Below are 144,179 nucleotides of genomic sequence, written 5' to 3'. Positions count from 1 at the left end.
AGTATTGGAAGTCCTAGCCATGACAATCAAGAGAAGAAAAAGAAATAAAAGGAATACAAATTGGAAAAGAAAAAGTAAAACTGTCACTGTTTGCAGATGACATGATACTATACATAGAGAATCCTAAAGATGCCACCAGAAAACTACTAGTGCTAATCAATGAATGTGGTAAATTTGCAGGATACAAAATTAATGCACAGAAATCTCTTGCTTTCCTACACACTAATGATGAAAAATCTGAATGAGAAATTCAGGAAACACTCCCGTTTACCATTGCAACAAAAAGAATAAAATACCTTGGACTAAACCTACCTAAGGAGACAAAAGACCTGTATGCAGAAAACTATAAGACACTGATGAAAGAAATTAAATATGATATAAACAGATGGAGAGATATACCATGTTCTTGGGTTGGAAGAATCAATATTGTGAAAATGACTTTACTACCCAAAGCAATCTACAGAGTCAATGCAATCCCTATCAAATTACCAATGGCAATTTTTACAAAACTAGAACAAAAAAATCTTAAAATTTGTATGGAGACAAAAAGGACCCCAAATAGCCAAAGGAATCTTGAGGGAAAAAAATGGAGCTGAAGGAATCAGACTCCCTGACTTCAGACTATATTACAAAGCTACAGTAATCAAGATAATATGGTACTGGCACAAAAATAGAAATGTAGATCAATGGAACAGGATAGAAAGCCCAGAGATAAACCCATGTACCTATGGTCAACTAATCTATGACAAAGGAGGCAAGGCTATACAATGGAGAAAAGACAGTCTCTTCAATAAGTGGTGCTGGGAAAACTGGACAGCTACATATAAAAGAATGAAATTAGAACACTCCCTAACCCCCTTCACAAAAATAAACTCAAAATGGATTAGAGACCTAAATGTAAGACTGGACACTATCAAACTCTTAGAGGAAAACATAGGAAGAACACTCTTTGACATAAATCACAGCAATATCTTTTTCTGATCCACCTCCTAGAGTAATCAAAAGAAAAAGAAAAAGAAACAAATGGGTCCTAATGAAACTTAAAAGCTTTTGTACAGCAAAGGAAACTACAAACAAGACGAAAAGACAACCCTCAGAATGGGAGAAAATATTTGCAAACAAATCAATGGACAAAGGATTAATCTCCAAAATATATAAACAGCTCATGCAGCTCAATATTAAAAAAACAAACAACCCAATCAAAAAATGGGCGGAAGACCTACATAGACATTTCTCCAAAGAAGACATACAGATGGCCAAGAAGCACATGAAAAGCTGCTCAACATCACTAATTATTAGAGAAATGCAAATCAAAACCACAATGAAGTATCACCTCACACCAGTTAGAATGGGCATCATCAGAAAATCTACAAACAACAAATGCTGGAGAGGGTGTGGAGAAAATGGAACCCTCTTGCACAGTTGGTGGGAATGTAACTGATACAGCCACTGTGGAGAACAGTATGGAGGTTTCTTAAAAAACTAAAAATAGAATTTCCATATGACTCAGCAATCCCACTACTGGGCATATACCCAGAGAAAACCATAATTCAAAAAGACACATGCACCCCAATGTTCATTGAAGCACTATTTACAATAGCCAGGTCATGGAAGCAACCTAAATGCCCATCGACAGACAAATGGATAAAGGAGAAGTGATACATATATACAATGGAATATTACTCAGCCATAAAAAGGAACCAAACTGGGTCATTTGTAGAGACGTGGATGGATCTAGAGACTGTCATACAGAGTAAAGTAAGTCAGAAAGAGAAAAACAAATATCATATACTAATGCATATACGTGGAACCAGAAAAATGGTATAGATGAACCGGTTTGCAGGGCAGAAATAGAGACACAGATGTAGAGAAGAAACGTATGGACACCAAGGGGGGAACGTGGTGGGTGTGGGGGGTGGTGTGATGAATTGGGAGAATGGGATATGTATAAAATTGATAACTAATAAGAACTTGCTGTATAAAAAAAATAAATAAAATAAAATTCAAAAAAGAAAATTGGTAAGGGAGGCACCTGTGAAAAAGAACATACTCCTCTGGCCTCAAAGAGGGGGACCCAAAAAGTGTAACTGATCATTTTCAAATTATATAGGACTTAAGTTCTTGTATTGAGAGGACAAGTGGTGGTAAGATATGCAATATTGCTTGACTTTTTTTTCAGGCAGTCTGCTTTGGAAATAAATCTAAAGCTTGAGTAGTTTTCCTAGTCCAACTCCATCTGCCTCATAATTGTCAGTCCCTCTCAGATTCTGTCATTGGGTTGTCTAGTTTGGGGTGACAATATGAATGGTCATCTCGTGCCGGATCTTTGTGGATATTTTAGTAAGAAATAAACCAGAATTCTCTTTAACTATTCATACAGCTCGCCCCAACGTCTGTGCCTAAAAGGTTGTAGGGCTGTCTTCCTTTCAATATCAAGATCCAAGGCTTTTCACACACACACTCACACACGCATGCATATGCACACACACACATCATGGCTGCCAGGCTATTTAAGATTCCCTTCCATCTAATTTTGATGTCAATGATGCAAAAAATCTCTGGAAATCAATCAAAGAAACTCCTGCCAAAAAAAAAACACCAACTCTGGAAGTCACTCAAAGACGTATCTGTCATCCAGTGCTTAAATTTACTCCTATTTCACAGCCGTCATCCATATGTTGGGAAGTTCACAGGGTGATGCCTAACTTTTGAACTCAGTCTATAGGCCAAGGGAATAAAACTGCTGAGGCTTGTCTTCTATGTACCACTCTGCTCCTTCCCTCTGCACAGGAGATGGATGTTGGCAGATGTCTTTTCCACAGGTCAAGTCATGGTCTTGGTGTATTAAAAACTCATCCCCTCTCCCCCCTTGAGGATAGTAGGCTGCCATCAGATGCTGTGTGCTCCAGAACACGACACCATATGATTGCCACCATAGCCAGAGGCGGCTTAGTAAATGTTGCTAAAAGGCAGACAATTGAAAGAGATGCCTCTGCTTGCTGCTGAGGGCTTCGTCTTGCCAAAAATCACTACCTCCCCTGGGAAGCCCAGATAAAGATGGCAAATCCAGCGGGGGAGTACAGCATCTGCCCTATCGATAGCCGGATAGCCGAGGGAGAGGGTGATCTGATGAGCCATCAGAGTCAAACCCCACCTAAGCCATCGGCTGTAGAGATTCAAATTACCCTGAGGTCCACGAAGGCTCAGTGGGGGGAAGGGGAAAGCAACAGGAAAAATCCAGTTGAAAGTCCCAGAGCCAACCTAACCTCAGCATCCTCCCAGTAACTTACCTAAGGTCTCCTGAGCCCTTCACTCAGGGGTGTGTGGTCAGTGGCCCAGGCTCAGGGACAGCATTCCCTCTGCAGTTCTTCTCTGGGCCCACATTCCCCTGCCTTCCCCTCAAGCAGCAGGCAGCAACTCAGCCTGCCCCGGTGTTTCAGACAGCCTCTGTCACAGACTCGACTAATTTTGTCATCCTTTCTTCCCTCCTTCCTTCCACTCTCCCCTTCCTTCTTTTCCTTTATTTTATTTAATTTGGGGGTTGGGGAAGGGAAAGAGATGTCAAGCTGTTTGGCCAACTGAGCAATCTGTGTTGTGGCAGATTTTTAAATACCGCTAATAAAACAGAATCCAAAGAATTATAAGCCTCTGTTATGACAGGTATGATTAAACTGCCTGGGCATGATTCATCTCTATTATATTAGAGCATGAGAAAAAATATTAAACCATGATCTTTATCACCATTGGGGGGAAAAAAAGCCTTCCCTGCATACTGAAGAGTGCACCTCTGCTCAGAGAGAAATTTTTTTTTTAATTGGGTTATAGTTGCTTTACAATGTTGTGTTAGTTTCTGCTGTACGGCAAAAAGACGACCCTCAGATTGGGAGAAAATATTTGCAAATGAAGCAACTGACAAGGAATTAATCACCAAAATATACAAACAACACATGCAGCCCAATACGAAAAAAACAAACAATCCAAAAATGGGTGGAAGACCTAATTAGGCATTTCTCCAAAGACATACAGATGACCAAGAGGCATATGAAAAGATGCTTAACATCACTAATTATTAGAGAAATGCAAATCAAAACTACAATGAGGTATCACCTCACACCAGTCAAAATGGCCATCATCAAAAAATCTACAAACAATAAATACTGGAGAGGGTGTGGAGAAAAGGGAACCCTCTTGCACTGTTGGTGGGAATATAAATTGATACAGCCACTGTGGAGAACAGTATGGAGGGTTTTTCCTTAAAAAACTAGAGATAGAACTACTATATGATCCAGAAATCCCATTCCTGGGCATATAACTGGAGAAAACCATAATTCGAAAAGATACATGCACCCCAGTGTTCACTGCAACACTATTTACAATAGCCAGGATGTGGAAGCAACCTAAATGTTCATTGACAGATGAATGGATAAAGAAGATGTGGTACATATATACAATGGAATACTACTCAGCTATAAAAAGGAATGAAATTGGGTCATTTGTAGAGACATGGATGGACCTAGAGACTGTCATACAGAGTGAAGTAAGTCAGAAAGAGAAAAACAAATGTCGTATATTAATGCATATATGTGGAATCTTTAAAAATGGTACAAAATAAACCTATTTGCAGAGAGAAATTTAAAATCCATTCATGGTTATGAACAATCAATGAGCTGGCCATGTTCAGAGCATTTGGAAAGGAGTTGATATTTGTGTCTGAAAAGATGATCATTTACATTAATGTGGACAAGGAACTAGAAATCCCTACCACCTATCAAAACAGCTAAAATGAAACGTGGAGCCGGAACAAAAGATCCTTCTGAGGACAGGCAGCCCACAGCAGGGCTCATGGGTTTGGTGTCAGTGCTGAGTGTTGCAGGGGAGGGGATATGAGTAGTGCTGTGGAAACACTGTCTTCTTTCATCTTAGTTTACATAGGGCGTTAGTGTCTGCAGACTTTTTGAAAGAGTGCTCCAGGGCATGGTGGTTCTTGCAGTGAAGTCCAGCACCCTATGGCTTCATACTCAGTTCTTGGGGGTGTTGCAATTCTCCCTACCAATATGCTGTCTTGAATCAGGGAGAAGGCAGCAGCAGAGCTGATACTCCAGACGTTTTAAATATCCTGGGTTCTCCCAAGGGAGGATGCACCCATCATCCATTACAAGTTAGGAAGAAAACTGACTTGCTAATTTGGAAGTTCTCACTATTCTTTCTCTCCCTTCCCCCACCCCACTCCCCGGAGACACGTGACCTACCCTCCCACCACTTCCTCTCACTCTCTCTGCCTCTCTCCCTCTTTTACTTTGTCTTCAGGTATATATGATATCAAACATACTCAGAGTGTGTGACATTTTATATAAAAGGACTTAGAACACTTGGAATGTAGAGAGTATTTTGGTTTGGGTTGGCTGATAAGCTGTTTTAATCAATCTGATTTTATTAGTAATTTATTTCTAACTCCTTAGCCATCCATGGAATACAGCTTTAAGAAGACATAACAGCTGTACATCAACAACTCCATAAAAATTGAAACTAAGCCTTCTTTCTTAGTGTAGCAGAAAAAGCCTTGTACTAGAAGCCAGAGACCTAGTTTCTACTCCTGGTTCTGCCACTACATAGTTCCATGATCCTGGATGAATTATTTTGACATCTTGGCCATTGTTTTTCTTATCAGTGATACCTATTTAACCTTTGGGGTCATGGACTCCTCTGAGAATTTGATGAAGACATAGACCCTCTTCCCAAGGAAGTGCACATGAACACAGAGCTTTGCACAGAATTTCAAGGTTTTTGGGCTCTCCACAATAGCCCACCTAGGACTTCACCTGTGTAAGTGAACCCCAGGTCAGGAACTTGTGGATGGGAGAATCGCTACAACCTTATCCAGTTCTAATGGGCTCAACTTTGTGAATCTGAGAGCAGGAGACATTGCTCAGGAACTTATTTGAGAAAAAAAGAGGAAGAAGGAAGAAGAGGAGCAAAAGGGAAGGAAAATAGAAAAAGGAGGTAAAAGAGAAGTTCTATTTCTAGTAACTCAAAAAATATTTAAAAATCCAGTTCTTAGATGAACACTTACAAGAATTAAATGCAATATAATTAAATTTCATGTTATAAAGGAAAATGTAATGTAACATGTTAACTCATTTTAAAGTTATAACCTCTTGGGAACAATAAAATAACTCATAGTGAATAAAATAAAGAAAGGAAAATGGAAGCAAAAAGCATTTACAATAACTAATGATTATCTCAAAATGTGATTAAATAATTCAAATTCTATGATAACTGAAATAATCTTTACATTTTTGTGAACTATCTAGTTTCTGTGACTTGACTCTTAAGTCTTTTGGGAAAATAAACCTAAACTACAGGTTTTTAGTTCTATAAGAACACATCACTAACCCCATTTTTTAAAATGCAATTTTAGCAACTCAGCATAGGTATTCAATCTAAGAGATTTAATTAACTTTAGATGAATGTCTTGAGCCAATTCCCAAGCAGAATACAGTCTCTTACAAACATTACATCAACACTAAGTCAGAGAAGCCATGGGCTCAAGAGAGGAAGTGCTACACTCCAGTCCTGGAGATGGGGCTCTAGGCGAGTCCCTTGCTCTATCTGGTGCTCAGATGTTCCCTCTGCAAAGGGAACATGTTCCCTCTCCTGTGCTACTTTTACAACGAGTCTCTCTTCATCACAACCCCCAAGGCACTATTATAAATCAACCAAGGGACAAACCAGTTTCCTTCCAAATATAGGTAGTTGTACATTTGTGGCTATAAATACATAAAAGTCCAAACTGAGCAGGGAAAGTAAAGGTAAAGTATAATCTAACCTTATGACAATTCCCCAACATGCTTTCTAACTGCTATAGGTTTTCCCAGAAAGTAGAGAACCAAGGAGAGGGAAGAGGGTCTATGTTTATATACTTGAATATTATCAACTAGTAATTATTAATTACTAATTTGCCCTGAACATCCTGCTAGAAGGAAAAAGTTAATTTGTCTCCTAACGCTAAGAACTTGTAACCTAATGTGGCCAACAAACTAAGCAAACATGAATGTACTTATTTTACCAAGATTTATAGCAGAGATTGCACACCTGGAGGGGCCAGGCTGGTGAGGTAAAAGTGTGAAGCAAGTTGTTTCTGATGCAATAGGGAGCAGTGGGAACTGTGGAAAACTGAAATATTGTGTTAGCCAAAATCAATGTGTCTGCTGGTGAAACTGATGCACTGGTCAGATCTAGCTTGAAATTTGGACTTAAGGCTGAGAGAAGTGCCTTTTGAGGTCATCCAGCTAGTTAAAGGCAGAACAAGAATTCAAAATTAGGCCATTTAATTTTCAGACCGGTGTTTTCTCCACTTACACCAAAACTTCCTTTCATCAAAGGTCAGAGCAAATTCCCTTCATAATAGATGTTGGCATCATTCTCTTCCATCACTTCCACTGCTGTCCCTTGAACCATGCTCCACACTCACCATCATCAGACTCTTCCTCCAAAATACCACTTTTATAATGTCCCTTCTCTGTTCAAGAAGCAACCAGGCCCCACCTGTCTCTTTATGCCACCGAGGACCTCTCTAATCAGGCCCTGCTTAACCCAAATCAAGGTGATTTAGACCAGGGTAGATAGACTCTTGGTGCTTACTTAGCCTCATCATTCATACCTTGACCCTTTATTCACCACATTTCCCCCTTATGGAAAGTTCTCCTCACTCATTAACCAAATTCTTTGCAAACAAATAATGAATCAATAAGTCTCAGTTCTTCACTCTAAGATGATGGACACACAAAGGGGCTTCCTCAAATCCTTCCCACTTTCTCTTCTTGACCTGAGACGATGCTAACTTTGAGGAGACTCTTCGTTTCAGAAGCCAGTAGTTCTCTCATTTGCCTAAAGGGCTCAGTGACAGAATAACCAGGGAATCCACAAGAGGGGTAGGTGCTCAGCTGCACAGACACATTGTTCACAAACAGGGAGAGTTTGCCCCTATGGGGCATGAACCCATTTTTCTGACTCATATCAATGTTCTCTGGAGGATAGTGATATCAGCCACATATCATTTCCAGAGAAAGAAAAAGCAAGTAACTTGGCTGATGGATGGAGTACCCTCCCACCATCCAAATCTGGCAATTTTTTGTGTGTACAGAGAGAAGGGACTGGAAGAGAATCCAAGCATGTTGAAAGAGAAGTGGCATTTGGGGATCATTGTTTTCAAAACCACTGAAGCACACTGGACATCATGCTTCATGCTTTAACATCCAGAAGGTCACATAACTGTTAACTCTCAAGGTTTATTCTCCTTTTTACTACTTATGTTTTATGGTATTTCATTTCTCTAATTTTAAGGCTGACTCTGGTGTAATAATGAAATTCTAGGTCAGGGATAATTTTTACAGATGATTAACAAGCTAAAAGAACAGTGCCTTTCCAAAAAATGAATTGTTCACCTGAGGTAATTAGCCAGTGGTTCCTACTTTCTAAATATTCTCATTATAACCTCTTACTGCCAAAATAGGACTTGCTGTGGAATTTGGACCTTCACGCGGGCACCATTCCCATTTGTGGGTTTTGGAATGAGCAGAGGTGCTGACGCCTTTCATCTGCCATGAATGACACTCAGTCATCGGACTGAGGCTTTAATCAGCCAGCTCTGCTGGAAACCTTTCTGTGTGAGCAGCAGCCTGCCAGACATTCATATCAAAAATCCAGAGGCTTTATTTAACTCTCCCTGGAAGGAGGTATAAAGGTTACAAATAATGAGGAAGAGCTCTGTTGAGCAGGAACCCAAGAGTCACAACCTCTTTGTTAAAACTGACAAAAGAGGTGGGAGATAAACTCTATGAGGAACAGAACCTGGGCTATTTAACCCACTGTAGGGGAAGCTGGAAGGGAACAAAATCGCAGGATTCATACATATAAAGGGATATTATAATAGGGGATACTGAGCGCTGTTCCTGATTCCCCTGAGGACAGGTAAGAAATGGGCTTTAATAGCAGCAAAAGGCTTTGCAAGTATTTAAGCATATTAGAAAGAATATATATGAAGACAGAAAATCTGAGTTCTAAACCATTTCTCCCTTAGGCAGTTAACTAGCTTCAGTACCTCTGCTTTCTAGGAAATTAGAATGGGGTAGCCACCTCCCCACCTAGTGCTGGAGGATTATTGTGAGAATAAAAAGAAATGACGAGCATTTAAATGCACAAAATTGCACTTTAAAAGTGAAGAGTGTAAGCAAAAGCTAAGGAATTGTTATCTCAGCTTCAGCAAAAAATAGGTGAGGGGTTTGATGTTATTTTCACCAGTCCTGCACTCACTTACCTGGTAACCTTATCAGGTAGAATATAGTCAGCCCTGTACGTACCTTTATTTCTCAAGAGCAAAACGGATGGAGTATGTATGTATGTGACTGTGTACATATGTGTGTTTGTAGACACAAAGGGTCCTGATAATGTCACTTTTTAAATTCTCTTTTAGAGACTGATTTAGGCCTAAAATCAAAGTAACATCATAAGAAATACTGAGGTATATGAGAAAATAACTTGGTTTATGGGTCTTATTACTGAATACTGATGTCCAGGACTTTGTTATCATGTGACTCTTGCAGTTTTTGCTAAAACCACTAAAATACAATATCCCAGGAGCTGATATTATTTTATATCTAGAAAACCCACAAGAACCCAAGGAAAAACTACTACAGATAATAATAAAATAGCAGGTTATACAATTAATGTACAAAAATTAATAGGTTGTTATATGTAGAAACAAAAACCAGTTTGAATAGAAGAGAATGTCCCATTTGTGATATCAAAACATGAAATAGGGCTTCCCTGGTGGCGCAGTGGTTGAGAGTCTGCCTGCCAATGCAGGGGACACGGGTTCGTGCCCCAGTCTGGGAGGATCCCACATGCCGTGGAGCGGCTGGGCCCATAAGCCATGGCCGCTGAGCCTGCGTGTCAGGAGCCTGTGCTCCTCAACGGGAGAGGCCACAACAGTGAGAGGCTCGCGTACCACAAAAAAAATAATAAATAAATACAATAAAGTAAAACATGAAATAAAATTTCTAGGTGCAAACTTAATCAGATATGCCGAAAATCTATATGAGAAAAACTACAAAACACTTTTTTAAGTCCCAAAATTAGACTTGAAAGGAAAAAGAGATATACCATGTTTTGGCATATCAGTTATCATAAAGGTAATATACAAATATAATACAATCCCAATACAAAATTTCATCAGAATTTTTTTTCTGGCACAAAGCAAGTTTACTACAAAGTTCATCTGAAGAACAAATAAGCAATAATAACCAGGAAAAAAAATCTTAAAAAAAGAAAAACAATATGGGGAGTATAGGGAACAAGTTTATATAAAATAAAATCTCTACAATTAAAAACACTGTAGCATTGGCACATGACTAGAGAACCAATGAAACAGAATAGAAAATTCAGAAATAGACCCAATGGCACATGGAAATTTAGTATACAGTAAAGGAGGCTTCTCAAATTGGTAAGAAAAGATAATAAGTGCTGAGAGTATAATTGGCTAGTTATATGAAAAATAAAATTGGATCCATTTCTCACACTATACACTATATTAAAATCCAAATGGATTAGAGATTTAAGTGTAAAACATAAAGCTCTACTAATACCATATGAAAATATAGATAAATTGCTCTAGAATTAGAGAGAGGGAAAAATTTTGTCACTATGACCCCAAACCCAGAAGAAAGATAAAAGATTAATAAATTTGATAACAATCAAAAACATTTGAATAAGTCAAAGCACCATGAACAAAGCAAAATACCAAATGATGAACTAGGCAAAACTATTTGCAGCTAATCACAAAGTGTTAATATTACTGATATGTAAAGAACTTCTAAGAATGCAAGAGTAGGGACTTCCCTGCTGGCACAGTGGTTAAGAATCTGCATGCCAATGCAGGGGACACGGGTTCGAGCCCTGGTCCGGGAAGATCTCACATGCCGCGAAGCAACTAAGCCTGTGTGTCACAACTACTGAGCCTGAGCTCTAGAGCCCACAAGCCACAACTACTGAGCTCATGTGCCACAACTACTGAAGCCCACACACCTAGAGCCCATGCTCCATAACAAAGAGAAACCACCACAATGAGAAGCCCGTGTACTGCAATAAAAAGTAGCCCCCATTTGCCGCGACTAGAGAAAGCCCATGCACAGCAATGAAGACCCAACACAGCCAAAAATAAATAAATAAACAAATTTTTTTTTAAAGTATGCAAGAATAAAAGTCCAAGACCCCTGTAAGAAAAATAGGCAAGGTGATGTCAGTAAAAAGGTCGGAGTAAGAAACTGCAGAAGTCCACCCCTCCATAAAAGCAACTAAAACTCTGGCAAAAACTCAGAATCAAACTTTTTTAGAACACTGGAGACAAACCAAAAGCTTGTTGAAACTTGGGGAGCACTGAATCAGCAAAAAGGGCTGAATCTCAGTAAAAACAGTGAGCTTTGTGGCATTTTAGCCCCATCACCTGTTGCTCAGCTTAACAGTAGCTTTGAAAGAAACAGCCCACATTCCAAGTACTGGTACTGATACCAGAGGGAGCAGAACAGACCTCATCTGGAAAGTGTTGTCCTTAGTTGATCTGTCCAGTGACTCCATGGAAGACTAGCTCAAAAGGTATGTTTTATCTCACCTACCTGGAACTCAGCCAGCACTATGACCACTCCTCAGGGGCCATTTGTCAAAAATATTTACAGGCAAATGTTTTAATTGATGCTGTAGGCAGCAATGGGTAACAGTTGGAAAAAACAATAGATTAACTAAAAATCTTGGAGGAAAGGCTGGGAAATGATACACATTAGCAAATAAGGGCTTTGAAAGGCTCCAACATATTCCTGACAATCTAGAAGGCCTTACACATAAACAGAACTGTGCACATGTTCAGGAAATACCTTAGAAGGTCTTACCTTCTCAGTTCTGACTGATCTTGCCTCTCTGCACAAACAGGAAATGAAGGCTAGGGCAGAGTTGTAAACTGCCTGGCTTATTACTGAAAGTGTGCCCCAACATAAGAGAGACCATGTGCAAAAACAGGGAACAGAAACTTCAGTGGTCACAAATGACAAAAAGACACACTTTTTAAAACTGGTTCAGAAAAGTCACTAAAAAACCAACAACTAAAACAAGTAGAAACAACAAACCCTAAGGAAGATGGGGAATCTTATTTCTAGAGTCACCACATTATAATATTCAAAATGCTCAGTTTTCATTTAAAAATTATGGGCATGGAAAGAAACAATAAAATATGGTCCATACACAGGGGTAAAGAAACAATCAATAGAAACTGTCCCTGAGGTAACACAGACATTGGAGTTACTAGAAAAAGATTTTGAATCAGATATTTTTTTGCTGTACGCGGGCCTCTCACTGTTGTGGCCTCTCCCTTTGAGGAGCACAGGCTCCAGACGTGCAAGCTCAGCGGCCATGGCTCATGGGCCCAGCCGCTCCGTGGCATATGGGATCTTCCTGGACCAGGGCACGAACCCGTGTCCCCTGCATCGGCAGGCAGATTCTCAACCACTGCGCCACCAGGGAAGCCCGAATCAGCTATTTTAAATATGTTCAAAGATCTAAAGGAAATCATGCCTAAAGAACTAAAAGAAATCATGAGAATAATGTCCTACCAAACAGAGAATATCAATAAAGAGAGAAATTATTAAAAGGAACCAGATAGAAAATCTGGAGTTGAAAACTATAAGTGAAATTAAAATTTTACTACAGGAGCTCAACAGCAAATTATTGCATACAAAAGGAAGAATCAGCAACCCTAAAGATAGGTCAATTGAGATTATCCAATCAGAGAAACAGAAAGAAAAAGAAAAAATGAAGGAAAATGAAAGAATCTAAGAAACCTGTTGGACTCCAATCACACCAACATACACGTAATGGGAGTCTCAAAAGGAAGAAAGAAATGGAAAGGAAAAGAAAGACTATTTGAAGAAATAATGGCAAAAAATAATTGGCAAAGCCCTCTAAAATCTCTTAGTATCAAACGAAATATTTTCATTAAATGCCCTTTGTTACTTAAAAAGATTGACTAACTATTTCTTCACAATCAAGAAAGGTATGGTTAGGAAGAAGTCAACAAAGAATTATTACTTTGCAAAACCACATTGGAACCTGAACCTTTTCTTCTAGAGGTTAAGTATAGAATCACTGCCAATAGCTCATTAACCTGCTTCTTTTTGGAATCATCTTCTGTTCTTGCTGACAGAAAAACTCCTGTCATGCCCCAAACTGGTGTGGAAAAATATCACCAGGAGAATTCAGCTCTCAGAGTGAGTGGTCTTAGCTGATCACCAAAGCAGAATATCCACAGAAAGACAGAGACCAAACCATGGGCTGTTTCTACATGACAACAAAATGAATGGCTGAATACATCAGTCTAAGGACTTCTCTCAATCTCATGAAACCTAGGGGAATTTGCACTGTATTGATTTCTTTTTCTTCTCTGAACTGATAGAGCTGATGATGGATTTGGTATCATGTGGCTATGGCCAGAGTGTGCATTTATTAAACATCTCAAACAGTTAGTTGGTCATATAATTCAGGTTCAAATGTTTTCTTTCAGTTCTTAAAAATTCAGCTCAAGGAGACCTGGCATCGATTCACATTCAAAGAGCTGCCAGAGTTAGCACAATGGTGGAAGGTGAAATTCAGCAGATACCACAGTGTGAAGAACAGCTTTGCTGGTTCCAGTCTCTCCTTTCTGTGTCTGCAGAAGTCCTTCCAGATGTAAGGAAACTGGCTCCATATGTCTTGTCTTTTCTATTTTAAATAGGTTTCCTGGGAGTTCTTCTGCAATCACAAATCTTTAGGACCCTTTCTAATTCATCACTGTAGAGATCAGTTCTCCAAAAACAGGGTTGAGTTTTGCCAGAAACACTGAAGACATACATAAATTAAAAATCACGTTAACCCTAAAACTGAACTTTATTTCCATTTAGGATGAACACTTCTTTGTTTTATTGTTACTGTGTTCCTCTTAGTTTCTCTTAAAAACCATTTTTTAAATTTTATGATGCCTGGAAAATCCTAGAATTAGGTGGGTGTGCAAGTATGTAACCAGGTTAGGTTTCAATCACACCTGAGTCCTTAGTGTACTCCCTGCACATGGGGCTTCCCTGCATCACTGGGTTACTACATGAAATGCTAATTGTCTATTTACCTGTCTAGCTGTGTGAACATGAGCAACTAAACCTCTCCATGTCTTTATTTTCTCACCTGTAAAGTAGGAAGGAATAAAAATATTTACCTCATGATATTGAGGAATGGCACACACTAAGCATTCAGTAAGTATTTTCTGCTATTATTATTACTATTATTATTATCATTATTATTAGACTGTGAGCACCTTGAACAGGAGCATTTGGTCTAATTGTCCATGCCATGGTGCCTGGCACATACTAGGTGCTCAATAAGTATTGCGTGGGTGATTGAATGAATGAGTGAATGAATGGACAACTATTTAAAAGAGCAAGCAGGGCTTCCCTGGTGGCGCAGTGGTTGAGAGTCCGCCTGCCGATGCAGGGGACACGGGTTCGTGCCCCGGTCCGGGAAGATCCCACATGCCGCGGAGCAGCTGGGCCCGTGAGCCATGGCCGCTGAGCCTGCGCGTCCAGAGCCTGTGCTCCGCAACGGGAGAGGCCACAACAGTGAGAGGCCCGCGTACCGCAAAAAAATAAATAAATAAATAAAAATAAAAATAAAAAATAAAAGAGCAAGCAGCTGTGAGAACAAGAAGGCAATGCACAGTCCCACTGAATTTGGGTTTGGGACTTGCTAGGTCTTTCTGACAAGATATCCATTGGTGCTCCTATGTCCAATGGAAAAGGAGTGTGTGAATAAAACTGGGGGTGATGCTGGGACTCCATGCTTTATTTGTTGATGTAGTTATTAAAAGAATGTGCTCATTTGTAGATTTGATACTGAAAGAGTGATGATGGCTGCCCAGCCAGAGAGACCTAGCACCTGGGGACACAGGAGGTATCCCAAGAACCTGAAGAGGATTCTGGAAGCGATAGCTATTGAGAGCTGCTGGTTCTGTAACTGAAGCTACTACTGATCGTGTTGCCATGAGGGAGTTTCCTCAGAAAGATGTCGAAAACCAGTGGGGACCAGGGAAGAAACTGCTGGGACATGCTTTCATCGGGAGGGCCTTGCCAAGAGACACTGTGGGTTCCACATTGGGAACCATACAACCAGAGACAGGAGACCACTGTGCTTCCGTTTCCAGGCCTCTCTGCCTTGCAACCCTTGACTTTCTGGTAGTGGGTGAAGATTATGAGTGTTTCAGTGTCTTCCTCCTAGGAGAGAGAATGGTGTGGATCTGGGCCATCCTACTCACAGAGAGCTCAGATGCTTGGTGAAGGATATGGGTCCCTGCCCCCCTTTTGTACTCCATTGTAGGTGAGGGAAATTTCCTAATTACCAATCACTACTTAATCCCTCACTTGGTTGCTTTTTTTTTCTCCTTAGGGATTCGCATGATGGTAATACTTTAAAGAACAAATCATGAAAGTTCATCATAAGATATTTATTCATTTTTTGCTAGAAGCTTACTCCGTAAGCCTGGGCAAGTTATTGAACTTGGCCTTCTTCTAATGTGGTTTATCCATCTATGAACTCAGACTCCCTTTCCATTAAATATGGATAGTGTTAATCTCTACCTGCTGACTCTCCCCTTTGGGCTGGTGTTTTATATTCATGGAAGCTCAGCAAGGAACAAAATATAGAATTCAATGTAGAGCTTCTGTCCATTGGGTTTTCATTCAAAATTCAACAGGTAGACAGAACCCCCTGCATAAGAAAAGGATGAGGTGACTCGGGGAAGGCAAGTAATGATGCTTAAATGTGGGCTGCCAGAGCTCTGAGGGCTAAAGAATGATCTTTTCAAAGAAAGTGAGTCTGGAGATGTGAACAGTGTTTGTCAAGGTCACGCTGAGTGAGTTTTGCAACCCCCAAAGTCAGCAGAGTCTTAGCTATGCCAACACAGTAAACTCCCATTTGCCTGGAATCAGACTTGTATTTTTGTGCTCATTTTTATGAGATGGGGACAGATGGATATTATACAAACTGTATATGGGTAATTTATCCAAAAAACAACTAACCCAACAGTGTAATGTCTACTATCTTATGTGTGAAGATGATGGTAATAACGTCAGAAACTGCAAACAAAGGTTACTAAGCAAGCTCCCTGCCCTCACAGAAGTCACCATATTGTTGGCAAAACAGATCAGCTAAAAACAAAAGACAAAATTGAGCAGTAGTATAAGATAGATTTTTAAGGACTAGTCTCAACTAAAAAGATTGAAGGATTTAAGGAAAGGAAGATATGATCTGTACTTGGAAGGTTTTGTAGCAAGTTGGAATTTTGGCTGGACCTGGAAGATTGGGTTGGATTTGGGTCAGTGGGGAGGAAAAGGATAAGCAGTGGCCTTCCCTTTAGGGAAGTCCCTAAACTTTAAAATATATCATGTTGGTAGTTGTTATATCGTGAATGACACCATAAAAATTGAAGAAATCGGGGCTTCCCTGGTGGCACAGTGGTTAGGAATCTGCCTGCTAATGCAGGGGACACAGTGGTTCAAGCCCTGGTCCGGGAAGATCCCACATGCCGCAGAGCAACTAAGCCTGTGCGCCACAACTGCTGAGCCTGCGCTCTACAGCCCACAAGCCACAACTACTGAAGCCTGCGCACCTAGAGCCCGCGCTCCACAACAAGAGAAGCCACCACAACAAGAAGCCCGCGCACCGCAAGGAAGAGTAGCCCCTGTTCACCGCAACTAGAGAAAGCCCGCATGCAGCAACGAAGACCCAATGCAACCAAAAATAAATAAATTAAATAAATAAAAAAATTTTTTAAAAATTGAAGAAATCTTCCAGCACTGGAAAATTATCTGATTGAGAAAAGAAGTCCCTCACATCATTGATGAACAGTGAAGTTCCAACATGCTCATTCACGGAAATAAAAATATCACCCACCATTCATGAAAGAACTACAATGAGAAAGCTGGTTATTAAACATTTACCAGTGCACCACTGGAGGAAGACCACGTCATAAAGAAATAACAGCATGTGCAAAATGGCAGAAGCTGAAATGCTCATAGTGAAGGGGATAGTGTGGTGGGAATAATGTGGGCTGTAGACATGGGTTCAAACCCCAGTTCTGCTATTTACTAGCTGTGCAGACTTTAGAAAGGCACATAATGTTACTGACCCCAAGTTTCCTCATATGTAACATAGACAACAAAGTCAATCATACAGTGTTCTTAGAAGAACTAGAAAGAATATAGTGTTCAGTGCCTCAAACAGTGCCTGATGATATCACACACCCAATACTGATACTAATTATTATAGTCAAATATTCTAAAATCTATATAAAATTGTTTGAGCAGTGGGTTTATTTAAGGGGTGGGTGGAAGCACTGGGTTTTGAATTTCAGGTAAGAAGAAATGTGGAATTTATTATGTAAGAATTGGTGGGTCCCTAAGGGTTTCTGAACAGGACACTATGTGAATGAAATGTATCCTAGGGAGATGGTGACGGCATGATTCTGTGGTCCAACCCCTTCTTCTACATGTGGACATCTAGTATAGTGCTGAACAATAAACTTAATGTCCTAGAGACACTGGCAGATCCTTAATTGCCTTCCAAATGAAAGAAAGATTAAGTCATGTTTAATATAATTTTGGTATAAAGTATACCTCAGAACATTCTAAATCTTTAGAAATGTATAATATATCCCCAGTAGCTATAATAATGTGCAATTAAGCAAGAACTCCAGACTCATCCTCAATATTTTTCCTACCCATCACTCTCACTGAATTGATCACCAAGACCTGTGGTTCTACCTCCATAATATCTCTTGCCCTACCTGCCATTGACCATCCACAGTGCCTTGCCTTAGTTACTGGTTAACAACCTTGACTTCACATTGGAATCACTTGGTGATTTTAATAAAAATGTGCCAGTGTCTGTGTCTTACCTCCAGAGATTGTAGCTGAATTGGTCTGAGGTAGGGCTTGAGCACGGGTATTTTTCAAACTCTAGGATGTTCTACTATTCATCCAAGCCTTAGATCATACTCACATTTGCTGCGCACCTGAATCACTGCATGAGTCATCTGCCTGGGCCAGTTTTTTGGGGTTTTTTTGGTTTTGTTTTTGTTTTCAGTATGCGGGCCTCTCACTGCTGCGGCCTCTCCCACTGCAGAGCGCAGGCTCCGGACTTTGGGCCAGTTTTGATTTCTTCAAATCCCTTCTTTATCCTGCTTCCAGATCGATCTTTTAGAAACACTAATCTTACCACACCACTCTTGCCTTACAACTCTTCAGCACCTCCTCAGTACCCATCTAATAAAACCCAAGCTCACTGACACCAATCTTCTTTAACACACACGCACACACAACTCTAATAAAAGGGTTATAACAAATCCAAGAGATAAAAATTGAACCAAAGAGTGACCTAGCCTTGGAAAGATGCTGCAAATTCCGACGTTTAAAGACAGTGTTAATTCATCTGTCGATGGACACTGAGGTTGCTTCCATGCCCTGACTATTGTAAATAGTGCTGCAATGAACATTAGGATGCATGTGATTTTTGAATTATGGTTTTCTCAGGGTGTATGCCCAGTAGTGGGATTGCTGGGTCATACGGTAGTTCTATTTTTAGTTTTTTAAGGAACCTCCATACTGTTCTCCACAGTGGCTGTATCAACTTACACTCCCACCAACAGTGCAAGAGGGTTCCCTTTTCTCCAGCATTTATTGCTTGTAGACTTTTTTTGTGGTACATATATATAATGCAATATTACTCAGCCATAAAAAGAAATGAAATTGGGTCATTTGTAGAGATGTGGTTGGACCTAGAGTCTGTCATACAGAGTGAAGTAAGTCAGAAAGAGAAAAACAAATATTGTATATTAACACATATATGTGGAATCTAGAAAAATGGTACAGATGAACCTAGCTGAAGGGCAGGAATAGAAACGCAGACATAGAGAATGGACATGTGGACACAGAGGGGAAGGGGAGGGTGGAACGAATTGGGAGATTAGGATATATACACTATTGTGTAAAATAGACAGCTAGTGGGAACCTGCTGCATAGCACAGGGAGCTCAGCTCGGTGCTCTGTGATGACCTAGAGGGGTGGGATAGGGCAGGGAGGGAGGTCTAAGAGGAGGAGATATATGTATACATATAGCTGATTCATGTCATAGTACAGCAGAAACTAGCACAACATTGTAAAGCAATTATACTCCAATAAAAAAATAAAATAGGTAAACAAGGTCCTACTGCGTAGCACAGGGAACTATATTGAATATCCTGTAATAAACCACAATGGAAAAGAATATGAAAAAGAATATATATATGTATGTATAACTGAATCACTTTTTTGTATACCAGAAACTAACACAACTTTGTAAATCAACTATACTTCAATTTTAAAAAATTTTTAAGTAAAAAAAAAAAAAGACAGTGTTGAAATATACACCCCTAAGTAACTGCTGTGCAATGCAAAATGTGATTGAGAGCTTTGGGAGGGAAACAAGTCCAAGAGGAAGAAGCAGCTCTCAGCCCCTGTGGCCCAGTGCAAAGTGTGAGGAGATAGGGAGAAATGCTAGCCTAGCAGTATCCAGTAGAGACTACTCAGTTCAGCTTCCAACTCCCAACACATTCTCTGATTTCCCTCCTGGTATGGGTTGAATTGTGCCCCCTAAAATGTGTATGTTGAAGCCTTAACCCCTAGGACCTCAGAATATAACCTTATTTTTGAGATAGGGTCTTTACCTATGGAATCATCAGGTTAAAATAAGGTCATTACGTTGAGTACCAATCTAATATGACAACTGACTTTATGAAAAGGAGAAATTTGGAGATAGGCACACATACACAGGAGAATGCCATGTAAAAATGGAGACAGAGATTGGGGTGATGATTCTACAAGTCAAGGAATGCCAAGAGATTGTAGGCAACTACTCTGTACTAGGAAAGAGTCACGTATCAGATGTTTTCTCATCCCTTGGAAGGTACCAATCCTGCCCATAACTCGATCTTGGACTTCTAGCCTCCAGAGCTCTGAAACAATAAAATTCTGTTGTTCAAGCCACCCAGTTTGTGACTTTTATTGTGGCAGCCCTAGCAAACTAATACACCTCCCAGGTCAGCTTCTTGATCTGACCCCTTCCTACCTCTTTAGCCACATCCCTCCTCCCCCGCCCCAGGTTTTACAATCCAGCCATATCCATCTACTTCAAATTCCCCAAATGTGCTATGTTCCTTCATGCCTCTGGGCTTGCGCCCAGGCCGCTCTGTCTACCTGGAATACCTACTCCCCTGCCCACTTCCACCTGGAGGTACCAGTGAGCCTTAGAAGATTCAGCTCAACCCTCCCTTCTTCTGTTTCCCTACACCCTTCTCCCTCCCAACCAAACGTCCACAGAATCAACCATTTCTCCTTAGATATACCTCAACTGTTGTTTGTCTCAGTCCTGTCTCTTACTCAGCCACTGCCCCAGCAACTGGTCCCAGGCCCACTGCAACCAGCTTTGCACACGTGTGACAATGACAGCCCCTCTCCTCAGCCCACACTGCTTGCCTCTCACTTCCTGGCCCAAGCCTTCTCTGATGCCAAGATTGGAACATCCACAGAAACCCAATGACACACTCATGGGCCAAACCCAAAGACACGCAGGGAATGTAACCCCTCTGGGGCCACTCATGGGTAAAGTTTCCCCTTTTGTCCCCTGTGCAGACAGTTCTGACTCACATTTCCTAAAGCTCCTCAGCGGATTGACCACTGGCCGTTTGGGCAGTGGCCGACTCCAAAAGCATCCCATGTATTGTTCTTTCCTCCTTCCCTGTTTTACTCCCCTAGTCCCTCCCTGACTTCTGATCCCTGGAATCATTCCCAAATAAATACATGCATGTGTTTGTCTCAAGCTCCATTTTCAGGGAAAGTCAAGTAAGACACTGTGTTTATTTTGTATTGGATTGGATTAAACTATGTGAAATTGCCAACATTTGACCATTCTTGACCTACAAAAATGTCAATTTCATATGATCTGACTAATGATTATTTGTTTGCATTTAGCTCTTTCCAACAGAATGTAAGCTCCTTTATTTCTCCCTTTTATTTATTTATTTTTTAAATTGAAGTATAGTTGATAGACTGTAAGCTTCTTGAGGTCAGGAGCAGTATCATTCATTTCTCATCCCCGGCATCAACTACTAAGGCTGGTACTTAGCAGTCCCTCAATAAATGGTGAATGAGTATTGGGTGATCTTCTCAGGGTAGGTAAGGAGAAGGGTAAGGGAAGAATTCTTCTGTAAACATTAGGACAATAAACTGAGATCTCTACCTCACACTCTACACAAAAAAAGGTCAATATGAATTAAAGATTTAAATATAACAAAGAAATAATTTTTTTAAGTACTAAGAAAATAGTTTATAGCCTACTGTGGAGGGAGTTATATTAAACATATTTCCAATGAAGAGTGGAAAGGGCTCCACTAGCAGAAGTGTGGGCGTTAGAGAAGCATCCAAGGCAAGCCTGGGGGCTCCTGGGGACGTGACCTCTAAGCTAAGTTCTGAGAGACAAGTAGAAATTAGGCAGGAGAAGGGTTAGAGAGAGCGTGTTCTGGGCAGAGGGAAGAGCCTGTGCAAAGGCACAGAAGTGAGAGAGTTAACTGGAGGAAATGAAAGCAACTGTCTTGAAGCTCTCCATGTAGATACTAACTAATCCATGGGGATTAAAACACCCTGGCTTTGGGGAAGGCATGTCAAGTCTCACACAGACGGCGGCTGTGTTTCTTGGGGCAGGAGCTCAGAGTTAGATTTGGAGTCCATGCTGTCTTCTTGGGGGTGAACTGGGATCTCTGTGTAGGGCCAAATGGTTGCTGAATCCCTGGGGTAATTGCAGCTTTAGTCTGCACGCTGGCACCAGCCTTGACAAGTGTATATGAAAACCTACCTGGCCCACTTGTTCACATAAATGTATATTTGTTGGATCCTGCAATAAATATACATTTATAAACACTGTCCGTTCTCTTTTAAAGCTTGTGAGAAAGCTGCCTAGTAAGTCACCCCACTATGGCCCTGGAGCTGTTTGAATTGCCATCACCCAGCGTGGCTGAGAACCAGGATCCAACACAGGGCCAGAGAACAGGGCATAACGTAGGCTGGCTCTTTATTTTTCAGTCTAGACTTAATTGGAGACTATTGGTGCTACATTTCATGGTCTGTAACAATCAAAATCTTTTCCCCTACACAAAGCCCAATGCTTAGATCATGCTTCCCCTCGGGAATTGCTCTACATAATAAGAAGATGGTTCTTTGCAATTCAAATTGATAACTTATGATAACTTTTTAAATTGTCCTGTTCCAAGAATTGGGCAAATTGAACCAACATACTTCATTTTACAGTAACCATGCAATACTTCACAAAGTGTCATTAAAAGCCACTTAAAGTAGTAAAGTATGTGTTTTGCCGTGAAATCCTTTAAAACAAGAGAGTGAAGTAACAAAACACCATGATATTCCAGTATATTCCATGCCCCTTCAAGAGCAGTGTCCTAATAAGGAGGGGTCCTAATAAGAGCTTTTATGGTAGGCTCATCGTTTGTCATTTATAATAATGAAGAAAAGTCACGTGGCTTCAAAAACTTGGTCTGTCAGTAGAGGGTAGGAATAAAAAATTCCAATATTTTTTAAATCACCTATTTTAAAACACCTGTCTTCAGCCACTTATCTACTTTTTTCAGACATCTGATAGGATAAATTGGAAGAAACTGATCAAATAATATCATGGGTAACATACCCAAAGAATTTCTATAGTCATTTATTTCCCAAGTTACAACTGTGTGTTATTTATCACTCATGTCAAAAATGCCTTAGGGCTTCTGCTCCTCAACTCCATCACAGTTTATTTCACCAAAACTGTGCCCATGTTTTACAGCAAGGTCCACAGCAATAAAGCAAGAAAGCGGAAAAATCAGCATTTGATATCCACAGTTTAGCATTTTCTGCTACTTGGGATAATCCAGAGGAGATCACAGAATGGGTCTTGGTGACCTTGCAGCAGCTGCAAATCACTGTGATCTGAATTATAATAGGCTCCTCTTCAATAATACATTACAGACTCAGTATACTTAGGCATCCTCGGGATTTCTCAGTAGGAACCAAAATTATTACAGCACACACCACATTTTTCTTATCACACAGCTTCCATCAATATATTTATGATCTCTTTAAAGCACACAATAGAGGGCACACCTATGCATCGTGACTACGTTTATCCACAAGTGCTCAGATAGACACGTAAGTCAATAAATTCTAAATAAAAGAACTAACTAAAATTCTTATCCAAGGGGCGAAAGCATGGCTGCTCACATTCAAGATTTGTCCTAATAGAAACTGTGTTAGAAACCAGACAAAAGCAAGCCAGTGGAGGTCAGCTGGGAAGGTCAAGGAGATGAAGGGGCTGCCATACCAGGCGGCGTCAAAAGGAGACGGAGCAAGACCCTTGGCATTAGCTGAGAATGAGTCCCCAGGCTGTTGGGTGTCCCCATATTCAAGCAAGTCTGTATAGGATAGGATTCCACAATAAAAAGCAATAACATACAAATAGAAATGCAATGTCCCTTCAGACCTAAGAACCACAAAGCCACACTGAAATGTCAATGCTCATTGCTGGGAGTCCTGGTGGGGACCCAGCCAGACCCCAGTGCCCCCGTCCTACCCAGCAAACACATGCCTCCTCCTCAGCTTCCTCAAGAGCTGAGTGATTCACACACAACAGGAACAATTCAAGTTTGTCCCTCTGTATGATGACAAATTACTGGATGCCATGATTATAAAAATAGCTAAGATGTATGGAGAGCCAACTGGATAACAGACACTATGCTAAATGCTGTCTGTCTATGACCTCATTAAATATTCACCTCAACTGAATGAGGCAAATATTATTACGATCCCTCATTTAATACATGACAATCTTCAGTTTAGTGAATTAGACATCTCAGCAAGGGTCTGTCCAGTTCACAATCATTTTGCCCATCTCTTTGATCTCCCCCATCTTCATCCCACAATCCAGAGAGGTGGTTCCCCAGGATACATGTCTGTACCACCTGATTCTATAGGTTGAGCCATTCAAAATCCCAAATTTGAATGGAGAGCAAGAGAGACTAGAAGTTGGTTGATGAGTCTTAGCAGCAGAGACTGAAAAGAGGAGCCGTGAATTCAGGCTGCTGATGTCCAGGCAGCCTTTGGGACCCATGAGAGACCCTCCAGCAAGCGCCATTTTTCCTAAGCTAGATTGAGTTCTTTCTGTTCCTTGCTGTGGCTGCCATGCCTCTGATGGCAGGAGAAAAGAGGGACCACCCCCTGCCCCACTGGAGGAACTGAGAGGGGGCTCCACACCCCAGGAAGACCTTATTCTCTCCAGTCTTGGCACTTCCATTAGCAGGAGTCAAGAGGGAGCCCTAGAACTCTCATGGCCTGGTAAGACCCCCTGCCCACCCTCCCTCCACTACTCACATCTTGGTCACCAATGTCTGCCTTGTGGCCACCAGCCCTTTTATTCCTACTACATCAGCCACCGCAAGAAGCCCTGGGCTCCAAAGCATCTGGACATCTCCTTTTCTGAGCCTTGTCCTCTGCCATCATCCAACCCCAGCTCTGGAAACTGCAGGATCTACTGTACCTGCAGGATCACACAACCAATCCTCAGCAAAATCTCTGCTACCCTCAGCCTCCCCTGGGACCATGCCCTTCACCTCTTGCTGTAACTAAATCTGAGGATACTGCTTCTCCGGCAGCCCTTTCAAATGGTGGCCGTTTTCCCCTTAAACAACCGGACTGGAGATGGGATAACTGTCCTCTCCTCATCAGTGTCTTTTCTAGACCTTTCTTCTTCCCAAACCCCTACCCCGGAGCTCTGTATCTTATGTCATCATGCTGTCCCCCCACTACCCCTCCTCATCACAATCATCCCCACTGAGGCCCCAGCCCTAACATCACTACCTTCATTCCTCTAAGATTTTTGCTCTTGGCTCACTGCTACTCCCTCTAACAGTACCCTTATCAAAATTCTTGGAAAAAAATTTAATATCCACCTGGATGATCTTGCCAATATTCTGTTGTTTCAGGTCCTAAAGATCTTGCCTTCCACCCTACCTCAGCCACCCACTTCCAGGGTCACACCCTGGACTTTGTCATTTATCAATAATGGCCATTTCAAGGATTTCACTCCTATATCCAACTGCCTATTTAATATCTCCATTGTCTCGTGGCCATCTCAAACTTAGTACATCCAAAACCAAACTCCTGATCGTCCCCCTAAACCTGCTCCAACTGCTGTTTTCCCATCTCAATTAAGATCCTTAGCTAAGCCTCATCCTTCCAAGCCGGTGGACCAACAACTTCAATTTTTCTCACAGCCCATATCCAGTCTGTCAAGACCCCATTGAACCTACCTTCAAAATATTTCCAGGGCTTCCCTGGTGGCGCAGTGGTTGAGAGTCTGCCTGCCAGTGCAGGGGACACGGGTTCGTGCCCCGGTCCGGGAAGATCCCACGTGCCGCGGTGTGGCTGGGCCCCGTGAGCCATGGCCGCTGAGCCTGCGTGTCCGGAGCCTGTGCTCCGCAACGGGAGAGGCGGCAACAGTGAGAGGCCCGCGTACAGCAAAAAAAAAAAAAAAAATTTCCAGAATCCGACCACGTCTCACCAACTCACTACAACCACCCTGATCTGAACCACCATCTTCTCTTACTTGGATTATTGCAGTAGCCTCCTATATGCTGCCACTACTTCTACCTTTGGCAACTCTCCCAGCTCCAGGCTCTTCTCAACCCAGTACACAAAGCGGACCATCTAAAACATAAATCAAGTCATGTCCTTCAGTGTTTGCAAGCTCTGCATTGCCTTTCCACCACATCAAAAGTAAAAGCCAAACTCTTTATGATAACTTATAAGACCTTAGAAGTGCTAATCCCAGCACCTCTTGGACCTCCTCTCCTGCTGCATCACTTTGGTTTTTTTGTGTGTTTTTTTTTTTTGCGGTATGCGGGCCTCTCACCGTTGTGGCCTCTCCCGTTGCGGAGCACAGGCTCCGGAAGCGCAGGCCCAGCGGCCATGGCTCACGGGCTTAGTTGCTCTGCGGCATGTGGGATCTTCCCGGACCAGGGCACGAACCCGTATCTCCTGCATCGGCAGGCGGACTCTCAACCACTGCGCCACCAGGGAAGCCCGCATCACTTTGTTTATTCTGCTCCAGTCACTCTGGCCTTCTTGCCATTCCTTCAACACGCTAGATGTGCCTCTGCCTCAGGGCCTTGCTCTTTCTCTTACCTCAGCCTGGAACGTTCTTTCTTGCAGACTTTTACTACCTTACTCTCTTCTCTCCTTCTGGTCTTTACTCAGATATTACCTTCCCATTGAGGGCTTCCCTGACCACCCAACCTAAAACTGCAGCCTCTCTATACCCTTTCTTCCTGCCCTGAAACTTCCTGTCCCCCTTTCTTGCTTTATTTTTCTTCATGACACTTAATTGTCATCTTCACACTGTAAACATTTACTTCTTTTTTTAGTGTCTGCCTCCACCTGGTGGAATGCCAACTCCACCAGGGCAGGGGTTTTTGTGTTTTGTTCACAGCTACATCTTCAACAAATAGAGCAGTGCCTGGCACATAGTAGGCACTCAATAAATATTTTTGGATGCATGAATGAATAAATTAGAACGCATAGATTTAAGTAGTTTAAGAAATTTCTCAAAGGCCACAGAGCTAGTAAGTGGCACAAACAGGACTCCAGCACACATTTATCTGAGGCCACATATTGTGCTTTCCACTCACAGACTTCCCTGCCTCACGTGACCATGTATGCTTGGGCTAGCTCACAAACAGACACAATCAGAAATGTTAAATTCTCAAGTGATGAGTCTGTTATACCCTTATTTGAAAGATGAAGGATAAAAAGGAGTCTGCATGGAAGTGTTTAAATCAGGGAAAATTCTGTAAAAGGCCAGTTGGTCAATATTTTATGCTTTGCAGGCTGTTTGGTCTCTGTATCAACTACTTAACTCTGCTATTATAGCACAAAAGCAGCCATAGACAATATGGAAACAAAGAGGCATGGCTGTGCTCCAATAAAACTGTATGTACAAAAAACAGATGACGGACTAGATTCGACCCACAGGCCATAAGTTTCTAATCCCTGGTTTAAATCTGTAACATTGCAATTAGAAGGACTGTATTCTTATGTTTCAAATTTTAGGCAATTATAGGAGGCAGTAAGATAAAATGAAAGGAGAATTGACTTTGACTGGACACAGTTCTGGGTTCAAATTCCAGCCCTACCATGTACTAGCTGTGACATCACTTAGGAAAATTACCCAGCCCTTTGAAATTCAGTTTGCTCATTCGTCAAAAGGGATAAATGATCCTTGGTTGGCAGGGCTGTTCTGAGGCATAAATGAGATGGTGTGTGTACAGCAGCTGCTGAATTGTACATAACAGTTTCTCTGTTCTGATGATGTTGACAGTGATGATGATGTTGATATTAGTATTGTTCGATGGCTCTGATGAGACCCCACTAGACTATGAACTCCTTGGGTCCAGGTCTCTCTCTTTTTTCATTCTGAGGTCCCCTTGGCAGGTTCTGGCCTGGAGATTTGGGTACCAAGCATTTTGTAAAAGACAAGTGAAAGGACATATCACTTTACATAATGCCTGCTAAACTACCGAACCCAAGATGTAACATAGACTTTAAAAAAAAAAAAAAAAAAAAAAAAAAAAAGAGTTCTAGAAGAGTTCAAGCCCATGAGGATTAAGGACATGGTAGCCGTGAATTATGATGATAGCAGCATCAGGGGAAATATTAAACCAACTCAGTTTCACCCTTGCATTATCTAGTCCTCAGCTATTCTGTGGTAGACATTGCAGATTGTCTCAGGCATTTCCATTCCACCCCCTCCCCGTGGCCTTGCCAGACACACTAGAGTCAGGAAAACAAGACTGCATTTCCGTGATGACCTTAGATCTCAGGCTCCTCTATCACCTGGCTTCCCCCAAGCAGACACCCCCCAGGAGATTTGGAAATCCTCAGTGAGGTGGCTTTTCCACTGGCAGAACACCCAGCACATATTTTGCTGGCTTGGATGCTGGCTGAGGCTGCGTGGTCCTGCTGTGGAGACAGAGGTTTCCCTTGCTGATTTCCCAGCAGAGGTAGCAGCCTCCTTGGTGGGCTAATCCTGCAGTGTTCTCCTGAGGGTCACTCCTGGGAGCTCGGCCCAGAGCCGCCTCCTCTGGCCTGTCCAACAGAACGTTTTCAATCTGTTTGTATTAAAACTAACAAGTGACTGCTGCCAGCTGGAGCTGAACCCAGACTGATACTGCTCCTTTTTTAGGAGCCCAGCTGGCCAATTCAGATCGTCAAGTTTCTTTTGCAGTGTAGAATTCACTCAAGATGTGACCTCAGACTGGTTCCTGAAACAGGAAGGAGAGACAGACCTGCCCTTTCTAACCAAGTGGGGTGTGAGGAGAAGGACAGAGAGAGAAGACGCAGGCAATGAGGCACATGCATCTCACCTCTCTTCTCTGGGGAAACATCCAGAGGGAGAAGGTGTATCAAGCAGAGTGCAGCCAGCCAAAGCAGAAGGGGCTTCGTGCCCTGCTCCCCACTGGGAGCACGCCATGGGCAGAGCCCTGGCAGGGTACCCGCACATCAGCACGGGGTGATCACACAGCTGGCTCCCCTATGGCCTTGAGGTTTCAGAAATTTCCACATACCTGTGGAAGAGGGTGAGCTGCAATGAACAAATTGGAAAACAATGTGCAAGACACTATAATTTTTGTATTTAAAAATGGGCTCTCTATAGTGTATTTGTGTACAAACATTTTGCCAAAAAAATCTGATGTTCTGTGTTAAATTGTGAGCCGTGGGTACTTCCCACAGAAAGTGGGAAAGAGTCAGGGGGAGGGGAGAATCTTCACTTTTTCTGTTATAACGGTCAATATTGTGTGAATTTTTAAAGTTAACGTGGAAAATGGAACCAGCCAGGTGTGCGAAGCTATGTCAGGAGCTGTTAAACATGATCTGCTCGAGGAAATTTCTGTTCAGACGTGGCTGTTAACACAGACATTCATATTCTAGAAGCTTCCCCTCTGTCATTTTTGAGAAAATGTAAATTGATGACATCAAAATGGTAGTGGGCAGAAGCTGCATTCTAACAAGACCCCCAGGGGGCTCCCAGGCACGTGGCAGCTGGAGAACCTGCTCTAGACGTCCAGAGACCTTAGCCCCACACTTTGAGATGCTTCCACTAAGCAAAATCGCCCATGAGCTCTCCCTCCACGTCCTGGCCCTGTGGTGCTGAGGCAGGACAGTGCCCCCTCAGTGGCCTTGGGGACAGGGGAAGGAGGAAGGGGATCCTGTCCACAGTAGGAGAGACCTCGGCCACAGCCTCTGAGTGACGTGTAGTATGGGCACATTTCCACAGCCCCCGTGGAGCTGTCTTTTCAGTGGTGCTGCTGGGTTACATCCTCCTGAGCTCACAGAGAGGCAGAGGCTGGACCCCATTCTGGACAGGGCTTCCCCTGCAGCACCAGCTGGAGACTCCACCCGAGGTCCTCCACCTCTGTTAGGCCCTCTCAGAAATGTGCAGTCTGCAAAGCTACCACTCAAACAGAATACAACCCAGCCAAATGGAAGGCCCTCTGGACATTTCAGAGACAAAACAAGCACGATTCCCACCACTTAATTCATCCTGGCGTTCCCATGATGAGACGGATTATGCAGGCCACATGCCAAACCCAGTTTCACTGCCATATGGTGGTCAAGCTGGCTACCTCTAGATCTTTAATACCATCTGATTAGGCCAAACAGCCTCCTGACATATACACTTTGTTCCTACAGCCCAGGGAGACTCAGAGGAGAGTACCTGCTGCCCTCTCCCTTCCTGCCCAGACTTGCCTCTGACCCCTTCCTGCTTCAGGGATTACCCACATATAGGATCCCATGCAACCCCACAGGAGACGATCACATCAAGTCAGAGCTCTCTCCCTCGAAGCCGAACCAGGAGGAAAATAGAAATTGTGAACAAACAAACAAAAAGGCTTTCAGATGATTACATAGGCTGTTTTTCTCTATTCATCCACAGAGATGTGTTTCTCCATAACTCACTGCAAAGTCCCAACGCCTCCCACAGAGAAACAGAGTTGTGATGACTGATCTCCAAACCACAGGGTCAAGGATTGGATGGTGTGCTGAATATCTGAACAAAAAAATCAACTTGAAAATTGGAAGAATTAAGTAAAACAATAATTTCCACATGAATAAGCAGGTATAAGTTGTTCCATTAATTGTTCTAATTGTGGTTTAAAAAGAAATCCTGGGCTTCCCTGGTGGCGCAGTGGTTGAGAGTCCGCCTGCCAATGCAGGGGACATGGGTTCGTGTCCCGGTCTGGGAAGATCCCACATACCGCAGAGCGGCTGGGCCCGTGAGCCATGGCCGCTGAGCCTGCGCGTCCGGAGCCTGTGCTCCGCAACGGGAGAGGCCACAACAGTGAGAGGCCCGTGTACCACAAAAAAAAAAAAAAAAGAAATCCTAACCCTTCTCAACACTACCACTTGAGGTTTACCAAAGGCTGGCACCAATACTAGACCTTTCAGGATTACCTTACTTATTTTCACAACAATTCTCTGTGGTGGAAGGAGCTGTTTTTACTCACAGCACCTCAGACACCCACATGTGTGGGGTTTTCTTCACACCAACAACCAGTTCTCCAAACCTCCAACACCATCTGGGTGTCCTACAATTCAATTCAAGTCTGACACTAATGACCTGGAGTGAGCGTCAGATCCCACGGGTTAAAGGGCTCAGTCCCACAAGGCTGCCCTCACTGCAGAGGGCAGTTGCAAGCACCAGGTTCCCAGGGGACCCACACTTCTGTCTGACTTGGCTACAAAGTCAGGGGTTCCCACAACCCCCCTTTCAGCTTTGCTAATTTGCTAAGTGGTTCACAGAACTCAGGAAGACACTTCACTTAGTATCACCAGTTTATTTTAGAGGATACAAGTGAAGAGCTAGATGAAGAGGTACCTAGGGAAAGGTCCAGAAGGATCCAAATCACAGGATCTTCTGTCCCTGTAGCACTGGGTTTCACCACCATCCCAGCACGAAGAGGTGTTCACCAACTCCAAAGCTCTCTGAACCCCATTGTTTAGAGGTTGAATGGACGTTTGATTACATAGGCATGATTAAATCGCTGGCCATTGATGGCTGAACTCAACCTGCAGCCCCTCTCCCCTTCCTAGAGGCTGAGGCGTGGGGGTGAAATTTCCAAGCCTCTAATCAAGCCTTGGTCTTTCTGGAGACTGGTCCCCATCCTGAAGCTATCAGGGAACCCATTAAGAATTACCTCCTTAAAATAAAAGACACTCCAGTACCCTCATCCCTCAGGAAGTTGCAAGGGTTTTTAAAGCCCTGGGCCAGGAAAGTTGGTCAAAGATCAAATCGCTTCCTATGATAGCCAAGTGGGTACTGTTCTCTCTTTTTACAGATGGGAACACTGAAAGTTAAAGAGGCTAACTAACTCGCACAGGGTCATAGAGCCAGGAACCTGGATAGGCTGACTAGAGCTTTTATGCTTAATCGTTAGACTATACTGCCTTCCAATCTTACGGTCTAAAGGGGAACCTCCCTTAAGAAAAAAATAAACACAATAATAAAAGGAACATCCAAACACTTCGGGAAATATTGGAGGGGGTAACCTGGGTAACCTGGCTTTGTGTCAAGGTAACCCCTGAGTAACGTCATCACATATGTCTATGGTGGGGCACGTTTAGGGGTATGTTTAGGAGGCCCAGATGGATCATGTACTGTTTTGATAAATGGGGAGCAGTCACTCCCATCATTGGCAGGGAAAGCAAAATTATGCCTCACCTCCAGGCCGGCTCATCACGGTGCCAGCCGCAGAAACACTTCATCGGGTCATGACCCAAGCATTAGTGCTGACTGCTTTGACGCGCACAGAGACCCCAGGTCAGCAGCCCAGATTGACAGCACGAGGAGACTTCCTGCTCCTCAGTCCTCCTATCTATGAGCCTCATTCCTCATTGCCAGGATGACAGATTGCCTTGTGTCACGCTGGGGGAAAACACACACATGAGCACACACACAAACTGGTGATGCCTGAAAGGAGTTCAGCATCACTAGATAAGCATGAGGTAATAGAAATTAAAGAACTCTGCCTATGTTTGTTGCAAATGGAAACAGGAAGTTGGTTTTGATTATTAAACCAAAGGATGATTTCACATGCTTTGGAGAGCTGGCTACTTCCTCATAGCCTCATAGGAATCGTCCTTTTGTAAATGTTAGCCTCATAAGTCAGACATAATTCAAGGTGGGGAGGGCAATGCCATTCATCTATAAAGTGCATCAAACACCTAAACTCATAAGCATAAAAGAGAAATATAAGGCGAGGGAAAGGCAAATGGGAGTGTCATGGAAAGAAAAGCCAGGTCGGTGTTTGAAACTTGCTGCACAGCAAATAATATATAGCACAGTAAATCACAAATTGACTCAAATGTCTTGTTGAGACAAAATAGAGCTAAGGAAATTGGAATCATGAGCTGATTTATAGTGGTCATAATGATAAATAACAGTTATTGAGGATCTTCTATGTATCAAACAACATAGATATTATTCCCATTTTACAGATGGGGAAAGTAAGGCTTAAAGGGGTTAAATAACCTACAGTAGATGTCACAAATGATAAAAAGCAGAACCTGGATCCAAATCAAGGTTGAGCTGAATCCAAAGCCTAAAATTTTTTTAGAATACATGGGAAATGGCTATGAATTTTTTTAAGACTATGTATTAGAAAATGGCATCCAATTTGAGATGTGCCTAGAAGGGCCTAGGGTGACCACCATTGGTGACCTGTCCACCATCCTTTCCCCTTTTCTTCTTTCTTGTCCAGACCTCAGTTATGTTGTATAATCATCCAATTTCCAACTCCCAAAGGAGAGTCCTGATTGAACTAAGAGAATCCGTGACTGGCATTCTTCTAGTCACTGTTATTGATCTAGTGATGGGCACATGACCTTAGATGGCAGTTACACTAAAGAGAGGAACACGTATTCAAAACTTGGAAGATACTCTTGTCTTTGCTCTGGATAGAACAAGGATGCATGTTGCCCTTTGGCTAATTGGCAGCCATATTGTGACCATGAGGAGAACCATGTGAAGACAAAGCCAACACCCCACCAATGGCATTGTGGCAAGATGGAAAAAAACAGGTCTGTAATAAAAAAACCCATTGATCTGCTGACTTAACCAATTTTTGAAACTGTCATACATCTGAATTTCTTGTTTTGTAAAATAAAATGTATATTTTTAACTAGTTTGAGGCAGAGTTTGTCACTGATATAGAAAAGCAACCTAATTTATATGTGTTCCCTGCCCAAATTATCTCCTTTAATAGTCTAACAAGTCCCCATGTTCTACAATTAGATTTAGTCCTTTTAATATTTGTGTTCTCTAAAAGGTAATAGGTAAATAATTATATAACCTTAGAGAGGGGACAATTTTTCTTAGTATTGCACAAAAGGAAATGATTTATAAAGGAAAATATTAATACATTTAACTACATAAAAAGTCAACACTTTTTAATGTAGAAATACCATTAATAAACTTTAAAGGGAAACAATAAACTGGAGAACAATTTTTCTGCATACAATACGAAGAGTTAATATCACTTCTGTATAAAAAGCTCTGAAAATAGTTGAATACCTTAAGAGAAAACATGCAAAGAATACGAACAAGTAGTGGCCATTAAATATATTTTTTAATGTTTAATTTTACTACTAACCAAAGAAATACAAGTTAAAATATAAATACTATGTTCATCTACCAAATTTGAATTGGTTATTTTTTCCTTAAAGGAATAAAGACTACCTTATTAAAGAAAGGACTGCCTTATTAACTCAGCTACAGCTGAGGTTCCTCCGTCCTCCTCATTCTTCATCAGAACAGCCCAGGCTTGCTTTCACTACAGAGGCAGGGGTTACAAGAGAGAGGGTGGAAACACACAGGCCTCTTGAGACCTGGGCTCAACACTGGCAAACCATCACATCCACTGCATTCTATTATCCAAAACATGTCACAAGACCAGCATAGACTGAGGGGAAATGGACTCTGCTCTCGATGAGGGGATTTGCAAAATCATATTGCAAAGTTTCTGAATCAAGGAAGAGGTGGAGAATTGGGTCCACTTTCAATCAATCTGTCACAAGAATGTACTCCATTATTCCAATTATACTTTAAAAAATCATGTGTATCTATCTAAAATATATATGCATAAATATATGTGATATGTGGATAGATAGAACATCCATAGAAATCTACTCTCAACTGAGCAGGCTCTACACAGAAGAGAACACCCAAATAGACAATGAGTCTATGCAAAGATGTTCAATAGCACTAGTCACTATGGAAAAGCAAATTAAAGCTATAATGAGGGCTTCCCTGGTGGCGCAGTGATTGAGGGTCTGCCTGCCAATGTAGGGGACACGGGTTCGAGCCCTGGTCTGGGAAGATACCACATGCCACGGAGCAACTAGGCCCGTGTGCCACAACTACTGAGCCTGCATGTCTGGAGCTTGTGCTCGGCAACAAGAGAGGCCGTGACAGTGAGAGGCCCGCGCACCGCGATGAAGAGTGGCCCCCGCTCGCCGCAACTAGAGAAAGCCCACGCACAGAAACGAAGACCCAACACAGCCCAAAATAAATAAATAAATAAATAAAATTTTAAAATAAATAAATAAATAAAGCTATAATGAGACACCATTACCTACTCACCAGAATGGCTAAATTTAAAACAAACAAATTTTTTAAAACTGACAACACCACATATTGGTGGGATAGGGAGTTACTGGAACTCAGATACTGCTGGTGGGAATGCAAATGGGTAGAACCATTATGAAACTTGTCCGTATCTACTCAGTTGAACATATGTACACTCTATCAGCCAGCAATTCCATTCCTAGGTATATACCCCAAAGAAATGCACATACATGCATAAAAAGACACAATTAAGAATATTCATAGATGTATATTCATGATAGCCAAAATCAACCAAAGTGTTTGTCAACAATAGAATGGAAAAAATGTGAGATTTTTCTCAAAGTGGAATACTACACAGCAATGAAAAAGAACAAATACTGCTACTAGCAACAACATTGATAACTCTAACAGACCCGAAGTTGAGCAAACAAAACCAGAGCCCAAAAAAGTATAGACATCCACTGCATGCTATTAGCCATTGCACATGTGTAAAACTAACTTGTGATCGTGGAAATCAGAATAGCAGTTACCTTTGATGACAGGGTGGTCCAGGCATGGCACAAGAGCCCAGCACAGAGCTCCCCGGAAGAGGCACTGGCTGGGGCAGGCTGAGGGACAGGTAAGAGCCTGCAGGACTGTCCGGTGGGAGAGGCCTAGCCTCCATGGGGGCGTGGAGGGGGAAGGGACTCTGAAGGCTCTCGGCAAATGACAATAAGCCCCGCTACTTGACAGTGACTGCAGAGGACCCCAGAGCATATGTGTGCAAACAGCAGGCCCTGGTTTACAGCAAAACCAGCCTCGGTGCCCGTGGCTCTGGCAGCTCTTTGTTACCCAGCTCCTGCCTGCCTTGCTCCCGCCACCCCGCCCCACTCCCCCAGCCCCGCGCTCTCGAGGAGCGCAGTGTTCTGCTCCATTTTGTGTTCTTCCTGACCCTTTAAATCATCAGCACACAGCACAGCAAAATCTAGAACGCCTGCTTTAATGAGCGTGGAGAAGCAACAGGGAGCTTGCAGGGACCCAGATGTCCCCAGCTGAAAGAGCTCTTTCTCACGGCTCACTTCCATTTCCCTCTCCTCTTCAACTTCAATTTTCTCCATCTAATCCCTCACTGTCAACACATTTAGGATTTTCTCATTGATCAAAATGAGATCCGTGTTCCCGAGGCTTGGGGCTGCCTAATGGATGTTCGGGACAAGCTGCCAGGAAGGATAAGTAAAAGGACAGAGCTCACTCAGGAGCACTTTGCAAATAGATGACTATCTCAAGAGGAAAGCATGCAAAGAATGGGAACAAGCAATGACCATTAAATATATTTTTAAGGCTCAATTTTACTAGTAATCAAAGAAATATAAGTTAGAAGATAATACTATGTTCATCTACCAAATGTGGTTATTTTTTCCTTTAAGGAGTAAAGACTACGTTACTAAGGAAAGGGCTGCCTTATTAAGTCGCTACCAGCTGAGGTTCCTCAGCCCTCGTCGTTCTACATCAGACCCGCCTGGGCTTGTTATCATGGTCGGGGTGGGAGGGGAGAGAGAGGGAGAACACAGGCCTCTTGAGGCCTGGGCTCAGACCTGGCGAACCATCACGTCCGCTGCATTCTATTAGCCAAAACAAGTCACAAGGCCAGCATACGTTAGAGCTAATGGACTCTGCCTCTTGATGGGAGGATTTGCAAAATCATATTGTAAAGGTTCTAAATACAGGAGACGTGGAGAATTGGGGACCATTTTCAATCACTCTGTCACAAGCATATACTATGTGATCCCAATTATACTTTTAAAACTTGTGTGTATCTATTTAAAATATATAATACATAAATATAAAAATATATTTTATATACAAGTATTATATTTTATATAAATATATACTATACACACATATATGTGATATGTGAAGAGATAGACCAGACAGATAGATGGATTAGGAAGATTATTAATACAAATCGTGGCATTTCCATAACAGCTAGGGACATTTCTGATGCTGTTTATCCAGACGTCGTTCAAGAATTTTAAAATGTGCCACCGTTTGCCCCATAGAGGTTTTAAAATACATATGAATTTAACCAGTGCAATGTTTGAGCGTGTCTGGCCTCTACCAAGACAGGTCAATAACAAATGTGACTTACTAAATACAGCAAAGTAGGGCACTGTTGTCTACAAAAATCACTTACAATAATCAAATGAATACAGAGAGAAAATGATGGGAAACAGTCATTTTCAAGGTGGAAAATCAAATACTGTACCTTTTCTGGACAGATACAACCTGCTGCAGAAGCACAACAGTGATTTGCTTTTCAACCACAGGGACCCATTCTTCTTATAGCCGCACATAACAAAGTCCTAGGATAATATAAATAAACACATAAACATTTTGCAAGTAGAATCTTGGGAGATGATTTTGACCTCGTTACATCCCACACCATGTAAGCCAACCAATGCCCCAGCTAAACCCTAACCCAAATAGACAGGGATTGCACAAATTTTTTACAGGCCAAACTCACGGTAACTTCCAAGTACCCTGCTAGCTGGCCTACCTGCCTCCTGAAAAATACCATGACTACCCACATGACGAAGGAAAGACCATGGTTAAGAGGTCCTGCTACCCTCAACTATAATCCTCTTGAGAGATCTGACCTTCCAAACAACATGGTCAACCTCTTTAGCACCCAGCTGACCTCAAAGATACTAAACTCTAGCTTTTATATACCAGTTAAAGGAAAACATATATTCTTCTTCTGTCCAACTATAGCTATGTTTACCAAGGGCTGTAACTGGGCCTGAGTCTAAACTGAGCAGGTTTATTTAATGGAGATATTCTATGCAACAACTGGACGTGAAAAGAAAACAGGAAAGAAACAGAAAAGCCAGAATGCAGATGTCTGAGGAATCCAATCCTATTTAATTTTCATAAGATTATTAAGTCCCAATAGTACATAGCAGTTACAAACTCTTCATTCATTTACTAAATCAATGTGCCCTGATCATCAGCTGTGAGCTAGAAACTGTGCTGGGGCTCGGGGTTTGGGGGCGCAGGGGGAGGAGCAGTGATTATTAATAAGATATAATTGCTCACTTTGAGAAGCTCAGTTTAGAGGGAAGAGGCCTGTGTGAGGTCGTTATGAGCCAGTGTGCAAGTATTCCGAGTGAGACCGATCCCTGTGCTAGAACACACATTTCCCAGAGCCTCTAACAAGCACAGTAGGCTGGTTGATGGCCACCCAAAGATATCAGGTCCTAGTCCCTGGAACCTGTTACCTTATAAAGAAAAAGGATTTTTGCAGATATGATTAAGGATCTTGACATCAGGAAATTATTCTGGATTACACTAGTGGGCCTGGCTAATCTGATCACAAGCATCCTAAAAAGAGAAAGACAGGGCTTCCCTGGTGGCGCAGTGGTTGAGAGTCCACCTGCCGATGCAGGGGACACGGGTTCGTGCCCCGGTCCGGGAGGATCCCACATGCTGCGGAGCGGCTGGGCCCGTGAGCCATGGCCGCTGAGCCTGCGCATCCAGGGCCTGTGCTGCACAACGGGAGAGGCCACAGCAGTGAGAGGCCCGTGTACCACAAAAAAAAAAGGGAGAGAGAGAGAGAAAGACAAAGAGAGACGTGACACAGACACACAGAAGAGGAGGTGATGTGAAGACAGAGGCAGAGACTGGAGTGATGCAGCCACAAGCCGAGGAATACCAGAAGCCACCAGAAGCTGGGGAAAGTCAAGGAACAGATTCTCCCACAGAACCTCTGGAAATGCAGCGCTGACGACCCCTTGAATCAGACCCTTGATTCCAGAATTGTGAGAGAATAAGCCTTTGTGGTTTTGAGCTACCAGGTTTATGGCAATTTGTTCAGCATGCGCAGGAAAATAGAATACTATGAATTGGAAAAGACTTTCAAGAAACAAAAAAAATGCATGAGCTGAGTGTAGAAAGGGTGTGGGGATAGAAGGAGAGAAGTCAACGCTGATTATGTCTCGTGTGTAAAATGCAAAAGGGTGAGAGACGAAACTAGCCATGGAGGGCCCAGTATGTTTTTGTCAAAGTTGTATTTCGCTTGACGTTTTTTCATAGTGAATGAGGGAGAGCTAGGGTTTAAGTCACTTACATCTTAGAAAGTTCTCTCTGTCCGCACTGTGGAACCTTTCTCTCACCACCCATCCCCAAATCCAGTCTGTCAGAAATTCCTATTGGTTCTATATTCCAAATGCATCTAAATTCTTACTTTCAGCAGTTTCCTGGCAGTCCGGGGGTTAGGACTCCAGGCTTTCACTGCCATGGGTCCTGGTTCGATGCCTGGTGGGGGGAAGCTAAGATCCCGCAAGCTACGTGTCACAGCCAAAAAAAAAAAAAAAAAAATTCTTACTTCCCTTCCTATAACCACCGCTACCATTCTGATCCAAGCTACCGTCCTCTAGATTTGAAATAGTCTCCCACCCGGTCCTCTGCTTTTCTTCTTGCCAGTCTACACCTACTCTCCACATGGTGGTCAGCACAGACCTTATAAAACTTCAGTCAGATCATGACACCTCTTCGTCCCATTCACTCCTGTTCTTCACTGTCGTCCTGCCTCACAGCCCCGCCCACCCTGCTGCAGCCATTGTGGCCTCCTTGCCTTCAACACACCAACCTCCAACACAGCCTTCGACACACCAACACAGGCCTGCCTCAGGGCTCCCCCCAGCCATTCCCTGTCTGCAGTGATCCATCCCCCAGACATCCTTACCTCCTTCTTTGCCTAACTGTCTCACTCTCCATGAGGCTTACACCCTGACCACTGTGTTTCAAACTGCAACCCTCCCAAGGCACTTCCTATTCCTCTTTCTTTTTAACTTTTACTGAAGTATAGTTGCTTTACAATGTTGTCTTAGTTTCTTTTTTTTTTTTTTTAATTTATTTGGCTGCATTGGGTCTTAGTTGTGGCACACGAGATCTTCACTGCAGCATGAGGAATCTTTCCTTGCAGCGTGTGGGCTCTTTGTTGTGGCGCACAGCCTTCTCTCTAGTTGTGGCACTTGGACTGCAGAGCTCGTGGGCTCGGTAGTTGCAGCGCACAGGCTTAGCTGCCCCGCGGCATGTGGGATCTTAGTTTCCCAACCAGGGAATCAACCCTGCGTTCCCTGCATTGGAAGGCAGATTCTTAACCACTGGACCACCAGGGAAGTCCCAGTGTTGTGTTAGTTTCTACTATACAGCAAAATGAATCAGCTATACATATACATATATCCCGTTTTTTGGATTTCCTTACCATTTAGGTCACCACAGTGCATTAAGTAGGGTTCCCTGTGCTATACAGTATGTTCTCTTCCTATTCGTCTTACCCTGCTTTTCTTTGTCTTTTTTCCATATCTTCTAACCTAGCTATAATTTATTATTGTGTTTATTGTTTAATGTCTATCTTCCCCACTAAATATAAGATCCATGAGGAAAGAAATCTTTGTTTTGTTCTTTGCCATAACCCAAACATTAGCACACAGTAGGTTTTGACACATAGTAGGTGCTTGGATAAATATATGATGAATGACTAAGTGAACAAATGAATGGGGAAAGGACTGGATTAGAGGTCAGCCTGAGGCTGAGAAGCCAGATGAACTCAGAACACTGCAGAATAGTCTTGACTCTGAAATGATGTGTCATAAAATTATGGGATCAATGATAAGCCTTTGAAAGATGACTTAGAAGGATTGGCAAAAGAAATCTATTGGTCTGAAAGTAAACTAACCCAAGGAGGATTTGCTAATGCAGAACCAAATTGTGTCAAATTTCAAATAAATTTTGGTAAATATTCTGAGAATTGGGCTTAGAAGCCATTCAACAAATATTTATCAGGTTATTATGGTGTTCAAGGACATTCAAACATTAAATCTCAAAATTTTATAATTTGATAAGGGAAATAAGATGTCTAACAGGTTGTAACATAGCCTAGAGGGTTTTTTTACAGTAGGTTGTTACAAGAATATTCATAAGAATACAGTAACTACAAACAAACAATGCAAAGAAAGCCATTCTCATATAGTGATCGCTTGAGTATAAATTAAACCAAGATTTCTGTAAATCTTTTTGGTAGTACATACCAATTGCCTTAAAAAATATTCATTCCCTGATCTAAACTAAAGAGAAAAAATGCGTAGGAAAAAGAAAAAAGACACCAAAATGTTAACAATTACTATTTCTGAAGAATAAATCACCAAATTTCAGTGTCTTAACCTAACAGTGTATCCTATCCATGTAAGAGTATAACCCAGTGTTCCTAGTCCACAGGTGGCTCTCCTCCATGCAGTGATTAAGGGATCCAGACTCTTTCCATCCTGTGGTTCTTCACATCCCCTAGGGCCTCATGATCAGTTACATCCTTTCAGCAAAAGGGGAAAAGATTATGAAGAAAGCACACCTATTTCTTCAGTCTTGGCCCAAAAGTGAGATATATATATATATATTTGCAAAAGGAAGAAAGTTAATAATTTTTGACTCAGTCACCCCATCTACAAATCTATACTAAAGAAATAGAGTTGTGGGAAAAATTATGCTAGATAGATGATTAATAGTTATAGAGACAGGCCTTCCCTTGTGGCACAGTGGTTGAGAATCTGCCAGCTTATGTAGGGGACATGGGTTCGAGCCCTGGTCTGGGAGGATCCCACATGCCACGGAGCAATTAGGCCCGTGAGCCACAACTACTGAGTCTGCGCCTCTGGAGCCTGTGCTCCACAACAAGAGAGGCCGCGATAGTGAGAGGCCCGCGCACTGAGATGAGGAGTGGCCCCCGCTTGCCACAACTAGAGAAAGCCCTCACACAGAAACGAAGACCCAACATAGCAAAAATAAATAAATTAATTAGTAGTTACATAGACAGATACATAGATAGATGCATAGATACCTACAGAGATATATGGCAGTAGATAGAAAAAGATAGAGGCATAGATTGTGGCAGAATTATGAAAAAAAAAAAACAACAAGAGTTCCACCAATAAAGGAGTGCTCCATCCACATTGTGAAGTATTATTCAATCATAAAATATTTTCAGCAGTATACATAAAATAGTAATTAAATGGAATTTTTACTGGCCTGTGTTAATCTATTCAATTAGAATTTATATTTTAAATGATGATACCTATTTTGGCCTAAGTGCAGGGATACGTTAACAGTCTAAATAGGTAATCTATTTCAAAGGCAATTGGGAATAAGTATAAAATGTCTTTGTCCCAGCAATTGTATGCTAGGATTTATCATAAGAATAAAAGTACAGATGTACAAAAAGAGTCACTTCTATGAATGCTAAAAATGTTGATTAAATTTTCCCTGCAAAAAGAAAAATTATGAGCAACTTAAATTTACAATTTCTGATTCTTTAAATATATTCTGATATATTCTGGTGCATTCATGTGATGGATTACAATGTAGCCTTTTTAAATGTGCTGTAGAAGATTACTGAATAGTATAGAAAATATTCACATTGTGTCAAGTTAAAAAAAAACAAATTTCAAAGTAGTATGCGCAGTAATTTATATGCATAAAATATTTAGAAGACTGGAAATGTATACATCAAAATGTTGTGTTATTTCTGAGTAGTGGGACTACACATCCTTTTTGTTTTATTGCTTATGATTTCTCTCCCTTTTTCAACATTTCAACAATAAATATATAACACTTTAAAATCAGGTTTTAAATATTGTACTTGTATTTTAATAATATTGGGGGAAATTCTCATAACGATACTGAACAAAGTAAACTGCTAAACTGTACACAGGGTGTGATTCCAGTTGTATGTGTTCACAAAAATATATATACTGGAAGAAAAGACATCAAAATGTTAACAATGTTTATTTCTGAGTAGTAGGGTTGCAGTTCAGGGGAAAATGGAGTCAGCAAGTCCACCCCTATCTCTCCCCTACTAAATGCAGTTGTAAAATCTGAACAGAATACAAGGAGCAGTGATTTAAGGATTCTAAAAATAAAGTAGCAGGAGGATTAAGGAAGATCAGCATTTGAAGTGCCCCTGAACCAACTTACCATTTTTCAAACTCCAGTGTACTCTTGCCTGGGCTCAGGGGTTACAGGTGAGAGTAGGCAGGGAAGAGCCACAAGCAGCCTTCCACGCAGACAGACAGCTGTGGGAGAAACCCTCCAGCTCTGGCTCCAGGAGCGGTAAACGGGTCTCCTGGTAGTAACAGTACTAGCAAAAGGGGCCCACAGATGTGTGAAACACTGAGGGAGGGAAACTTTCTCCTCTGATCAGAGGAGCTGTATTCCCAAAAGAATGGAACAAATACCATTGCTTTTTTCTCTCTCTGTCCTCCCAGCACTTGGTCCTGAAGGCAAACACAAATGTGGGAGAGCACAGCAGAGCAGGGTAAATAAAGCCACAACTTTCTGGGGTAAGTATCAAAAAGAAGACTCCCAGGGACTTGAACGTGTAAAGAAATCACAGAGAGAAAGGAGCTTGGAAAATCAGTCCCATAAAGTTGTTGATAAACCCCTGGGCTCACTGCCAAGCTGCACATGCACAGAAATAATCCCAACCAGCATAACAACTTTGAGAGCTGTACTAAGAGATAAACCACCACCCAAGTGTCAGCCTGGTGGCATACATGGGACAGGTCTGAATAGCACTGCAAAGGCTTTGAAAAAGAACTGACATTGAAACCACAGCCCACAAAAAGCTGGTTAAGAACTTGCAGCCTGAACCCAAATGGACCAGTTGCCTTCTAAAAGAAAGTACCGGGGGGAGCGAGAAGATGGCGGAAGATTAAGATGCGGGGATCACCTTCCTCCTCACAGATACATCAGTAATACATCTACACGTGGAACTTCTCCTATAGAACACCCACCGAACGCTGGCAGAAGACCTCAGACCTCCCCAAAGGCAAGAAACTCCCCACGTACCTGGGTAGGGCAAAAGAAAAAAGAATAAACAGAGACAAAGAATAGGGACGGGACCTACACCAGTGGGAGGGAGCCGTGAAGGAGGAAAGATTCCCACACACTAGAGGCCCCTTCGCGGGCGGAGACTGCGGGTGGCGGAGGGGGAAGCGCCGGAGCCGCGGAGGAGAGCGCAGCCACAGGGTGCGGGGGCAAAGCGGAGAGATTCCCGCAGAGGATTGGTGCCGACCAGCACTCACCAGCCCGAGAGGCTTGTCTGCTCCCCCGCCGGAACGGGCGGGGGCCGGGAGCTGAGGTTCGGGCGTCAGTCGGATCCCAGGGAAAGGTCTGGAGTTGGCAGAGTGAAAACAGCCTGAAGGGGTTAGTGCGCCACGGCTGGCCGGGAGGGAGTCCGGGAGAAGTGTGGAGCTGCCGAAGAAGCAAGAGACCTTTTCTTCCTTCTTTGCTTCCTGGGCGCGAGGAGAGGGGATTTAGCGCGCCGCTTAAAGGAGCCCCAGAAACGGGCGCGAGCCGCGGCTGTCGGCTGTCGGCACGGACAACAGAGACGGGTGTGGGACGCTAAGGTTGCTGCTGCCGCCACCAAGAGGCCTGTGTGTGAGCACAGGTCACTCTCCACACCGGCCCTCCCGGGAGCCCGTGCAGCCCGCCACTTCCGGGGTCCCGGGATCCAGGGACAGCTTCCCCGGGAAAACGCACGGTGCGCCTCGGGCTGGTGCAGCGTCACGCCGGCCTCTGACGTCGCAGGCTCGCCCCGCATCCGTGCCCCTCCCAGCCCCTGGCCTGAGTGAGCCAGAGCCCCCGAATCAGCTGCTCCTTTAACCCCGTCCTGTCTGAGCGAAAGGCAGACGTCCTCAGACGACCTACGCGCAGAGGCGGGGCCAAGTCCAAAGCTGAACCCCAGGAGCTGTGCGAACAAAGAGAGGGGGAGGTCTCTCCCAGCAGCCTCAGAAGCAGCGGATTAAAGCGCCACAGTCAACTTGAAGTGTCCTGCATCAGTGGAAAACCTTAATAGACAGCGAAATATCCCAAGTTGAGGAGGTGGACTTTGGGAGCAAGATATACTATTATTTTCCCCTTTTTTCTTATTGTGAGTGTGTATGTGAGTGCTGCTGTGCGAGATTTTGTCTGTATAGCTTTGTTTTCAACATTTGTCCTAGGGTTAGACCGACCCGTTTTGGGGGGTTTTTTTGGGTTTTTTTTTTTTTTCTTTAATAGAAATTTCTCTTCTTAATAATTATTTTTTATTTTAATAACTATATTTTATCCTATTTTGTTTTGTCTTCTCCCTTTCTTTCTTCCTTTCTTCCCTCCTTTCTTTCCTACTTCCCTCCTTCCTTCCTTCCTTCCTCCCTTCCTTCCTTTCTTCCTTCCTTCCTTCCTTCCTCCCTTCCTTTCTTCCCTCCCTTCCTCCTTCCTTCCTTCCTTTCTTGCCTTTCTATTTTTTTCTCCCTTTTATTTTGAGCCGTGTGGATTAAAGGCTCTTGGCACTCCAGCCAGGTGTCAAGGCTGTGTCTCTGAGGTGGGAGAACCAACCTCAGGACACTGGTCCACAAGAGACCTCCCAGCTCCACGTAATATCAAACGGCGAAAATCTCCCAGAGACCTCCATCTCAACACCAAGACCCAGCTTCACTCAAGGACCATCAACGAACAGTGCTGGACACCCTATGCCCAACAAAAAGCAAGACAGGTCTACAGCCCCATCCATTAGCAGAGAGGCTGCCTAAAATCATAATAAGGCTACCAACATCCCGATACACATCACCAGATGTGTACCTGCCCACCAGAAAGACAAGATCCAGCCTCATCCACCAGAACAGAGGCACTAGTCCCCCCAACCAGGATACCTGCTCAACCCACTGAACCAACCTCAGCCACTGGGGACAGCCACCAACAGAAGGAACTACGAACCTGCAGCCTGCAAAAAGGAGACCCCAAACACAGTAAGATAAGCAAAATGAGAAGACAGAAAAACACAAAGCAGATGAAGGAGCAAGATAAAAACACACCAGACCTAACAAATGAAGAGGAAATAGGCAGTCTACTTGAAAAAGAATTCAGAATAATGATAGTAAAGATGATTCAAACTCTTGGAAATAGAATAGACAAATTGCAAGAAACAGTTAACAAGGACCTAAAAGAAATAAAGAGGAAGCAAGTAACGATGAGCAACACAATAAATGAAATGAAAAATACTCTAGATGGGATCAATAGCAGAATAACTGAGGCAGAAGGACGGATAAGTGACCTGGAAGATAAAATAGTGGAAATAACTACTGCAGAGCAGAATAAAGAAAAAAGAATGAAAAGAACTGAGGACAGTCTCAGAGACCTCTGGGACAACATTAAACGCACCAACATTCAAATTATAGGGGTCCCAGAAGAAGAAGAGAAAAAGAAAGGGACTGAGAAAATATTTGAAGAGATTATAGTTGAAAACTTCCCTAATACAGGAAAGGAAATAGTCAATCAAGTCCAGGAAGCACAGAGAGTCCCATACAGGATAAACCCAAGGATAAACACGCCAAGACACATAATAATCAAACTGTCAAAAATTAAATACAAAGAAAACATATTAAAAGCAGCAAGGGAAAAACAACAAATAACACACAAGGGAGTCCCCATAAGGTTAACATCTGATCTTTCAGCAGAAACTCTGCAAGCCAGAAGGGAGTGGCAGGACATATTTAAAGTGATGAAGGAAAAAAACCTACAACCAAGATTACTCTACCCAGCAAGGATCTCATTCAGATTTGATGGAGAAATTAAAACCTTTACAGACAAGCAAAAGCTGAGAGAGTTCAGTACCACCAAACCAGCTTTACAACAAATGCTAAAGGAACTTCTCTAAGCAAGAAACACAAGAGAAGGAAAAGACCGACAAGAACAACCCGAAACAATTAAGTAAATGGTAATAGGAACATACATATCAATAATTTCCTTAAATGTAAATGGATTAAATGCTCCCACCAAAGGACACAGACTGGCTGAATGGATACAAAAACAGGACCCATATATATGCTGTCTACAAGAGACCCACTTCAGACCTAGGGACACTTACAGACTGAAAGTGAGGGGATGGAAAAAGATATTCCATGCAAATGGAAATCAGAAGAAAGCTGGAGTAGCAATTCTCATATCAGACAAAATAGACTTTAAAATAAAAACTATTACAAGAGACAAAGAAGGACACTACATAATGATCAAGGGATCAATCCATGAAGAATATATAACAATTGTAAATATTTATGCACCCAACATAGGAGCACCTCAATACATAAGGCAAATACTAACAGCCATAAAAGGGGAAATCGACAGTAACACAATCATAGTAGGGGACTTTAACACCCCACTGTCACCAATGGACAGATCATCCAAAATGAAAATAAATAAGGAAACACAAGCTTTAATTGATACATTGCAAAAGATGGATTTACTTGATATTTATAGGACATTCCACCCAAAAACAACAGAATACACATTTTTCTCAAGTGCTCATGGAACATTCTCCAGGATAGATCATATCTTGGGTCAAAAATCTAGCCTTGGCAAATTTAAGAAAATTGAAATCGTATCAAGTATCTTTTCTGACCACGACGCTATGAGACTAGATATCAATTACAGGAAAAGATCTGTAAAAAATACAAACACATGGAGGCTAAACAATACACTACTTAATAATGAAGTGATCACTGAAGAAATCAAAGAGGAAATCAAAAAGTACTTAGAAACAAATGACAATGGAGACACGACGACCAAAAACCTATGGGATACAGCAAAAGTAGTTCTAAGAGGGAAGTTTATAGCAATACAATCATACCTTAAGAAACAGGAAACACCTCGAATAAACAACCTAACTTTGCACCTAAAGCAATTAGAGAAGGAAGAACAAAAAAAACCCCAAATTCAGCAGAAGGAAAGAAATCATAAAGATCAGATCAGAAAGAAATGAAGGAAACTATAGCAAAGATTAATAAAAGTAAAAGCTGGTTCTTTGAGAAGATAAATAAAATTGATAAACCATTAGCCAGACTCATCAAGAAAAAAAGGGAGAAGACTCAAATCAATAGAATTAGAAATGAAAAAGGAGATGTAACAACAGACACTGCAGAAATACAAAAGATTATTAGAGATTACTACAAGCAACTCTATGCCAATAAAATGGACAACCTGGAAGAAATGGACAAATTCTTAGAAATGCACAAGCTGCCGAGACTGAACCAGGAAGAAATAGAAAATATGAACAGACCAATCACAAGCACTGAAATTGAAACTGTGATTAAAAATCTTCCAACAAACAAAAGCCCAAGACCAGATGGCTTCACAGGTGAATTCTATCAAACATTTAGAGAAGAGCTAACACCTATCCTTCTCAAACTCTTCCAAAAGATAGCAGAGGGAGGAACACTCCCAAACTCATTCTATGAGGCCACCATCACCCTGATACCAAAACCAGACAAAGACATCACAAAGAAAGAAAACTACAGGCCAATATCACTGATGAACATAGATGCAAAAATCCTCAACAAAATACTAGCAAACAGAATCCAACAGCACATTAAAAGGATCATACACCATGATCAAGTGGGGTTTATTTTAGGAATGCAAGAATTCTTCAATATATGCAAATCAATCAATGTGATACACCATATCAACAAACTGAAGGAGAAAAACCATATGATCATCTCAATAGATGCAGAGAAAGCTTTTGACAAAATTCAACACTCATTTATGATAAAAACCCTGCAGAAAGTAGGCATAGAGGGAACTTTCCTCAACATAATAAAGGCCATATATGACAAACCCACAGCCAGCATTGTTCTCAATGGTGAAAAACTGAAACCATTTCCACTAAGATCAGGAACAAGACAAGGTTGCCCACTCTCACCACTCTTATTCAACCTAGTTTTGGAAGTTCTAGCCACAGCAATCAGAGAAAATAAAGAAATAAAAGGAATCCAAATAGGAAAAGAAGAAGTAGAGCTGTCACTGTTTGCAGATGACATGATACTATACATAGAGAATACTAAGGATGCTACCAGAAAACTACTAGAACTAATCAATGAATTTGGTAAAGTAGCAGGATACAAAGTTAATGCACAGAAATCTCTGGCATTCTTATACACTAATGATGAAAAATCTGAGAGTGAAATTAAGAAAACACTCCCATTTACCAATGCAACAAAAAGAATAAAATATCTAGGAATAAACCTACCTAAGGAGACAAAAGACTTGTATGCAGAAAACTATAAGACACTGATGAAAGAAATTAAAGATGATACAAATAGGTGGAGAGATATAGCATGTTCTTGGATTGGAAGAATCAACATTGTGAAAATGACTTTATTACCCAAAAAAATATACAGATTCAATGCAATCCCTATCAAATTACCACTGGCATTTTTTACAGAACTAGAACAAAAAATTTCACAATTTGTATGGAAACACAAAAGACCTCGAATAGCTACAGCAGTCTTGAGAATGAAAAATGGAGCTGGAGGAATCAGGCTCCCTGACTTCAGACTATACTACCAGGCCACAGTAATCAAGACAGTATGGTACTGGCATAAAAACAGAAATATAGATCAATGGAACAGGATAGAGAGCCCAGAGATAAACCCACACACATATGGTCACCTTATCTTTGATAAAGGAGGGAAGGATATACAGTGGAGAAAAGACAGCCTCTTCAATAAGTGGTGCTGGGAAAACTGGACAGCTACCTGTAAAAGTATGAAATTAGAACACTCCCTAACACCACACACAAAAATAAACTCAAAATGGGTTAAAGACCTAAATGGAAGGCCAGACACTATCAAACTCTTAGAGGAAAACATAGGCAGAACACTCTATGACATAAATCACAGCAAGATCCTTTTTGACCCATCTCCTAGAGAAATGGAAATAAAAACAAAAACAAACAAATGGGATCTAATGAAACTTAAAGGTTTTGCACAGCAAAGGATACCATAAACAAGACCAAAAGACAACCCTCAGAATGGGAGAAAATATTTGCAAATGAAGCAACTGACAAAGGATTAATATCCAAAATTTATAAGCAACTCAGGCAGCTCAATAACAAAAAAACAAACAACCCAATCCAAAAATGGGCAGAAGAACTAAATAGACATTTCTCCAAAGAAGATATACAGATTGCCAACAAACATATGAAAGAATGCTCAACATCATTAATCATTAGAGAAATGCAAATCAAAACTACAATGAGATATCATCTCACACCAGTCAGATTGGCCATCATCAAAAACTCTAGAAACAATAAATGCTGGAGAGGGTGTGGAGAAAAGGGAACACTCTTGCACTGCTGGTGGGAATGTAAATTGATACAGCCGCTATGGAGAACAGTATGGAGGTTCCTTAAAAAACTACAAATAGAACTACCATATGACCCCACAATCCCACTACTAGGCATATACCCTGAGAAAACCATAATTCAAAAAGAGTCATGTACCAAAATGTTTATTGCAGCTCTATTTACAATAGCCAGGACATGGAAGCAACCTAAATGTCCATCAACAGATGAATGGATAAAGAAGATGTGGCACATATATACAATGGAATATTACTCAGCCATAAAAAGAAATGAAACTGAGTTATTTGTAATGAGGTGGATAGACCTGGAGTCTGTCACACAGAGTGAAGTAAGTCAGAAGGAGAAAAACAAATATCGTATGCTAACACATATATATGAAATCTAAGGAAAAAAAAATGTCATGAAGAGATTAATGGTAGGACAGGAATAAAACACAGACCTACTAGAGCATGGACTCGAGGATATGGGGAGGGGGAAGGGTAAGCAGTGACGATGTGAGAGAGTGGCAGGGACATATACACAGTACCAAATGTAAATTAGATAGCTGGTGGGAAGCTGCCGCATAGCACAGGGAGTTCACCTCTGTGCTTTGTGACCACCTAGAGGGGTGGGATAGGGAAGGTGGGAGGGAGGGTGATGCAAGAGGGAAGAGATATGGGAACATATGTATATGTATAACTGATTCACTTTGTTGTAAAGGAGAAACTAACACACTATTGTAAAACAGTTATACTCAAATAAAGATGTTAAAAAATAAAAAAAGAAATAAAAGAAATAAATAAAAGAAAGTACCAACATACTCCACAAAATTTAAACAACACCCAAAGTCACATAACATAAAAGTCAAAATGTCTAATATGCAATCCAAAATCACTTGGAAGATGAACAACCAGGAAAATCTCAACTTCCATGAGAAAAGATAAGGAACAGATGTTAACACAGAGATGACATACATGTTGGAATTATCTGATTAAGACTTTAAGGCAGCTATTGCACCCCAATGTTCATAGCAGCATTATTTACAATTGCCAAGATATGGAAGGAACCTAAGTGTCCATCAACAGATGAAAGGACAAAGAAGATGTGGTACATATATAATGGAATACTACTCAGTCATTAAAAAAATGAAATCTTGCCATTTGCAGCAATATGGAAAGATTTTAGAGGGTATTATGTTGAGTGAAATTAAGTCAGACAGAGAAAAACAAATACTGTATGATATCGCTTACATGTGGAATCTAAAAAAATAAAACAAACTAGTGAATATAACAAAAAAGAAATAGACTTACAGATACTTACAGAGAACAAACTAGTGGTTACCAGTGGGGAGAGGGAAGGTGGAAGTGGAAAGATTGGGGTAGAGGATTAAGAGGTACAAACTACTATGTATAAAATAAATAAGCTACAAGGATTTATTGTACAGCACATGGAATTATAATCAATATTTTATAACAACTATAAATGGAATTAAACCTTTAAAAATTGTGAATCACTATGTTGTACATCTGAAACATATAATATTGTACATCAACTATATCTTAACTTTTTAAAAACAGACTTTAAAGCAGCTCTTATAAACTTCCTCCACCAAGTAAGCATGAACATTCTTGAAATGAACAGAAAGACAGGAAGTGTCAGCAAAGGAACAGAAGATAGAAAGAAGAGCCAAATGGGAAATTTCAAACCAAAAAAAAAAAAACCAACCTCACTGAAGCAGCTTAATAGTAGAACGGAGATGACAAAAGAGTCAGTGAACGTAAAGATATATCAATAAATATTATACAATTTGAGCAACAAAGAGAAAAAAAGATCAAAAAGAATGAATCTACGTACTACTTCAAATACCTGTGGGACAATACCAAAATGCCTAACATTCATGTCATCAGAGTCCCAGGAGGAGAGGAAAAAGGAAAGGTGTGGTGTAGAAAAAGTATTTGAAGAAATAATGGCTGAAAACTTGCTGACTTTCATGAAAGATACAAACCTAATTATTCAAGAAGCTCAGCAACTCCAATGGGATAAACTCAAAGAAATCCACACCCAGACACACAGCATAATCAAACTGAAAAACTGAAGACAAAGAAAAAATCTTGAAAACTATAAGGAAAGAAATGATGCAGTACTTGTAGGGAAAAGAAATTTGAATAACTACAGATTTCCCCTCAGAAGCCCTAGAGGCAAAAAAAAAAAAAAAGAGAGAGAGAGTGCAATATTTTTAAGGCTAAGAGGAAAGAATTATGAGAATTCTACATCCAGGATAATACCCCTCGAGATAAAAGACATTCTCAGATGAAGAAAAACTAAAAGAATTCATTTAGTACTGCTCTAAAGAAGTGCTAGGGCTTCCCTGGTGGCGCAGTGGTTGAGAATCCGCCTGCCGATGCAGGGGACACGGGTTCATGCCCCGGTCCAGGAAGATCCCACATGCCGTGGAGCGGCTGGGCCCGTGAGCCATGGCCACTGAGCCTGAGCGTCCAGAGCCTGTGCTCCGCAACGGGAGAGGCCACAACAGTGACAGGCTTGCGTACCACCAAAAAAAAAAAAAAAAAAAAAGTGCTAAAGGAAGTTCCTCAGGCAGCGGGGAAGTAACATGAGAAGGAAACTTGGATCTTTAGGAACAAAAGAAGAGAAACAAAATGGTAAATATAATATACTACTATTCTCCTCTTGAGTTCTTTAAAATATGCATGGCAGTTGAAAATAAAAATTACATTGTCTGACAGGGCTCTAGTGGTATGTAGATGTTGTGAGATCACTATAGCATAAACAGAAGAGAGTGAAGGGAACTATGTGCTGGTGACATTAGAATAAGAACTTAATTAATGGGAATAGATTCATGTTCTGGAATGAATGGGGAGCAGGAAGAATGTTCTCCAGACCAGAGCATGTCCTTAGCAACTACTAAGTTGTACCTAACCTGGAGCATTCTGGGTACACAGAATCCAATCCTCCAATTGTACAGCTGGTAAAACTGGGCTGGATTCAGAGTCCAGAGGGCAAGATGTAGAGAATGGACTTGAGGACACGGGGAGCAGGAAGGGTAAGCTGGGACAAAGTGAGAGAGTGGCAGGGACATATATACTCTACCAAATGTAAAACAGATAGCTAGTGGGACGCTGCCGCATAGCACAGGAAGCTCACCTCTGTGCTTTGTGACCACCTAGAGGGGTGGGATAGGGAGGGCGGGAGGGAGGGAGACGCAAGAGAGAAGAGATATGGGAACATATGTATATGTATAGCTGATTCACTTTGTTATAAAGCAGAAACTAACACACCATTGTAAAGCAGTTATACTCCAATAAAGATGTTAAAAACAAAACCCAAAAAACTGGGCTGGTTTGTTTTGTTTTGAAATTGAGTTCAACCCATAATCCCCAAAGAAGGACAAGCCAATGAAAGGTCAGACCTGGTAGGTCTTGACTATGGCTCTTGAGCTTCCTCCCAAATAACATGCAAGAAAAGGCTGAGATAGTTGGAGGGAGTTTTGTGCAAACTGCCGAGCCATTCTTGATCCTCACTGAGATCCGAATGAAACAATTTATGTTTCTGAGCATCAATACCTTCGACTGACCTTGGTGTTGAATGCTTATTGTGATTTTTTTTTGCTGCAGCACATTCCAAGTTCAAAGTAAGATGGATATATCTTAGTAATACATGCTGGAGAAAAATCAATTTCTATGATAAATGATGTGATGCTTGTCTTGACTTGGGGCTGTGTGGGCAGCCTCCTGAGAGGCCACAGCTCCCCCCTGAGCTCCGCAAAGTGTTTGCTACCTTGGAATGTTTAGGGCTGAGCTGCAGTATGCAGGGAGAGAAATAGTATCTAACCATTTGATTGTAACATCTGCTCTGGTCTGCACGTGTCCCTCCAAAATTCATATGTGGAGATCCTATCCCCTCCAAACACGATGTATTAGGAGGTCAGGCCTTTGGAAGGTGCTTACATCATGAGGATGGAGTGCTCCTGAATGGGATTAGTGCCCTTATAAAAGAGGCCCCAGAGAGCTCCCTCACCCCTTCCACCATGTGAGGACACAGTGAAGGGCACCAGCTATGAATCAGGACAAAGGCCTTCACTCAAATATACTAGTACCTTGACCTTGGACTTCCCAGCCTCCAGAACTGTGAGCAATACATTTCTATTGTTTATAAGCTACCCAGTCTGATATTTTGTTACAGCAGCCCACATGGACTAAGACAACATCAGAGGAAACTTTTCACGGAGGAGGCCCATTACATTGGGAAGGAAAAGTGGAATTCGGACTTGCAGAAATGGATTGGAAGGGATGGGGTACCTATGGTATTCCAAGCAGAGAAGGCAAGGGCAGGAAAGGGGACCAACTAGTAAGGAACAGAATTTGACTGGAGCACAGAATATATATTCAAAGGAGGAAAAAGGAACATAGGTTAGAAAGATGGATCGGGCCTACATTAGGCAGGATTCTTCCAATTGAAGTAATTGAAACGCAATTCAAATTTAGCTGAGTCAAAAAAAGGGGGGAATTCAGTGGCTCTCATTACTGGCACATCCAGAGATGGTGACAGCCTCAGGCATGGCTGGATCCAAGCACTAAAAAATATCCTCCATTTCTCTCTCTCTCTCCCCTTCCCTCAGCTGCTCACCAATGGGTACTAGCCTCATTTATTCCCTCTGCAAGCCCAATTCCTCCAGGTAGTCATGGGAATAACCATCAGCAGATCAATCTCTGGCCTTGTCTACAACCCTGGCCTCTTACTGGGCAATCACTGGGCCCTGGTAAATGGGGTGCAATGGTTGGCCAGGCCTGGTTTATATTCCCACCCTCCTGCCATAGAATAGGAAGGATATGAAATCAGAAGAAAGGGGATGGGAAAGGGGGAGATAAAATGCACAGTTAACACAATCCACCACAGGGCCACAAATTCAGAGTACCAGGCTGGGACTGTATTGTTTAGACAGTGGCAGGGACAGTGGATGCTTTTAAGGTGAGAGCCATAATCAGAGACGTGAGTTAGAAAGAGGAGTCTAGGGAATTCCCTAGCGGTCCAGTGGTTACGACTCAGTGCTTCCACTCCACGGGGCACGGGTTCAACGGCAAGAAAAAAAGAAAGAAAGAGGAGTCTAGTGGCAGTGTGCAGGCAGGACTGCAGTGGTCGGAGGGCGGGGCGGGTCCCTCCAGCCCCAAGGGCTCAGGTCTGATTCCAGAGGACAGAGGACAGGCCCTTGCCATGGAAGAATGAGGGAGAGCAGAGCACTGGAAAGGAGCAGTTCTTATCTCTTTACCCTGAGAACCAGCAACAGAGGACAGGGGCCCTAGAAAAACAATCAGGCTTCAGTGTTTCCTCTGCAAGCCTGTGACACCATCAGACTCACAAAGCTTAACATTGGAGAAGAGGTGGGACGTGGAATGAGCTTTTCCCAATCCAGCAGATGGGGGCTCCGGAGGATAATTACATGAACTTTGCATGTATATGGAATAAGATCTAGAAGGATGCCTCCACACTATCAAGAGTGGTTTACAAGAGGAGAGAGAGACTTTCACTTTATACGTTGAACATTTTGATGTTGTATAAGATAGTTTTACCTTTGTAATGAAATTATACATATGCATTTTATATACATTGCACATGCATTACAAATACATGCACAGTAAAGGAAAGGAACTGTAACTTTTCGTACCTTGGTCCGGTGACTTGGGACACAGCAAGTTCACTATGGTAGGGGGATGAGCTGGGTACAGTGGGGGCACAAAAGGGAAGTGGCTAGTTAGTTCTCTCTGGGGCCTTAGGAACATTTCATTGAGAAGATGTTCCTCAAGCTGAGACTTAAAAGAAGAGTGAGTTTTGATCAGACCAAAGAGACAGAGAAGGAAGATACATTCAAGGCTGCGGGCACAGGGCAGACAGATGTATGAGGCCAACAGCAGCCCGGTGGGTCTGGATGGCTGAAGCGCAGGGAGCAGAGCCAACTGAGGCCCCCACTTATATGCCACACCCCAGCCTTTGCTTGGAGGGTGATAGGAAGCCACTGAAAGATTTTTTTTTTTTTTGGTTTTTTTTTTTTTGCGGTTTGCGGGCCTCTCACTGTTGCAGCCCCTCCCGTTGCGGAGCACAGGCTCCGGACGCGCAGGCTCAGCGGCCATGGCTCACGGGCCCAGCCGCTCCGCGGCATGTGGGATCTTCCCGGACCAGGGCACGAACCCGTGTCCCCTGCATCGGCAGGCGGACTCTCAACCACTGTGCCACCAGGGAAACCCGCCACTGAAAGATTTGATGCTGGGAAAGTGGCATGAGCAGCTTTGAGTTCAGAAAGTTCACTGTAGGCAAAAGTTAGTGGGAGGAGAGAGACAGGAGGCTCCTGGAATAACCTGCACAGAACCGCTGCAGGGCCTGAACCAAGGCAGTACCTGTGAGGGTCGGAGGTTTCTCACCTCCGTGAGGAACAGTCGCAAACAGAGCAGGAAGTGGCAGTATTGGGTCAGGGCTACTGGCTAAGGGTTCTGGTCTGAGCTGCCACTGGATGGTGGGCTGTAGCGGCAGGAGAGCTTTCTTAAGGTCACATCTGAAGTTCTATCATTATAAAGCAGCACTGGCTTCTCTCCCCTTCTCTTAGGTTAATTACCTCCACTTTGTGGCTGCCACCCGGAGATTCTATCATCCCCGTTGATACTAAAGAGGCCAATGGTGGCAGCGTCCTGAACATGCCCACCTCCTGCTGGCCAGCGCACTCCGGTCGCCTGGGTGAAGGGAGGTGCCCGGTTCTCTCAAGAACACAGCCAGGAGGTAGGTTCTCAGGCCCCACCAAGGAAATACATACTGACATGCCCTGTCCCTGAGCTCCACGCCCGGCCTCAGCACTCTGCCAGGTGGCTTTGTGCCACCACCCTTATATCCTGTCTCAGAGGGCAAGCCAGCCACCCGTCAGGACCGGCCCAGACATCTTGGCCAGGAGGGCTCCAGCATCAACCACTTCCCTGCTTCCCATCCTTGCATCCTCCCAGCCCCGGGCCCAAGCCCTCCGCATCCATCCACACGCTGCCACCACACCCTGCGGTCACCTGTGCCTTCTTGCGACTCTCTCAGCATGAGCTCTGATTGGAGGCAAGATCTTAAGGAAGATGGATCCTCTGCGAGGCCAGGCCTGCCTGAGAGACTAGCGGGTCCCAGCAGGGGCCAGGGCCACGGTCCAGAGCAAGGGCGGTGGCCGTCACCAACAGGGCATCGCTCCGCAATTTCAAGCCCAAGGGCCGGCTGGAAATGGCTCAGGAACGCTTTAGGAGGCAGCCATGATGTGTGAGCAGCGCCCACGCCTCTCTCCTCCCCCTGCTGGCCCTCCTCTCCCACCTGAGGCTCCCTTCCTGCTGCGGGCCACTTAGGCTGGAGCACAAAGCCGGGGAGGCTGGGCTCCGCAGAGCCTGAGAGCACAGTCAGTCATTTTAAAAGCTGGTTATTTCTGAGGCCCCCAAGCTCAAGAAATGAATTCGGAGAGAAAATGAAAAAAATAACAAGACGGATAGCGGGAGTGCGGCCTCCGCTAACACGGGCCGTCAGCTGAGACCAATTTGGATAGCTCAGCTCAGTCTCAGCTCATGAACTGCGCTCTGCCTCAGAAAAGCCCTTGAGCACGGGGACACACACACACACACACACACACACACACACACACACGCACACACACAGGCACTATGCACACGCAGAACGCAGGCTGGGTCTCAGAGCTATTCAGCATGGAAAAAGCAAAGGATCCCGGCTTCCTTTTATTTAAATGATAATCGCTGTGATTTTGACCTCACTGGCTTAAAGTCTTCTGAAGAGATCTTAGATGGGACCAGCTGCTCAGTTATCCCGGGCCTGCAAGCTGGATTTCTAGGAGATACTTTGGGTTAGAGAACCTCAGGAGAAATGCAGAAAATTCCAGAAGCAGCCCCTGCTGCCCTAGTTTACACTAGCCACTTACCCCTGCAATACCTTGTCTCTCCACCCACCTTTATTTTTCAAACCCAGAAAGGAAGGGTTTGAAGTCCTAAAATATGTAAAGTGCCCCAACCCAGAGCTCACCAGAGAATGCCTGAATCTGAATGCCTGAAAAGTGGCTGGGTCTGCTCCTTGGGAAGATGAAAGTTCTTCCCTTCCCGCAGGTCTCCATCATCTGGCCTCCATCACCTGGGGGCTGGGAGGAAGACAATGAAAGGCTTACCTCTCCCCAGTTCCTTTAAGACCCCAGCCAAGTCCCACCTTCTCCTTGGAACTTTCTGAAAACCAAGCCAGTCCTCTTGAATTTTAGAATCTCCACACCCATCCTGACCTGCGGCACAGCTCCGCTCACCCAGCCACTCCTGGTGTCCACCCAGCAGCTTGGATGCTTTCTCTACGTGAGAAATATCCCTTCCCCTTCAGGCCATGACAGAAATGGGGTAGAGAAATGTTTCACTCTAATATTCAGTGAAAAAAGCAAAGTTCAGAGCTCTGTGTATGGTAAGCTACTAATTATATTAAAAGGGGAGAAAATGAATGCAAATTAATTTACTTGCATATAAATAAAATATCTCTGGAAGGATACATAAGAAGCTAATTACACTGTTTGCCTCTGAGGAGGGAACCTGTATGCTTTTGTCACCTTTGAATTTTGAAACATATGAATGTATTACCTATTCAAAAGGAAGTAATGAAACCACAATTTAAAATACACATTTATTTTTAAAATATTTTTATTCACCGGAGCGTCAAGGTTGACTAAGGAAGGTAGGGCTAACAGAAGTGTACTCGTGAGGTAGAGTAGTGGTCTACATACTGCAGCAGAGGAAGGGTCAAATGTCAGGATCGTGGACTTCTGGGCTACAGTGGAGCCAGAGGGGAGGGGAAACCAGTGTGGTACTAAACGGTCGTGGTACCAGTGTGTGGAACTATAACTCCTTCGACCTTTTTGGGGGGCCGTGCCACACAGTTTGTGGGATCTTAGTTCCCCAACCAGTGATTGAACCCGTGTCCCGGCAATGAAAGTACCGAGTTCTAACCACTGGACCGCCAGGGAATCCCCACTCCTTAGACCTTCAGTAGCATTTCTGAACTCACAAAACCATGAGTGTAACTGGACTTTTTTTTTTTTTTTTTTTTGCGGTAAGCGGGCCTCTCACTGTCGTGGCCTCTCCCGTTGCGGAGCACAGGCTCCGGACGCGCAGGCTCAGCGGCCATGGCTCACGGGCCCAGCCGCTCCGCGGCATGTGGGATCTTCCCGGACCGGGGCACGAACCCGCGTCCCCTGCATCGGCAGGCGGATTCTCAACCACTGCGCCACCAGGGAAGCCCCCTAATTGGACTTTCTTGAACAAAATAGGGACAAGGACAAGGCTAGTGAATTGGCTAGTACAGGGCCAAACTGAGGCTGCACACTTAGGCGGAGAAGCTGATTCCAGGCAACCTTGAGGAGGAAGGTCAGAGGTTCACTGAAGTCACCAGAAAGCAGGGGGTACACACAGACTGGGGATTTGAGCCAAGTCCCCGCAGAGAGCCTGCCAAACCCCAATAAAGAAGTTTCTCTGAGTTCCTGCTTCACCGAGACCAAGGCTGTCGTTGCAGGGAAGTGGCTCTGAGGCTCTGGTGGCAGAGGTCCATCGGGCGGCACCGCCGGCCCATACAGACCCTTCACGAGACCCAGAAAATGGCACCCTTCCTCAAGACACCTTCCTGCCCTCTGCCAGAAGATTGCTGATTGGCCTGTGAGTGACACCCCCTAGGGTGGTGCCGTCCCCAACATGTTCAGCCACCGCGGCTGCGGAGGACAGCCCTGAGGAGGTGGCAGGGAGCCAGAGGGAAACATTGGTGGCTCGGGAGGAGGCAGGATTGCCTGTCTTCTAGAAAACCTTTGCAAAATACACACACACACACACACACACACACACACACACACACACACACACACACGAGTCTGCCTTCACAAAACAAAACCCTTAATGGCTAATTCACACATTTCAAAAAACTACTTTATGAACAGACTTCTCTTAAATAAGCTCTGTTTTTAGGTCGAAAATGGAATTTGTTATTATGATATCTTCTTTCTATATTTTACTATACCCTGAAATTTATTTGTGCCAATTTCTCATGATTCAAAAAAATATTTTAGAAACTCATGATTGAAAGACTCAGAGTTGAAAGAGCAGAGGCAGCCCTTTTCCTCAGTAAGATCTGCTTCACCTAGAACGCGCTCCGTGCGTCAGCCGCACTTAGCAGTAACGGGCGATTGAGTAAATTCTGGTTTTGGTGACCTAATATGAATAACAACTCTCTTTCTAGCATACAGAAATTGTTCTCAAATTCTAATGTGCATAAGAATCACCAGGGAAGTGTGTTAAAATCACATTCCCACCTCCTTCCTCCTACAGCCCCTCTTCTGACCCAGTGGATTGGAGTTTTGTTAAATACCCAAGCAAGGACTCAGTTATTACATGCACTTCCCTCTCTAATGCTAACTCAGTGGAGACCTGCCAAACAGGAACAATGACTGTGATCTACTGTATTACTGTTGGTTTTTAAATAAATATGCAAAGATCATATGGCTCCATCAGGTACTTGAAGCAAATAAGGCTAGAGTCCAGGATATTCAGAATTGCCTTTGATGGCTGTTCCCAAAGGAAGATATTGGCTTGCATTTAGCAGCTTTTTTTTTTTTAATTTTTTTAACATCTTTATTGGAGTATAATTGCTTTATTGTTGTTTTAGTTTCTGCTGTATAACAAAGTGAATCAGCACTGTGTATACATGTATCCCCATATCCCCTCCCTCTTGTGTCTCCCTCCCACCCTCCCTATCCCACCCCTCTAGGTGGACACAAAGCACAGAGCTGATCTCCCTGTGCTATGTGGCTGCTTCCCACTAGCTATCTATTTTACATTTTGTAGTGTATATATGTCCATGCCACTCTCTCACTTCGTCTCAGGTTACCCTGCCCCCTCTTGTCTCTGAGCTTTAGAGACATATCCACTAGGAAACACATCCACGTGCATGACTTATAGGTGTCTGAAATTGAACATGTCAAACACTAAACTGTCTCTCTTCAGCCCCTCCCACTCCATCACAATCCTTTTCCTTCCCCAGGCTTCACCACTGCACTTACTGGCACTGCCTTTAACCCAACTGCTCAAGCCAAAATGCTGAGCATCATTCCCTCACCCTCCCACACATGATACCTTAGCATCTTGAGATGGTACCTCCAAACTGTAACTGAAACCTAACTACTGCCCACTATTTTCTGTTTTCTCCATCCAGGTGTGTATATATGCATCTCTGGACCCATATTTCTTAACTGTAGGGTTGCAGTCAAACAAGTTTGGCAGCCACTTATAACTCATCAGGTCATGGCTCCTGCCACCTCTTTGATTTCATCTTCTATCACCTTCCCCTCTTTTTCCCTTCAGTCCCTGGTTAAGTGTTGAGCTCTTTCTGAACTTGGAGTATTTGCTATTCCCTCCACCTGGAACATCCTTCTCCTTATCTTTCCCATGCCTGGCTCAGTGTCATCCTTCACGTCTCAGTATAAATATCACAACCTCAGAAAGGCCTCCTCTGACCATACTATGTAAAGCGTGTTCTACACATAGTCATTTTTTCTAATGAATACTTACCAGTTGACTTGCTTATCATCAGTTTTGCCATGAGACTATAAGCTCTGAGAGGACAAGAATGGTTTGTGTAGGGCTTCCCCGGTGGCACAGTGGTTGAGAATCCGCCTGCCGATGCAGGGGACACGGGTTCGATCCCCAGTCCGGGAAGATGCCACATGCCGCAGAGCAACTAAGCTCATGTGCCACAACTTCTGAGCCTGTGCTCTAGAGCCCGCGAGCCACAACTACTGAGCCCGTGTGCCGCAACTACTAAAGCCTGCGTGCCTAGAGCCTGTGCTCCACAATGAGTCAAGCCACTGCAATGAGAAGCCCGCGCACCGCAATGGAAAGCAGCCCCCACTCGCCGCAACTAGAGAAAGCCCGCGTGCAACAACGAAGACCCAGCACAGCCAAAAATTAAAAAATAAAATAAAGAAAAGAAAGAATGGTTTGTGTAAATGATGATTCCCTGCACCCCACTTTCACCTAACTCAAAAAACTTCCCCACATGGTGGGGTAATTAATGACTGCCTCAAGTGTTTTGGTGTTCATAGAAGTAGTAGGGCTGCATGTTGTGGTGGGTAGAATTGTGTCCCCAAAAAGATATATTCAAGTCCTAACCCCTGGTACCTGTGAACATGACCTCAGTTAGAAATAGGGTTGTTGCAGATGTAATTAGCTATGATGAGGTCATACTGGAATAGGAAGGGCCCTTAATCCAGTATAACTGATGTCCTTGTAAGAATAGGAGTGAAGTAAGTCAGAGATAGAGAACTATCGTATGATATTGCTTATATGTGGAATCTAAAAAGAAATGATACAAATAAACTTATTCACAAAACAGAAACAGACTCACAGACTTAGAAAATGAACTTATGGTCACCAGGGGGGAAGGGGGGGGAAGGGATAGTTAGGGAGTTTGGGATTGACACGTACACACTGCTACATTTAAAATAGATAACCAACAAGGACCTACTGTAGTAAAACAGGGAACTCTGCTCAGTATTGTGTAACAAGTTAAATGGGAAAAGAATTTGAAAAAGAATAGTTACATGTATAACTGAATCACTTTGCTGTACACCTGAAACTATCACAATGCTGTTAATCAACTATGTTCCAATATAAAATAAAAAGTTAAAAAAAAATAGGAGAGACACAGGGATACATACAGGGCTAATGTCATGGGACAATGGAGGCAGAGACTGACAGATACCTATGAGGCAAGGAACACCAAAGATTGCCAGCAGCACCAGAAGCTAAAAGTTAGGCATGGAACAGATTCTCCGCAGAGATTTCAGAGAGCACAGCCCTGCCAAACCCTTGATTTCAGACTTCTAGCCTCCAGAACTGTGAGAGAATGAATTTCTATTGTTTTAAGCCACCCGTTTGTGGTACTTTGTTATAGCAGCCCTGTTATCCGCCACTTGAGTAAAATGAGAATATGATAATAAATAATTTCTAAAATGAAATCTAGCTCTAAAGTTTGTGGATATTATGATAAGTCATTAATAACAGAGTGAAGTTAGGTACAATATAGGATTTGGAGGACCTGGAGATGAGTTCTAAGGCAGGTTTTATTCCTTGAAGGTAAAATACCCTAACCAAAACTCTAAGAGTTCATCTGAATCAATGTTATCCCAACCCTTGGAGCCAAAAATGAGACATATTTGATTCATCAAGCAATTAAATTGCTCATTAAACTTTTGCCGCCTGACCTGGAAGAAAAGAAAATCATATTAATGTTAGAAGATGTGCTCATTATTTGTTTTCCTAGATAAAATACTTTTTAAAGTCATGTACTGATAATGAAGTTACATCGGCCTTTTAGGACATCTTTGAACACAAATTACATTAATGCGGATGTCTTGGTTGGTTCATCAAGAGTAATGAAATTATTACTGCCAGAAGCCATGATTCCATGGAAATGAAAATTGTATTTTTTCAAGTACTATAAATGATGATGCTTGGAAGTCCTGTAATTATTGAATAATAGAAGTCATCTTTTTATTGGTATTTTCAAGATGATTGTCAGCACTGGAAGGAAAAAATCTATCCAAATTTTAATTTATAAAAATGGTAGTTAAATATTGAAAGGAAATTGCTCATGGTCGGGCAGTGGGTCATGGAAGGAACACAGCCTGGAATCACAGCATTCAAGCCTTGTTCAGACTCTGTTACTTAGTAGTGGTGAGACCTGGGGCTACTCACTTCCCCTTTGAACCCTGGGATTCTTCAACTGTTAAAGAGCAGGAAGGCAAGAACTAAATCATTTCCAAAATCCTTCCAAGCTCTAAAATAGCCTTGTCCAGAGATATTTTATTCTTCTTCCTCTGCAGCATGTGTATATTGGCTCAGCATTTCATGGTTAGGCTTTCATCCTTTTTTAAGCCAATAAACATCTCACTCATCTCTCAGTCCCTCCCTGTGCCAAACAGGCTGGTCAGAGGCTGGGGCTGGAGGGGGCAGATTATTGAAGCCGCCTCCTGCTACCGTAGCCCCACAGACAACTGTGTAGTGTGTTTATTGCACAAAGATGCCCAGTCCAGGAGACAAGGGAGCCTGAACTTCAAACTGAACTCCATCTGCCAAGCCAAGCAGCCATGCAGTTGCATCACCCAGAGGAAGCATCTTTTCTTAACCCTCACAAAGGGCACCAGAGGCTCACAGCTGCCCTGCTCCCACCTCCCTGGATTTCATATTTTCTTTGAAAAGATGCCAGATTCCTTTCTTATTTCAGAGAAAACAAAGAGAATACTTTTATTATTGTTATTAATTTATTACTGTTTATCATCACTACTTTTAAGAACTGACGAATAGCCTACATGCCCATGGACCCAGGGAGCAACCGACTAGCTAAATAATTTCCAAATTCTAGTTGTCCTTATATTACCCTACTCTACACCTGACAGCAATCTAAGTTGCTAGCTGTGGTTTAATTAAGATATTTAGTTTAAATTGTTAGTTTTGTGATTTGTCCCATAATCATATTCTCCTGACTAGGGTGTATCTTCGTTTAACCTCTGTTCAAATTTCTGATATTAGCTTGCTCTCACACCATGTAATTAGTAGGAGCTTGAAGTTAGGACAACAAACATAAGGGTATGCAACACAGATTCAGCTTGTGAATATTTGTGACATTTCAGATATTGGACATCAGACAACAATCAGATCAGGCCAGTGATCTCTGATCAACAAATGAGGTGAGCCCTGTGATTGCCCCCAGCTTACTGCCTGGGGGAAGTCTACAGGCTGAAGCAAAAGAAGGGGAAACCAAGGCAGAACCCAGTGGTCTGAGTTGAGGAGATGCTGGGAGCCCACTGAGGACAAGATAGCCACAGATCACAAGAGCAGAGTATGGATTAAAGAGCTGCACAGCGAAAAAGCTCTGAAGATCTGCACACTGGGATGTTTGTGTCTTCAGTTGAGTAATGGTCAGCATATGCATGGGAAGAAACTACCCGAGGCTCAGGAATAAACACCAGAAAGGATCAAAGGGGAAAACCCCCAAAGCTTAAACAGACTGGAAACTGTTGGTGTTCCCATGGGCCAGGATGGGGGTTGGAGTAGAGCATATTTCATAGAGCATCAGGTACACAGAAGAGTATCAATTCAGTAGTAGGGTAATATCAGCCCTAGATAAATGGCTAATCTGATCCTTCCAAACAGTTCCCAAGTAACTTAAAAGCTTCTCAGAACAAAGCTAAAGAATATCAATAGGATATTCAGAACTAAAAACATTCAGAACCAAAAAAAGGTAAAATTCACAAGTTATATTTTATATGCTTGAATTATTTACATTTTAACATGTAAAATAGAGACATGGAGGATACAAAAATGACAAATTGAACTAGAGTTGCAAAACACCTTAGACCTTTTTAAAAATGATACACTGGATAAGATGAACAGATTAGATTCTACAGAAGAAAATATTAATAAACTCAGATATAGCAATAGAACTATCCAACGTGAAACAAAGAAGAAAGCTGAAAAAACGAACACAGCATCAGTCAGTGAGCAGTAGGACTCCAAGTGGCAATATAAATGTAATTGAAGACTATCAAGCGTCAAAGAGAAAGAAAACATATTTGAAGAAATAATGGTTGGAAATTTTCCAAATTTAAAAGAAACTCAAAATACACAGGCCCAAGAAGCTCAAGGAAACAGAAGCACATAAAACAAAAATAAAACAACACCAAGACACATTATAATCAAATGGATTAAAACCAGTGAATGAAGAGAAAATCTTGAAAGTGGCCACAAGAGAAAGTCTGCATTCTGTATAGAGGAACAATGATCAGAATGATAGCAGGCATCTTAATGGAAACAAAGTAAACCAAAGGACAGTGGAGCCACATTTTTAAAGCACTGGGAAAAAAAACAACAAAAAACACGTCAAGTAGAAGTCTATATCCAGCAAAAATATCTTTAAAATATTAAGTTGAAATAAAATTCAGCATGGAAAAGGTGAAAGGTTCCATCACTGACAGTCCTGAACTATTAGAAATGTTAAAGGATGTCTTCAGTCAGAATGAAAATAGTATCAAGTAGAAATATGAGGACTTCCCTGGTGGTACAGTGGTTAAGAATCCACCTGCCAATGCAAGGGACATGGGTTCGATCCCTGATCCAGGAAGATCCCACATGCCGCAGAGCAACTAAGACCACAGGCCACAACTACTGAGCCTGTGTGCTGCAACTACTGAAGCCCACACACACACAGAGCCTGTGCTCCACAAGAGAAGCCACTGCGATGAGAAGCCCAGGCATCACAACAAAGAGTAGCCCCTGCTCACCACAACTAGACAAAGCCCACATGCAGCAACAAAGACCCAATGCAGCCAAAAAATTTTTTAAAATATGAATATACACAAATGAATGAAAAGCACCATAAATTGTAAATCTGTGGGGAAACAGAAGAGACTTTTTTCTTCTTTTTAAAAATCTCTTTAAAATTGACTGTTTAAAGAAAAAAAAATTACACCATATTGTGGACACTTTGACACATTTTAAGTAAAATGCATGACAAAAACAGCACAAACCTGAGAGTGGGAAAATGAAAGAATATTATTGCAAAGTTCTTATACTATACATGAAATGGTATATTAACTTACACATACAGTGATAAATGAAAATACAGAGTAAACCCTAAAGCCACTCAAAAATTAAAGAATTATAGCTAATAAGCCAACAGAGATGATGAAATGGAATAATCAGTACTGAGTCCAAAAGAAGGCATATCAAAAGGAAAATACAAACAAAAACAGAGGAGATAAATAGAGGATAAACAGCAAGATGACAGATTTAAACCCAAAGAAATCCATAACCACATTCTATGTAACTGGTCTAAACACTCCCAACTAAAGCGAAGATTGTCAGACTGGATTTTAAAAAAGGAAGACCAAACTACATGAGGCCCACAAGAAGTACCCTTTAAATATAAAAACAGTGAAAGGATGAAGAAAGATAACACCATGCTAATGGGTTTTTAAAAAAATTTTTAAACTAGACTGCTAGCATTAATATAAGAAAAATATTTCAAAGCAAAGAATATTACCAGGAATAAAAAGTAATATTAATAATGATGAAAAGGTCAATATGAGAACATAACAACCCCATTTATGAGCCTAATAACAGCTTCAAAATACATGAGACAGATAGAACTGAAATGAGAAATAAACAAATCCACAATCTAGTTGAGGATTCCAAGACCTCTTACTAATTAATTGACAGATAATGAGTGATGACAGGCAATGGCAGACAGAAAATCAGTAAGAATATAGAAGACTTGAACAGCCCCATCAACAAACATGACCTAATTGACATTATAGATGTTCACCAAACAACTGCCAGAAGATACATTCTTCTCAAGTGCACATGGAACATTTATGAAGCTGTATCATTTGTGGGCCATAAAGCAAGTTTTAGACAATTTAAAAGGAATCAAACCATACGAACTATTTCCTAACCACAATGGAATTGTTAGAAATCAATGACAAAGATCTTGGAAATTCCCAAATATTTGGATAGAAAGTAACACATTTAAAATAACCTGTGGATCAAAGACAATGCCAAATGGAAAATCATGAAGTGTCTTCAACTGAATGAAAATGAAGATACAATGTATCAACATTTGTTGGAATGCAGCAAAAGCAATGCTTAGAGGGAAATTTATAGCACTAAAATATCTCTATTAGGAAAGACGGTCTCTCAATATCTTGTAATAACCTAAATGGAAAAGAATCTAAAACAGAAGATATATGTTTATATATATTAAATGAATCACTCTGTTGTATGTCTGAAACTAGTGCATTGTAAATTAACTGTACTTCAATTTTTAAATGGTTAAAAAAAAAAGGTCTCAAGTCAGTGATGCCTGCTCACACTTTAAACTAAGAAGAAAAAAAAAAGAGCAAACTAAGTGGAAACAAGCAGAAGAAAGAAATAATGAGTAGAAATCAGTGAAATAAAAAGCAGAAAAAAAGAGAAAATCTGATGAATAAATCTGACTACTGGAGAAAATAAAGCTGATAAATCTCTAGCCAAACTCATCAGGATAAAAAGAGAAAGACATTAACAATATTAGGAATGAGAGAGGCTATCAGTATAGATCTCACATATATTGAAATAAGAGAATGTCATAAACAACTTTATGCTGACAAACTCAACAACTTAGATAAAATGGACAAATTCCTTAGAAGACAAAGAACACCAAAACTCACTCAAGAATAATAGCCCTAAATCTATTTTTAATGTTGAATTTGTATCGTGAAAAGGAAATTCCAGGCTCAGGTTAGTTTTCTTGGGGAATTCTACCTAATATTTATGAAAGAAACAGTGAACATGACACAAATTTCTTCAGAAGATTCAAGAGGGAACAATGTCCAACTCATTCTCTCAGGCCAGCATGACCTGTATACTAAAACCAGAAAGACATTTCCAAAATTACAGACCAATTGAAAGGAATTTAATCAAGTAACAAATTTATGTTGAATAGAATTTGGAAAAAGGCCTGAAAAGATGTCAGTTCTGATGAAAAACAATAAGGAGCAGAGGCATAGACCTGGTATTGTAAATTGAATGTTTTGTTTGGAACAGGATAAATGGTGCTGGTAATAGCTAATAATCAGTGAGTTCTTTGTGTCAGGTGCTACACTAATCAGAAGGACTGGAACTCAGTAGAAGGAAAAACAGTACTAGAAGTCATGCTTATATAACTGATTCCACTTACCACCTCTGATTTTCATACTGTGGCTATTACTACCTTAAACAGAGTGGTATACTTTTTAAGAGACTATTTTTCAGTGAATCTTATTTTTCCCAAGGTAAGAAAATCATCATTATAAAAACTAAATGTACTCTAATTATACTCCTTAATTACTATTTAGAAATCATTCATAACAAAAATAATACAACATTAAAAGACATTTTGTCTGGAAGTCTACTGTCAAATGTGGCTGCTACTCCAATCTGGCATTCCTTTAGGAAGTCCTGTGGAGGTCACACCTGGAGAAGTTCAAACTCATTACTGGCAAGGATCTCTCCTCTCTCACCCCCAACTCATCCTCACCCCATGTAGTTCAACACATCTGGAAACCAAAATGGCTCATGGTTTAACCATAGAAGGCAGCTAAAACAGAGGGCCTACACAGAGAAATCAGTGTGTACAGCCTCACCATCTCTGCACCAGCTAAACCACCAGGTCATACAGGGGTCTAAATTTACATATCTGATAGCCAATGTTTTTTTTTTTTTTTTTAAAGAGGCACTTCGAATAGGCTGTCTCACTTAAATGACCACCCCAAGTACACAGCTCATTCACCAAATGGAGAGTTATACTTTGGATATACCGGAGAAGGCATTCCACTTGCTGTTAAAAGACAAGTAGTGGCAATTTTCACTGTGCAAATACCATAGTAAGAAGTTGATTCTGAAAACAAAAGGGAGATTCAAAGAGCTGCTATCACTTACTGGAACACTATAAAATGTTGGAGATGCAAAGCTCTGACTACAGTTATTGCCACACAACATGAAGTATGCCCAATGATCAAAAATCTCTATTTTGGTGGTAATTTTGAACGCTAAAGAGGCTGTTACCAAACCTTTCAGTTATAAAAATAAGCTGTAAATATGCAAATACATGTCTTAGAACTTGGTGAAATTACTACTCAACAGGGGAAAGATTTTAAGATTTTCATTTTATTAAAAATATAGCAACACAATAGCAGCAGCATCTGATAAATGTTCACTAGTACCATATGGAAGTAGTCCTACTCACATAATATACACCACCTATGCAGCACCTTTTTGTTTACATTTTGAACCCTTCCCTTGATAATCCATAGCATTATGTAAAGAATAGTACTACTGTATTAACCTAATTAAGATGAAGGAGAGTAATATTTAACTATTAAATTGAACTACCTATACAACTACACAGTATACCCAAATGGAACCTTCTGTGGAAATCAGAGAATTCTGTAGCATGTTTCCTAACAGTGTTTTGCCTACCAGTAACCTTAAACTGGTGGAACTCAATCTCTTCAACTCTAATTCAGCATGAATTTCATGAGTTTGAACTTACATATAAAGAAATTATCTATCTAGCAAATAAAAGTCAATCAAGAATGGAAAGAACTATTATTCTACTCCAATCCTTGGAAAATAAATCTTAATGGTAAAATTTGTGAAGTTTTACAAAAGTTGGCAATTCTCAAAATTAAAATGTTAGCCAGATACAAAGTAAATTTAAAAATCAGGCAACAGGCTAAAAATCTGCTTTTAAGAACAGTATGTTAAGAAATGTATTATATATAAACTAACAATTATAATAAATTAATTGCTAGAAACTATAAAAGTACCTTAAATGGAATAGAAAGAAATCTAGTTATTAGTTACTAAATCCAACCTAGCTTCAGCTTTAGCTTTTATTTTTAAAATAATGTACCACTCTTTGGCAGAATCACCAATAAAAGTGTATTTAAGAAAAACAAATTCACCCACAAACCCAAGTTTAAGTAGGGAAGTGAATTTTATTTTAAAAGATTATTTTATTACATTTATACTCGACTCCTGCTTCCAGAAATATCATTTAGCCCTTTGAGAGCACTAACTTCTGAAATTTGAAAATAAACAATTTAATTTTAAATGACTATTACATTAGTAAATAAACATGAGAACATCTAAGTATATAGGTAGTGAAATTTTTAAAAAATATATTTAAAACACATAAGGAACAAAATTACTTTGTGGAAACAGCTCTACTTCATAACTTACCCAGTTAAAACCAGATACTATCTTTCAATGAAAATATAAGAAATGTCCCACTGAAATGTTATAGATGCATCCCTCAAAAAGAATTCATTTTAACTGCTAATTCAACTACTAAAGATTTAAATCAAATCATACTATTCCAAATAGGTTTTTAAAAAACTTTTAAAAGCCATTAGTATATATTATAATCCTTAAATTTGAATATCTTCAGTTGAGACCAGATTTGGCTCAAGTTTTTTTTTTTTTTAATTTCAAAGGTAGCAACCTATATATAGGAATGAATGAGCATCCTGAAGATGACTAATACCACAAAAGAAATTATTTTGACAAAAAAAAAATTGATTCTAAATGCCAGTTTTTACTTTTAATTGAGGCATGTCAAAATTTAAGTTTCTATGATACTTCTGAAGATCAACATAGCATATACTGAACCCCTTGGAAAAAAAGATTCTAAACAGAAAAATCACAAGCTGACTAGTGTGTTCGTAACTACAAGTTAATTAAATTCAATGGAAAATAATGAGATAGCTGTGGAAGTTAAGGGTTTTATACTTGTTTCCTCACATGAAACTGGCTAGCTTATGAAGGACCATCTTTTATTACCAATTAAGTGCACACTGCTGAAAAGCAAGAACAAGAGGACCAAGAGAATTTGTCTAGAATGATGAATAGCAACTACAATTTAAGGAACAGAATGTACTCACTATATAATCAAGAAGAAAAAGATAATTTACAGAAGGTATTAAGTGTAAAATGGCTGTCTTCTTGGCCTTACCTCAAGTTTTCCTGACAATATCTACCTGGGATGAAAAAGACAGTTTTAAAGAAATTTTAAAATACCTTACAAGAAAAAAATAAATGAAAACATATCAGCTCTTAAAAGTGAACAAAGAGAAAAAGATCTCTCTCTCTCTCTTACACACAACACACACACAAACTCACACACTCCCTCCTTCACTCCAGTACCTCTAGACCCTAGAAAGCTTTGCTTCCATAAGCCTGTTTAAGAAAATGATTTCACTTTCTCCAGACTTCTTGTATTCCTATTCATGTCCAATTTTTATAAATCAGTATCTGTCAAGATTAGTATGGTTATTTTAAAGATGAATAAACCTCATCAAGAAAAATAACTGGCAGCAGGAACCAAATAACTATGTTAATTACTAACATAAAATCATTTAATAGAGTCCAGAGTACAAGAAAATACTCAAACTTTAAATGATGGCTTTAGACACCACACAAACATGCACTCTCCATATCAAAACAATTTCTATGCCAGCTAAAACAAGAACAGGATAAACCTAAGATGCTGTTTTGAAATGCATGAACAAATACTTTCCTCTAAAATACTTAGCTTTATTAGAGAAACAGTACTACAAATAACAAAGGTTCAAACAACATTTGCTCTATTCTACTTACATATCATAAATAAGAAGCTTTGATGCAAGACACACACACTCCTTCACAATCTTTCCATATACACCCAAGCATTCTTATATCAAAATAAGCTGTTTACCAGCCAACCGTATGTGGTTGAATGATTAAAATGACCATCTATACTTTACATAGTAAAGCATTTTCAAAAATTTTAATGTACACAGTGGAAAAAAAGGAAAAAACAAAAACAAAAAAACACAGTAATTCTGAACACATGAGGAGTAATTAAGCAGCTTCATAATCAAACCAGGCTTCATTACTTGCAATAAGGGCAATTCTTTCCATTCTCCACCAAATACTTAAATTTCAATAGTATTAACATTAAAAGAAAACTCAAGTTGAAACCAAGTAACTGATGTGCTACTCAGCTTTTTAAATCTATAAGAAACTCTTCCCATGAGGTAAGGCAACTGAGTAATTTGATTGTATTAGACTGCATTAAACTAATTATACTTGATTTTTTTAATAACATGCTAAGTAAAAGGTATAACTTTTGGAAATACAACAATGAAAAGAGTTCTGAAACTATGAGTTGTGGTCTGGGGGAAAATATTAGCAATGTTGTCATTTTACTACTTGCATACTTTCTGCAAAAAGTGTGCCTAACAATGTCGGATGACCTATATTTTAAGCTTAAGTAAACATATCCTTACACATAAGACAAACTCATATGTTCTCCTTTAAGTACAATTTCTGCACATCATTTATGAGAAGGTGATTGAGAGGTAATAATTAAGGCCATCTAATATAGACAACTAAAGGGTTTTGCTTTAAGTAAAATAAGAACATGCTGCTTCATTTTCAATTATCACAGTATGAAACTGATGGTCCCAAAACTGCATTGCTGTTTTAAGCTCTAAAGTCATTCTTGAAAACAGACTTCCCTCTCATATTAGGTGAACGAAGTAAGAAGCTCTTCTGACATACCACTTTCACACTTCTCTATGGGAGGGAATGGAATATCCATCTAAATTCCATATGAATTGAGAATGACTAGTCCATATAAAATTCTAGAAAACAGTATACCACGTTGTAGAAGGCACTAAAGCTTCAGCTTGTGCTCCCATAGCCCATTTTGAAAACCCAGGTTTCTTTTTATAAATGGCACCTTTGCCAACTACAACTGACAACACACACTGCGATACTGTTCATAAGCTTGGAAATGTCAAGAGAGTTCAAAAAGAAATGCTTACTTTGTGGGGAGACCCAATGATTCTGAACACTGAATACTAATATATTATTAGTATTCAACACAGTTGTTCTTCCTTTTGAAAAAGAACAGTAGCATGCATTGTCAGTTGGTTTTTAATCCACTTATTTAAAGCAACTTTAATATGTAAAACTATTTTAAAGAAAAACTGCTGTCCTAAACAGTGAGCAAAAGAAAACACAATAGTGAGAATTTAACACAATCACTGTAAATCCTGTGAAGTCAATGTTAAAACTTCTTACATACTCCGCACTTACAAGGGTGTGTATATATTTGCACCAATTTCAAGCACATCATCAATCTGTAATATATTGAAATTTTAAAAAAAAGTAAAACAATACAAAATCAGTTACTAGCATTTTTTTAAAAGAGCCTCCAATGTTTATCTCCAGTCTTTAATGGATAGTACAAATTTCGATCTTTAATGTCCCATTTATTTTAATGGTTCTTGGCAAACACTTAACAAACCACATGACAAGTGTGTCAGCCACCATGGATATGCACAGCTTTTAGAAGATGAGGAGTTTGGGTAACACCTGTTATTTTCACGATGTCCATGCTTTATTTTCTTACTCAGTAACAAGATGGCCACAAAGTCACCTAACAACTAAAAAAGCTGTTAGCTCATATCTTTATGCTCTACTGGATTTCTTCACTGTTTAACATCTTGTTGAGAGAATTAAAAGCTTTGGATTCTATTCCAGCGTGGGTTTAGAGGTGCATTTGTAGGTCCTATACTGCTTCTGTTTTGGTAGAGAGGTTTTCTTCATTTGGTTGACAACTCCCATTTTGCTGTACTTTGTTTTCCTCAGTCCTTGGTGCATCCTTGTCATCTACTTCTTTTCCCACACTTGAATCTGGTTCTTTATTGTGCTCCTTCTCCTACAATGAATATTTAGGCATACATTTAATATTTTTCTCAAGAGTTACCAGCTATTACATCTAGCTCTGGCTAAAACTTTATCTTTTGTGAATCACTCAAACTGGGTATTATCTCCCATTACATTTTCATATAAATAGTATATACAAACATGTATCAATATGTCCTTTGTACTTCTAATAAAAGATAGGACAATCTATGGAGATTAAGTTAGAACAAAATAGGTAAATAGAAACTCTAGGGAAGAATTCAACAAACGTTGCTGACTGACTTGAAAGGTGGAACTGATCTGCTGAAAGTAAAATAGTTCCCATAGATGCCACGATAGATTTGTAATCTGGATACCAAAGAAGCAAAAACAAGGGAATGTAGAAAAGGAAATCACTATTCCTCCTACCAAAGACTGTTTAAGAACAGTCCAAATTCAGCTCTCAACTTAACAGAGAATTAAATGAGAACATATGGAACAGTGCCTGGAATGTATTAAGTGCTGAGGAGATATTATCAATGTTACTGACAATGATGATAAACCTCTATCAGTATGGGAATAAAAACTGTAAGATAAAAGCTTCAGAACTCATAACTGATTTCCAAACACAAATATACTTACCAGTAAAATAAGGGAATTAACCTAATTCACAAGTACTTAAAATATTTTATCAAAAAAATGAAGGAAAACAAAACAAAAACCCTTACCTGGTGGAATTTGGTTTTCCATTAATTATTCTAATTCAACAAACCTAACTTTGGTATATATTACAAAAGCAATGATAACATCACCTGTCAAACTTGCTAAAACACATATAGTGAGGAAAACGGCAACAAGTAAAAATATTCCAGTACATAGTTAAAATTTTTATTGTATGCCATTCTGTGATTCTCTAAAATAAGGAATGCAATTGTTTACACTAGTAAACATTACATTATTTAGTTCTTATCTTCAAAAATTAGGTTAAAAAACTACCAATTTAACAGATAGTACCAAAAACATACAAGGCACTGGTAGTATAAAATTACCTCTATGGAATAAAGAAGAACAATCTCAAACATTAATTATTCAAACCGTAAACACTGAACGACTTGCTTACTTTAAGTGAAGTACTGTTCTTCTCCACCTTTTCCTTCCCATCTCTGTCATTAGAACTCTTTCTTGTAGAGGCTGAACGTTCTCTCTCTCTTCTTTCACTGATGTGGTCCCTTTCTTTTTCTCTCTTTTTATCCTTCTTATTTCTGCTATAAGAATATTAATAATATGTCATTAACTTCTAAAAAAGTAAACACCCACTATATTGTTGACAAAATATTTTTACCTAACATTAATGCACTGTAAACAAGCGTATCAGTAACCTGGTGGACCAAATAACATAAATGAGTCCTGTAGCCCACCTAACTCCACCCCACACCCAGTTAATTTTTTTAAGACACACAAGTCATTAACGCAGAGGCCACCAAGTGTTCACATAAAACATAATTCTGTATTACCAATTTCTTAGTTTTGAAACATTTAAGGTTTATTTATCTACTGTAATCAGGATAAAACAAAACCAAATATATAATATTTTTTTACCCATCTTTTCAAAGTAAAAAATGAATAAGCAGAAAAGAATAAAAACGATAGAGAATCATGCATGGCTCTCAGGTAAGGCTGAATGACTTCTAGAAAAACATGGAACTTCAAATAGCCAATTATGCCATGTGCCCTCCCCTCTCATTCACAATTACAAAAAAGTCCCACCCACCATTTCAAGAGCAAACATTAAGCAGAAGATGGAATGAACAAGTTCCATTTGTAAAACTTACATATCCTTAAAATTAGAGGGAAAAAATGATGCATTTCATATCAGAAGCATAACAGACACCTTCTATTCAAAACAATTAGCCTTAATATGGAATTCTAAACTTTTCTGTCTTAATATTTTTAAAATAAACACAAAGATCAGGGGAACAAATAAAAACACTTAGGAAAAAGACCCAAGTACCTATGAAAATTCAATAAAACAAAGGGGTGACATCTCAAATCACTGGGGCAAAGTTCGTCTTTTATAAATAAAAGACTTGGGGACAACTGGATTATTATTTGGAAAGAGACAAAACTGGGTCCATATCTCATTCACATAAATAAATAAATCCAAACAGATTAGAGACTTAAATTTTTTACATGAATCAATACAAGTACTAGAAGAAAACATGAATAAATTTCTTTCTAACTTGAGTGAAGGGAAAGATTTTTTTTTAGCCATAAATAAAATTCCAGTTATGATAAAAGATTCATTAGTATGCCTACATAAACTTTTGCAAAGCAAAAAAATCAACAAAACAAAAACCACTACTAGCATATTCAAAATAAAATGACAAAGAAAAATACATTTGCAACATTATGTATGTGTATCTTTATACACAACTCTTAAAGCCAAAGAAACAACTACATCAAAACGAATGAGATTCTTGGGACCTTCCTGGTGGCAGTGGTTAAGAATCCGCCTGCCAATGCAGGGGACACGGGTTTGAGCCCTGGTCTGAAAAGATCCCACATGCCGCGGAGCAACTAAGCCCGTGCACCACAACTACTGAGCCTGAGCTCTAGAACCCATGCTCCACAACAGGAGAAGCCACCGCAATGAAAAGCTCGCACACCACAACAAAGAGTACCCCCAGCTCTCCACAACTAGAGAAAGCCCACATGCGGCAACGAAGACCCAAAGCAGCCAAAAATAAATAAATAAATTTTTTTTTTTTTTAAAAAAAGAATGAGAATCTTAGGAATAAATTTAACTAAAAAGGCAAAAAAACTGCTGAAAAGAAATAAAGACATAAATAAATGGAAAAACATCCCATGTTCTTGGATCAGAAGGCTTAGAGTTAAGATAACAATAGTATCTAAAGTGAGCTACAAATTCAATGCAATCCCTATCTAAATCCCATTGGCACTGTTGGCAGAAAAAGCAAAACCCATCCTAAAAATCATAGGATCTCCAGGGACATCAAATAGCCAAAACAATCTTTAAAATAACAAGAAAATTGGAAGACACACAATCTCTGGTTTTAAAACTTACTACAAAACTACAGTAATCAAAACAGTGTAGTACTGGCATAAGGAGAGACTTACAGACCAATGGAAAAGACAGAAATATATAGTCACATGTATGGTCAAATGATTTTTGATAAGGGTGCCAAGACCCATTCGACAGGGAAAGGACAAGCTTTTCAACAAATGGTGCTAGGAAAACTGGACATCCGCATGATAAAGAATGAAGTTTTAGACTCTTACCTTTCACCATATGTAAAAATTATCTCATAATAGATCAAAGACCTAAATATATAAACGAAAACTATAAAACCCTTAGAAGAAAACACAGGGGAAAATCTTCACGACACTGGTTTTGGCAATGATTTCTAGGATATGACAGCAAAAAGCAATGAAAGGAAAAAAACATAAATCTGAATTCATCAAAATTAAAAACTTTTGTGCATCAAAGGATACTTACTCAAAGAAAGTGAAAACACAACCCATAGTATAGGAGAAAAATACATGGAAATCATATTATCTGGTAATGGATTAACAACCAGAATATAAAGAACTACAACTTAACAAAAAACCGAATTATCTAATTCAAAATGGGCAAAAGACTAGAATAGACATTTCTCCAAAGTTGATACACAAATGGTAAATAAGCACATGAAAAGATGCCCAACATCACTAATCATTAGAGAAATGCAAATCAAAACCTTAATAAGATACCATTACACACTCACTAGAATGGCTATAATCAGAGACAGACAATAACAAGTGTCAGTGAGCACGTGGAGAAATTAGAACACTTATACATTGCCAATGGGAATATGGAATAGTGCAACCACTTCGGAAAACAGTTTGGCAGTTTCTCAAGAAGATAAAGAGAGGATTACTGTATGACTCAGCAATTACAACTCCTAGGTATAGAAACAAAAACGTGTCTACATCAAAACATGTACACAAATGTTCACAGCAGCATTATTTATAACAGCAAAAAAAATGGAAACAATACTAAATGTCCATCAACTAATGAATGGTTAAACAACAAATCCTGGTTTTATCCATAGTGGAATATTACTCACCCCTAAAAAGAAATGAAGTACTGATTAATGCTACAATATGCATGAACCTTGAAAATGTTACATTTAGTCAAAGAAGTCAGATACAAAAGACCGCACAGGGACTTCCCTGGTGGCACAGTGGATAAGACTCCATGCTCCCAATGCAGGGGGCCCGGGTTCGATCTCTGGTCAGGGAACTAGATCCCACATGCATGCTGCAACTAAGAGTTCGCATGCCACAACTAAGGAGCTGGTGAGCTGCAACTAAGGAACCCTGGAGCTGCAATTAAGGAGCCCACCTCCCACAACTAAGACCTAGTACAACCAAATAAATAAATAAATATTTTTTTTAAAAAAGGCCACACATATTATATGACTCTATATGAAATGTCCATAACAGGCAAATCCACAGAAACAGTAAGTAGATTAGTAGCTATAAGGAGCCATGGGGAGTAACTGCTAATAGGTACAGGCTTGCTTTCAAAGTGACAAAAAATGTTCTGGAACTAAGTAGCAGTGATAGTTGCACAAAACTGTGAACTCTTAAGAAAAATGCAATGAAAATTACTAAAAATCACTGAAATGCACAAAGCGTGAATTTTATTTTACATAAACTACTTCTCAATTTAAAAAATAACTCAAGAGGGTGCCTGCCAGCCACTAGTGGGGGACTCTGATGCCCAAGGAGACAGGAGGAACCCCAAAGTGAACCGGTAGGATGTAGGGGGACTGAGGGGGGAGGAGAAGAGGAGGGCAGACAGGATCGGCACCCCTGAGGCTGGGGAGATGAGGAGAGTCAGCGGGGAGGGACCCTCCAGAAAGAGCAGAAGAGGAATGGAGGGCGATTGCCTTGCCCACTCAGGCCGCAGAGCCTGCAGAGCTCCCAGGCTGGTGCCTCCCCTCCAAAGCCCCCTCCAAGCTGTGTGGGTCCTGGGGGCACAGGAGGGAGGCTGGGAGATCAGGAGAGGCATTGAGGAGGAGCCCTCTGGGAGCAGCGGGCAACTACCATGCCCACTCAGGCCCGGGGAGCCTACTGAGCTCCCAGACTGATCTCGTCCTCCAAAGCCCCCTCCAGGACGCATGGGTCCTTGGGGGCATAGGAGGGAGGCTGGGGACATAAGGAGAGGCAGGCAGGAGGGGCCCTCCCAGACTGGAGGAGAGGGAAAGGAGAGGAGGGTGTTTGCCCTGCCCACTAGAGCCCAGGAAGCCTGCTGGGCTCCCAGGTGAGGTTCCCTGCCCTCTGAGACCAGGGGTGGGGGGCATTCCTGGGCCCCTTCTGTTCCTTGAGCCTAAACCCCAGCTCCCCACAGCTCCCAGGGCCTCTTGCAGCCCTGGAGGTCCCGATCATTGGTCCCACCCACCACCCAAACCTCACTTTTGCTTAGGCCCCACCCTCCACAGCCAAGACCTCTCCCCTTGCCTTTTTTTTTCTTTTCCCTCCTCCTCTTTTTTACTATTGTGGTACTGCTGTACCTTCCAGTTGTTGATTCATCTGTATTTTTATTTTTATATTCTTCTGAATCTATCTGTTAGTTTCCTAGTCTAATTTTTTGTTATTTTTGTTTTTTGGGCACTGCAGGCAGCTTGCAGGGTCTTGGTCCAACGAGCCCAGGGTCAGGCCAAAGCTCCTGCGGTGGGAGCTCCGAGTCTGAACCACTGCACTAACAGAATCTCAGACCCCAGGGAATATTCATCAGAGTGAGGTCTCATGGGGTTCCTTATCTCGGCACCAAGACGCAGCTCTACCAAATAGCCTACGAACTCGAGTGTTGGAAGCCTCAGGCCAAAAACCAGTAAGACAGGAATACAATCCCACTCATTAAAAAAAAAAAAAAAAAAAAAAAAATGAGATGGCAAAAAAATATGTCAGATGAAGGAGCAAGGTAAAAACCTACAAGACAAAATAAATGAAGAGGAAATAGGTAATATACCTGAAAAAGAATTCAGAGTAATGAGAGTAAAGATGATCCAGAATCTTGGAAACGGAATGGAGGCACGGACTGAGAAAATACAAGAAATGTTTAACAAAGACCTAGAAGAACTAAAGAGCAAACAAACAGAGATGAACAACACAGTAACTGAAATGAAAAATACACTAGAAGGAATCAATAACAGAATAACTGAGGCAGAAGAATGAATGAGTGAGCAGGAAGACAAAATGGTGGAAATAACTGCTAAGGAGGAAAATAAAGAAAAAGAATGAAAAGAATTGAAGACAATCTCAGAGACCTCTGGGACAACACTAAACGCATCAACATTTGAATTATAGGTGTCCCAGAAGAAGAATAAAAAAAGAAAGGGTCTGAGAAAATACTTTAAGAGATTATAGTGGAAAACTTCCCTAACATGGGAATGGAAATAGTCACCCAAGTCCAGGAAGCACAGAGAGTCCCATACAGGATAAACCCTAGGAAAAACACACCAAGACACATATTACTAAAACTAACAAAAATTAAATTCAAAGAAAAAATATTAAAAGCAGCAGGGGAAAAACAAAAAGTAACATACAAAGAAATCCCCATAAGGTTATCAGCTGATTTTGCAGTGGAAACTGTGCAGGCCAAAGAGAGTGGCAGGATATACTTAAAGTGATAAAAGAGAAAAACCTACAACCAAAATTACTCTACCCAGCAAGGATCTCATTCAGATTCTATGGAGAAATTAAAACCTTTACAGACAAGCAAAAGCTAAGAGAATTCAGCACCACCAAACCAGCTTTACAACAAATGCTAAAGAAACTTCCCTAAGAGGGAAACACAAGAGAAGAAAAAGACCCACAAAAACAAACCCAAAACAATTAAGAAAATGGTAAAAGGAACATACATATTGAGTATAATCTTGAATGTAAATGGATTAAATGACCTAACCAAAAGACACAGACTGGCTGAATGGATACAAAAACAAAACCTGTATATATGCTCTCTATAAGAGACTCAATTCAGACCTAGGGCCACATACAGAATGAAAGTGAAGGGATGAAAACAGATATTCTGTGCAAATGGAAATCAAAAGAAAGATGGAGTAGCAATACTTGCATCATATAAAATAGACTTTAAAATAAAGATTATTACAGAGATAAGGAGGGACACTACATATTGATCAAAGGATCAATCCAAGAAGAAGATATAACAATTATAAACGCTTATGCACCCAACAGAGGAGCACCTCAATACATGAGGCAAATGCTAACAACCATGAAAGGAGAAATCGACAGGAACACAACAACAGTAGAGGACTTTAACACCCCACTTACAATAATGGACAGATCATCCAAACAGAAAATAAATAAGGAAACATAAGCTTTAAATGACACAATAAACCACACTGATCTAATTCATATTTATAGAACATTCCACCCCAAAGAGGCAAAATACACTTTCTTCTCAATTGCACATGGAACATTCTCCAGGATACGTCACATCTTGGATCACAAATCAAGCCTCAGAAAATTTAAGAAAATTGAAATCGTACCAAGCATCTCTTCTGACCACAACGCTATGAGACTGGAAATCAATTACAGGAAAAAAAACTGTAAAACACACAAATACATGGAGGCTAAACAGTGCGCTACTAAATAACCATGAATCACTGAAGAAATCAAAAAATACATAGAAACAAATTACAACGAAAACACGACGACCCAAAACCTATGGGACGCAGCAAAAGCAATTTTAAGAGGGAAGTATACAGCAATACAATCTCACCTCAAGAAACAAGAAAAATCTCAAACAATCTAACCCTACACTTAAAACAACTAGAAAAAGTGGAAGAAAACCCAAAGTCAGGTGAAGGAAAGAAATCATAAGAAAAGTGCAGAAATGAAATAGAAACAAAGAAAACAACAGCAAAGATCAATAAAAGTAAAAGCTGGTTCTTTGAGAAGATAAACAAAATTGATAAACCCTTAGCGAGATTCATCAGGAAAAAAAGGAGAGGACGGAAATCAATGAAATTAGAAATGAAAAAGGAGAAACACAATGATGCTGCAGAAATACAAAGGATTATAAAAGACTACTACAAACAACTGTATGCCAATAAAATGGACAACCACGAAGAAATAGACAAATTCTTGGAAAGGAACAATTTTCCAAGACTGAACCAGCAAAAATTAGAAAATATAAACAGACCTATCACAAATAATGAAATTGAAACTGTGATTAAAAATCTTCCAACCAAAGTCCAGGTCCAGATGGCTTCACAGGCAAATTCTATCAAACACTTAAAGAGTTAACACTGATCCTTCTCAAACTCTTCCAAACAACTGCAGAGCGAGAAACACTCTCAAATTCATTCTACAAAGCCATCATCACCCTGATACCAAAACCAGAAAAAGATATCACAAAAAAATAAAATTATAGACCAATATCACTGATGAACATACATGCAAAAAACCTGAATAAAATGCTAGCACTAGCAAACAGAATGCAACAGCACATTAAAAGGATCATACGCCATGATCAAGTGGGATTTATCTCAGGGATGCAAGGATCCTTCAATATACGTGAATCAATCAATATGATACACCACATTAACAAATTAAGGAATAAAAACTGTATGATCATCTCAGTAGATGCAGAAAAAGCTTTTTTGTTTGTTTTGCCGTACGGGGGCCTCTCACTGCTGTGGCCTCTCCTGTTGCGGAGTACAGGCTCGGACGTGCAGGCTCAGCGGCCATGGCTCACGGGCCCAGCTGCTCTGCGGCATGTGGGATCCTCCCGGACCAGGGCACAAACGCGTGTCCCCTGCATCGGCAGGCAGACTCTCAACCACTGCGCCACCAGGGAAGCCCAGAAAAAGCTTTTGACAAAATTCAACACCCATTTATGATAAAAACTCTCCAGAAAATGAACATAGAGGGAACCTACCTCAACATAATAAAGGCCACCTATGGCAAACCCACAGCAAGCATCACACTCAATGGTCAAAAACTGAAAGCATTTCCACTAAGACCAGGAATAAGACAAGGATGTACACTCTCGCCACTCTTATTCGACATAGTTTTGGAAGTCCTAGCTATGGCAATCAGAGAAGAAAAAGAAATAAAAGGAATACAAATGGGAAAAGAAGAAGTAAAACTGTCACTGTTTGCTGATGACATGACACTATACACAGAAAATCCTAAAGATGCCCCCAGAAAACTACTAGAACTAATCAATGAATGTGGTAAAGTTGCAGGATACAAAGCTAATGCCCAGAAATCTCTGGCATTCCTATATACCAACAATGAAAAATCAGAAAGAGAAATTAAAAGAAACACTCCCATTTACCACTGCAACAAAAAAAGTAAAATACCTAGGAATAAACCTGCCTAAGGAGGCAAAAGACTTGTACTCATAAAACTGTAAAACACTGGTGAAAGAAATCAAAGATAAGAAACACATGGAGAACTACACCATGTTCTTGGATTGGAAGACTCAATACTATGAAAATGACTATACTACCCAAAACAATCTATAGATTCAATGCAATCCCTAGCAAACTACCAATGGCATTTTTCACAGAACTAGAACAAAAACTTTCACAATTCGTATGGAAACACAAAAGACCCCAAGCAATCTTGAGAAAGAAAAACGGAGTTGTAGAAATCAGGCTCCATGACTTAAAACTATACCACAAAGCCACAGTAATCAAGACAGTATGGTACTGGCACAAAAGCAGAAATATAGACCAATGGTACCGGATAGAATACCTATAGATAAACCCACGCACATATGGGCACATAATTTACGACAAAGGAGGCAAGAACATACACGGTGGAGAAAAGACAGCCTCTTCGGTAAGTGGTGCTGGGATAACTGGACAGCTACACTTAAAAGAATGAAATTAGAACACTCCCTAACACCATACACAAAAATAAACTCCAAATGAATCAAAGACTTAAATGTAAGACCAGACACTATAAAACTCTTAGAGGAAAACATAGGAAAAACACTCTTTGACATGAACCACAGCAAGATCTTTTTTGACCCACCTCCTAGAGTGACAGAAATAAACAAATGGGATTCAATTAAACTTAAAAGCTTTTGCACAGCAGAGGAAACCATAAACAAGACAACCCTCAGAATGGGAGAAAATATTTGCAAACGAAACAACAGACAAAGGATTAATCTCCAAAGTATACAAATAGCTCAAGGAGTTCAACAGCAAAAAAACAAACAACCCAATTAAAAAATGGGCAGAAGACCTAAATAGACATTTCACCAAGGAAGACATACAGATGGCCAAGAGGCACATGAAAAGTTGCTCAACATCACTAATTACTAGAGAAATGCAAATCAAAACTACAACGAGGTATCACCTCACACTGGTCAGAATGTCCGTTATCAAAAAATCTAGAAACAATAAATGCTGGAAAGGGTGTGGTGAAAAGGGAACCCTCCTGCACTGTTGGTGGGAATGTAAATTGATACAGCCACTATGGAGAACAGTATGGAGGTTCCTTACAAAACTGAAAATAGAACTACCGTATGACCCAGCAATCCCACTACTGGGCAGATACCCTGAGAAAACCATAATTCAAAAAGAAACATGTACCACAATATTCACTGCAGCACTATTTACAATAGTCAAGACATGGAACCAACCTAAATCTCCATCGATAGGTGAATGGATAAAGAAGATGTGGCACATATATACAATGGAATATTACTCAACCATAAAAAGAAACCAAACTGAGTTATCTGTAGTGAGGTGGATAGACCTAGAGTCTGTCATACAGAGTGAAGTAAGTCATAAAGAGAAAAACAAATACCATATGCTAACACATATATATGGAATCTTAAAAAGAAAAAAAGTGGTACTGATGGGCAGGAATAAAGAGGTACACATAGAAAACGGACTTGAGGACACAGGGTGGGAAGGCAAAGCTGGGGCAAAGTGAGAGTAGCATCAACATATGTACACTACCGAATGTAAAATAGTTGGCTGCTGGGAAGCAGCAGCATGGCACAGGGAGATCGGCTCGGTGCTTTGCAATAATAACCTAGAGGGGTGGGATAGAGAGCATGGGAGGGAGGCTCAAGAGGGAGGGGATACTGGGACGTGTGTATGCATATGGCTGATTCGCTGTGTTGTGCAACAGAAACTAACACAGTATTGTGAAGCAGTTATACTCCAATAAAGATCTATTTTTAAAAATTAAATTTAATTTAATTTAAAAAATAAAATAAAATAAAAAATAGCTCAGGATGGAAGTGGGGCTGGGTATAGTCACTGACCATACACACACACACACACACACATACACACACACACATACACACACACAATGTATATAGTGATAGTGGTGAATGCTGTCTTTTGTGAAGAAAAGAAGAAATTCAAATACATGTATCTGCTTAATTTTGCAAAAAGAAACACAAGGAAAGAAACAATTGATCACTTACAGAGGGTGGATGCAGACTAAAGTAAAAGGAATGGGGAAGGAAGTGACACTTTGCAAATATAAATACCTTTTTTTCTATTTTGAGTTCACAACTGAGAAAAGTTTTGACTTTCATGAGCAAAGTATTTAAAAAAAAAAATTGGCATACCTCCTAAATATCCTATGCCTTCCTTTATTCTCACCTAAAAATAATAACCCACAAACAAATAAACAAAAGAGCCCCCTGCTGGGAAACACTCTCCTTCTACCCTGGGAAAGCTTTTTAAAAGTTTCTCTTCTAGGCTTCCCTGGTGGCGTAGTGGTTGAGAGTCCACCTGCTGATGCAGGGGACATGAGTTTGTGCCCCGGTCTGGAAAGATCCCACATGCCACAGAGTGGCTAGGCCCGTAAGCCATGGCCGCTGAGCCTGCACGTCCAGAGCCTGTGCTCCGCAACAGGAGAGACCTCCTCAGTTTTAGCACATGCTTTCAACCTACCTCCTAGGGGATGGAGACCTAGAAGATTTCCTTTTTATGGTTTTTGATGTTCTTGGCGATCTGGAAGAACTCCTGCTCCTCCTCCTACGCCTTTCCCTGAAAGTCAAAAATATGTCATTTTAAAAAACAGTAATTTAAATAAAAGATAATACAAATACACAAAATCAAAAGGGTCCTTAATGCTCTCAAGTGAATACTATTCTTTACAGGCCAGTTTAAACTAATGTCTTTCATGAAAATGTTCTATTATCTAATTCTAGTACAGGTCAAATTATGAACTGTAAATTTTACAGACCAATGAAAACATATTCTAAGATTTCATATCAGAAAGGGTAGACAACCTCCTTTTCACCTGATTTCTTGAGTAGAAAAAATAGTAATGGATGTTTCACATTCTCTCTCAAGTCAAACATGTTCTTCCTCAGCACCTAAAGCATGTGATCCTTTGTCATGCATCTAGCTCCTTGCTGCCCCACTGTGGATTATTTTTTAACAAGGTAACAGGCCCTTTTCAAGAAGTGAAAGGTAAATGGGCTTAAAAAATGTGAACTTTTTAAACCCAAGTATGTAGAATGTCTCTAAACATTAATTCATTTGACAGAGAAATTGCTTTTATACCCTTAACCTACCACTTCATTATTATTGCTCTATTCATTTAAAATTGGGCACACAAGTTGCTTAGATGTAAGGAAATTACTTAAAACCTGGGATTTAAATATGAAGAAGTCAAAAATAATTATTAAATAGATTAAGTTTTATTATTATTAAAAACTATTTTGCTTATTAACACATTACCAAATGATGCATACTCTAATAAACTATTTCATTTATAAGGGTGGTCAACTTAGAAACAATGAATTTCAAGATGTCTATTATTCAGGTGATGAGGTATAAGGGTACATTTATTAAATGATTAATGTAGCCAATGACCTATCTCACAAGAAGCTCTGACAATTAGTGGCCACATAGCTGAAACAACCAAATCCTCTAGAATTCAAGTTCTCCTTATCACCTCAGTAAGCTGATTCTAGGCTAATGAAACATTTTGTGTACATTTTTTCCTCTGTAAAATAAAAAACTAGACAATGTTCATATGTGGTATACACAGTAGATGTTATGACCAAAAGAGCTCAAGAACTTTGAGAACACAAATAAATCAATTCCAACTCTACCTAAGGTTCTCTCCTTCATTACCCAATTTTATTTCCAAGTCACCCCAAAATTATACTTCCTAATATGGAAATTAGATGACGTTATTCCATTTAATCAATTCCATCCTGTAAGAGCACCTCCCTACCCCCACAAAAGAACCACAAGTACTTTTTTCATAGCATGAGAGTATCAGTGTATTCCAGACTTTAGGTTTACACAAAATGGCTCCATCTTCATCAGTGTAACTCTTTACCTGTATGTTTAGGGAGCACTATGCACAGGTGGGCATCTAATAATTACCAGTTAGTGATAATGAGAGCTAGGGCTGGACAGACAGGAAGCTAGAATGTCAGTTAGTCGAGAAAGAAGCTGTCAGCTCTAATATGCAGAATTGGAGTAGATTAGGCTTACATTAAAATTTTAGTTCCATATCTTACCAACTGCACGACTGGGGTCATATTACTTTATCTGAGACTCAGTTTTTCCTACTGAAAAATGGAGATAACTCAAGTCTTGTAGTTTTGTTATGAGGATCAGGATAATACCTGTGAAGTACCAAGCTTAGTGTCTGGTGCACAGCAGGTGCTCAGTAAATATGTTCTCCTTCCCTTTGATGGTCTCATCCTTATTAATTGTAATTCCAAGCATTAAAAGTTTTTAAATATCAAAATTTTTCCTTAAAAATGTAGCTCAGAAGACAATGTTGAAAATAAAAACACTAAGTAGACTATTATTCTGGGCAGTTAAGAGGTTTCCCATTCACTAAACAAATCAGAGCACCTGAAAGGAAGAAAAATACTAAAAGATAAGAAATGGTAACTCTTCAGCAAGCTCTTCTGAAAGCATGAAACATTCCAAACTGCTGAACCTTTAGGAACTAACATTAGTCAGCCTTTATTCTCCAGGCCCCAGAAGTTATCTAAGAACTAAGAACTCAATGTGAACATCTACACTTTCTTAAGTATCAAGCAACTCAAAATGACCCAAGAAAAAATTATAAACATTTCAAAGTCATCAGAAAAAGTAAATTCAACTGAATTTTAAAGGAATCAAGGGGACTTCCCTGGTGGCGCAGCGGTTAAGAATCTGCCTGCCAATGCAGGGGACACAGGTTCAATCCCTGGTCCAGAAAGATGCCTCAGGGCAACTATGCCTATGTGCCACAACTACTGAGCCTGCACTCGAGAGCCCACATGCCACAACTAATGAAGCCCATGGTGCCAAAAGTACTGAAGCCCGCGCACCTAGAGCCCATACTCCACAACAAGAGAAGCCACCGCAATAATAAGTCCATGCACCGCAACAAAGAGTAGCCCCCACTATCCACAACTAGAGAAAGCCCACATGCAGCAATGGAGACCCAAGGCAGCCAAAAATAAAAATTAATTAATTTTTTTAAAAGGAATCAAAATATTATTTGGTGTTGTGAAGGGCAATGTCTAATGATCACAAAAACAAAGGAATGTGTAAAACACAACCAATAAAATAACTGCAGTAAAGATGCAGTCTGCAAGGCTCAACTGATACCCCCAGCAAATGAGTTATTTTCTTCAGGTTTTGGTTCAATGTGCTGAAATATGGCAATGACCTACTGATTTGAAGTCACATTTTAACATATACTGTTGCTTTCAACTATATACTTCTGACGCATTTTTTAAAAGCCAGTACCAAGTACTGGTTAGAGTCCTCAATTAAACAATCTCTAAAAAGAGGAGAAAGAGCTACTATACTACTATACTTCTAACTAAAGTGCAGAGCAGATGGAAAATTTCCTGAGCTTTGGTTTCCTCATGTTTTAAAACCATGATAACAGTCTTCTCACAGGCTTACTGTGAGGATCAAATAAGATCAGTCATGAAAAACTCTGCTGAGACACAAAATCTGGCATATGATAAAGCACTCAATAAATGCTTGCAATTATCTTCTATTAACTAGCCAAAGACTAGTATTAAGAATAAGCTGTTAGGGCTTCGCTGGTGGCACAGTGGTTGGGAGTCCACCTGCTGATGCAAGGGACGCGGGTTCGTGCCCCAGTCCAGGAGGATCTCACGTGCCACGGAGCGGCTGGGACCATGAGCCATGGCCGCTGGGCCTGCGCTCTGCAATGTGAGAGGCCGCAGCAGTGGGAGGCCCTTGTACCGCAAAAAAAAAAAAAAAAAAAAAAAAAGAATAAGCTGTTAAAACAAAGTTTAAAAATGTTCATTGCAGCTCTATTTACGATAGCCAGGACACGGAAGCAACCTAAGTGTCCATCAACAGATGAATGGATAAAGAAGATGTGGCACATATATACAATGGAATATTACTCAGCCATAAAAAGAAATGAAACTGAGTTATTTATCATGAGGTGGATAGACCTGGAGTCTGTCATACAGAGTGAAGTAAGTCAGAAGGAGAAAAACAAATACCGTATGCTAACACATATATTTGGACTCTAAGGAAAAAAAAAATGTCATGAAGAGATTAGTGGTAGGATGGGAATAAAACACAGACCTACTAGAGCATGGACTTGAGGATATGGGGAGGGGGAAGGGTAAGCTGTGACGAAGTGAGAGAGTGGCAGGGACATATATACACTATCAAATGTAAATTAGATAGCTCGGTGGGAAGCTGCCGCATAGCACAGGGAGTTCACCTCTGTGCTTTGTGACCACCTAGAGGGGTGGGATAGGGAGGGTGGGAGAGAGGGTGATGCAAGAAGGAAGAGATATGGGAACATATGTATATGTATAACTGATTCACTTTGTTGTAAAGGAAAAACTAACACACTATTGTAAAACAGTTATACTCCAATAAAGATGTTTAAAAAAATAAAAATAAAAAATAAATAAAAGGCAGCCTGATAAATTCCCCATTCAAAAAAAAAAATTAGGAAATATATAGTCCGTTGTCTCAGAAATTATGTTCTATGAAAAACCATTTTTAAATATCTTTAAAACTTGCAAAAAAATATTTTTAAAGTATTTTTAAGATATAGTTTAACACAACTTGGGAACTTCCATTTATTTATAGTCACAATATCATCTGGAGCAATGGATGTAGGTTTGAGATAATCTTGAATTAAGGAAGGTCCTCATTTTGCTGATGTTACTATGGCAACCTGCTGCCACCTGGTGGCAGTGTACCTATTAATAAATAGTCCTAAGAAAAAAGCAAATCCTTAACAACAAATTAAAAAATGAAAACCAAAATTTAAACGTCATGTATTCACAAAGTAGAGCAGTAAAAATGAACCTAGGTGACGAAAAGGACTCATACTGTAACTTCAGAAATAATTTTATATATTAAAATTTACCACATCATTCCAAAGAAATATAGACACCTAAGAAGTCAATTTCTCTACATAAAAAAAAAAAAAAAAAAAAAGAAAAGAAAAAAAACTTGCCCCTGCCATCCACCCTCCAAGAAAATAATAAGCAGCAGCAACAGCAGCCACTGACACCACTGCCAGGTTAAAATAGTGGATTACAAAGGACAGTTAACTTTTCAAGTAATTCTGGCCAATACTCTCTCTTCCTCCTCATAGATTCAATACTGTAGCAATCCCTCTGCTAGAGAAATGTCTACTCTGCTATCAGAGGGAAATGTTTTGATATTATTGTACTGATTCCACTGTGCACAATTATCTTTTTGCTCCAGTTAAAATTTATGTTTTCATTTGTCATCATTTGATGATTTATCATCAAGCCCTTTGGTAAAAACTTTAAGCATTATCAAACCTGCTGGAACTACGAGATCTTCTTGATGCATTGTAACTTCTGGGTGGTGTTCTGGACTTTTTATCCTTCTTTCTTTTCTCATCTATCTCTTTGGATCTGTCCTTTTCTCGTTCCTTTTCTTTGTCCTGTTCCTTCTCCTTCTCTTTGTCTCGTTCCTTTTCATGCTCTTTTTCCCGCTCTCTCTCTCTGTCCTTCTCCTTGTCTTTATCTCGGTCCTTTTCCCGTTCTTTATCCCGGTCTTTATCTTTGTTTTTACCCCGTTCCTTTTCTTTTTCACGTTCCTTTTCCCTATCTCTCTCTTTTTCCCTTTCCTTTTCTCTATCTTTTTCTTTCACTCTTTCCTTTTCCTTGATTTTTTCTCGGTTGTCTTTTCTTTTGTCCCTTTAAAAACAAAAGTAAATAAATAAATTCACAACGAAAATAATTCTACTCCCCAACAGGACCTCATTCTCTTTCCTCAACAATTATCAACACAAAACAATGTTTAATAGCTGTAAGACATTACATATAAGTTTCTAAATAATTTATGTATACATGAAGCTGCTAAATGAAACAATTATCAGGCTGAATTTAGTCTGGAAATCTCATGAGTCATACTAACCATCAGATTCAAATCAATGACAATCGATATTAAATCATTACTGAAACAATCAGAAAAAAGTTTAATTTCTTTCATTAAAAATTTAAACAACAGATTTTTAACAAATGAGGTCATGAGAAAACTACCCTTAATTTCCAAAAAACTCACCGTGAACGCGAACGACTCCTTGACTTCCGCCTCTCCCTTGATTTAGAGCGTTTTTTATGAGGGCTCTTAGATCTACGTCTATCTTTTTGTCTTGAACGTGATCTATTATGGGATCTACTCCTAAAGAAAAACAAATTGTTAGAATATCAAAACTTATTCTTAGAATTTCAATTTATAAATATTTAAGATCTTTCAAATAAGAGAATTTTAAAACCAATCCTGACAGTGTTTATAAATATTTTAAAATTTTCTATTATATAATGCTTCAAAATTAGATTATCTGACATAAATTTATTTATTGGAAACTTCACCAGACAGTTCATTGTCCAGAACACAAAGATAGAAACAGAAAAAGAATTTAAGTTATTTCCTATGTCAGACTTAAGTTGACAGTTTCAGGTGTGGCTTTCTTTTGCTAAATATTACACGGCTCAATTAAAACAGACAACTTCTCCCATGGTCCAAGTTTTCATACCAAAAATTGTCTTTAACTCTTGACTTGCATGTAATGTTACTGCTTGTGGCTATAACTTATCTTTGACAGGGAGTAGTGGTTATATGGTTCAATGGTTTCTACAAATGACTGTGTGCTATTTGTCATAACACATACTAAGAAGAATGCATAGGGAAGCACAGTACTACTGATGGTGCTAGTGTGACAGGAAACCAAACATCTTACTCATGAGTTAAAGCTAAATATAATCAAATGTTGAATTTGCAAAGCCTTGATTTTATTACATAAACAAAGCTATTAAAAGAAACCTTTATTACTGGAATTCTTGGAGAAAAAATAACTTTTTTAAATTCTGAAATTCTCCAGGCTCCTTTCCCAACTGAAATAATAGCTTATATAATGTGATGTTTTTCATAATGAGGTATCCTAGGAACTATTTATTTAAATGTAACCAAACTGAAGGCATACAACTTAAACAACAAAGGGATGAGACTCACCGGCTTCGGAGTTAAACAATCTGGCTCTGACACTCAGTTCTGCCACACAATTGCTGTGAGAACTCTGGCTAATCACTTAACCTCTCTAAGCCTGAGTTTCTTCATCTAAAAACTGGAGTAAGAATCATACCTATACCTCCTAGAACTGTCATGAGAATTAAAACAGATGATATACGGAAAACTGCCTAACAGTGAGTGCAGAGTAAATGATTAAAAATCCTATCTCAATATCTGCATCATCATCATTATTAACAATTAACATAAATGAAAACTTTAAGTTATATCTCTATTTATTCCAAGGGGTCACATGAACGTCTACAAGTATGCCTTATATAGTTAAAACTCATCTTGATAGTAATATCTTCATGAATTAAGTTAAAACAAATATCTATAAAAGAAATACATATAGTTAAATGCTTGTGCTATGCCATGAAACCAGAAAAGTCTCCAGACAATCCTCAATTAAGTAATGATCTTGTTCTTAAAACACATTTTTCAGTTAGTTCAAATTTGTTTTCCAACAGCTAATTTTTAACTGAACCACTCATCTATTATACACTTATCTTCATACCTCATTTTTAATATACGAAGATAATTCGTAGTTTGTTGAAACCTTTATCACTAATAACCTAAGAGACACAAGGGTCAAGTAGTAGCTATTAGGGAAAACTTAAAAACTTATTAACATTTTTAGTCCATTTACAGACATCCACATGAGGGTAATAATGTTTTAAAGGGCCTTTGCTTCTATGTACTTAATAAGTCTTAAGATTTCTATTCTAGTTAATCTTGCTAAAAAATATAATAATTTTGTTTTCTTCAAATAGTACTTTCCAATCTTAATAAACTCCTTCAAGAAAATTAACCATAGCCATAACAAATAAAAGTTAATAATAAAAAAAGCACTGACCACTTGGATTCCCACCTTATCCTGTGGGTCCTCAGAGTTTGAAAGTCACTGCTCAAGAGTAATTATTGTATTTCAATTTTGACATTAAATATTTCATGTCTGTCTCACCCACTAGTTGCCTACAAGTTTTCTATTAGGAAAGCTAAAAGCTTCAAGTCAAGAGCAAATCTAATCCAACCAAAGATAAAGATTTGAGCTATCATTAGTAGCTGTCATTTTAACATGATGTACAAATTGCATTTATAAGTTAAATTGTAAATAAAGGGCAACTTACCATTATGTTGCATCAAAGTTCATTTGTAAGTCAGTTGTTTCCCATTAAAATATTATAAAATGTCTTATAGTTCCTATGCTGGTCTGTAAAGGTTACTTAACTTTAAAATATAATAGAGTACTACTACCCACCTTTTCTAACACTGTCCCTATGAAAAAAACACATATAAAAATTTGGACAGAGTGGAAACACATCTTCCCAGTTCTAGCCAAAGTCACAGTAACAAATAACTATTTCCTCCCTCCTACAGAAAGAAGAAGGAACAGGGAAAAAGTCAGGGGAAAGTTCTAGAAGTATCAGAACACTAAGAAGGTAGAAGAAGGTGGGGCTTCAAGAACAACGGCTCCTGCAACCCATACTCCTGCTAGGTCTAGTGGGTCAGAGGCAGAGCTGACGGTATCCAATCCCACTAGAAGGGGAGGGGAAGCCGAGAAATGTTTGCCATCCCCTACCAGTGGAGGGGGGAGGGAGTTCCATAAGTCAAATGTTTTTGGGTGAGGAGTTTTTCTTTTCAACAAAACTCATCCTCTTTTTTATTTCTTTATGACCTTAGTAAAGGCTTCTTGTGTTTATATACACCATGTATAATAACAGTATATGCTGACAAAAAAGATATACAGGCATACCTCAGAGTTACTGTGGGTTTGGTTCCAGACCACCGCAAAAAAGGGAATATCACAATAAAGCGAGTCAGGAATTTTTTGGCTTCCCAATGCATATACAATTCATATTTACTCTACACTGTAGTGTATTAAGTGTGCAACAGCATTGTCTTTAAAAAAAAACAATCTACATACCTTAATTAAAAATACTTTATTGCTAAAAAATGCTAATCATCATCGGACAATGCAGGGCTGCCACAAAATTTCAATTTGTTAAAAAAACCACAATATCTGTGAAGCACAATTAGGCAGAGTAAAATAAAACGAGGTGTGCCTGTGTGTATGTGCGTGTTTGGGTGTGCGTGCCAGCCAAGAACAATTAATTTCTAATGCTACATAATTAGATAGACCTCCATGAAATCACTCCCATGAATAAGAATAATTAACTAATCTCATTTTAGACAGAATAACTCTTCCTCCACTAACCCTTGGAAAGGGAAAATATCCCAATATACTGAAAATAAGAGTAAAATCCTTAGTTAAATTATTTGTCCCAACAGAGAAAGCTTCACAGAAACTATCAAGGAAAAAATGGTATTAATAATCAAATTTTGCTTTTTTTTCCAGCCATAGAAAACCACTAAGGTATTAGATTTGGAGCATGGCTCTTATAACACAAAGTAAGATTTAAGTCATTGCTCTTTTTCTTCCTCAGAAAAGTTATTACTCTTCAGCTCAATTCTGTATTTTCTTGATCTCCTTTACCTTCACCACCCTGTTGAGCTATAGAAATATCCATAATCTAGTACCACTGATTCTATAGCACTTTCCTTCTCCAATTCTGGCTTTGCTACACTGTCTTATTCCTTGTACATGAAACAACTTCCTTCTCTTGAACATGAATTTGCCTTCCTGTAAGGCCATGGATAGAGACAGAGATTAAGACCATATTCCAAAAGGAATTCTGCACGCTAACAGTAGAGAAGTATATACCAGTAGAGAGCTGAAAGCACAGTTTGCTAGAGTCTAATTAAGAATATCTGCAGGCTTCCCTTGTGGCGCAGTGGTTGCGTCCACCTGCCGATGCAGGGTACACAGGTTCATGCCCCGGTCCAGGAAGATCCCACACGCCACGGAGCGGCTAGGCCCATGAGCCATGGTCGCTGAGCCTGTGCGTCTGGAGCCCGTGCTCCACAACGGGAGAGGCCACAACAGTGAGAGGCCAGCGTACCGCAAAAAAAAAAAAAAAAAAAAAGAATATCTGCAACTAGGGATTATCATACTAAGAAGTCAGTCAGAAAGAGATGACAAATACCATATGACATCACATGTGGAATCTAAAATATGATACAAATGAACCTATCTATGAAACAGAAACAAAATCAGGGACATAGATGATAGACTGCTGGTTGCCAAGGGGAAGGGAGATGGGAGAGGCGAGACATGAGAGTTTGGGATTAGCAGATGCAAACTGGTATACATAGAATGGATAAACAACAAGGTCCTACTGTATAGCACAGGGAACTACATTCAGTATGCGGTGATAAACCATAATGGAAAAGAATATGAAAAAGAACATATATATATGTATAACTGAGTCACTCAGCTGTATGTTGTAATTCAAGTATACTTCAATAAAAAATAAATTTTAAAAAAGAGGATCAGGGCTTCCCTGGTGGCGCAGTGGTTGAGAGTCCACCTGCCAATGCAGGGGACACGGGTTCGTGCCCCGGTCCAGGGGGATCCCACATGCCGTGGAGCGGCTGGGCCCGTGAGCCACGGCCACTGAGCCTGCGCGTCCAGAGCCTGTGCTCTGCGACAGGAGAGCCGCAGCAGTGAGAGGCCCGTGTACCGCAAAAAAAAAAAAAAAAAAAAAAAAAAAGATCATATTTTCCTCTCATCGCCTCAATCTCCTTGATTAGCACAGAAAATCAGGACTAAACTGAGCTTGCTGGTGAGGTTCAACATAGAGCATATTGGTTCCTTTCTTCCTTCCCCTCAAATCCTCCTCCTTCTCTAATACTCCCAACAAACATGCACACACACACACACACAATTTTTCTCTGCCTCTTCTCTTGAGAGAGTATGCGTATGTATGCACACATAACGTGCAATTAGGATCCACTGCATACATGTTCACATTTCAGTAACAGCCCCCTCCATATCTTAAAGAAGACAATAAAACTTATTTTAGACATGACTCTTAGGTTACTTCCAATCAAGATGGTGTTTCAAGTTTGTATCTTGAGATCCCCTTTGCACCAAACACAAAAGATTTTAAAAGAACTTCAAAATGACAAAGCCATGCTCAAAAATAAGGTAAACAGAACAGAAATAGAGCTTAAGCACAACAGTTGCAATTAAAGCTGCAAGTTACTCCTATGCTTCAGGTCCCAAAGTGGGTGGAAGAGGCTCTTATCACCAAGAGTACAAGGACTGAAAGTACCCCATTTGACGCACAGTATTGGAGAAAGGTAACTACTTGAAATCAAGACCTGGGGTGGTACTCCCCAGACCCTGAGGGAAGAGGGGGAAGAAAAAACAAAAAAACTGCAACAACTTCAGCAATATTTTCAGCATCAGATGTTCCCTTTTCCCAATATGAAGAATGAAAATATTCTGCTAGTTCTGTATAAAGACTAGTTTACTCTTAGAAAAATCAGGAATAGCATATCTTAAGATAGAAAACCAACTTCTAAAACTAAAAATTAGTTGAAATTATATATTAATTAGATAAAACTTCATTCTTTAGCATTACAATTAAAGCAATATCTAATGGTAACCATACTCCCTGGTGAACACCAGTGAAATTTCTACACTCTGATACTTGGACAAAAACTCAGAAAATCTCAACCACTGTAAATACAAAACCGAAAAAATTTAAATATGACAGTAGAAATTCTCACCTGTGTTTTGACTGTGATCTTTTCCTTCTAGAACGGGATTTTGAGCTAGACCTGGATTTTGAACGAGTGTGGGAACGAGATCGACCGCCTTTTCTTTCATTGTTCTTTCCAGACTCTGGGAGGAAAAAACCACTTTGCAGTGTAAGCTCAGAACAATTAAAGATCCCAGTTAATAATCAGGCACAAGTGGAATGTACCACATATAGTGCAAGGGGCCTACTCTCTGTACATCCTCCTCCTGTGCAATTATCCTTCAGAAACATCCAAGAAAGTCATTGCATAAACTCGTTGAGTGCAGCCACCCTGCAGCAGTACATATAAACCAGATGATTATAAACAGCTGTTCGTAGTATTTTGTTGCTGCCATAATGTACGATTATAACATGTCTGTAATTCCTATGACAGTGATTTTAAATCCTTTTTCCATTTATTTTCCTAGAATTGAAGCTTAAATTCTAATTTAGAAAATTTGCTCAAAGGTAAAAAAACATCTAGACATTTTTAGGTTGGATTTCTAATTTTAGTTAGCAACATAAAAGTTTGAAAGGGTGTTCCTTTACCATGCTAAAACAGACTCTGTAGTTTTCCTAACTCATGGGCTCTCTTCTCTATTTTTAAAATTAAAACTTTGAAGGAAAAGTGAATCTGCTTAATCATAACATTTAAAATATATTTATTCTTGTCTTTAGCCTCACAATAATATTTACACTTTGCTTTAAGCAAATCAGTTCTGCGTACTGATTTTGCTATTAAAATAAAAGAACTGATTAACTCAAGCTAACGTACCTCAATTCAGTATCATGGAAAAAAGATATTTGTGCTAAATAGTTCTTCAACCTTTAACACTAGTTAAGTCACTTACTCTTTCTTGAGTTTCAGTCTTCTTGTTTGTAAAATGAAGGGACTGAACAGATAATTTCTAAAATTCCTTCCAGTTCTAAGATTCTATGATCTTCAACTATGACCTATGTAACAACACTATGGCCTTACCTGGTTCGATAGCTGCTGAGATAAAGGACTGAGCCTCTCGCACTCGCTTCATTACTTCTTCTAACTCCTTAGCTGCAGCCTGAGGTGTCATCTCAGGGGGTTTTACTATTGCATTGTTGGAGTGATTTATTCTAAATTAAAAATATTAGCATATCACAAATACACACCATATTTTACAAAACATGAAACTAATTGTTTATATGATACACATATTTACAAATCTGAGGACATCTCAAAAGCACGTTTAGAATAATATAGCTAAATACAGAATAACCAAAACCAACCTCAAAACCATGATTTATCTCATTCCCATCTGCCATCATCTCTTGCTAACAAAGGCAAAAAGCAGGGGAAAGAAAGAAAAACTGAACCCTAGCTAACTTCTTTAACAACCTAAATAGACCAGGACAACGGCTTCTCCTCACAGCTTAGAGTTATAATAAATTAAAATGGTGACACCAGTATTAAAATGAATCACTTCTATTCTTAGATTATAAAATTTTGTTGATAACCTCTGCACCCTGGGAGGATGAAAGGGAACCTATATATCATGTGCACCATTTTAATCGACCCTGGACCATGGCCTAGTCATACAGCTACAAATATGGGAGGAATCTGATAAAACTCTTCCTTTATGGGTAACAGTGGTTTCTCTGATGCACATAAAAGAATTTGGTGTGCCTCACTTTACCATGGTGAAAACACAGCATTCACCAAGAACAGTTTCTTATCCCTTAATAGCAGACTCCTGATCAAACTGTATAATTAAGGCAATTATCTACAGAATTCAGATAAAATTGGTGCCTCAATAATGTGCATGAAATAGAATTTCTGGTCTTGAGTACCTGAAAGGCTACATCAATTTTTCATCACGCAAACAAGGATGTGAGCAAACCTTAAAATGTATAATTTAAAACATTTCTGGGTACTTTCTTCCTGAAATTTTGGATTTACCAAAATTCTTATTACTATATTACTGTAAGTTCTACCCATGTTAAACTGCCAATTAGTCTAGTGTAATAATGCAAATCCAACCTAACTTGTTAAAGCTTATGGAAAAAGACCTACAATCAATATGTACGGTATAAAAATAATGTTAACTTTAAATTAGACCTTATGAAATAGAAAATAAGATGTCTTCAAATGTAACTTTAATTTAAAGGCTAAAATGGTAAATATCTGTGCTTCATTTATACTTAACACAAAGTCTTCCTTTCCACAAATTGCCAATTACTATTAAAAAGAGAAAAAAAAAACCTTCATTACATCAAAACCACAAAATTTTTTCAAAATTATTAAAATTTCTTTGTTTAGTGTTTCTTACTTCAGTGGCCTGTCTCCAAACATAACTCCATTAAAAGCAAGGGCCCTTGGTACAGAATTTTGGTCTGCAAATTCCACAAAAGCAAACCGAGTTGGCTGAGTCTCATCACCTGCCATCCGCACAAACTTCACTTCTCCAACTTGTTTAAAAAATTCAAGTAGCTGATCAGCTGTTGTTGTCTGAAGAAACAAAGTAACACTTTAATAAAGTATATTCTTCTTTTAAAAAAATCAGGTAAATACTACTTTATCAATTGATACAATTTTTAAGAAAGGGAAAGGAATAAGAGGTCCCACCACTCAATTTCTTCTTATATTAGTTACCTGGGAATTCAAATTGCCAACATAGACTGTTCTCCTAATTTCATCAATTTTGGAAGGATCCACATTTCCCATAAGTGGTGGCTGTGGTATCTCTCCAAGTGTTGCAATATTGGGGTCTAGTGCTGCTGCTGGTATAGCTCCCAAACTGCTAAGGGAAACACCCAGCTATAAAAAAATTAAAAAAAAAAAAAGAGCAGATATTTTCTATTAGTGTCAAAAATTACCATTCTCTAATCTTGAAGAATATTGATCAACTCAGTAAGTATGGGAAAGAGACTAGGGACTCCTAATTTAAGCCAAGTATATATCTGAATTATTCAGAGTAAGGTCACAGTAGTTTTCAATGTAATTAGAAATACAACATATTTCTTAACTATCTGGGTATTTTAATTACTTCTAAACTTGACACTAAAAACAAACAGTCCATTCTTATTATCTGTAGTATTTATGTCCAATAAAGTTTGCCATGAAGACTGAATTATTAAATACTGAAATCGCTGCTCCTAGGGAAAAAACACAGGGCTAGGTTCCTATGAGCCTTTGGTCATAACACTTTCATCAAGAGATAAATATATGACCTTGTTTTATGTGTGCTTCTGTTTAAAAATACCTTAGTTAGTATATATTATTGATTCATTAACATTAAACTCATGACCAGCAGCATGATCAACTCATGCCTGAATGAACCTTATCTTACATAAGAATTTTCTCTGTAAAGTACATCACAGGCTTCCAACACTTAGGAACACTAGAAAGAACTTTAGCACTATGTTGGGGGCCAATTTAAAAAGCAAAACCACCAACATAAAGCACAAAAATGCAAAACACATGACACTCGACACACCACACACAAAAAACTTATTTACACCATTAGAGCTGAAATAAGAAGGCAGAGTGTTGCTCTGTTTGAACTCATCTGGGAATGAACATATCAAGCAACTCAATTTTTTCATCATTCTATTTGTGTTGATGAATAACCACAAAAGCACCACAAGTACTGATTTTGAGATTTCAAATAAATTTTAGCTAGTACGTGAATTCACAAATACAGAATTCACAAATAATGAGAATCAACTGTACCTCAGGCATTCACCAACACTGTGAATTCCTAATTTTTGCTAGGTTATTAACTCAATTCTCAGAACAGCCCTAAGAGATAGATATTACTATTATACCAATTTCACAGATAAAGACAAAGTCTTACAGAAAATAATTTTCCCAAAGATACTCAGCTAACAAGTGGTAAAACCAGGGTACCACCAGGCACAGACTAAAATTAAAACAGGGACAAAGTTTACCTAAGAAAAGAAACCTAAAATATTAAACCCTTACTTATATTACAGTAGGAAAAAGATTAATTAAAACTTTTGAATTAACTTTCATAACATTACTAAAATCAGTTTTTAGTACGAGCATTAAGAAACACATTTTTAATGTGAATTTAAACTTGAAAAGATAGATCTCAGAATGTGAAAATGAAAAATTTTGCAGAATTCACAAGACTTTTCAAGGAAAAAAAAACCTGTAACTTTCATTTCCGCTTGTACAATTTAAGTCAAATAAGTTAACTGACTATATATATTGTTATATTGTTGCAAAACTACTAAAATTTAACAAATGTTAAGTAACAACACTTCCTAAAGGTGAAAATACTAGTTTATGAAATGAGTATCACTTATGCTTATCACAGCAACCCATGTGTAAACTTTTCAAAACATGTCAAATCAAGTTTTACCCCCGCTTAAAACCCTTTAGAATAAAATTCAAACTTCCTTCTATGGCCTAAACAGCCCTACATCATCAGTGCCCTATCTATCCCTCCAATCTCAAAACACCTACTACCCTGCCGCCCCCCACCCCGCCCCCCTGCCTTCACAACCATTCTGCACCTGGAACACAAGTTTTTCTCACTTTAGAGTTTCTCACTTGGCATTCCTTCTGCCCTAGAAAGCTCTTCCCCTAGCTTCTGGGGGCTGAATCCTTCATCCGCCAGGTCAATCACCCTCTCCAGGAGGCTTTCCCTCACCTTATGCAGAGCCTCATTTACTCTCTACTACACCACTCTGGTTTTTGTTTTCCTTCATAGTATTTATTACAATCTGTGGTATCTTGCTACTAACAGATCTTATATTTTTTGCTGTCGCCATTTCAAGTTATCATGATGTTGCAGAAAATATCTTAGTTCAAAACAGGTGAATGATTTAGCCTCTCTCCGCATGTTGCATCTAATCACACTCCTTTTTCATCTTTGATAGTCTAACATTCACAGATGATTAAGGGTCATAACTTAATTTTTTTTTCTACTATGCAAGAGAATTATTATATACAATTAAGATAAATTGCAAATATGAGTCTTATTATTTGTCAGTTTTGCATGGATTTAAAACAGGCCTTTCCAGGTATTCCCAGCTGTCAATCCCTTTGACCTACAAATTTCTCCACTGGGACATACAATTATAGATCTCTAATGGGCCTACAATTATAGATCTCTAATGGGCCTTTCCAAATCATCTAATCCAACTCCTTTGTTTCTCAAATTTAAAGATCATTCAGTCCTGTTTTTAGAAACTTTTCCTGTCTCTCTCTCTCTCTTCTTTGCACTATACCATTCTTCGACACTTGTGTCATTTAACATGGTAATCACCAATCACATATGGTTATTTGAATTTTAATTAAAATTCAGTGCCTCAATAACACTAGCCACATTTCAAGTGCTCAAGAGCCACATGTTGGGCTTCCCTGGTGTCACAGTGGTTGAGAGTCCAACTGCCGATGCAGGGGACATGGGTTCGTGCCCTGGTCCGGGAGGATCCCGCATGCCACGGAGCGGCTGGGCCCATGAGCCATGGCCGCTGAGCCTGTGTGTCTGGAGCCTCTGCTCCGCAATGGGAGAGGCCACAACAGTGAGAGGCCCACGTACCACAAAGAGCCACATGTTGCTAGTGGCTTCTATACTAGATAGTAGAAATACAGACATCTCCATCATAGCACAAAGTTCTACTGGATGTGGCTGCACTGTAACAATACAACTACCCTTCGTTAGATTAGCCTATTTTCTAGCCCTGGTCTAAAGGACCTAAATACTTAAGTTGCCCTTTCAGTCTTTGAGGAGGTAAAGGTGACCTGACTCCCGATATAAAACTTTTGCCTTCTGACAAAGAAACCTTGGCCTCCCTGGAGATGTGATTTTTAAATAGAGAGAAACCTCATGAAAGGTTTCACTCTTATGAAAGAGTAAGCCTTTTTAATGTCTGGAAAAGAAATGTTCTAGGCAGAGGATAAATAAGTACAACAGCCCTAAGACAGAAATATCTTTGGCTTATCCAAAAATCAACAAAGCCAATAAGACTGAAATAGAGGGGAGCCAGGAAAACAAGTACGATAAAAAAGGTCAGAGAGGTAGCTAGGAGCCAAATCACAGGCCACCTTTCCCCTGTTTTCTACTTAAAATTATTCTTCATGAATTAAGTTTTATAAAAATACGTATCTACAGCTGAATCAAAAGGAATCATTTCCCCTCACAGCAACAAATTAAATAATAAAAACTTTCTATTCTTGATAAATAAAACCTAAAAATTTTCAAGATAGCAAGACAATATTTCCTGAGGAGGGCGAAAAAAAGATGATGATCCAGGAATTAATCTTAAAATATACCAAAACATACCCAAAATAAAATTTTTAGAAAGCCCAATTCAAATGATCAGATGTTAAATTAAAAATCATTAAAAGATCAGAACCTTCCAGATGGCAGAGGAGTAAGCTCTGGAGATCATCTTCCTACCCACAAATACATCAAAAATAAATTTACATGTGGAACAACTCCTAGAGAACACCTACTAAGCACTGGCAGAAGACCTCACACTTCCCAAAAGACAAGAGACTCCACACATACCAGGTCATGTGGCTGACAGGGTCTTGGTGCTCTGGCCAGGTATCAGGCCTGAGCCTCTGAGATGAGAGAGCCGAGCTCAGGACACTGGACCACTTTCACCTCCCGGCCCTGTGTAACATCAATCAACAAGAGCTCTCCCAGAGATCTCTGTCTCAACGCTAAGACCCAGCTCCACTCAACTGCCAGCAAACTCCAGTTCTCGGCATCCTATGCAAAACAACTAGCAAGACAGGAACACAACCCCAAGCATTAGCAGAGAGGCTGACTAAAATCATAAGTTCACAGACACCCCAAAACATACCACCAGACGTGGACATGCCCACCAGAAAGACAAGATCCAGCCTTATCCTCCAGAACACAGGCACCACTACCCTCCACCAGGAAGCCTACACAACCCACTGAACCAACCTTATCCATTGGGGGCAGACACCAAAAACAACAGGAACTACAAACCTGCAGCCTGCAAAAAGGAGACCCCAAACACAGTAAGTTAAGCAAAATGAGAAGACAGAGAAATACAGAGCAAATGAAGGAGCAAGGTAAAAACCCACCAGACCAAGCAAATAAAGAGGAAATAGGCAATCTACCTGAAAAAGAATTCAGAGAAATGATAGTAAAGATGATCCAAAATCTTGGAAATAGAATAGAGAAAATATAAGAAACGTTTAAAAAGAGCCAAGAACAAACAAACAAGGATGAACAACACAATAAGTGAAATTAAAAATTCTCTAGAAGGGATCAACAGCAGAATAATTGAGGCAGAAGAACAGATAAGTGACCTGGAGGATAAAATAGTGGAAATAACTACTGCACAGCAGAATAAAGAAAAAAGAATGAAAAGAATCGAGGACAGTCTCAGAGACCTCTGGGACAACATTAAACACACCAACATTCGAATTATAGGGGTCTGAGAAGAAGAAGAGAAAAAGAAAGGGACTGAGAAAATATCTGAAGAGATTATAGTCAAAAACTTCCCTAATATGGGAAAGGAAAGAGTCAATCAAGTCGAGGAAGCGCAGAGAGTCCCATACAGGAAAACCCAAGGAGAAAAACGTCAAGACGCATATTAATCAAACTATCAAAAATTAAATACTAAAAATATTAAATATTAAAAGTAGCAAGGGAAAATCAACAATTAACATACAAAGGAATCCCCATAAGGTTAACAGCTGATCTTTCAGCAGAAACTCTGCTAGCCAGAAGGAGGTGGCAGGACATATTTAAAGTGATGAAAGGGAAAAACCTACAACCAAGATTACTCTACCCAGCAAGGATCTCATTCAGATTCGATGGAGAAATTAAAACCTTTACAGACAAGCAAAAGCTAAGAGAATTCAGCACCACCAAATCACCTTTACAACAAATGCTAAAGGAACTTCTTTAGGCAGGAAACACAAGAGAAGGAAAAGCCCCAAAATAAAAAACCCAAAACAATTAAGAAAATGGTAACAGTAACATACATATTGGTAATTACCTTGAATGTAAAATGGATTAAATGCCCCAACCAAAAGACACAGACTGGCTGAATGGGTACAAAAACAAGACCCGTATATATGCTGTCTACAAGAGACCCACTTCAGACCTAGGAACACATACAGACTGAAAGTGAGGGGACGGAAAAAGATATTCCATGCAAATGGAAATCAAAAGAAAGCTGGAGTAGCAATTCTCATATCAGACAAAATAGACTTTAAAATAAAGACTATTACAAGAGACAAAGAAGGACACTACATAATGATCAAGGGATCAATCCAAGATGATATAACAATTGTAAGTACTTATGCACCCAACACAGGAGCACCTCAATACATAAGGCAAATGCTAACCGCCATAAAAGGGGAAATCGACAGTAACACAATCATAGTAGGGGACTTCAACACCCCACTTTCACCAATGGACAGATCACCCAAAATGAAAATAATTAAGGAAACACAAGCTTTAAATGATACATTAAACAAGATGGACTTAATTGATATTTATAGGACATTCCATCCAAAAACAACAGAATACACTTTCTTCTCAAATGCTCATGGAACACTCTGCAGGATAGACCATATCTTGGATCACAAATCAAGTCTTGGTAAATTTAAGGAAATTGAAATCGTATCAAGCATCTTTTCCAACCACAACGCTATGAGACTAGATATCAATTACAGGAAAAAAAAAACTGTAAAAACTGCAAACACATGGAGTCTAAACAATACACTACTAAATAACCAAGAGACCACTGAAGAAATCAAAGAGGAAATTTTTTAAAACCTAGAAACATGGGCTTCCCTGGTGGCGCAGTGGTTGAGAGTCTGCCTGCCGATGGAGGGGACACGGGCTCGTGCCCCAGTCCGGGAAGATCCCACATACCGCAGAGTGGCTAGGCCTGTGAGGCACAGCCACTGAGCCTGCGCACCTGGAGCCTGTGCTCCGCAGCAGGAGAGGCGACAACAGTGAGAGGCCCTTGTACCGCAAAAAAACAAAACAAAGCAAAACAAAAAACCTAGAAACAAATGACAATGAAAACATGACAGCCCAAAACCTATGGGATACAGCAAAAGCAGTTCTAAGAGGGAAGTTTATAGCAATACAATCCTACCTCAAGAAACAAGAAAAATCTCAAATAAACAACTTAACCTTACACGTAAAGCAATTAGAGAAAGAAGAACAGAAAAAAACCCCAAAGTTAGCAGAAGGAAAGAAATCATAAAGATCAGATCAGAAATAAATGAAAAAGAAATGAAAGAAACAATAGCAAAAATCAATAAAACTAAAAGCTGGTTCTTTGAGAAGATAAACAAAATTGATAACCCATTAGCAAGACTTATGAAGAAAAAAAGGGAGAAGACTCAAATCAACAGAATTAAAAATGAAAAAGGAGAAATAACAACTGACACTGCAGAAATACAAAGGATCATGAGAGATTACTACAAGCAGCTATATGCCAATAAAACGGACAACCTTGAAAAAATGGACATATTCTTAGAAAAACACAACCTTCCAAGACTGAACCAGGAAGAAATAGAAAATATAAACAGACCAATTACAAGCACTGAAATTGAAACTGTGATTAAAAATCTTCCAAAAGGGCTTCCCTGGTGGCGCAGTGGTTGAGAGTTCGCCTGCCGATGCAGGGGACACGGGTTTGTGCCCAGGTCCAGGAAGATCCCACATGCTGTGGAGCAGCTAGGCCTGTGAGCCATGTCCATTGAGCCAGCACGTCCGGAGCTTGTGCTCTGCAGCGGGAGAGGCCACAACAGTGAGAGGCCTGTGTACCGCAAAAAAAAAAAAAAGAAAGAAAAAAGAAAAACAATCTTCCAACAAACAAAAACCCAGGACCAGATGGCTTCACAGGCGAATTCTATCAAATATTGAGAGATGTGCCAACAACTATCCTTCTCAAACTCTTCCAAAAATAGGAGAGGAAAGAACACTCCCAAACTCATTCTACGAGGCCACCATGACCCTGATACCAAAACCAGACTAAGATGTCACAAAAAAAAGAAAAATACACGCCAATATCACTGATGAACATAGTTGCAAAAATCCTCAACAAAATACTAGCAAATGGAATCCAACAGCACATTAAAAGGATCATACACCATGATCAAGTGGGAATTATCCAAGGAATGCAAGGATTCTTCAATATACACAAATCAATCAATGTGATAAACCATAAAAACGAATTGAAGGATAAAAACCATATGATCATCTCAATAGGTGCAGAAAAAGCTTTCAACATACTTCAACACCCATTTAGGATAAAAACCCTCCAGAAAGTAGGCATAGAGGGAACTTACCTCAATATAATAAAGGCCATGTATAATAAACCCACAGCCAACATCGCTCTCAATGGTGAGAAACTGAAACCATTTCCACTAAGATCAGGAAAAAGACAAGGATGCCCACTCTAACCACTATTATTCAACATAATTTTGGAAGTTATAGCTACAGCAATCAGGGAAGAAAAAGAAATAAAAGGAATACAAATTGGAAAAGACGTAAAACTGTCACTGTTTGCAGATGACGTGATACTATACATAAAGAATCCTAAAGATGCTACCAGAAAACTACTAGAGCTAATCAATGAATTTGGTCAAGTAGCAGGATAAAAAACTAATGCACAGAAATCTCTTGCATTCCTACACACTAATGATGAAAAATCTGAAAGAGAAATTAAGGAAACACTCCCATTTACCATTGCAATAAAAAGAATAAAATATCTAGGAATAAACCTACCTAAGGAGACAAAAGACCTGTATGCAGAAAACTATAAGACACTGATGAAAGAAATTAAAGATGATACAAACAGCTGGAGAGACATACCATGTTCTTGGATTGGAAGAATCAACATTGTGAAAATGACTATACTACCCAAAGCAATCTACAGATTCAACGCAATCCCCATCAAACTACCACTGGCATTTTTTACAGAACTAGAACAAAAAATTTCACAATTTGTATGGCAACACAATAGACCCCGAATAGCCAAAGCAATCTTGAGAATGAAAAATGGAGCTGGAGGAATCGGGCTCCCGGAATCCAGGCTATACTACAAAGCTACAGTAATCAAGACAGTATGGTACTGGCACAAAAACAGAAATATAGATCAATGGAACAGGATAGAGAGCCCAGAGATAAACCCACACACATATGGTCACCTTATCTTTGATAAAGGAGGGAAGGATATACAGTGGAGAAAAGACAGCCTCTTCAATAAGTGGTGCTGGGAAAACTGGACAGCTACATGTAAAAGTATGAAATTAGAACACTCCCTAACACCACACACAAAAATAAACTCAAAATGGGTTAAAGACCTAAATGTAAGGCCAGACACTATCAAACTCTTAGAGGAAAACATAGGCAGAACACTATACGACATAAATCACAGCAAGATCCTTTTTGACCCATCTCCTAGAGAAATGGAAATAAAAACACAAATAAACAAATGGGACCTAATGAAACTTAAAAGCTTTTGCACAGCAAAGGATACCATAAACAAGACCAAAAGACAACCCTCAGAATGGGAGAAAATATTTGCAAATGAAGCAACTGACAAAGGATTAATTTCCAAAATTTATAAGCAACTCATGCAGCTCAATAACAAAAAAAACAAACAACCCAATCCAAAAATGGGCAGAAGAACTAAATAGACATTTCTCCAAAGAAGATATACAGATTGCTAACAAACACATGAAAGAATGCTCAACCTCATTAATCATTAGAGAAATGCAAATCAAAACTACAATGAGATATCATCTCACACCGGTCAGATTGGCCATCATCAAAAACTCTAGAAACAATAAATGCTGGAGAGGGTGTGGAGAAAAGGGAACCCTCTTGCACTGCTGGTGGGAATGTAAATTGATACAGCCGCTATGGAGAACAGTATGGAGGTTCCTTAAAAAACTACAAATAGAACTACCATACGACCCTGCAATCCCACTACTGGGAATATACCCTGAGAAAACTATAATTCAGAAAGACTCATGTACCAAAATGTTCATTGCAGCTCTATTTACAATAGCCAGGACATGGAAGCAACCTAAGTGTCCATCAACAGATGAATGGATAAAGAAGATGTGGCACATATATACAATGGAATATTACTCAGCCATAAAAAGAAATGAAACTGAGTTATTTATAATGAGGTGGATGGACCTGGAGTCTGTCATACAGAGTGAAGTAAGTCAGAAGGAGAAAAACAAATACCGTATGCTAACACATATATATGGACTCTAAGGGAAAAAAATGTCATGAAGAGGTTAGTGGTAGGACGGGAATAAAACACAGACTTACTCGAGCATGGACTTGAGGATATGGGGAGGGGGAGGGGTGGGCTGTGACGAAGTGGGGGAGTGGCAGGGACATATATACACTATCAAATGTAAATTAGATAGCTGGTGGGAAGCTGCTGCATAGCACAGGGAGATCACCTCTGTGCTGTGTGACCGCCTGGGGGGGTGGGATAGGGAGGGTGGGAGAGAGGGTGATGCAAGAGGGAGGAGATGTGGGAGCATGTGTGTATGTATAACTGATTTAGTTTGTTGTAGAGGGAAAACTAACACACTATTGTAAAACAATTATACTCCAATAAAGATGTTAAAAAAAAAATAAAATAAAATAAAATACAAAAAAAAAAAAAAAAAAAAAGAAAAATGGAGCTGGAGGAATCAGGCTCCCGGAATCCAGGCTATACTACAAAGCTACAGTAATTAAGACAGTATGGTACTGGCACAAAAACAGAAATATAGATCAACGGAACAGGACAGAGAGCGCAGAGCTAAACCCACACACATATGGTCACCTTATCTTTCATAAAGGAGGTGAGAATATACAATGAAGAAAAGAAAGGCTCTTCAATAAGTGGTGCTGGGAAAACTGAACAGCTACATGTAAAAGAATGAAATTAGAACACTCCCTAACACCATATACAAAAATAAACTCAAAATGGATTAAACACCTAAATTTAAGGCCAGTCACTATAAAACTCTTAGAGGAAAACATAGGCAGAACATTATGACATAAATCACAGCAAGATCCTTTTTGACACACCTCCTAGAGAAATGGAAATAAAAACAAAAATAAACGGGACCTAATGAAACTTAAAAGCTTTTGCACAGCAAAGGAAACCATAAACAAGATGACAAGACAACCCTCAGAATAGGAGAAAATATTTGCAAACGAAGCAACTGACAAATGATTAATCTCCAAAATATACAAGCAGCTCATGCAGCTCAATATCAAAAAGACAAACAACCCAAACCAAAAATGAGCAGAAGACCTAAACAGACATTTCTCCAAAGAAGATATACAGATTGCCAACAAACACATGAAAGGATGCTCTACATCACTTATCATCAGAGAAATGCAAATCAAAACTACAATGAGGTATCACCCCACACCAGTCAGAATGGCCATTGTCAAAAAATCTACAAACAATAAATGCTGGAGAGGGTGTGGAGAAAAGGGATCCCTCTTGCACTGTTGGTGGGAATGTAAATTGATACAGCCACTGTGGAGAACAGTATGGAGGTTCCTTACAAAACTAAAAACCGAACTACCATACAACCCAGCAATCCTACTACTGGACATATACCCTGAGAAAACCATAATTCAGAAAGAGTCATGTACCACAATGTTCACTGCAGCACTATTTATAGTAGCAAGGACATGGAAGTAACCTAAGTGTCCATCAACAGATGAATGGATTAAGAAGATGCAGCACACATATAGAATGGAATATTACTCAGCCGTAAAAAGAAACAAAATTGAGTTATTTGTAGTGAGGTGGATGGACCTAGAGTCTGTCACACAGAGTGAAGTAAATCAGAAACCGAAAAACAAGTACTGTATGCTAACACATATACATGGAATCTAAAAAAAAAAATGGTTCTGTAGAACCTAGGGGCAGGTCAGGAATAAAGACGCAGACATAAATAATGGACTTGAGGACATGGGGTAGGGGAAGGGTAAGCTACGACAAAGTGAGAGAGTGGCATTGACATATATACACTACCAAATGTAAAACAGATAGCTAGTGGGAAACAGACGCATAGCACAGGGAGATCAGCTCCGTGCTTTGTGACCACCTACAGGGGTAGGCTAGGGAGGGTGGGAGGGACACGCAAGAGGGAGGAGATATGGGGATATATGAATATGTATAGCTGATTCAGCAGAAACTAACACAACTTTGTTATACAGCAGAAACTAACACAACATTGTAAAGCAATTATACGCCAATAAAGATTTTAAAACAAAATAAAAATAAGTAAAAAATAAAATGTATTTTCCTCCCATGGATCACAATACAGGTCTCCCGCAGAACAGTGCCGTGTGAAAATCCTAAAATTTTGCACTTCCAAGTTTCAAAAACCACTTTTATAACTTGGATAAACTATGATCATAAAGTTTACTGGTTCACTCCCTAAGAACCCAGTACCACAAAGTAAAACACAGCTTTCCATTAATGTGAGTTCTGTTATTTGTCTTGGGTTTATTTTTGAAGAAAAATGACTCTTATTTAAAATAAAAGACCAGAATCTTTTTATATAAACCAAGAACCCAGTAACAGCAAATCTTTTTTTGACACCACTTGGAAATCACAAATGAGGCATTAAATTACTATTTAATTCTGCTAATGAAAAATATTTTTGCCATGTTTTTACCATGTTACATTTTCTTAGTATCAGACAAAAAATTCTCTTGAGATATTTTTCCCAATACCAATGGTGTAAATTATTTCATATTTTTCAAATGGATTTAGTCCTCCTGAACTGGGAAATAGTTACCTAGATTGTCCAATTCCCTATGCTATCTAAAATGCTGAATTTCAATAACTGATTTCCTAATGAATAATATATTTCAGTTCTCAAATTTAAATGAATCCCCAATTACTTCATAAGCAATTCCAAAAGGCAGTTCAAGTCAGTAACATGGGGAAAAAAGCAGACATTTCGAATCCTCTCCATTTAAAAACACAAATACTTAAAATAGAAATAGTTTTCTAAGCTCTTAAAAAAAAAAAAAAACTTTCTAAGCTCTTTATTCAACCAATTACACAGTTAAATGATCACTCCCTTTAGAAGAGGGTGTATCATACTTACTGTAGTTAAGGGATTTGGAGTCGGTATGGGAAGCAAGCCTGCACCAGGCATCAGACTTGTCATGGTTGGAGCAGGAGCCAATAGAGAGAGAGCTTTGGCTTCCTCTGGGATTTTACCTGCAGAGGCAAGTTCCAAACATTACAGAAAGCAGAAACACCACACATACTTTATACTATGATTTTACAATTACCCTTGCACTTAAAAAATAATAATAATAAATGAATCTATCTATCAGATCCGTATAAAGAAATAAATAAGAACTTAAGTCTTTCCTTTTACCCTGCTCTACTAGGAAAAATAAAAGTGAGCAAAACTTCAAAGACTAACAATCTCATTAATGGAATATTATTTTAAAAACTGAATAATGTAGACAATTATTTAACACTTTGAGCTATGGGTCACCTGTACTGGAAACTTAATGTTCATGAACCAAACGATATCAAGCATGGACGCTTTCCCAGGACGGTGTTTTCGCGGTGATCGAAAGTTGTGTTACACATGACAACCGTTCGTGTTGGCTGCATCACTAATAGCACACAGAACATCAGATACAGAAAAGAAGAACATTTTTTAAAGTTTAATCCCCAGAAATGGCAAATAACCAAATTAGTCAAAAAAAAGAAAAAGAAAAAAACAAATATGTGCGAATTGAAATCTGTTCCTGAGTGTCCCTATCCTGTTAATTGAAACTACCTACTTGTGATGCAAACAATTTTGATAACCTTCCAAAAGATCCCATTTAATTTCAAGCAGACAGAAAAAAAGCCTACCACATGTAATCAGCTTCAATTGGAAAGGAAGCCTACACCCATTCAGTTAATAAGGTATCTCACCAACAATGACAGAGATGACTGAAAGAATCCAGTTCCAAAAAATATGCCTTGGGAAACTGCTAACATTTTTGAAAATGACTAACAAAAAAAAGTTCCCTAGTCTCAGGAAACTTCTTAAATTACTGACTTTTAGAACCGATTTATGTATACTTATCTGAAGAGGGGTGATTAATGCCTAAATGTCTTGCTTATAAGCATCCTAAGTGCCTAATAATAACAACAGTAACATTAAAATAATCCTAGACACTAAGAAAAAGAAATCCCTATGACTAGAAAAATGAAAATTTACTCTGAATTAAGTCTATCAATTTGCCATATTTAATTACTGAATTCTAATCAATTAATTTTGATAAGGACTGCGACTTTCACACATTTTTTCTGGTCCTTTCTCTCAACCTTCCCAAAAAGAAAATTTCTAAAAAGTTGACTACGTATAGCAATTTCAGAACTACTCATAATTATGTGGTATTTGGCTACACGTTTCCATTATGAATTCTTCAAAAGTAATTTAAAGTACAAATTCACGCCAAATTGAAAATAGCATGTGGAGTAAATTTTCAAAAAAGCACCATGTAGGGTTTCAGTGGTGAAAATTCTACTTAACACAACCACATGTGCAGGGATAAATCTCTAAAAAAATTATCTGAATATATTTCTAAACATGGCTGGAATACAAGACGAATTTTAAAACTTGCTTCAAGTAGTGGTTACACCTTATTTATAGAAATACAAAAATTACATTTTATTAGCTTTAGCAAGTGCCTACTTATTTCTAAGCTTTGCAACATCTAAGTCTACATTACCTTAATTTACTAATGTCAAAAACAAAGTCATTTTATTATTTCAGTAAATTCTGCATAAGCACTGATTTTAACATGCATAAAGATTAAAAGGCGGGAAGGCCTTACTGAAGACATCAAATAACAATAATTTATTTTGTATTTATTAGTTATTAGCATTAAGACATCTGTATACTCACATATACTATTTACATCACTATCAGACCTGCTTTATCTGTTAAAAATAAGTATTATTTTTTAAATATTTGTAAAACCTGTACACATCTTGATAAGTCAACTGAGGTCCTAAGGTACAAACCCTATGCTTCACTACCCTAATTTATGCATCTAAAAAACAAATAAAGTGTTCCAATCTAGTAATGTCCCCAATTTAATATTACCTGTCCATTAAATAAGCAAAACTATCCACATGAAAGACCACACAAACAAAACGGGTATTCAATACAGGCCAAAAGTTGATTACTTAACATAATAAAGTCATTCAGTGTTGGCTTAAAAATAGTATCAAGAGGGCTTCCCTGGGCTTCCCTGGTGGCGCAGTGGTTGAGAGTCCGCCTGTCGATGCAGGGGACACGGGTTCGTGCCCTGGTCCGGGAGGATCCCACATGCCGCGGAGCGGCTGGGCCCGTGGGCCATGGCCGCTGAGCCTGCACGTCCGGAGCCTGTGCTCCGCAACGGGAGAGGCCACAACAGTGAGAGGCCCGCGTACCACCAAAAAAAAAAAAAAAGTATCAAGAGGTTGTCTGCCTCTCACTGTCTCTCACAGTATAATAAACTATTATAAGTATTAAGTCTAACTAAAAGCACTATACTTTTTACTTATTCTAATTACCATTAAAGATACTTTAAGAAAAAAGTTCCATTGCTTAATTTCCAAGATAGAATTCTACCAAATATACCCTCCAAATACTATCAGAGTGTATAAAAGTATAAAACAAATAAGCAGTTAGCATTTTTCCCAAACTGTACTCATCAAAGACAATTGAGAGAAAAAACAATGTCTCTCACACATCCTAATCTCAGAATCCATTTAGTAACTAGTCTCTGAACATTTTTCAACTAAAAAATTCAAGCAAAAAAATACACACGTGTAAGTATTCAACAGTTTCTCAAATATCCATTCCCCATGTAGGCAATTAAAGTGTTTTCAAATCAAAGAAATGCTATTTTCTATAATAAATATCATAAAAGTGAAAAGTCTCTTGTCCTCTACCCCCAGAATGTTATAAGAAATTTACTTATTTTCTTTGATGATTTTGTATGCCTAAAATTCTAAGGGAGGAGGACGAAAATTAGAAGCTATCAGTTGGTCTTTATGAGAGATGCAGACTTGGGAGAAAACTGCAAAAATGTTACACTGAGATCAAAATGTGTTCCTAAGAATCTCATCAGTGTTTTAGTGTTTTGGGAACAAAATGTACCTGATCCGTTTATAAACACCAATTAAGACTAGCATTGAGCTTCACGAAACCATATCCTAATTTACTGTGAATATTTTATGTTAAGGATGAGCTCTACTAATCATCTCCCAATATAATTTGCAATGCAATGTTATGAACCCTTAATGGAATACCATTTACAAAGAACTGGAAAACCAGCTCACAAGTTAAAGTGAAAGAGATTTAACAAAACAAAAACAAAAACAAAAACAAAAAAAAGGGACAAAATAAAGAAAAAGAAATGAAATTAAAGTAAAACAATAAAAAACAGAGACAGGGCGTCCATCTTCTGCGGTTCAGACTCCGATCTCATTTCCCCAATGAAGGTTTCACTTGACGGCAGGTTTAGTGGCATGGCAAACAATGCCTAACTCAGGCAAGTGTAACAGGTCTGCCTTGGCCAGTCTAGTCATCTAATAATGCACAAATATCACATAGAGAAAACATACAAAACCAAATTAATAGTCAAAATCCATCTACCAGAAAATGTGGACATAAACTTATGACTGATGATTAGGCTGACACCCTTATTATGTTTGACCTTATCTTTTTCTAAGTGTTAACATTAAAAAGAAATCTGAGATGCACGCAACAACAAAAAGAGGTCATATTTGGATGAGTATAATGAAAGTATATTTTATTTGAAGTGGCATGTTTTATTAACAATAGCTAATGCTTAATATGTACGAAACTATTACACATCAAACATTACTTAAATGGCTTAGGACCTCACAGTACTACTGTCTGCATTAAAAAAAAACAGCAAATTGAAAGAAACTGAAAAAACTTCTTACAATTTTTTTCTATGGTTTTCTCACTTCTTTCATAATGCTGTTTCTATAATATCAAGGAAAGAATACAATCAGTGAAGTAAACAGAAGACTGCTTACAGCACCACAGCACATCTCCTCTTACAGAACTTACTCCACTGGAACTCTTTCCTTTGATTTATTTCAAACTCACTTTGCTATCTTTTTTAACACAACAATACATTATTACTTTGCTTGCAGTGCATAATCAGATCTTTTAACAGCTCACTGTGACATTCTTCAGGTTCTATAAGTTCATTTTTGTTGTATTTAATGAAAAATGTGTATCTGAATGTTTTTCCAATACAAATTATTTTATAGGTTAGTGTTCTAAAATACTTACAACTAAACTGGAATAAAAATATGCTTGAATTTTCACGTTCAAAAACAGTGAAATTTTGTCTCAGTTTGTTAATACTAAAAATATTCAAAAGCCATTATAATAAATGTGCATTTATTTATTTCTATCAAGTAAAACAAACAAAAAAGGAACCTCTACATGCCCATAATCTTGAACATTTATGACAAACCATGGTCACTTCTCAATATATGAAAAACTTTATGGGAATATAGCAAGGTTCCAACAGAGCAACACTCACAAAATTTTTCCTTCCAGTTCAATAAGCTAAAATCACACAAGATACTGTGCTGCTGGTGGCATAATTTTTTGATACGATTAACACTCCCATTTAGTAAACCTTCCACCTGATTTATTTTTTCCCATGCAGTTTACTTGGTATGAACTTGGTATACAGAACTAAATTATTACCAGCTCTTTTCTCACCTTGTTCTCCAATTTTGGGGTCACTGACCCTTACAGATTAGTAGATAAAGATAGATTTAGCAAATAATTAACTTTAATTCATTTTTTATTTATTCTACTATATTCATTATTATTTATTTTATTCTCCCTACGCCACTCTAACCCCCAGACATGGGAAAAATACTTTCAAATTTATCTGAAAAAATCCAGAATGTCCTATTCTGGGACATCAAAGATAACAGAGCAATACTCACTGTATCTGACTAATGTTTTTGACATCTCAGAACAGGCATTCTGAAATATGCATAAAACCTTGAAAGTGCAGCAAACTGTTTATTATACAGTATTTTAATGTGAGCCTGGTTTCTAAAAAAAGTTTTAAAACATGACATATGAAAGCTCCTTAAATTGTTTCAGGTAAAATTTTTATGTTGTGTAAAACAGTTACCAACAGCCACCAGTGAAAATATATTTTAAAGACATTTAAATTATAATAACCCAATTCTAAAATCCATGTACACGTCATAGTTAGTGCTCTGAATAAAAGTTAATTACACACCAGAACTGTCAAATTCAGCACAGCCTAGTATAATGAATGTGAATGGCTCTGCAAATAGAAGTTACTAAAAAAAAAATAGGCATTAGCTCTTAAAGCAGGTTATGTCATAAAATTTAACGAATTACTATAAGACCTTTGGCCTTGTTTCCACCTTCAACAACTATTTCCTCAATGGGGCTTTGGAAAATTGCTTTCCATGATTTTTCTTCTATTAATCACCACCACCACCACTCCTCCCTCACCCGCAAAAAAAAAAGCCAGCAAAATTAGAAGTAAATTCTAGTTGCACAGCAAATTACACTAAATGTAAAATAATGGTCTCAGTAACAATTAAGGTAAATTACCTTAAGAAGATACTTTAAAGATTAAATTATGAATATTTTTCTTAAACATAATTACTACCTAACCCCCATTTGGTGAAATGTGTACACTTTTTTTTTTATTTTTTATTTTTTTAAATTTTTTATTTACTTAATATCATTAATAGGTATACACAGGGGCAAATGCTTACTTATTTACACATTTTAAATAATGTCCTCTACCAATTTAGTATTTTAATTTCAAAACGCTTTCTTTACAACTTGCAAACTGAATACAGAAAGTCAAAGCAAACCAAAGAAGCCATGTAATTTATAAATTTTTAAATGTTTAGCTATAAAATCTCAAATATACATAAGTAATAAATTAACCATTTTATTATTACGTAAAATCCTTTCTACCTCCAAATTTCATTCTTACACACACACACACCATATTTACTTGCCAATTTCTAGGAAAGCCAATGGTAGTAACAGACAGGACAGAGATTAAAATAACTGAAAAAAACATGTGAGATACTAACCTTCTGCACAAGGAACAACTATCAGAGCTCTGTCAATAAAAACCGTGTTAGTTAGATGCTGGGCCACGCCAACACTTGATGGATCACGAAACTTAACATAACATACTTTGGAAGAAAAAGCAAGAGGTGCGTTGCTGCAAGATAAAAAGAAAAACAATTGGACTAATTAACATTTGGTTGGTTTTGTCATTTTCATTTAAAATTTCTTACTTATATCTTTACATAATCTTACAATCAAGACAGGAATTTTTGTTGCTAAGGATCATTAAGACATGAAATAGCACAACTTAGTCTTTTAATGGTGATTTGCTGCAACGACTGAAGGCATATCTAGGCAGGCCTATAGCCTTATTTGTTAAAAACCTGCAATTTAAATTAATGCCTTCTTAATCTGAGTGAAATGTGAAAATAGCTGACTTAACCCAAGGATGTCCAATCAGTGCATCATCATCAATAGGCAAAATCCCGTTTCATAAAAAAGCCCCAATCCTTCAAATTTTCTAATTACTTCCAAGCCTCCCTAACATGATTCCTGGCATTTAAATCACTGAAAACTTCACAACAGTCTTAAAAACAATCAGATAACCTGGAATTAAAATTAAGGTCTTTTGCATATACTGGCCTACTTCAAGCTAGGCAGCATTATGATTTTCCAGACAAAAATTTTACAAACAAAATTTTACATACTTTATATGCAAAAGAGCAAAGACTCTTATAAGTCCTACTAGATTTAATCTAGGCAGGACTATAGGAAAAAGAAGCCAGACACCGCACAGATGAAAGCAATTTTTCCACAATAGATTCCAAAATACACTATCCTCATAAAGGATCATTTTGTCAACCTGCCCATAATTATGTTCAATTAAAGTCTGTAATTGTCTTTAGCAAGTAAAAAGACACTAAATATACAGCTAATGTTTAACATAAATGTACAATCCTTTAAAATATTAAATTTTTCACACTAAAAAAAGATCATTTGAAATATACTAAATATGCATTGTGCAGCAACAATAATTTACTTTAGTTTACAAAACAGGTCAAGGAAGTTCACCATTATTCTAGACCTAGTAAATGGCAAAGATGAGATTTAAAGTCTAATCATCTAATTCCAAATCTCATGCAACCTTAATTATTCAATTAATCAAGAATTAATTTTAAAGCCAGTTTAATGTACTACTTAATTTGTAATTCCATATTCATTTTTTTAAATTAAAAAATTATATACAGCAACAAATCCAGCTTGCTAATGGTTAAATATATTTATGATATTAACCAAACACTAAGGCAATAAAATATATTTGCATTTAGAACTTGAAACTATATATATTATTATTAACATAACTAGTCAGGCTAATTAAAGTAGCAAAAATAAAGGTAAAACTCTACCTCTTTCTCACCCAATCCAACTCAATTCTTTCCTGCCTAAGGCCATCTGATTCAGGCTTCAAGCCAGTCCTCTCCAACAACCTCCCCCTACTCAACATGTAAGTCAAGCACTTGTACTTGCCATGAGGTAAACACATCTGCATCCAGACTTAACTCACCTATACATTACCAAGTCACCAATTTAGGCCTCTCCAGAGCTCTAGATTCCCAGATCCAAGTGCCTGCTGGCATAATGCACGTTGATAGTCACAGGACCCACCCCTGAACTTATTCTTAAATTCATTACCCTCCTTCTGCACCAATCCTGCCCTTTGATCTAACTTCATATCTCAGTTAAAGATACTACCACATTATCTAAGTCAGAAATCTGGAAGTCGCTAATGTGACCATCATTAGTAGTGTTCACCAAATATTTCCAAATCTCCTTCTGGCTACATAATAAAATTCTATTTCTTTTTTCTTTGAAGTTAGGTGTGGCCGTGCAATTTGCTTTGGCCAATTAAATTTGAGCATAATTGACATGTGTTCCTATTCAGTAGCCTTAAGGGCCACTGTTCGGTTCTTTTTCTCTGCCACAGTGACAAGCAACATCAAAGAGATGGGTGTCTGATATATCAGCTTCATCCCAGAATGAGTGACTACAACAAGTAGAGTCCCCAACCCCACCAGTTTAGTCTAAGAAATAATCTTGTTTTTATCAAACTACTGAGATTTGGGGGTTGTTTCCACCCGTGACCCTTCCTTCTTTTTCATCCTATTGGTCTTTAAATCCTATGAAGACTGCCTCCCAAATATTTGTCACATTAATTCTTTCAACACTCTCAGTATCAATGCCTTCATTCATGCCCTTACCATTTCTCACCTGGATTACTACAATGGCTCCTAACTAATTACACTGCCTCCAATCTCAACTCCTCCTTATTAACAATCTTCCACAAAAGCTGTTAGAGTAATCTTTCTAAACCATAAATCTCTTCATGTCATGCAACTGCTTAAATTTCCTCAGACACCCTTCTCTTCTTGCTTCATCATTTAAAAAATCCAGGCATAAAAATACTTGTGGTTCCCAGAACACATCCTGAACCATCTGGGCCATCTTTGTACATGTTGTTTCATTTGGCTATGAAGTGCTCTCTTACTCCTTTTTTGAACAGTAATTCCACTTTTCTTCAAGGCTCAAGTTTCAAAGTCTTCTGGAAAGCCATTTTAAAATATCAAAGTGACTAGGTACCCCCTCCTGTATGTTCTACCAATACATCTTATATACTTTCAGCACAGTTTCCTTATATGAAACCCTCAACAGATCTTGCAAGCTTTCAGACACAACTGATCAGCTACATAACACAAGGGCTTATTTCACTGACTAACCCGAAACCTGTAATTTGAGTGGCCTGACCAAATGTACTTGAAAGTCACTTAGAGTAAGGGCTTGGGCCAGATGCCACATGAGTACAGAATAGGTCTGAAAAGAAATTGAGCAGATACACAGAAACAAACTGAGTTGACAATAAAGCCTGACAGGAAGAGGCAGATAGTCGCCTTGGATGCTGATACCTTTCTGGTTCCCAGTCCCAGGTCCCATGAGGCCTAGTCTTTATTCTTCTACTCAGGGAAATCTCTTCCTTTTAATAATGTCTCTTCTTGAGCTAGATTAGGTAACAGTTTCTGTCCTTTGCAACCAAAAAAAAATCTATGATTACAACTAAAGCTACTAAAGCCCTAGCAATTTCAACAAGAATACTCTCTTTTAACACTTGAAGAACCTGGCAAGCCACCACTGAAACTGTATTTCCTAAATTGACAGATCCTTTTGTGAAAGGATGGAAACCTAAATCATCACTGTTGAAAACTACAAACATTTCCAAATATCCCTACTTGAAAACCACATCATTTCAAATTTAAAACATCCACAGGAATAAGAAATGTGAGCCTGGTTAGTAAACCACACACTACTTAGATGTGAGAAGCCCAAAAACTGGTTAAAAGATGCTGATCTGTTCTGAACAGCATTATAGTAAGAGCATGGATCCTAGTGCTATAAGCAATTTTTTTCATCAGCATCTCCAATTACCTTCCTTAAAATAGAGAGTAAAAGCAACACAGTATTTACTTTATAAAAAATGTAAACATATGAGCTTTTCAGGAGAGGCAGTAACACTTTTATTTTGAATATTATAGGCTAAAATAATACAGTGGCAAGCCTAAATACAGATATCTCAGCAAACAAATATGTATTTACAGATTTATAAATCAGTGTATTACCATATCTTATATTTAGATCTTCCTCTCTAGTATATCTAGGCTATTAAATAACATTTACTTTTTAAAAAATTAAATAGGATTATCATTTTCAAATTTAACTCTGACCTACATTTTTTAAAAGGGGTTACATATTCCATTTGGTCTAACTGTATGCCTCTAAAGAAAGTAACAGTACTCAAACATAGCAGATTTTACTTTGACCTCATTTGTTGAATCAAGCTTTGTTTTGTTTCTTTAAATATAAAACCTTCATACAATCACTTTTCAAACAAATCAGAATTTCTCACTGGGAGTTTAATGGAGAAATCACAGCACCAACTTTTTGAGCACCAGTTAAATTTCTTAGACCCTAATTGGTTATCTTATTTTTCATTAAACATGCTGATGGCACTGTACAATCTTTTAAAAAATCAATGTGGTAATACCATGTCCAATACTACATCCCTTGAGGATCTACCAAAAAAGATACAATGCAAAACATGGACAAAGTATACAGCTCTATGTATGAAAATATTAACTGACACAATGTATAACAGGGTTTCTCAGTAGGGCTCCAGTGATTGTCTGGATGCCACAATTCTCCTTTCTGTAAGACTTCCTTATGAATTATTGACACTTACCCACTAAATGCCAGAGGCCCTCCAATCACTGTGGGCAATCAAAAATACAAATTTTTCAAATACTTCTAGCTAAAATTCAATGACAATTTCAAACACACATATACACTTGAGACATCAGCCTTTAAATATTACAATAAATAAAACACAACAATATGAAAAATGCTTACCACAGGCTGAGTGAAAAAAGTTTACAGTAACAGTGTATAAATCCTTTGATTACACTATATTAAAATAAATCCATGTAAAAAGGGCTGGAGAGAGGTTTTGATAGGGTGGTAGGATCACTGGCAGTGTACCTTTTTCTCTATTTCTCCTGATGTGACTATATTGGTTGTATTAATTTTAGCTAGTTGACAGCTTTTACCTTATTAGTACTTTTAAAGACCAGAGAAATGAAGAAAACCAGCAAGCAAAAAGAACAAAAAATCCCACAGGTGTTGATGTTAGAAATGATGTTAGAAATCAGGCCAGGATTACCCTAGGGGTATTATGCACTTGAGCAGGAAAAGGAGAACTCCTAGGGTACAGAGAATCCTATCCGGGTGCTGGATGTGTTCACTTTGTGAAAATTCAACAAGCTGTATACACTTAACCCTGCACTTTTCTGCTCCTTATACCTCCATGAAAAGCTTACTGAAAAAGACAACAAAGGTTTCTTACCATTGTAAAAAGGTTTTCATGATGTATGAGATTCCCTTATTGAGTAAACAGTTAAAACAGAAATTCTGGATATTTATCATCTGGCAGCACTAATAAGAATTTTAATATTTACAGTGAATGTTTACACCAATTCTTAATGTTTAAAAAGAAACTGAATCATGGCCTCTTGCCAAAAAAAATTAAATTTAAAAATCTGAATTTTCATATTAGCAACCAAGTTCTTAAAATGTTAATGAGAAACTATTCTCACATTCTATTAAAGAAATATCATTCCAAATTTAAAACAAATCAACTTCTACTCAGCTTCCAAAGATTAATCGTAAAATACTGTTTCCACAACACTGCAAAATAGAATTATCTGTCTTCAATACAACTACTACTATTACATTTTTATGCATTTCGGCCCAAATCTGCAAACACATCTTTAATGTAAGGACCAGGTTATGACAACTTCATTACAGAGCAAGCAGAAAACATGTCATTCGAAAGGCATGTCGGGCTTCCCTGGTGGCGCAGTGGTTGAGAGTCCGCCTGCCGATGCAGGGGACGCGGGTTCGTGCCCTGGTCCGGGAAGATCCCACATGCCGCGGAGCGGCTGGGCCCGTGAGCCATGGCCGCTGAGCCTGCGCGTCCGGAGCCTGTGCTCCGCAACGGGAGAGGGCACAACAGTGAGAGGCCCGCGTACCGCAAAAAAAGAAAAAAAAAAAAAAAAAAGCATGTCAGTACTTGTGAAAAACAGGAATAGGGACTAACTGCCTTTAAGAAAAACTGCTCAAGGATTTTGCCCGGCCCGTATGTGTTATATTTGTTACGATTTTGCAAAATGTATTACAGTTTGTGACACAATAATTCTATATTAATGCACTGTTTAAGTAACGAGCTTTTTTATTCTGACTTTTAAACTCCAAGCAACTAACACTTGATTTCAAAAAACAGCCCATTACTAAATGTCAGATGATAACTGGCAGCAGCATATTGCCACCCAAGTGCATTTTTCAACTATGTAAGTGGTGTTATGTTGGCAATGAAGAATATTCTGTGATATATTTCTTCTGCCAATGAGACACCTTATTATCACAACCTTGAAAGCAAGGTTAGTTTACAATCATGTACAAAATATTTTACTATTTGATTCCAATTCTTTCAGAATACAGCACTCCTCCAAACTGTTCTCAATTATTAAGAAATGTTCTGAGCGCTTAAATGAAGAGATAGCTGAAAGCACTTTCAAAGTTATAAGATATTCAAAGCTATACATGAGATGGCTAGTCAGTAAAGATACATGTGCATGCCCTTATGAAGCATCTTTGACAAAACTGTATTACCAAATCTATTCATGTAGAACCAATTTATATTAACCCAGATGAGTCATTCTACAACACAAACTACAAGACAAAATATTATTGTCATGAAAAACTTTTTAAAAGGTGACTGGGAAAAAAAATAAAAGGTGACTGGGAGGCTGGATGGGTGACTGTCCTAGATTAGAGATAACCAAATGCATTGTGTGATCTGATTATCTTCTAGATCAGAAAAAGAAAATGAAAAAAAGGCATTATCAGAATAACTGAAGAAATTCAGATGTTATATTTTAATCAATGTTAAACTTCTTAGATATGTTAATAGTATTGTGGTAATGCAGGAGAATGTACTTAAGAGATTCACATTTAAGTGTTGAGGAATGAATAGTTATGGTGTCTGCAACTACTTTTAAAAGCATGGGAGGGGGAGGGTTGTATGGGTGTCTGTGTGTAGGTGGGGAGAGGGAGACACAAAGACAGAAATCAACTGTGGCAAACTATAAATGCAGATGAAGGGAACATGGGAGTTATTCTTTAGCTTTTCTGTATACATGAAATATTTCAAAACAAAAATGAGAAGAAAAACTTAAGTAAAATTTAAAAATCCAAACACCAACTTTTATCAATATCTATGCAGTAGCAATGAAATATACTTACAGAGAGAAAACCGAAGAAAAATAGGTCTACATGCATCACTATGAAACAAACCAAAAAGTCAAATACAAATTTTTTTTAAAAGGAGAAAAATCCTGGGAACTACTATCCCTTCCTTCAAAGATTTTGAGAAAATGAACAAAATACTGAGAATTTTCATATTCTAAGCTCTAGCTTTAAAAAGTTTATGCCTGTAAGAAAGTAAGCAACCCTCAAACCCCTTACAAATTTTGTGAGTAGATAGTACTGTACAAGGGAAATGTTACTTCAAAATACACTACTTGGGAAGTGTCTGAGAACTGTGAATGCCAGTCCAGATCAAGACTTTTACAAGTATACAGCAGGAGTAATCCTGTACGGATTACTTTTTCTGAAAGGTTTAGGACGGTGTGACCTTCTAGGAGGAAATTTTAATCCGTTGCCAAATGGGTGAACAGACATGATCTTTAACAACATGGATGGGCTCGGTTAGATGAACCAAGAAGATGCTAAATTTGTGAACATAGGCCTAGGGACAAATATAGGCCTAATTCCATCTGTCATCAGCTGCACACTTCCCCGTCAGCAACAACGGTCCGACACTGAGGCACTAAGAACTGGACAGTTTATCAGGCGCAGTCTCCGCGATTTGCCATTGCAAAAACGCTATCAGGAGCTTGCCATGAGGACTACCTCGGGCCCACCTGCGGCCATCTTAAGTTCGGGAAAAAAAAGAAAGGGAGGAAGGGCACTGAATTCGAGGACCCGACGGCGACCAGAGCGCGGAAAGCACAAAAAAGGCAACCTCTCTAACTCCTCTGTAAGGGTTCTGTGCAGAGGTTAACCCACCAAATACGACTAACAAGGAAAGCAGGAGCGTGGGGCCCGGGCCGCGGTGCCCTAATCAAACATGGGCACCAAGGTAAACCCGGCGGTCACGTGACTGACACCGCGCGCCCCCGTCCGCTCTCTCCCCCATGCCTCGGTTCCCTAGGTCTCTCTGGCGCTCGCGCCCCTCCCCCAGCCGAGCTTGAGCACTTACTCTGGGGGGTAGAGCCGCAGCTCCTCGATTTCTCCTAGGAAGGAAAAAAGCGTCCGCATCTGCTCGCTGGTGACCGCCGACGACAGATTCGTCACCTGAATCACCGCCGTAGGGGTGAGGCCGAAGCCTAAGCCCAACGCGAAGCCGCCGCTGCTGTTCATCCCGATCCCGCTGCGGCTGCCTGCCTCCCCAACGTCTACGACGCGTCAGCGACGGAGCCGGGAAAGCGGAGAACGCGCGGCCGCGAGCGCGCTCCCGCTAGCGAATTCACGGCAGCGGGCAGGTCTAGCCGCCCATTTCACAACTCCCCTGCTCCCAGGGCTGCGCGCGCCAGCCGGAAGCGTCGCCCCGGCAACCCGGCGGATCTCGCGGGGCTTCGGCCTGGGGCTCCCGGGTGGTTGAGGTTGTTTCTCCCGCTGCACTTCTCCCCGGCAAGGTTTTGATCGATTTTTTCCGGCCTCCACTCGATCAGTTTCCTGTGTTCCTGTAAACATGGGAGATCCACCTCTTTCCAGTCTTTACACTAGATAGGACTGGGGAACCAAAAGGCCTGGCCTGCTGGTGCGGAGCTGTGAAGAAGGAATGACTAGAGCATCGCAGATCAATACTTGACCGAACTATAACGTGTCATTATTAAATACAGGCAGCTCCCTCGCCCCGACTATTTTAAAAAATTGGTCGGTGTCCTCATTGTGAAAAAACTTGGGAAATTTTACAAAACCTGTAAATTTTGACGGAATTAAGGAAGGAAGCAGTTAAGATGAAGGCTATGCGGTTGTCGTTTATAACATTTATTCGCTCACTACACAGATATTAATATTTGAGTATTATGTACCAGACACTGTTAGACAAGAGCACATAAAGGACAGTTACAGAAGGTCCACATAGACCTTGCAACCTAATGAGAGACAAGTAACAGTAGTATGGGAAACTAGGGCAGCTGTTCCCAAAATGCCATTCACAGAACCTGGAGGGTCCTCGAAGCCTTTTGAGTGATTGTGCAAGGTCGAAACCGTTTCCATAATACTAAGACTCTGTTGATCTTTTTCACTTTGTTGACAATTGCACTGATGGTGTAAAAGCAATAGTGAGTGACTGGTGGCACCTTAGCAGGAATCAAGGAAGTGGTGTCAAACTGCACTGCTGGTATTTTGTATTCTTCACCTCCTGGCACTCATAGCATACAAAAATTATGATTTTTAAAATAAGCTAGTTTAACTTAAGAATGTCCTTGACAAAGGAGTAAAAATTATTAATTTTATTAAATCTTCACCCTAGTATACACCTCTTTTTAATGTGTGAAGAAATGGTAAGTAGTTCTGCTGTATGCCCAAGTAGGAGGAACATCTCCATAAAAAGCACTTGTGTGATTGTTCGAGTTTTCACACAAAAATCCAAAATTTTTAAAATTTGTATCTACCACCTTGAGCTTGACAGCTTTCCAGTATTTAGACTTTTCTGCTAAAAACACCAGTGATATTAACAAACGTATTTTTTCACATTATATATTGAAATAAGTGACCATTTGAAAATCTCTACAACTCAATGAACCACTGTTTTCAAAATAACCAATGCATGCTTTTACAGAATCAAAAACAGTCACCAAAGTTGATGGACCCATGGATTTTAATCTAGCAGAATACAAAAAGTTAATTGATATGATTTCAGATTCAGTCCACATTGAAATTGCACTCTTAGAAACTATCACATATCCAGTTTGGTGTAGTATCAAACAAGAATATCTAGAATTATCTAGAAAGACTATGAAAATAGTTTCCCCTTTTCCAGCTCCTTATCTATGTGAGACCAGATTTTCTTCATATGTTTCAACAAAAACATATCACAACAGATTGAATGCACAAACAGATAGGGAAATCCAGCTGTCCTCTATTAAGCCAGACATCAAAGAGCTTTGAAAAATGTAACACAATACCACTCTTCTCAAAATTCTTTTTTGGGAAATATCACTTTATCATAAAAATGCATCATTTACCCCCCATAGCCATTGGGAACAGGCTGAAAAAATGCATCATTTATGTAAGTACATAACAGGTTTATAATTTTTTTACATAGGTTTTTTAAATCTTAAATTTCACAGATTTAATTTTTTTTGATGTATTTATTGTGTTGAGTCTTTGTCGCTGCACACGGGCTTTCTCTAGTTTCAGGGAGCGGGGCCTACTCTTTGTTGCGATGCGCGGGCTTCTCATTGCGGTGGCTTTCCTTGTTGCGGAGCATGGGCTCTAGGCGCACGGGCTTCAGTCGTTGTGGTGCACAGGCTTAGCTGCTCCGCAGCATGTGGGATCTTCCCGGACCAGGGCTCAAACCCGTGTCCCCTGCATCGGCAGGGGGATTCTTAACCACTGCGCCACCCGGGAAGTCCCAGATTTAATTTCTAATATGATAAATATAGATAGATATCCCATAAATCTCTTAGGGGCCTTGATAATTTTTAAGAGTAAAGAGTAAAAGGGTCCTAAGACCAAAATGTTTGAGAACTACTACCTGAGGGATAAAGCACAGGGAGAATTGGGAGCATGTAGAAAGGCCACTTAAACGCAGTGCAGGTGGAAGTCTTCCCAGGAGAGATGTTGCTTGCACTGAATCTTGAACAAATAGGAATTCGTCAGACAAGGAGGGAGGGAGAAGCAGTGAAGGGCATTCCAGACTGAGCTTGAAGAATATACAAAAGCAGAAAGGTATGAGGGCCCAAGTGAGGTCCAGAATATTCAAAGGTTAGTATTGCTAGACCAAAGGCTGAGAATGACTAGAGATACACATGAAAGAATAAGCCTTGATGAAGGATGCTGTTTGTCATGCTAAGAGGTTACTTTATCACAAACTGTTGGCAGCTGTTGAAGATGTTTGAGCAGGAGAGTGACTATGTCAAGATTCCTAGAATGATTGTTGTCACTGCAACATGGAGATATATTGAGAAGGGTGGAAACTGGAGGCAAAGGGACTGGATCGAAGGGTAAGTGGTGGTAGTCGTGGAAAACAAGAAACAGTCCCAAATTTAGGGTCATTGAACCCATTTAAGAATAAAAGGAATACAAACTATCTGTTCAGAAAAATATATATGGGCATACACTTGGTTTTAGATACAATTACAAGTGTTTTTCGGTCTTCCTCAAGCCCAACCATAGACCCCAGGATTAACTACCACTTGTTTAGAACACTGGTCGTCAGACTTTCATGTGCATCAAAATCACCTGGAGGGCACATTAAAACAGATTCCTGGCTCCATCCCCAGATATTCTGATTCAGTAGATCTGGAGGAGGAGCCTGAAAATTTCAATTTCTAACAAGTTCACAGGTGATGGTGCTGCTGGTGATCCAAGAACTCCATTTTCTAAAAATAAATTTATGTATTTATTTTTGTTTGCATTGGGTCTTCGTTGCTGCGCTTGGGCTTTCTTTATTTGTGGCGAGCAGGGGCTGCTCTTCATTGGGCCGCGCGAGCTTCTCATTGCAGTGGCTTCTCTTGTTGCGGAGCACAGGCTCTAGGCGCATGGGCTTCACTAGTTGTGGCACACGGGCTTAGTTGCTCTGCAGCATGTGGGATCTTCCCCGACCAGGGCTCGAACCCATGTCCCCTGCATTGGAAGGCAGATTCTTAACCACTGTGCCACCAGGGAAGCCCCCAAGACCCCCAATTTGAGCACCACTGGTTAAGAAGTTTGTAAAGCGGTACTTATTAGACTTAGTAATCTACTGTTGATGGTAAAGCAGAGGGAGGAATTTATTTCTGGCCTGAGGGACTGTGTAATAGTGCCATAGTTTAGGACCAAAAATAAGAAAGAAGAGCAAATTTGTAAAGAAGGAGCAAAAAATATTGAAATCCATTATGGACAAGTTCCTGAAATGAAATTTAAGGAAAATGTTCAGAACTAAGATAAAGTATGTGATTTAAGCTTCAAAGTAGATACAGTTATGCCAGGTACATGTGTAGCATGAGAAATGCATTGGGTAACATTAAAGGGACAAATACAACAAACAGCCAAAAATAAATAAAACCAAGCCAGGAGGAAAATTAGGAGGGAGGATAGTCACAAAAGTTGAGGGAGGAAAAGTTTTAATGGGAAAAAATGAAGAGTAGGGAGGAAAGAATGATAAAAAGTGTCAGTCTGCAAAGATGACAAAATCAGGAATAAAATGTACCCATTGGTAGATATAATGTGACTACTGAGACAAAAGCTACTTGAACCAATTTAGAGAAGCAAAGGTCACAGTGTCATTGTCACTTCCACTGATTCCTCTATGACTCTCTCAGCCAAATTTCCCACCCCTTGGCATGTCCTAGCTCTGCCACTCTGACCAATTTCAGACTGCTCCACCCTGGCCCTCTGAGATTCATTTTAGAATTCCAGCCTCCATGCTAGTATGTTCTGTCGCCAATCTCTGTAATCATTTTCATGGCCCCAATTTGCAGATATTTCTTCATCACGAGGCCCCTTGATTTCGTCTGCCTACTGACCCAACATCTAAATAAGACAAGCAGTGACAAAGTTGCAGTGCAGGAAAAAAGGTCTCCTCATAAGTAAAACAGGCCCATAAGAGCAAACCAGAAACCAAAAATAAGAATGATAAACTCTAGCAAGTAAATTAACAACAAAAAGAGAAAGATATGCATTAAAATTTTATGCATGTACAGTACTGGATTTAGAACCAAGAGGTGACTTTGGAGAGTACAGTGACAGGAAGAGAATGCTTGAGCTGGGAAGGGGTGCAGATGATTGTGGACTGTACTTATAAGAATAGGTCTTGGTGCCTTTGTTCAGTCTTGTTTTGCTTTTCAAACAAGCAAGATCTGCAGCAAACCTACTCTATGGAATTTTAAAGGAAATTTGACAGTAGAGAATAATTTAGAAGTAATTTTAGGTAAGGAAGGATCTGTAAGTAGCCCTATCTTTGAAGGAGGAGTGCAGATTGTAGTCCTAAAACAGCAAGAACACACTGGAAGGAAGGTTAATCAGTTGTACTAGAAAGAATCAGAAAAGGAGTGAGAACTGTGCATGCATAAGTGGCCCTGTGCGTGTACAGGAAGTCCCCTGTATGTGAATGAGTTCCATTTGGAGAGCACATTCATAAGCCCAATTTGTTCATAAGTCCAACAAAGTTAGCCCAGGTACTCAACTAACACAATCGGCTATATAGTATTATACTGTAATAGGTTTATAATACTTTTCACACAAATAATACATACATTAAAAAAAACAAACACAAAAAATAAAGAAAACATTTTTAATCTTACAATACAGTACCTTGAAAAGTAGAGTAGTACAGTACAACAGCTGACATACAGGGGCTGGCACGCATGTTCACATCTTTGAAAGTTCGCAACTTGAAGTTTCGTACGTAGGGGACTTACTGTATTGTGTGGGGTGTTTTGAAATAGGACTTTTCCAGAAATGAAGCAGAAACTTTTTTTTTCGGCCACTCGGCTTGCAGGATCTAAGTTCCCCAACCAGGGATTGAACCACGGCCCCCAGCAGTGGAAGCGCAGAGTCCTAACCACTGGACTGCCAGGTAATTCCCTTTTTCTGGCTGTGTTGCGCAGCTTGGGGGATCTCTAGGCCACCAGGGAACTCCCCAAAGCAGAAACTCTCTTAGTCTTTTTAGTCTTTTCCTGTGCTAAACCACATGACCCTCTTCTTTCAATACCCAGAACTCTCAATTAGTTCATGGTGTCTCTAGTGGGCTAGTTCTGGAACCCTATCATTGGCATAATTTTTTTGAATTACTAACAAATTATTTTTGCTAGCTTCAACAGAGAGGAAAAGTGTAGACAGTAATAGAGTAGAAGAAATAATCGCACAACAAAACTTGAGAAGGGATCTAAATAGGGCATATTTAGAACAGGCTTTGGCTACTCTAAATAAAGTAGAAAATATGTAAGAAGATGACTAAGGTATTTAATGGACTTGCAGGAAGAACAGAACAAAGAAATATTAGCAAGGGAAGTGACCAGGGCAGCTCTGAGAACTTTGGCAGCAGATATTCATAGACCATCTCAAGAGTGTTGCCAATAAGGTAAATCAACTCCAATAATTCCCAGCTCCTGGCAACCACTGATCTGCTTTCTCTTTCTTTACATTTGCCTTTTATGGAAATTACATATAAATTTAGTTATACAATACATAGTCTTTAGTGTCTGGCTTCTATCATTGAGCATAATATTTTTGAGGTTCATTCATGTTGGAAAGTGTTTCAGTAGTTTATTCCTTTTTAGTGCTGAATAGTAGACCATTGTATGAATTTTCAACATTGTGTTTACTTGTTCAACATTTGATGGACATTTGGATTGCTTCTAGTTTGGGGCTATTATGAGTAACGCTACTATGAGCATTCATGTAAAAGTGTAATTTCTTTTTAGTAGATACCTAAGAGTGGGATTGCTGGGTCATGTGGTAAGTTTGTTTAACTTCTTAAGAAATTGCCCAACTGTTTTCTAAAGAGGCTGTACCATTTTACATTTCCACCAGCAATGATGAGAGTTATGTAAGTAATGATATATCATAGTTTTAATTCCCATTTCCCTAGTAGCTAATAATGTTGAGCAACTTTTAATGTGCTCATTAGCCATTCATATATATTCTCTGATGATATATCTATTCAAATATTCAAATCTTTTGTCATTTTTTTAATTGGGCTGTTTCTCTTTTCATACAATTGTAAGAGTTCTTTAATTCTGGATATGAATCTGTTATCAGATGTATGACTTGCAAATATTTCTTCCCAGTCCATCACTTGTCTTTTCATTTTCTTTTGGACATGCATCAGTGTTTTGTCTTTTCATTTTTTAATAGTGTCTTTTAAAGAGTAAAGGTTTTTTATTTTGATAAAGTCCAAATTATCAGTGTTTTGTGTTATGGACTGTGGGTTGTTTTTTTCTTTTTTTTTTTTTTGGCTCTGACCAGGGATGGAACCCACGCCTCCTGCAGTAGAAATGTGGAGTCCTAACCACTGGACCACGCCAGGGAATTCCCAGGACTGTGTTTTTATTGTCACATCTAAGAAATCTCTGCCTAACCCAAGGTTATAAAGATTTTTCTCCTGTGTTTTTCTAGACATTTTTAGTTTCATCTCTTACATTTAGGTCTCTGATCTATTCTTAGTTAAATTTTATGTGTGGTGTGAGGTAAGGGTCATTGTTGTTGTTGTTGTTGTTGTTATCATCCTTCTCCTTCTTCTTCTTCCCCCTCTTTTTCTTCTTCTTCTTCTTCCTCTTCCTCTCCTCTTCCTCCTCCTCCTTCTTCTTCATATGATATCAAATTGATCTAGCACCATGTGTTGAAAAGACTATACATTCTGCATTGAATTGTCTGATCACCTTTGTCAAAATTCAATTGACCATAAGTTGAAGAATTTTATTTCTGGACTCTCAATTCTGTTCTACTAATCTATATATCTATTCTTACACCAATACCACACTATTTTAATTACTGCATATTCATAATAATTTTTGAGATGACCATGTGATATTTCTAGGATAACTTCCACTTAGTCATGATGTGTAATCCTTTTTGTGTGTTGTTAGATTTGGCTAATACTTTTTAAAGAATTTTAATATTTATTTTCATGAGGGTTACTGGGACCTAATTACAAACAAAAATAAACAAATGGGACCTAATAAAACTTAAAAGCTTTTGCACAGAAAAGGAAACCATGAACAAAATGAAAAGACAACCCTCAGAATGGGAGAAAATATTTGCAAATGAAGCAACCAGGCAAGGGATTAATCTCCAAAATATACAAACAGCTCATGTGGAACTTCCCTGGTGGTCCTGTGGTTAAGACTCTGCGCTTCCACTGCAGGGGGCGTGGGTTTGATCCCTGGTTGGGGAACTAAGATCCTGCATGCCACGTGGTGTAGCCAAAAAAAAAAAAAAGATCATGCAGCTCAATATCAAAAAAACAAACCACCCAATCAAAAAATGGGCAGAAGAGGGACTTCCCTCATAGTCCAGTGGTTAAGACTCTGTGCTCCCAGTGCAGGGGGCCCAGGTTTGATCCCTGGTCAGGGAACTAAAGATCCCACATGCCACAAAGGAGATCCCATGTGCTGCAAATAAGACTCAGCACAGTCAAATAAATAAATAAATATTTTTAAAATGGGCAGAAGATCGAAATAGACATTTCTCCAAAGAAGACATACAGATGGCTAAAAAACATATGAAAAGATGCTCAACATCACTAATTATTAGAGAAATGCAAATCAAAACTACAATGAGGTATCACCTCACACCAGTCAGAATGGCCATCATCAAAAAACCTACAAACAATAAATGCTGGAGAAGGTGTGGAGAAAAGGGAACCCTCTTGCACTGTTGGTGGGAATGTAAATTGGTACAACCACTACGGAGAGCGGTATGGAGGTTCCTTAAAAAACTAAATATAGAACTACCATATGATCCAGCGATCCCTCTCCTGGGCATGTATATGGAGAAAACAATAATTTGAAAAGATACATGCACCCCAATGTTCATTGCAGCACTATTTGCAATAGTGAGGACATGGAAGCAACTTAAATGTTCCTCAACAGAGGAATGGATAAAGACAATGTGGTAATATATACAATGGAATATTACTCAGCCATAAAAAAGAACAAAATAATGCCATTTGCAACAACAACATGGATGGACCTAGAGATTGTCATACTGAGTGAAGTAAGTCAGAAAGCGAAAAACAAATATCATATGATATCGCTTATATCTGGAATCTAAAAGAAAGGGTACAAATGAACTTACCTTCAAAACAAAAATAGAGTTACTGATGTAGAAAACAAACTTATGAATACCAGTGGGTAAAGGGGGTAGGGATAAATGGGGAGATTGGGACTGACATATACAAACTACTATATATAAAATAGATAACTAATAGGGACCTACGGTAAAGCACAGGGAACTCTACTCAATACTCTGTAATGGCCTATATGGGAAAAGAATCTAAAAAAGAGTGGATATATGTATATGTATAACTGAGTCACTTTGCTGTACACCTGAAACTAACACAACATTGTAAATCAACTATATTCCAATAAACAATTGTTTAAAATCATGAAAAAGAATTTTAATATTTCTTTTCAGGCTTCCCTGCTGGCTCAGCAGTTAAGAATCTGCCTGCCAATGCGGGGGACACGTTTTGAGCCCTGGTCCAGGAAGATCCCACATGCTGCAGAGCAACTAAGCCCATGTGCCACAACTACTGAGCCCACATGCCACAACTACTGAAGCCCATGTGCCTAGAGCCCGTGCTCCACAACAAGAGAAGCCACCACAATGAGAAGCCTGCACACCGCAAGGAAGAGTAGCCCCCACGCGCTGCAACTAGAGAAAGTCCCTGCTCGAGGCGACGAAGACACAACACAGTCAAAAATAATAAATTAATTTTTTTAAAAAGGTAACTATCCTAAAAAAAACCCTTTTTTCTTTTCATGAGGGATATTGGTTTACAGTTTTCTTTTTTCACAATGACATTATCTGGCTTTGGTGTCAGGATAATACTGACCTCATTGAATGAGTTGGGAAGTATAACTTCTTCCTCTATTTTATGAAGGAGTTATATCAGATTGGTATTATTTCTTCTTCAATTATTTCATAGAATTTGACTATGAAGCCATCTAGCCCTGGGATTTTCTTTATGGGAAGATTTTTCATTACTAAGCTAAATTTTTACTTCTTATATGTCTATTCAGATTTTATACTTAAGTAGTTTTGGTAGTTTTTGTACTTCTGAGAATTTATCCTTTGCATCTAAGTTGTATAATTTGCTGACCAAAAAAAAGATGTTCAAATAATACCTTAATACAGCAGTCCCCAAACTTTTTGGCACCAGGGACGGGTTTCGTGGAAGACAATTTATCCACGGACGGGGGCAGGGGGCAGGGATGGTAATGCGAGTGATGGAGAGCAGCAGATGAAACTTCGCTTGCTGGCCCACCACTCACCTCCTGCTGTGCAGCCCGGTTCCTAACAGGCCACGGATCAGTACCAGTCCGAGGCCCAGGGGTTGGGGACCCCTGCCTTAATATATCCTTTCAATTTCTGTAGGGTCAGTAGTAATGTTCTCTCTTTCAATCCTGATATTGGTAATTTATGCCTTTTTTTTTCTTGGTTGGTCTAACTAAAGATTTATCATTTTTGTTGTACTTTTCAAAGAATCATCTTTTAGTTTCATTGATTTTTCTCTACTATTTTTATTTCATTGATATCCACTCTGATTTTATTATTTCCTTACTTCTGCTTAGTTTGGGTTTAAATTGCTCTTTTCTAATTTCTTAAGGTAGAAGCTTACATTATTGATTCAAGACTTTTTGTTTTCTAATATTACCATTTAATGCTATATATTTTTCTCTAAGCACTGTGGGGAATACTTCCTTTAGAGTGTTGGGGAAAGCTATTCAGAGGTAGAGGTCTCACCAGAAACACAATGCTACAAATCCAAGTTTCTTTTTCCTACTTACTTATTTATTTATTTATTTGTTTTGGCTGAGCTAGATCTTAGTTGCAGCATGCATGTGGGATCTAGTTCTCTGACCAGGGATCGAACCTGGGCCCCCTGAACTGGGAGCGCAGAGTCTTACCCACTGGACCACCAGGGAAGTCCCTTGATACTTATCTATAATTTAATTGTTGTGGTTGTAAAACATACTATGAATGATTTCAATTCTTTTAAATTTATTGAGACATATTTTATGGCCTAGCACATATTCTGTCTTGGAACTTTTTTGTGTGTGCAATTGAAAAGAATGTGTATTCTGCTGTTGTTGGATGGAGCATTCTGTAAATATCACTTAAGTCAAGTTGGCTGATAGTGTTGTTCAAGATTTTTTTTTTTTTTTTTTTTTTTTTTTTTTTTTTTTTTTTGCGGTATGCGGGCCTCTCACTGTTGTGGCCTCTCCCGTTGCGGAGCACAGGCTCCGGACGCACAGGCCCAGCGGCCATGGCTCACGGGCTTAGTTGCTCCGCGGCATGTGGGATCTTCCCGGACCAGGGCACGAACCCGTGTCTCCTGCATCGGCAGGCGGATTCTCAACCTCTGCGCCACCAGGGAAGCCCTGTTCAAGATTTTTATATGCTTGTGTGACATGCTGTACAACAGCAGTCCCCAACATCTTTGGCACCAAGGACTGGTTTCACGGAAGAAAATTTTTCCACGGACCGGGGGCAGGAGATGGTGTCAGGATGATTCAAGTGTGTTACATTTATTGTGCACTTTATTTCTATTATTATTACATTGTGATGTATAATGAAATAATTAGACAACTCACCATAATGCAGAATCAGTGGGAGCCCTGAGCTTGTTTTCCTGCAACCTGATGGTCCCTTCTGGAGTGATGGGAGGCAGTGACACCCGAAGTGCATTGCTTATGTCCAGTCTCCTCCGTGATCTCGTTTTGGTCGCTGTCACTGCAGAAAACCCTGCTTCACAAAGACAGGATGCTGGAAATGGAAGCAGGCTTTTCAGTGCTTTTGTGGCAATCTCAGGATATTCCACCTTCACTTTAATCCAGAACGTATGGAGATTTGAAGTTGTCTCAAACACACTTTTAAGGCCACCGTCATTTGCGATCTCAAGCAGTTGATCCTCTTCTAGCATGGGCAAAGTCAGTTCACCTGGCTTATTCACAAATGGGGCGTGGATCCATTCCTTCCCAGTTAATGGGTCTTTTGTGGTTGGGAAGTAATGCTCAAATTCTTTTCAAAGCTGAGATAGGTGACCATGCACCAACTGGGAGAAAGAAGGCCCTGGCTCAGTCTCTTTCAAAATCTCTGCTAATGTTTGAAACATGTCAAAAATCCCAATGTTCACTCATCGCCCCCATAATTCCACTTTGGCTTTGAATGCAGCCACTTTATCTGCTGACTTGAACACAGCTGTCCTTCTCCCCTGAAGTGACAGATTGAGTTCGTTGAGCAGGTTGAATATGTCACACAAGTAAGCGAGTTTTGCGACCCATTCTGTGTCACTGAAATGTGCTGCCAGTGGTGACTGTTTTTCTCAAAGAATTCTCTGGAGCGGCTCTCATAACTCAGAAACTCTGGCCAGTGATCTACCTTTAGAAAGCCATCTCACTTCTGTGTATAAAAGAAGACGTGTGCTCTGTGTCCATCTCCTCACAGAGCAGCGTGAACAGACGTGAGTTAAGGTCATGTATTTTAATGTCATAATTTTAATCACATGCTGAAAAACATTGTTAAGTTCAGGTGACATTTTTCGGCTAGCCAGCATTTCTCTATGGATGACACAGTGCGTAGACACATTCAGAAGCCATCTCTGACTCGAGTAGTGAAACCAGAAAGCCGTCCAGTCACGGCAGCCGCTCCTTCTGTGCATATACCGACACAAAATGACCAATTCAGTTTTCCTGATATGTAATTATTCAAAGACTTGAATAGTTCTGCAGCTGTGGTGTTGGTTGGTAACAAAAGTGTTCATAACATATCCTCATGCACGTCCTCCTGAAAAATGTATCTCACAAAAACAAGCATCGTTGCCTTGTTGTCAACATCGGCAGACTCGTCAACCTGGATTGCGTACCACGGGGACTCATTAATCCTCTCCAACAATTGTGCCTCAATATCATCTGCTATTTCATCAATTCCTTTAGTTATGGTGCTAGCCAGAAGAGGAACATGTGCCACCTTTTGAACTTCAGCCTCTCCTAAAAGTTCACGACACATGTCCTTAGCAGCAGGCAGGATCCACTCTTCACCAACAGTAAAGGGCTTCTTAGCTTAAGCAATGCGTTTAGCCACTAAGAATGATGCTCTCAGTGCAGACACATCTGATGAAGTGGTAGCCTTCAATAATTGCTTCTGTTCTTCATGTTCACGTTTTTTTTCTTTTGAAAAATTCCAAAGGCTTGTCTTTTAATACAGGGTGCTTGGTCTCCATGTGGCGAGGCAGTTTTGAGGGTTTTATGGCTTCGTTGGATAGCCGGTCGTCACGTATTATCCAGAGCAGGCTTGGAGAATATGAATCACCTGTTGCAATGAACCTGTAATTTAAGTAGGACTCTTGGTATCTTCTTTTAAATACAGTTTTCTTTTTGTTGGCAGTCTTAGAGTCTTCTGCTGTCTCATCATTGGGTCTTTCCCCCTTTTCAAAGAAGCTCTCCAGTGACGTTTGTTTTTTACTCATTTTGGCTAGTCACACCGAAACTGTGACTGAGACAAGTGCGCAGTGCTTTTAAAATTGTAGGAAAGAGGCACGGATGGAAGTGGTAAATAAAATAATGGGTGGGCCACATGGACTAAAATAAGTGTCGGATTCTGACTGAACGCCTGCCACCAGATGCAGCTGTACAATTGAAGTGCATCAACCTACTTGCCACTATAAAGCCTGCCACCAAATGCAGTTAATTGCCACTTGCCACTCACTGATAGGGTTTTGATATGCGTCTGCAAACAACTGATTTATTATGGTCTCTGTAAAGTCAAACCTCTCTGCTAATGATAATCTGTATTTGCAGCCGCTCCGCAGCGCTAGCATCACCGCCTCAGCTCCACCTCAGATCATCAGGCATTAGATTCTCATAAGGAGCCTGCAACCTAGATCCCTCACATGTGCAGTTCACAGAGGGTTCGCGCTCCTATGAGAATCTAATGCTGCCTCTGATCTGACAGGAGGTGGAAATCAGGCGGTAACGCGAGCAATGGCGAGCGGCTGAAAATACAGACAAAGCTTCACTCACTCGCCCGCTACTCACCTCCTGCTGTTGGCCCAGGGACTGGGGACCCCTGCTGTACAGGATTCTAGTACTGGAGAAGCTGCCCATGCTGCAGAAGCATGGTGGTAGGCAACCACCTACACTGTAGGATCTGGACTCTGGTGAAACCTTTCCAATTGCAATGATTCTCCATCACCCCCTATTGAAAAACTTCAACATTGTGCCATCTGGTAAAGAAAAATTATTTCAAAGGCTCATCTTTTACACAGAGTTGACAATCAAGGGTAAATTTTGAGTTAAGAGACAGTAGACATGTCTGTCCTGTGATGTGTGGTCATTATGTCCCTGCTCAGTTTTTTTTAATTCTTACTTTTGTGTTTTAGCTTGCTTTCTAGGTGTTGCCCCTCTGTCTGCATAGACTGATAGTCAACCACTGATTAGACCAAGGCGGTGCTAAACCACCTCAAAGCAGTAAGGTTCCCCACACTTACCAATGGATTTGTATGTGCGTTTATGAGTACATTCAAAATTAAGGAACCTTTAAGATTTGCCCCAGGTTTTACTTCTTACCAGGCTTCTAGGTCTCCCCGGGCATGCTTGCAGCCTACCAATCAGCCAGAGATGTGTCGAGAGCTTGTCTAGCCTCTCTATGGTTCTCTTATTGCCAGGATATATCCCTATTATATATCTTGCTGTCCACTCCTCCCAACTAGAACCATAACCTAAGATTAGCAGAATCATGGACTCTGCCCATTCATTTTCTATCAGATTTGCTGCTTTTATTGACCACACTATGGGGTGGTATTTTCTGTCCTCTGTTCCAAATCAAGTCATCCAGCTCTGGCAGTGAAGCTGCTACTTTCCACAGCCAGCTCCACCCTGGTAGAACCTCTGTGCCATTGGAGGAGGAGATGGGCTGGGGTTGGGAATGGGAACAGCCCCAGGCAAGAACCCCACAGACTCATATTGCTCCTACCTGAAGTTCAGTCGTTTTTCATAAATAAGCACTTCTCAATTTGTTTGTCTTTAGTTAATTTTCCAGAACCCTGAAATGACTGGTTCTGACAATTTTGTCTAGTTGTTTACAGGGGAGAGCATTTGCCAACCTCTTTACTCCACCATGGCCAGAAGTCTCTGCTGGTAGACCTTAAGATGGAGATTTATTCACCTCTGAGAATAATTCCATGATAAATATCTGTCATTACTGTGAGGCTCCTAAGGAAGCAGCAGACACATAACCAAGCCCTAAAAAGCTGAACTGTAGATTTAAATAACACGACTCTCTCTCATTACATTCCAAATTTTCCATGATTTACAAGTGAAGAAACTAAAGCACAGAGAGATCCACTCAGAAAACATTTGTTGAGCACTGACTTTATGTCAGACACTATTCTAGGTTCTGGGGACCGAGTAGTGAACAAAATAGTCCCTACGCTCATGGTAACACATTTTAGTGAATTAAATTCTGGAGACTAAGAAACTTGCCCAAGATCACATAACCAGTGAGTGATTATTCCAGTCTCTTTGACTCCCAAGCTCTTCCCACTTCTCCACAATGTCCCTTGTCTAAGTCTGTTGGGTTGCTATAACAAAGTACAATTGACTGAATGGCTTTAAAAAGAAAATTATTTCTTACAGCTCTGGAGGCTGTGAAGTCCAAGATCAAGGTACCAGCAGATTCAGTGTCATGATGAAGACTTCCTTCCTGGTTCACACATGACCATCTTCTCACTGTGTCCTCACATGGTGGAAGAGACATGGGAGCTCTCTAGGTTCGCTTTTATAAGGGCACAAATCCCATTCATGAGGGCTCCACCTTCATGACCTAATCACATCCCAAATGTTCCACCCCCTAATACCATCACTCTGGGAGTTTGGATTTCAATGTATGAATTTTGGGGGATACAAACATTCGGTCCTTAACACTCCTCAGCAATAACTTAGGTGTGAATAACGCTTTTCAGCATAAAGTGAACTTTCAACAATTTTACCTTGTTAGATCGTCAAGGGAAACCTGTAATGTAGAAATTTTAATGAAGGTTAAACGGAAGCATAAAAGAAGTATTTAAAAAGAAAAGCAGGGCTTCCCTGGTGGCGCAGTGGTTGAGAATCCGCCTGCCGATGCAGGGGATATGGGTTCGTGCCCCGGTCCGGGAAGATCCCACGTGCCGCGGAGCTGCTGGGCCCGTGAGCCATGGCCGCTGAGCCTGCGCGTCCAGAGCCTGTGCTCCGCAACGGGAGAGGCCACAACAGTGAGAGGCCCGCGTACCACAAAAAAAAAAAAAAAAAAGAAAAGCATACCCAAGACTTAAACACAGGCTTTCTAATACCTAATTATTTCCCTTAGTCATTGAAACATAATTTTTAGAGCAAAAACCTTATTTGATGACAAATTTTTTTGAATAGATAATACATGCATATAACTCAAAATTCAAAATCTACAAAAGGGTATATAATTCAGTTACTTAAGTAGGTACTCAAAAAGGGAAGATATAGTTTAAAAGTCTCTCCCAACCCCTGTTTCTCAGCCACCTAGTTTCCCTTTCGTGGGAGAATAAATTGCATTGCTTGTTTAACATCCCTCTTGGCCAGACACTCAACTAGGTGCCTAATAGGTCCTAACAAAAGTAACTCAAAGTTACTACATACACATAGTACAGTGTTAAGACCAATATAAAGAGAGTTGGGGTTTTTTAAATTAAAACAATACATGTTTATTTCTCAGTCATGCTATCCATCCAATGTGCCAGGGAATTCTGCTCATTGTATTCCCCAATGTATATGAATATAATCTGACATGCAAGATAGGAGAGGGATGATTTCTTAGCCTTTAGTATAGAATGTGGTCTTCTAATGAACTGAAACAAATTAAAGGAAAATATTTTCCTGACTTATTTCAATAAGCTTTGGAGGAAACATCAAAGAAACATTTATTAAAACCTCTAAGGAGGGCTTCCCTGGTGGCGCAGTGGTTGAGAGTCCGCCTGCCGATGCAGGGGACACGGGTTCGCTCCCACGTGCCGCGGAGCGGCTGGGCCCGTGAGCCATGGCCGCTGAGCCTGCGCGTCCGGAGCCTGTGCTCCGCAACGGGAGAGGCCACAACAGTGAGAGGCCCGCGTACCGCAAAAAAAAAAAAAAAAAAAAAAAAAAGACACAATCCAGGTTGCTCCCCATTTCATACAAATACCCTGTTACACCGGCTGACCAACTTTTCAAAACCATTAAAAAGAAAGAAAAGGGAATATCTACAAAAATTAAAAAAATTAAAAAAATTTAAAAAAAAAACCTCTAAGGAATAAACATTCTTAAATAATTTATTCTCACAGAGATTCATAGGAATATTTGTAAATTTTAAGAGCAGAAATTTTATATTCTTACCCTGGTTGACTATTTAGACCTAGCTGTCCTTCTTGAAAACTTAACAGAATAATAAAAATTGAAGCAGAATTTTCCACTATGAAATGCTCAAAGCTCTTCACTCTGCTGTCAGGAGAGTGTTGCTAGAGACGCAACATGGAACGCAACATGTTAAGGAATGCAACATGTTAAGCAATGAAATTTTTAGTGCAATAAGCAGAAGAGTCAAAACGTCCTTCTTTGGCAATGGTCTATTTGTGTTCACAGCTGTCATGCTCCCCAAATCTCCACATGTTCACAACCCAGAAGCTCTTGGAACCCCATCCTTTTGGGTTTTTATGGAGGCTTCATTACATAGTCATGATTGATTGAATCATTGGTCATTGGCATTGATTCAACCTCCAGCCCCTCTCTCCTC

At 39.6% G+C, this 144,179-nt stretch overlaps 1 protein-coding gene across 3 annotated transcripts; it reads right to left on the bottom strand.

The window, feature by feature from the left end:
- Positions 1-70,674: 70,674 nt before the first annotated feature.
- Positions 70,675-127,066, bottom strand: SREK1 (splicing regulatory glutamic acid and lysine rich protein 1). 3 transcript variants are annotated; one of them, XM_067031052.1, is made up of 13 exons: positions 126,730-127,038; positions 118,826-118,959; positions 113,184-116,266; positions 112,782-112,897; positions 100,296-100,460; positions 99,973-100,151; positions 98,649-98,779; positions 97,659-97,773; positions 92,016-92,135; positions 91,268-91,648; positions 86,397-86,492; positions 75,551-75,695; positions 70,675-74,464 (listed from the first exon to the last, which is right to left on the bottom strand). In XM_067031052.1, exons 4-13 carry the CDS (start codon positions 112,842-112,844, stop codon positions 74,315-74,317), a joined length of 1,545 nt encoding a protein of 514 aa, XP_066887153.1. In that variant the 5' UTR covers positions 112,845-112,897; positions 113,184-116,266; positions 118,826-118,959; positions 126,730-127,038; the 3' UTR covers positions 70,675-74,314. The 3 variants fall into 3 exon arrangements, with proteins under 3 accessions (XP_066887153.1, XP_058918256.1, XP_058918262.1); XM_059062273.2 differs by lacking the exon at positions 113,184-116,266 and having other exon boundaries at positions 126,730-127,066; XM_059062279.2 differs by lacking the exons at positions 100,296-100,460; positions 112,782-112,897; positions 113,184-116,266; positions 118,826-118,959; positions 126,730-127,038 and having other exon boundaries at positions 100,082-100,148.
- Positions 127,067-144,179: the final 17,113 nt, after the last annotated feature.

This window comes from Kogia breviceps, chromosome 4 (assembly GCF_026419965.1).
Source record: "Kogia breviceps isolate mKogBre1 chromosome 4, mKogBre1 haplotype 1, whole genome shotgun sequence".
NCBI classification, from domain to species: domain Eukaryota; kingdom Metazoa; phylum Chordata; class Mammalia; order Artiodactyla; family Physeteridae; genus Kogia; species Kogia breviceps.
Note: the sequence above shows the minus strand (reverse complement) of the source record. Positions and strands in the feature narration are given on the sequence as shown.

What these genes read in the sequence shown, in the direction of transcription:
- SREK1 (XM_059062273.2), bottom strand. Translation starts at nt 126,890, where the DNA reads ATGAACAGCAGCGGCGGCTTCGCGTTGGGCTTAGGCTTCGGCCTCACC. An exon ending in TTGGCAATTTGAATTCCCAG is followed by an intron (nt 100,152 to 100,295) that starts GTAACTAATATA and finishes TTGTTTCTTCAG; the next exon opens with ACAACAACAGCTGATCAGCT. An exon ending in CTCAGCAGCTATCGAACCAG is followed by an intron (nt 97,774 to 98,648) that starts GTAAGGCCATAG and finishes TTTTCCTCCCAG; the next exon opens with AGTCTGGAAAGAACAATGAA.